Source organism: Oryza sativa, chromosome 4, assembly GCF_034140825.1.
Source record: "Oryza sativa Japonica Group chromosome 4, ASM3414082v1".
Classification (NCBI taxonomy): Eukaryota; Viridiplantae; Streptophyta; class Magnoliopsida; order Poales; family Poaceae; genus Oryza; species Oryza sativa.
In genome coordinates, this window is record NC_089038.1 from 18494432 (window position 1) to 18638025 (window position 143594).

Below are 143594 nucleotides of genomic sequence, written 5' to 3' on the forward strand. Positions count from 1 at the left end.
TCTGATAGATTTTCTCTTCAAATAGTCAAATTTTTAAATTTTTTTGTTACGGCCAAAATATAATAAATTTGAATATCAGATTTAACAGATATGTGTAATACTATCAGGAGTACATGTCATTTTATTTTAGAACTTTTCGTGGCATTTGCTAGTTAATATGCACGGAAATTAGGTTGTACGCATAGTACATGTTCCAAAAAAAGAACTGCTTCCAAGTAGGTGCAACAATAATGCTTGGTACATTACTAACTAGCTGAGCTGATATAAGGGAAAATCTGTAGTGCAAACCACATATGTAGTGGAAACTTGGAAACTACCGTTGGATCGAGAAATGGACGTCCGAGATTCGTCCACATCACCATGAGTTAAAAATTTAACTCGCTGATGCACTCATGAGTTAAAATTTTATTGGGAGTTAAATTTTAACTCATGGTGACGTGGACGAATCTCGAATGTCCATTTCTCGATCCATATCGTTTCCAAGTTTCCACTATATATGTGGTTTGCACTACATATTTTCCCCTGATATAATGTGGGGGGTATGTCCAACAGGCATCTCATATCACCATACCACAGTCGTTTTACAACATCACAAGAATGAAGGTCTATATATCATTTTCATGCCACAGCAACCCAGTTACAGAAGTGGCATGAAAGAGGCAACTATTCTAGCTTGCATAAGCAAATGAGACCTATATGCACCTGATCAGAGTGTTTGGAAAAAGAGGCACCAGGAAATGCCACTTGCTCAATACGCTGCACCAAGGTACACTTGTTTCTAGATCAACCACAGTGCGTCGCCCAAAGCTTAGTTATCATCTCAACCTTCTTTACAATATTTGTGTTTTGTTCTAAAAACTGTAATTCTTCGGATCCATCTTCCAACCCGCTCGACTTGCGAGGGTTGAGAGCTCTTCTTCCCTGGTTTCAAGAATATTTTCTGTCTTCCAAGTCCAATCTGCTTTTCATTTATTTAAATCTTCAATCGTTCTGCTTTCCACGGTGTAAAACTTCGTATCACCTGGAAAAAGGAATTTCAACTCATTTCGTACCGAGTGCGTTGGAAACTGGAAGCATGATTCTATACTCTAGAGCATTGCATTGTATAGAATAGAACCATGAAGCATACATTGTATCAAGGCTGCAAGGCAGCAAGGGTGGTGACTAAAATGAAACCGATACCGACATAGAACTGACCGATCAGGACCATCGTGTCGGTCGGTCTGAACATGCAAACACACGCTGGTCTGACCGGCAGCACCTGCCTGGTCTAACCGGGCCACACAGTCAGTAACAATCTGTTCATCATTTGAAAATCACATATCTCCGAAACCACTTCGCCAAATATCAAAACAAATAATCTCATATGGCAATTGTTCATAATGAAATAAAGATCAGAGCACACTTTGATTTTACAATAAGGATTTTGTTAAAAGGTATTATACTATTAGCTTACTTCCGGATTATGGATGTTCCTGTTTGTGAAAGGTGGCTAGCATGGTGTGCAACTAGGTAATTAACAAACCATATGACAGGTATTTAATCAGATTTTTCACACTTAAAAAAAGATGTGTGACCTGCTTGAGATATTTTTAATATGAGCCACTATATTGCACGCAGCTTATATGGTGCCGTCCATGTATATTACTTTTTATATTATCTCTGGCCATAATTAAATATTCAACATCTAGGTTATAATTTGGTCAAACTTTTAAAACTTTGAGCATTTTTTTATATATTAAATTTGTCGTGTACACCCACCACTATAGAAAAAGGCTTTAGTGTCGGGTCATAACCCATATCAGTGACGGAAATCGAACCGGCACTAAACTTTTGACACTGATGTGGGAGGGTCATCAAGTGTTGGTTCGTAGTTACAACCAGCACTGATGATACAGAACATATTTTTTATACTCTTACCATCCCTAGCTGTGTATATTGGAAGATACAACCACTATTTTTTATTTCTTCAACTCAAATATAATTCTTTTCATGGTGGAAATTATAACCCAAAACCTCTCCCTCACATACACCTCCCTCATATCAATCTTGTTAGAAAATGAATATTTTTCCTTTTGACCCATCCTAACCGAGAGTTTAATCATTGATTTGAGTATTTAAAAGAATTAAAATGAAAAGGTTGTCCACTATAAAATCGTAGCTCGTTGAGAACTACAATTTCCATATAAACTTTGTTGCAATTCGAGTTTGTATAAAAAAGTTAAGTTCATATATCCGAAATAAGCACTAATAAGATTAAGGTCATCGGTGCTAGATCATAAGAATATCCGTCACCGATATGAGTGGCATTGTTGCCGGTATTCTAAACATCTGGCATCGATGTCTTTTCCTGACAAAAGTGTAGTCATCCTACTCCAACTAGCAAGACCTAGCACTGATGCGTTACTCATCAGTGCCTATTAGTGGTAAAAGACCTGACACTGATATGTTGCGAAATAATTAGTGCCAGATGGTTATAAGACTCGGCACCGATATCTCCTCATCAATGTCGGGTGAAGGATATGTATTGTGCAAGCTTGTTTTTTGGGATGGGATCGAAACCATCATCAATGTCAGGTTTTCACGAACCGGCATTGATGATGGGGGCACTGATGTGTTGTTTTGTGGTATTGACCTTTGTCCCATCATATCATGATATCACTCTTATGTAGCCAGGATAAATTCAACCTTTTTATCTTTGTTCCATGACTTTGAGCTAATATAATAGCGTGGCACTTCACATGTAGTGGTGGATCCAAGCTGTCTTATGGCTCAGACTAAAAGTCCTTTGTTTTACAATGGAAATAATATAACATTCAGCCTATTCATGATGCACACAGATATATTTGTTTACACTAGGATTTGAAACGATAAGCCCATAGAGCTAGACTTTTTCACCATGCTAATTAGATGAAGCTTTAATATGCATTGGGTTGTTCCAGGAATTATTAGACCACACGGTCGAGGTGCCTCTGTTCACATGTATGCTAGCCAATAAATAGTAGAGGCTAGACACTACCCCTCTATCCTAAAGTCCGCAATGGAAGCTAATCATTCTTACTACAAGTTAAGGAGAACGAAGAGCAAAAAAAAAATGTAGAGGATCGTCAAACGAGAGTAGTTTGTAGGAAATGGAGACACCAGGAACTCGAGCTGTATAAGAATGGTTGTCAACCTGGCCATCCATCACATTGATTCCTCCTCTGATCAATGATGGAGCACTTCAGTTCACTGTATCCTTTGAGCAGAGGCACAGCCACAGTAGTATTGTGCTTCAGCTCTCATGGCATTTATAGTTTCCCCCAAGTGCTGCTACTGATCACGGGCTTTGGTCAATCGATGACCCGAGGGAAAATTTAGTTCCAGTCATTTAACTAGATGACGCAAAATATGATAGTGGGGTGAAACAGTTTTGACAGATTTGTTTATTTTGCTACACTTATTTTGATTCTTTTTCATGGTGAACGATAGTTATGTTGTTCATGTTGTGCCATCAAGAAAATGTTTCATTTATATATTATAAGAGTTCTGAACAGAGAGGTTTACTGGTTTAGTGCCCAAAATTGCTCATGTAACAATGAACAGTCATCATGCATGCACTCTAGGAATACTTGTAAGATTGACGAAGTCAACACAGGCGTCTCGCTGTCGACGGGTACGTCGCCTACCACTGAAACCACAACGCTGTTAAATCCTGGAAAATTTGTAAATATATGCTGCCAACATAAATAAAAGCATTTTACAAATTTGCCACAAAACTGAAAAATAATTATATAATTTATTTGTACTATAATTATACTGATCATGCCACAATTAAATTATATTCTATAAATTTGCCTTGTAGCAAGCTAGGCTGCAGAGAAGCAAAGGATGGTGACTAATTAACTAAGCTTTAATCGCAATGTTTCCATCTTGTATCCTATTTACAGTTCAACTGATTGGTAATAACTAGCACTGATATCCTCTATTTTCGGATTATTCCGCTGATTCTGAGTTTTGTCATACAAATTCTGATCGTTAACATCTTCTTCCTTCACCAGAACGTAGCATATTGGCACCTTTGTCGCAACTACATGTATTGTCTCTTTTAAAAAAACATTGTACTAACGCAAGTGCACACATACGCGGAAGGATACACACTCATCTTTATAAATGCATACCATGCCCCTATAAGCTTTTCCAAGAGAGTTGACGGATGTGAAGCGTAAATTTTAACCATCAACTACTACATATCAAATATAATATCAAAACTTATTTATATGGGTTTATTATACTAACAATTTTCACTAGTTTTGATAAATATATGCATACAGGTCATTTATGGAAGAAAATACATTCGTCATACGACAAAATGACCATCTGGCCAATCATGTTGTTGCTACAACTTCATAAAGCTCTGTCCATTAGTTCACAGGAATCTTCCCAGAATTTTCACAGGCTAGGTTATAAAAAGCAGGGTTCACCATTTTCTGCAGTTCAAGGCCCTCGCAACATGACTGACCAAATTGCTGTGTCAAGTGACAATCAAGAGCAAATCTGGATATATCATATATGGAGAATTTATTTATATGGAAAAGGAGGCACTAGAGGAACGTTTGCTATCAGTAGTTATCAGGTGCTAGAGCTACTGGTTGTCCTACTAATTATACTCTACAATCTACCTGGAAGAACAAACTGCTCGCCCCCGCGTCGCCCACGCGCGGGCGACACGGGGGGAAACCCTAGCGCCGCCTCCGCCACTCTCTCCTCCTCTCCCTCCCCTCGCCGCTGCCGGAACGCGCCGCCGGAGAACCGCGCGGCCAGCCGGGATGGCGGCGGCGAGGCCAACCCCCGACGGCGCCCCGTCTCCGCGCGTGGATGGCGGGCCGGCGCGTGGTGCAAGGCTGACGACGCGGCGTGGAGACGGTGGATCCGGCGCCGCTGCGGCCGGATCTGGCCTCCCCGCGGTTGGATCCGGCGGATCCACGCCGGATCTGGCCGGAGGCGGCGGCGGCTAGCGGCTGGTGGCTGGTGGCTGGCGGCGACGACGAGAGCCGGAGGCTGGTGGCTGGCGGCCGCTGGCGAAGGAGGCCGGTGCATGCAGAGGATGCAGTGGCGACGGCGAGGCCACGGTGGCGGAGGCGGTGGAGGATGGCGCGGGGAGACGCGGCTGGAGGCCGACGCATGCGGAGGCCGCGGACGGCGATGCGACTGGAGGCTGCGGAGGCCGGCGCACATGGAGGCGCGGCTGGAGGCCGGCGTGCGTGGAGGCCGTGGTGGCGGCCGCAGCGGAGGCTCGGCCGATGACGGCGGAGGGCGACGTGGCACAGCCGGCGACAGGGGACGGCTACAAGGCGCGACGGATCGGCGGTGGTGAAGCCCGTCGGCGGTGGTGACGGTGAGGCGATGGCTGCGGTGAGGAGGACGGAGGCGACGGCGATGCGACCAAGCACCCGTTGACACGGCGGTTTGATCGAGGCGGCGATGACGGTCATGCTGTGAGGGGGGGTGTTGAAGCCTGCGGCGAGCTTCCATCCAGGCGTCTGCCTTCTTGCGGTGGCGGCTTGCCGCCGAAAGATGGCCACGCTGGACGGGCGAGTGCGGGGAGAGGGGATCCATTCTTCTCTCTCACCTTCTCCCTCTCCAACCCAACCACGTGGATGGACGTGAAGCGCGGTGAAGGTTGAGACTCTTCTTTGATGGCCGGACGGTGGCGAGGCGTCGGCGCGGTGGCTACGTGTCAAAGGGAATTAGATGGTGGTTCTGCTAAACTGGCATGCACTTTTTGACGCGGGAGAGTAGAACAACAGGCGAAAGCCTAGCTTTCGGGCCGGCAACGGCGACGCCTACGGGCGCCGTTTTCCCCTTGGGGCATTGTCGTGTTTTCTATTTTTCCCAGTGGGTTCTTCAGGTGAAAACCTCGTCCTGGTTACCTAGGACGGACGGTGGCGGCGCTTTTGTCGTCGTTTTCCTTCTTGGAGGCATCGTTTAGAAGTCCTATTCCTTTGGGGTGTTGTGTGCTTGTTTTGTTTTAAACAGTAGGATCAGACGTAGACGCGTGGTGTGGTTGTATATTTTCTTTTTCCTGACTACAGTCTCCCAGGACTATAGGCTTGTATTTTATTCCTTCTTTATCAATAGAAACGTCGCACTATCTTGTGCGGGTTGTTTCAAAATACTCTACAATCTACTGATCTGCCTCATCGTTAGCTAGTACTCCCTCTGTCTCTAAATATTTGACGCCGTTGACCTTTTTAAACATGTTTGATTGTTCGTCTTATTCAAAAAATGTAAGTAATTATTAATTATTTTCCTATCATTTGATTCATTGTTAAATATACTTTTATATATAAATATAGTTTTACATATTTCATAAAAGTTTTTGAATAAGACGAATAGTCAAATATTTGCTAAAAAGTTAATGGTGTTAAATATTTAGAAACGGAGGGAGTATAACTCAGTCTTCTGCAGCTAGGAAAACTTCAACTTCTTTTACTTTGTTAGTTTGTTTTGAGACGGAGCCAAATTAAGCATACGTTTCGAATCTACAAGTCCTTGGAGCTGGACTTTTTCACTGTGCTAATTTTAGTGGAGTTCACCCCAAACGTCACCTGAAAATAATGAAGGCCCATTCTTTTCATATATACCAAAGTCCAATCCTAGCTTCTTATTACTCTGTCAAAAAAAAAAAAAAAGACAAACTTTAGCTACGTGTGTGTTCAGGTTTGTAGCTAAAATTGGACCTTTTTTTTTTAAGGACGGAGAGGGTATATAAGAAAATAAGACATGAGTCAACCAGACTGCTTGGAGAAGGAGGCACTGGGAAATTCTCTTGCTTACTAACTTTTACTAATGTGCTGAAGCGTCACATTCAGCTATACAGCACGGCGCTCGAGCTTATAGCTATAACAATCTTCAAGGAGGGATTTCGAGTTCTTCAGTATACAACACAACACTGGATTCTAAATTCTAATGCTTTACATGTGTCCAATATGAAGGAATAGAAATATTATTTACCTGACCATATATAAGAAATATTTTTCAGTGCATCTCTCAAATCCAATCAGCTTTTTGCACGATCTGAATCTGTAATTGTTCTCTTTTGTCTGTGAGATTCAAAATTGAGCCAAACTATGTAATGTTGAACTGTACCATTAATTAGTAACAAAACTCTAGCGATAGGGTCTAATACCCATTATATTGTAATTATGATTGTAACGCTGATGCACAGTTATCTAAGTTGTGAAACATTGTTGCAATACCTTATATGGCTATGTTACAGGAGAATATTTTGCTGTAGTGGATACAAGCCAATAGATAGCTAGGTTGCAATTTGATACAGTGATATAGGTTCACCTTTCCAATCCAGTGCATAATAAGTTCAGCATTGAACCATTTATCACATGCAATTTATTACAAACTGGAAACAATGGTGCATGTATATATGCTGGGCATTTCACAATCTAGGATATAAAAAAACAGGGTTCACCATTTTCTGCAGTTCAGGCCCTCGATCGCAACATGAGTGATCAAGTTGGAATTCAGGGCAAACGAGGATGGATATCGAACTGGTTGGAAAGGGAGGCACTAGGAACTTTAGCTGGTCAGGTCAGTAGTTACAAGGTGCCACGGCTACTATAGTCATCTTAGCAATTCTCCCTTATCATGTGCACTCCTCTTCCTTAGATGATAGATCTGTCTGATATGTAGCTAGGAAATTTTCAACTTCTTGTAATTTGTTTTGAGACTTAAGCTAATTGAATAACGCAGCATTTTACATGTAGATGTAGAGCCAAAGTATGTAGCTCAAATCTACGACATGGAGCTAGACTTTTTCACTGTGCTAATTTTAGTGGAGTTCAATATGGGTTGGTTTGGCCCAGGAATTGGACACTATTTATTACTCTTAGATTTGGCATTTTAACTAGTTGTCATCAATGTGTCAATGACACGTAGACTCTCATATGTCAATGACATGCGGACCCTCAAGTGTTGGGCCCGAATAACAAATAATTAATTACCACATTTAAGAGTTGTAAGTATTTTTTTTCCACCTCATGTCCGTACGTATGCTAACAAATAAATAGTATTCCTTTCGTCCCAGAATATAAAAAGTTTTAGAGTTAGATACGGTTATTAAGAAAGTAGGTAGAAGTAAATGATGGAGGATTGTGATTAGATGAGTAGTGGAGGTAGGTGGGAAAAGTGAATGGTGGAGGGTTGTGATTGGTTGGGAAAAGAATGTTGCTAGAGAAGTAGTTATATTTTGGAACAAATCCTGAGGGCTAAAAGTTGTTATATTTTGTGACGGATGGAGTAGAAGGCTAGATGCTCTCTGTAGTAAAACTCACAGTAGAAGCTCATCATGTCTCACTACAAGCCAGGGAGCAAGCTAGTGGAGAAAATTATGGTAGAGAGGAATGTCAAAATGAGAGTAGATTGTAGGAAAGAGAGACACCGGGAACCCAATCTGTACATATCATGAAGGAGATGCTACATGATGCGGCAACTGTCATTTTTTAGGGTAATATACCGCGACAATGTGAGCAGACCATCCATCAGGCTGCACGGCGTTGCAAGCATGGCATTTTTATGGGAATAGCACTGCACTCATCGTGCATAAGCGTAGCGTCAACGTAATCGTTAGCGTGCTCTGAACATCATGCAGAGACATGGACAACCTTGCTGGCTTTTAGCTCATGGCATTTTCAGTTTCATCGATGTACTGGACGACGCAGAATGTGAAAGGCTAGGCAGATAGGTGAAACACACACGGATTACTTTACAGTCTTGTTGATACAAAACCGAGAAAATTATGTAGTATGTACCTCCATTTTAATATATAACATCGTTGACTTTTTTAAAACGTTTGATAATTTATCTTATTTAAAATTTTTATGCATATATAAAAAAATATTAAGTCATGTTTATAGATCATTTGGTAATAAATTGAATGGCAATACAATAAATAAGAATTATATTTTTTTAATAAAATGAATGGTTAAACGTATCTTTAAAAGGTCAGCGATGTCATATAATAAAAAAGTGGATATAGTAGTTGTCTATTATAATGTTTTATATTATAAATTGTTTGACTTTTTTCCATAGTAAAACATCTTTAAGTTTAACCAAATTTATTAAAAAATATAGTAGTTTTTTCAACACAAAACAAACATATTATAAAAATATATTCAATGTTAGATTTAATGATAATATTTTCTTATTTTAGATGTTGTTAATTTTTTTATAAACTCGGTTAAACTTAACAAAGTTTGACTAGAAAAAAAAATCAAATGACTTATAATATGAAATGGAGAGAGTATTTCAGTCATGAGGATAGTACTAATTATGTGCATTTTAATAGTTTCTTGCAGGCAGGCTGATCTAATTATATGTGTTCAAATAAATTCAGCAGCCATATATTTCACACTTATGCATGTTGGCCAAGCTTTTTGCGAGTCCAATATATAAGCTCCTCAAGAGGGAGAAATGTTCCCTACAGAAACAACAAGAATATTAGAGAAAGAATACATCGAATCAAACTACCAAATTATAGTATCTTATAGGAAAGGGAGGTGCTGGGAATACTAGCTGTATAGAATCTCTAGTTCAACCACTCTGACACAACAAGGATGACATAATCTACACCTTGGTACAACCGTTTCACTTCAGTTACCTGGACATGGAACATGTATAGTTGCATGTATGATTCTATTGCACTGAACAAGCTGATCTTCTGTTCAACACCTTTGGCTTGCCTTTCTTCCGACAGCACCGGGAAATCACCGTTCAACAGTTGATCTTCTCAGATCCTGTGCGTTCATCCTCCGGGCATGGAAAGAACCGAGTGCCTTGTACGAGGAAAATGGCTGCAGGGGATGAGTTTGAGTTACTAATTAGAAAGGAAATTGAATTTTGAAGGCCAAATGTGTGGCAGAGGTTATTACTATTTACAAATATAAATACTGTTCTAAACAACCTGAGAAATCGGTAGGATGTGTTAACATTTCTAATTATAGTCTGATATTTGAATAAAAATATACGGCATTGATTTTGCATTGAAAGACGCATTCCTCTAAAACATGGAATAGAACAATGCATTTGTTCTTTTTCTATTTGCAGAGGGGTATAAATGATTGAACAGTTATAAAAATCATCGATAATCAGTCTAGTAGCAGGAAAATTTGATTGAACGTTAGCTAGCTTCTATTTGCCCCCATACCTAAAAATAATAACTGAATTGGTGCGACAATAATGCTTGGTACATTAATAATTCATTGATTAAATATCATGAGGACTATTAAAACAAAGTTTCTGGATCACCATGACATATTTGCTTGATCCATCAACACAGCTCTCTTACAAAGGTCTTTTTTACTGCAACGAAGTTACAGCTTATAAGCTCAACATGAAACAGGCAATTGTGCTAGCTTGCAGAAAATGGATCCAAGGCATGTGGCTTGAAACTAAAAATCCATGGAGCTAGACTTTTTCGCCTTGCTAATTTTAATGGATCCGAACTCAATATGGGTTGGACTTGCTGTTGTTCGCAAGTACGCTAGCCAATAAATAGTAGATGTTGGAAACTCCTTTTTCGTAAAACCCACAATATAAGCTCGTCATGTCTCACTATAAGTTGGGAGGAGAAAATTATGATAGAAAATTGTCAAATGAGAGGAGTTTGTCGGAAAGGGAGACACCAAGAACTCGAGTTGTACAGGTTTTAACTGAAACTAGGAAGATAGCCCGCGCACATGCGCGGGCTTTTAATATAATGTTGTTTGAATTTTTGTTAAAGAATATTTGCACGCGGGTGATTTTTTTTTTCTTGAAATATTCTTTGATTCTATTCTAAACCTGTTTTTGTCAATAATCTATTTGGGATTGTTTTGACAGTGATTATGATTTTCTTCTAATTACCCTTGTAACATATAAATTGTAAATTAGACTTGAAACCGTACAGTCTTGAATTTATGAGAATATATTGTATCGCAACAATGGAGTTTCTAAAATTTAAATAGCATGTCTTTTCTTGTATAGTACTCCCTCTGTTTTTTAATTTATAACACCATGGACTTTTAAGATATCTTTGACTATTCGTGTTATTCAACACAAATTAATGTTATGAGAGAGTATATTTATGAAGAGTGCCATTTATAGATTGATTTATTCAACCGGTTGGTATGGTTTGTTTCCACATATGTGGATTAACTTACCTTTGAATATTTGTAAAGTAGTATATTTGATTTCATAATATATACTGAGATTTTTAGAAATTTCTAAGGTTGTTTGGATAGCATGTAAATGATATGGATATTTGAACTATTGAGATAAGTGTAAGTGCTTATTATTTTACATGTAAGAACATATAGTTGGATCCATGCTACTACAAATATAACATTTTAGATAAATACCACTACTATTCACAATATCGGCTATGTGCCACTGGAATTTGGAGAAATTGGACCAGTGCCACTCCATTACATTTCCGTAAAAAAATCTCTGTTATCCCCAACTGCACGTGGGACCTAACTGCCAGTTCCATCTTCACCTCCCTCCCCTCTATTCTCTCTCCCCTTCCTCTCTCCCCACCACCATCGTTGACAACCACCGTTGCAGCCGCCATCATCGACCACCTCAGCGGTGGGAGGCCTCGAGAGCCACTACCGTTGCTACTGTCGTCTTCAACCCCATCCATGGTGGGAGGGCTCGGGACCCGCTGCCACCATCCTCGATGCCAACCGTGGCAGGAGGCTCAGGAGTCGCAATCCTCAACCCAATCTGTGCGGGAGGGCTCGAAAGCTATTGCCGCCGCCAACATCGTCGTTGTCCTCATAGCAGTAGCGGGGATGGAGGAAGAGATGGGGGAAGAAAGAAGAGGGAGGATGGGGGAAGATGGACCTCATATGTGGGTCCCTCGTCTAGGGGTCTGACGGAAAACGTGATGGAATGGCACGGTCCTTGTTTCTTCAAATTTTAATGGCACATAGCCAATATCGTAAACAGTAGTGGCATTTGTCTCAAATGGCATATTTGTAGTAGTATGATCCATTTAACCCTAATAAATATATGGGTTTAAACTATTGATTTAATTGTAAAGCTAGACTACAACCATTCAAATTAAGTATAGCCAAGGAAAAATAGGGCCAAGTGCCCTAGCTAGATTACTAAATATTTTCTATCATCAATCAGACCATCAACTGATCAACCTGCTTAGGGCCTCTAAATATAGGCTTAGGCTTATTACTTTCGATTTTTAAGTTAGATTTTTAGCTTATACGCTAGTGGATTTAGAGTTATAAGTTTAACGGTGGAGTCATACATATGTCTTACATCAGCCAAAATTTTCTTTTCCAACCTAGTTTTTGATTTAACAGTATAAAGAGTGGCTTATGGCTTTAAAAGAGCAAAAAAAAAATTGCTTGCTTGTTTAAGAGTGGCTTATTTTTCTCTTCTAATTCGAAGATCTTTAATGGATTTTTGGTGTGCATATGTATGCATATAGATCATCCACAACTGTGTGGCTATCTAGCTAGCATAAAAATCTATGCATGATTGCTTGGACAGAGTTGAGCACCTACGGGAGGCAGGCATGCAGCAGTATGTACGAACTCATACATACAGGGATGAATACGTGCGGGAGGCAGGGTTTAAGGGATCTTTTTTTTTTTAAGATTGATCCGATGGTTGATAATAATGGGCCCATCGATTTAAATGAAAATCAATGGTTAGATTTTTTAATTGCCACGTAGCAGCTTGAGAGCATTTTGAGGAGTGACATGTGGCGTCTTGAGAGCGTTTCTAGAAAGTTTAATGGACTTTTAGTATATAATAATAGATAGATAGATAGATGTTACATGGTGCCACAACTATGATGTTTGAGGGAACCATGCCCAGCCATAGTCATAGACCTGATCATCCAATATGTTGATTCCCGTCTGAATGATTTAGAGCATCGCACGCCATGACCTCTGGTACGGCTGCAATCAAGATTAGAGTGCTCTTCACATCAAGAACCATGGACAAATTAAACTTGTTGGCTTTTACTTCATCCATTTACAGTTTCTTCTTGCAGCATGTGTTTGTTGGCCATTGTAAGTTAAATTATTTTGACTTGGATGATGCAGAATGTGAAAGGTGAAAAACACGCTCGTTGCTTGACAGTTTTGTTGATACAGAACATGTAAAATCATATTGTGATTTTTTGTTGATTATGGAGAATGCTTTATTTATAGTTTATAAGGAATCTATATATAGAGAGGGGTTTAACGATGCGGCATGAAAGAGGCAACTATGTGATCGTGTAATTAATTGTACTAAGTTATTAACCAGCCTTATACCTATTCTCATACGATCTTATTGAGTAAATGAGTAACTAGAACTGAGATATAATTACAATATCTTTTTTTTCACTGCCTACAAATACAGCTCAACTAACAGTCCAACAAGAGGCATTTTAGGACATAGCTAAAGCCTGACAATGGAAGTCCATGTAGAACTGGTACCAATGATCATCCTCATTGGTTCCGCTAAATTGAGGGGTCTGGAACCAGCACTAATAAAGACTTTTTACTAGTGATAGAGCTAATTAATTCTTTACCATACTAAATATTTAAATGGAGCCCGACAAGGGTTAGGCCAGCTGGGCATGTATGCTTGCTAGCTAGGGCATCCACAGTGTGCTCCCAAGCCAAGTAATAGGAAATATTTTAATCCTTATATCACGTAGTACTAAATATTATGGAATCAATAAATAGCTGCTACCAAGCTAGAGCACTGCAACCTAGTAGTAAGTAAAAAAATATTGATTCTTTTGGCATGTATTGATCCTCACCCCCTCTCCCTTCATGCATAAAAGCAGCAATAGAACTGTAGACAGCTTAAGAGTCTTAGGAAAGGGAGACACTAGGAATTTAAGCTATACAGAATGGCGATGTCTCGTGTTACATGTTGTAGCAAAAGTGAAATTTTACGGAAATATGTCCCTACAGGATTAGAGACACCAGTTATCCATTAGGCTGATTCCTCCCTCTAGATGATGAGTATTCCACCCACTTTCGGTTCTAGTGGCACAGCTTTGCTCCAGGACTGCATACATGGTACAATCTCTCTCTATGACCGGAGGGAAATTTGAGTTTTTACTAGATGAGGCAAAATGAGAAAGGGTGAAACACACAATCTTGCTTGACAGTTTTATTGATATTGCTACAGTGCTTTTATATACTATAGTTATTTTGTTGATGACGTACCATCATAAAAATGATTCTTTTTTTTTGGGGGGTGGGGGGGTTGATTCATTTATAGTTTAAAGAGAGAGGGGTTAATACTCAAACCTTCTCTTGCAAGCAAGGGCGGAGCTAGAGCGAAATGGAGGGTGATGCCACTTACTTAATTTACTTTACTTTAGATCGAGTTTAAGCTGATACGGGTGCCTAAATTTATATTGAGAGAGGTGCATACATGGTGAAAATAGATGAGTGATAGCTAAAAAATTTTCTTAACCGGGTTCCTGGGCACCCCCTAATATACACCAGCTCCGCCCCTACTTGCAACATTGAACAGTCCTCATGCCTGTGTGTAACTATCTATATCTACAGAACCTGCCAGCATGTAGGCTGAACTTCCCCAGGATAATTCTTAAATTTTCTTGGCGCATACATAAGAACGTGGACGGGGCATGGTGTAATTGATGGGGGAAAATAACTTCAGGGTGTGCACTTGAATTGATAATTTAGAAGTAAACTGGATTCTGAAGAAATGTGCACTAAAACAGCCTACCATTATTTTGAAAACAGCCTACCATTATTTTGGGACGGAGAATACGGTGGAATGTATATGTTTTTAACTATGGTCGCATATTTGAATACATAACCAGCATGTTCATAAAAGAAAAAATAACTACCATGTGGTTTTGTAATTAAAAGATGCTTGTCTCTAAAACATGAAGTAGAACAATGCCATGGTTTCTTTTTTTTTTTCTTACGGAGTGGTACAAATAATTGAATAGCTAGAAAATCATCAATAATCAATATAGTGGATGAAAATATCGCCCAGTGTAGTAGCTATAGCTTACAATTTACTCCATATAGAAACTTAATTGCTGGCAAGGGTGAAACAATAAATACAATGCTTGATCCATTACTAGCTCACTGAGTTGATATTGTGAGGGAAATAACAACAAGCATCTCGATCATCACGGCTTATATATGTAGTCGATCGATCGCTTGAAGATAATTAAGGTCCATCATTTTCATTTATAATTAACACCCCAACTCAGTTTATACAAGGAGACATGAAAGAGGCAGCTATACTATAGCTTACATAAGCAATTGAGGCATGTGAGTTTATCAAAGTGCTTGGAGAAGGAGGCACCAGGAAATTTCTCTTGCTTACTGCTCCCTCCTTTCCTAAATGTTTGACGCTGTTGACTTTTTTAAATATATTTGACCATTCGTCTTATTCAAAAACTTTTATGAAATATGTAAAACTATATGTATACATAAAAGTGTATTTAACAATAAATCAAATGATATGAAAAGAATTAATAATTACTTAAATTTTTAAATAAGACGAACGGTCAAACATTTTTAAAACAGTCAACGGTGTCAAATATTTTAGGATGGAGGGAGTAAGTTGTACCACGGCACAGTGGGCCACCGACAGGCTACGGGGGCAGCGCTTGAGTTTATGGTTAGAGGACTGCTAGGAGACGGTGTACGGTCCCAGGTAGGTAGGAGAGTGAGACGTGCGGTCAGTTGCGCATGTGCGACTCCCTTTTCGGCACGAACAGAAGTGCAGCAGCCCCACGTCCTACCTACCTGGGCTGTACTACGTGCATAAGCACAACTACTAGCAGCTCACACTAGAGCCTATCAGCCTACCAACTTTTATTCGATTGAATCTAATCTGAACACATATGAGTTTGCGTGGACTGAATTGACTAGTTTGGTTTGACCAGGGAATATAGTGTTTGGATTACTTGTGTTTGAGCCTGTTCTCATATTATTTTAGTTTGCACCGATAGGTGCCATCACTTAGCAATATTTGCATGTATCATCACTCGCTGATACTTGTAGGTATCACCACCAGTACCTGATAGAAATAATCACTCATTGATACCTACAGTACCATCACCAGTACTTGGTAAGTGCATCATTCATAATACCTACCAAGTATTATCACTGGTACCTACAGGTATCATCAGCGATACCTGGTAAGTACCATCAATCATTGACACCTAGCAAGTATTATCATCGATATCTACAAGTATCATCGTTGGTACCTGACAACGATACCTATCGAGTATCATTGTTGGTACCTGATATATAGGTATCATCACTTAATGATACCTATCGAGTATCATTGTTGATACCTGACAGGTATTATCACTTAATGATTCCTCTCGAGTATCATTATTGGTACTTGACAAGTATCATCACTCAGTGATACATATCAAGTATCATCATTGATACATAAAAAATATTATCAATGATACATGAGGTATCACATGGTACCATCTCGTGTACTAAATTTATGGATGTCTATTATTATACCAGTACTTATGAGAGGCCGACAAGAGATTTGTGAGTAACTTAAAGACTCGTACACACACATCATATACTGTGTAGATGGATAGCACATCTTAACTAAAAAAATTAATTAACCATGCACGTATATATGGCCTGGTCAGTGGGCACGAGTTGCATGACCCAACTTGCTTACACATAGCACTAAAGGCTCGTAACTCTCGATGCATGTAGACATGTAGTGCATGGCTAGAGCATGTGATGAGCCGGAGCAGCCCATGCAAAGAGACTACGCACGATTGGAGAGAGTGGATAGTCGAGCATGGAGGGTTATGCGACGTGAATTGAAAAGAATGATGTACGCCTGTTCCGCTCCAATCTGTTGGAACGGTATTCCGTTCCGTAGTTTTTCTCTTATGGTTATAACGATCTCTGATGTATTTTTTTTAGTTGTGCAGAATGCTTTACACAAGCCAAATATGATGGAATAAAAAATTTATTTATTACCTAATTATATGAAAAAAAAAAAGAAGAATCAATGCCTCTCTCAAAACCAATCAGATTTTGGTCGATCCAAATCTGCATTTGTTTTCTTTTGTATGTGAAATATAAAATTGAACCAAACTATATATGTATATGTTGAATTGTATCATTAGTTATAGTAACAAAACATTAGCGGTTGGGTCTAATACGAATTGCAATTGTTATGGTAACGACGCCGATGCGAAGCGAGAGCTAGCTATCTAATATGTACAACAATTTTACAATATATATTTTTTGGTTACGTTACACATCATTGCTCTTTTTTATGTGACATGTAACTAATAATATATACTAACCAGTTGTATGCCTAATCTCACGCAAGAAATGAGAAGTATAATTGCTATATTATTTTCTGTTGCTAATTGTCGCCTAAATTATAGTTCAACTGACATAACTGATGTCCTCTGCATTTTGGATCAGACCCCTAGTTTCAAGTCTGTCATACAAATGATGGTCTTGGAGATGAGTTATTCTTCCCTCACAATGTAATGGAGCAAACTACATAAGAACATCCACAAGATCATGTCAAAAGGACAAATCTGATTCTGAATTCAGAATCAAATTAAGAAGTACTCCCTCCGTACATGTAAAGGAAGTCGTTTAGGACAATGCTTAAGTCAAACCTTGGGAATGTAAATCATGAATAACTTTCGAATTGCTGAGTTTGAAAATGTAAAAATTATATGAATAGATTTGTCTTGAAAAATACTTTCATAGAAGTATACATATATCATTTTTTAATAAATATTTTTATAGAAATAAGAAGTCAAAGTTATGTTTTGGAGACCGTGTCGCTGTCCAAAACGACTTCCTTTACGAGTATGGAGGGAGTATGTTCTATTGCTACAAATTTACAACATGTCTTTAACTTTGGAAAACATGATAAAATTATTTGTGTTTGATTTAACTATTTGCTGATTTGTTCAAATGAAACATACCAAGGGTGAAATGTTAAAAGACTCGTGCCTGCAAAAAAAAAAAGGAAAGAAATGCGTAGCTGTCTCTATATACACTACTGCAGGATTGATTTTCCTGGACGGGGCCCCTTTTGTTTACATGCGGTTCGTAAGTGGAACCGCACAGGAAAATGGGGGGACTGATGCCAGGCCATCGCCTACACAGGAAAATCAATTTTTATGTGTGGGTCACTTAACAGGCCCGCACGCAAAAATAAACCTATTAAATGACCCGCACACGAAAATACATCGAGCTCGATATCCTTCGCGCCCCTCCGCCCACAACCTCCCTTCCACCTCACTCTCTCCCTCTCTCCCACTCCACTCCTCTCCTCCAACTCCTCTCCTCTCCTCTCTCGGCCGACCAACGGCGACAGCAGGTGGCGGCGGGTGATACAGTGGCGGCGCTCGGCCCCTCCCTCCCTCTCCCTCGGCTGCGGGCGAGAAGAAGGGCAGCGACAGCGGCGGCCCCTCCCCTCCCTCCCCTTGAAAATCCGGCGGAGGGGAGGCGGGGAACCGGCAGATCCGGCAGAGCGGTGAGAGGCGGCGTGTGGCGGCGGGAGGGAGGCGACCCACACCCCTCGGCGGCAGGAGGCGGCCGCACCCATCAACCGCGGGAGGCGGTGGGACAGAGGTGGATTTGGAGGTGCAGCGGCGTCAGTGGCTGGCATGGAGGTGCGGCGGCTTCAGCCGCGACAAGCCGGCGTCGGGTGAGTTGATTCCCCTCCCCTCCCTCTCCCTCGGCTCCCCTCCCCTTCCCTTGCAGATCCAGCGGAGGGGTGGGGCGTCTTCGGCCGGCGACTACGGATCCGGCGCCGGCGACGGGAGCGGGCGGCGATTCGTAGCCGGCGACCGCGGGGGCGACGGCGGCGGGCCTTGGCTAGGGCAGCGGCGGCGACGACGGATTAGGGTTAGGGTTTTGTTTCTATTTTTTTACTTTTTATTTTCTCATGTGGGCGGCTTAAGCGCCCGCACGCAAAAATCCAATTTTCGTGTGTGGGTGAGGCACCCGCACGCGAAAATCGTGATTTTCCCAGACCCCTTGGCACGTGCGGGCCGCCCACCCGCACGCAAAAATCATATTAGCCGCATGCAAAAATCGGTTGTGTAGTAGTGATATATGGGCATATCTCTTCTCAAATGTTTTCCCCTTCTGTTGGTCCTTTGGCAAATCACAAGATTCAAAAGAAATTTTGTCGAAAAGCAAATAGAGTTCTGAAGGGCCAATGTGCAGAAGTCCATCATGGAAGCCGTCCATTCCATTTGTACAACCGGTCATTAAATTGGAGGATATGTAGAGATATTATATCATAATTGATTTTACTATTGTGGAACATTCAAATTAAAGAAATTTAGACAGGGTGGTTTTTCGAAAGCCATGTGCTTGCACATCAATAGATACTCGACAATATAACTATATATATAAGTCGTTGTTTTAAGAAATGTTGATAAATTGGTGTAACATTAATGCGTGGTTCATCTCTCTATATATACCTAAGTGGATATCCCAGCGACAAAAGATAAAGCATCTCAATAACCATATGCATGTTGTAGTAGCAAATTGTTCTATAAATGAAACTTTTCGCATATCACTACAAACTAACTACAAATTTACAATGGTGATACGAAGAGTTCAATATGATTCATGATAGGTTGCCTATAAGCAAACAGTTCTGTATGGGACCTATTAGGAAGAGTAGGCACCGGGAAATTCCAACTGAATCGGCTAAGGAAACATGGTCGAGTTCGTTTCTCTGCTGCAATGAAACAAACAAAATCATTCTCATCCCAGCGCCTCCACCCTCGCGCTAAAAAGAACCATAGAGAAAATGGTCACTGCACTCCGCAAAAAAAAAAAATCCCTAAGATTCTTAGGCTAAGAAAAGCAGAAAAAATGGAGGAAAATGGTTCCTGCATGAACCGTGTAAAAAAATCGCTAAGAAAATCAGAAAGTTCCGAAAATTGATTGGATAGAAAAAAAATTAAATTCGCTATAAGGGGAAAAAAAGGGAGAAAAAACAAGAAATTTACTAAGGAAATCGGAAAAGAGAAAACCTGGTTGGATAAAAATAGTTCCTACTTATACTAATCCACATATTATAGTTCTAGCCTATTTTTGATGGTACGGGTCCATTGTGAAGGGTACATTACTATAAAAAAAATGGTTGGATAAAAAGGTTCTGTTTTGTGTCATATCCACATCCCAGACATAAACTATTTCTAATGGTATAAATCCATTGCAATGCACAGGCATATAACTCCTACTCTAGTAGGATGGGAAGGGAGAAGATTTGTCTTGTTTTACGCACATATGATTTACAAACTAATAAATAACTGATCAGTGTGTGTTTTAAAAAAAACTATATGAAAGTTTCTTAAAAATCATATTAATATATTTTTTCTAAGTTTTAAATAATTAATACTTATTTAATCATGTGCTAATTACTCATCTTGTTTTACATATGTTCTCCTTTCCCTCTCTCAACTCTCCCTTAGGCTCATGTTCGCTACTTGTTGCTGCTCATATGCATATGTTTTTGAGCATGTAAAGCACTACTACCTTCGTCCTAGAATATATATAGTAGATACTTCCTCTGTTTATGATTAGTATTTTTATTATTATTAGATAATAAAACATAAATAGAATTTTATGTGTGACTATTTTTTTTAAAAAAAATTATAAATTGTTCAAATAAGACGAACAGTCAAACGTTAGACATGGAATTCCACGGCTGCACTTATTTTGGGACGGAGGTAGTAGAAAGTTTTAGCGTCGGACATGGTTATTAAGAAAGTAGATAGATTAAATAGTGAGAGATTATGATTAGTTGAGAAGTAGAGACAGATGAGAAAAATGAATGGTGGAGGGTTGCGATTGGTTGTGAAGAGAATGTTTGTGAAGAAATTATTATATTTTATGACAAATCCTGTGTGCTAAAAGTTGTTATATTTTGGGAGTTGGGACGGAGGGAGTAGTAGTTGCTCCCTCCATCTCGTAATAAGTTCATTTTTACCTCCTCCCATTTGTTCCAAAATAAATTCATTGCATCGGAATTTGTGAAAGTAGAGTGTGATTGTATTGGGAGTAGTTAAAAGTGAGAATTTGATAAATTAGCTAGGGGTATTCTGGTTATTTTAGTTTTGTATAGTATGTATGGCATGTATGAAAAATGAACATATTTCAGGATGGAGGAAGTAGATAATAAGATAACAAGTGTATAAGTTCATTTTGATGATCTAACTTTGTTAGAATTGTTTATCTGTTCATTGGTTAAAGGTACAAATGAGTTTGCAGTAGCTCCAAATAATTGTTATCTATCGTTGTAACTCCCTTTTACAAAAAGCAGGGGAAAATTTTGGAAAGTATTTATGAAACTTTGTTATGACAGATCCATTCTTAGAGCTTGTTTGAGAAGCTTTTGGCAGCTACAACTTCTTCCAAAATCAGAAGCTCCCCAAACAGTAGGGTGAAGCTATAGTTCAAGAGAGGTTGCTCAGAAACCTGGTCAAGAAAAGTTTTTAGCTATAATTCATATATTTTCACTATATATGCAACCCTTCAGTGTAAACTTACTCCCTCCATCCGAAAAAATCGAATCTATGACTGAATGTGACATATTCTAGTACAATGAATCTGGACAGAGGTATGTCCATATTCGTAGTACTAGAATATGTCGCATCTTGTACTAGCTTGATTTTTTATGGGACGGAGTGAGTAGGCACCCGTATTAGTTTAAACTCCATCCAAAGCAGAGTAAAGTAAGCGAGTGGCTCTCTCCTCCATTTTGTTCTAGTTCTGCCCATGCAAACAGTCTAGCTTTTCAACCATATTATAAGAAGCTGTAGTTGCGGAATAAAGAAAATGAACTAAAAGACAGAAGCTGTGAACCTAGCTTTTTTAGATTCTTATGAATTGGCTATCAACCGGCTGCTTATAAAAATCTTAAGCTCTTCCAAACATGCACTTATACCATAAAGCCTTAATTTCATCGGTTCAGCATTCATGAACAGTATGTGCACTACGTGGAGGTACAGTGAGTTTGTTTTTTTTCGTTTTCCGCGCGTACGCTTCCTAACTACTAAACGGTATTATGTTTTTTGAAAAAAAAATCTATATAAAATTTGCTTTAAAAATCATATTAATCCATTTTAAAAAGTTTAAAATAGTTAATACTCAATTAATCATGCACTAATGATTCACCTCGTTTTCCATATCTTCTCAATCTTCTCTTCCCTCTCCTCAAACTTGGCCTAAGGGTGTATTCAATAGGAGGGGAAAGAAGAAGATTGAGAAGATGCGCAAAACAAAGTTAGCCATTAGCGCATAATTAATTAATATTAATTATTTAAAACTTAAAAATAAATTAATATGATTTTTAAGTAATTTTATGTAGATTTTAAAAAAAATGCACCATTGAAGTTTGAGAAGTGTGCGCATAGAAAACGAACTGACTTTTCTATCTCTTATGCTTCAAACGAGCACACCCTAATTTATTTTTCTCTAATACAAGATCATCGCCTTCATTTCACAGAGTGACTCATGTTATTAAGTGAAAATTCTCAACGTGCACAAACAATTTCCTCAATCTCTTCAATTTCACGAATTTTACCTTAATCTTTAAATGCTCCTCTGTTAGTTGAGTATTAGTTTTCTTTAAAGGTGATTGTATTGCGGTATTGCCCTCTCTCACGCTTGTGGTAGCTCAGTGATAGAAAAAACAATTGATAACTTGAGAATATCTTCAGTTGTTAAAAAGAAAAACAACAGCGATAGAATTATTTAACCAAATATTTTAAAATGAAATTTGAAATTTTTAAATAAATTTGTAATTAACTTCAATGAAATTTGTATTTCACCAAAATTTAAACCCAAATAAGAAATAACTTTGGTCACACAGGTGCTATTTGATCACGTCATGTGAAAAGGTGAGTCCCCTATCGCCTCGGTAGCACAAAAATACTAACTTAATGTGTGAGGTGTCTCCTGATAAATAATCGTATTTTTAAATTGTATTCCCCAAAAGTGACTTCGTGTGAGTCCTACAACTAAAATCATGGAAGTCACTTAGTGAAGATACTGGAGGATGATTGAGAAGATTAATTTCACATTTTCCTTAATCTTATCGTGGATGGAATTAATCAAACAAAGACCTTATGAGGGAGTGCCTCCATCTTTGACGCCGTTAACATTTTTAAATATGTTTGACCGTTCGTCTTATTCAAAAACTTTTGTGAAATATGTAAAACTATATGTATATATAAAAGTATATTTAACAATGAATCAAATGATAGGAAAAGATTTAATATTTACTTAATTTTTTACAAATAAAACAAAATATGTTTAAAAAAGTCAACGGCATAAAACATTTAGGACGATTGTAGCTAAAATAAACTTTACCAAATTTTGGCAATGCCAAAATTTTAGCAAGATGATATAATTATCAAAATTTTGGCATGATTTTTTACGTATTTACCAAATTTAGCAATAAACTAAATGTAGATATTTTTTTGGCAACTTTACCAAAAAATGATATGGTTGAAAATGGTACCAAAGGGACAGAGGGAGCCTATTTTAATGTATGACACCGTTGACTTTTTTGTCTAAAGTTTAACCATTCGTCTTATTCAAGATTTATATAATTATCATTTATTTTATTGGGCCGGGCCGGGCCGACGCGCCGCATCATGTCACGTGTGACGCCCTCGTCTCCGTCCTACTCGTACCTTCTAGATCATCATCCCACACACGCCGCACAACACAAGCAGAAGCAACCCACCCACCCTCGCCGACAGCGTGGGCCCACGCCACACGACGCGTCCCTCCCTCGAAACCCAGGAGATCCCTCGACGCGTACGTACGCCGGCCCCTCATATATCCCTACGAATCTGGACACGAGTCCGTCCACATTAGTAATACGCGTCACACACACGAGGAAATTATTCATTACGCGTATATATACGCGCGTACCACACGAAGGCGTAGTAACCAACAACACACGTGTGTTCCAGAGGCTTCAACCGCAGCGAATCCCCCCACCTGAAGAAAAACGAGACGAGATTCTCTCGCTCTCTTCCGGCGAGATTTTCGTCTTTCCCCCCTCTCCTCTCCGCTCCTCGTCTCGTCTCTCCGCTTCCCCTCCTCTCTCGATTCCCCACCATGGCCGGAGCCGCCGCGACGCCGCCGGCGATGATGCGCGCCGTGCAGTACGACGCCAGCGGCGGGGGAGCCGCCGGGCTCAAGGTGAGCAACGCCCTCCGCCACACTGCTCTCTCTCTCTCTGCGCTTCCTTTTCTTTTTCTGCTCTGCTGCTAGTGGTAGTACCGTAGTAGTAGTAATTAATTTCGTTGAGGCGGAGTGTTCGAGGCGGTACACTCTGGTCGGGCGATGAGTTCATGCCCTACAACTTATATCCAATGCTAAAATTTGAATCTCAAAGCTTAATTTCGGAGTTGATTTTCAGGTTTTTATTTATTTATCGTGGTTTCTTTTTCAACGTTAGTATTTAAGTTATTATGAAAGTTTTGCTAATACGCCGTTTGACGTATTATCAGCGATTGGCCAAACGATGATAGCCTCAGCAGTATGGCCAGATGATTGATATTATTTGTTTTGCTACTCTTTTCTTAATTCGTTTGTGCTCTGTGTAACACGGTCACACCCCATTGATTAAAAGTCCATATCGGTTCATCTGGTTATGTGCTTATGTGCTCAGATAGAGATTTGTTTTTTTTATGATTGTTATGCTCATGGGTTTAACCGTTTAAGAGCCTACAGGATTACAGAGAGTCGGCCTATGATATCCTGCTTGACGATTAGTACTAGATGTCTGATGATTCTCCTGTTCTAAATTCCATGTCACTTTCAAATCGAACCAAGTTTTTCTTTGTCCCAAGACCTGCACCAAATTATATAGTAATAATCTAGTCTATTAAACTAGAGTGCAGGAGTCAACTTGGCAGCAACACCCTCCATCACAAAATAAGTTAACTTTTTTTACATGAATATAGATGAAACTAAGTAAATTTATTTTGGAACTAATGGTGCAGACCATTGTTGTGTGTGTCATTGACTGAGTGACCCAACTCTTTCCAAAAACAAGCCTAATTTAAGGCTGAACTGTAGAGATCAGACCCTGCATGAGCGCACTCACCCAACACTTTGCTTCTTATTCTGTGTTTCTACATTTCTTTAAAGAGATTTGTGAACAAATTATGTGATGATACTCCTCCTTGTGCAGCATGTTGAAGTCCCGGTCCCTTCGGCAAAGAAGAACGAGGTGCTGTTGAAGCTGGAGGCAGCGACCATCAATCCAGTTGACTGGAAGATTCAGAAAGGGATGCTGCGTCCTCTGCTGCCTCGTAGACTGCCTTTTATCCCAGGTAAATTACATATTCTTGCTGCGGAATCATAAACACTTATCTTTCTATATCTTCTTCATATGTACCTTTTGCCGCCGCAAGGCTGGCTAATCGTACGCAACAGGGAGATATGGTGGAATTTTTCCATCTTTTCTTCTGAGGAGTACAATCAAATTTAAGTCGGCTGGGTTGGGAATTAGAAATCTGTGAGGGGATGGAGAGACCACATATCTTTTCATATACAGAATTCAGGATGGAGACACGGGCGCAGGACCAACTATTACCACAAACTGAAACATCTAGCATTACCACTGAACTGACATTTCACTAAATTTGTCTTGTATATTTATTGTTGGCGATACTGATGCTCTATGTAGATTCTAGAACACACCAAGTATTTTCTGTTATCAAAGATTCACAGAAATAAACTTAGTTTTAGTATTAATTCTCAGATGACAGAGTAAATTATGATTTTTCTTGCATGTTTTGTTCATATGTGTGATACAACTGAATTAAGCTTTTTTTTTAGAAAATGGATTAAAATCCGGCCTCTATATCCACAATGGATGTACACAGCCCACAACTGAATTAAGCATATCTGACAGAGTAAAACATTTTAGACATGATGAGAGAGTAAAACATTTTAGGCATGTCTTTCTTCCGGCACCTATGCCAGTAAAACATATGCTAATAGCTGCATCTCTGTGATCTATTTTGCAGTGACCGATGTTGCAGGAGTGGTTGCTGGTGTTGGTCCCGGAGTGAATGATTTCGCAGTAGGTGATCAAGTTGTCGCTATGTTGAACAGTATGGTAAGTTCTTTCCACTCCTGTGTCATGTTTTTTGGTTTGCCATTTCAACTTAACAATATCATGCCCTGCAAAAAAAAAAAAACACTTAACTATATCATGAAAATAAACACATCATTGTCAGTCCAATCCTATCTTGGAGTACATCTCAATTTTAAGGTTAACCAATATCTGAATATCCCTCCTGTTGCAACAGAACGGAGGTGGATTGGCAGAGTACGCCGTGGCGGCAGCGAACCTGACCGTCAAGAGGACACCCAACGTCTCAGCGGCCGAGGGCGCCGGGCTGCCCATCGCGGCGGGCACGGCGCTGCAGGCGCTGAGGTCCATCGGCGCCAAGTTCGACGGCACCGGCGAGCCGCTGAACGTGCTGGTCACCGCCGCCTCGGGCGGCGTGGGCCTCTACGCCGTGCAGCTGGCCAAGCTGGCGAACCTCCACGTGACGGCCACCTGCGGCGCCCGCAACGCGGAGCTCGTGAGGGGCCTGGGCGCCGACGAGGTGCTGGACTACCGGACGCCCGAGGGCGCCGCCATGCGCAGCCCCTCGGGGAGGAGGTACGACGGCGTCGTGCACTGCACCGTCGGCGTCGGGTGGCCGGCGTTCGAGCCGCTGATGGCGCCCCGCGGGAAGGTGATCGACATCACGCCCAACTTCTCAGCCATGCTCACCTCGGCGCTGCACGCGGTGACGCTGCGGCGGAAGCGGCTGGTGCCGCTGCTGCTGTCGCCGAACAAGGCCGACCTGGAGTTCTTGGTCGGGCTGGTGGGGGAAGGGAAGCTCAGGACGGTGGTGGACTCGAGGTTCCCGCTGGGCGACGCGGCGAAGGCGTGGCAGAAGAGCATCGACGGCCACGCCACCGGCAAGATAGTCGTTGAGATGGAAGGGTGATAGTATCATGTTGGCATGTTCGGTTGTTCTTGTTTGTTCGTGGGTGGAAACTTACATTGGTTGGAACATAACAATACAGAATAGGGAATACTAGTCAGTTTGGCATCTGTTTAGTTTGATGATATGACTTGGTGATGATATATACTCGAGATTTGTTTCTCTCTTCTGCGTTTTGAAGAATTTAGGAGCTGTAAATCTGAGGGCATTATATATCGAGATTACTTCTGCTTCTGTTGATCCTTTTGCATGTTACTTTTCACTGTTACCAACTAGCAGCTGCTCTTATGCACAGGCCCTAGCGAACACTAACCACCATTGCACTGACAAATCACAAACAAAAAAGAACTCCCATGCAAATTTTGGAATCTATAACTCATCACCTCTCATTCGTAATAGAATCGATCCTGCTAGAAAAGAGGGACAAAAAGAGGGGGAAAAACAAACATCAGGTACTCCAAAAAGGGCCAAGCTTACCAGGACTACATCTGAAATTCTGAATAGACGTATATGCTACAATTAGTAAACCAATATCACCACTGCTCTCCCTTGCCACAAAACAAGGGAAGCTTCAATTTATGACCCGATTTTTGCTGATAATCTCTCACATAAACCCAACTCAACACATACCCTCTTCCCGAATGTTGATAATTCCAACCCACGAAAATATCAAACTTTTTCACCGACGCATAGCAACCGAGGCATAGCAACTAACTCGCTCACTTTGCAACGGCACTAGTGCCCGATGGCGCCCGAGCAGCACGACCAGCAGAGTGGTCAACCCGCTGGTAGCCAACATCACCACCACGTGATGAACCACCTCTACCAGCGCCTCTGCCTCCATAGTCGGATCGATAATTGAACTCACCCCTTCCATAGCCCCTCCCTCCGGTGTAATTCCCGCGGCCTCTCATGCCTTCACCTCGGAAGTTACCACCTCTACCAGGAGCAAACCTTCCTCTGCCACCACCTGAAACCAGAAATAGGACATGTTGACTTAACAGAAAAGGAAGACAAAAAAACAAAATAGGGAGGCAGATAGACAAGTATATTTTTGCCATAGCACGTGATAAAATTTGATACGATGAAATGCAACATACAAATGGTTCCACAGAAAAACTTCGATGTTCAGCAATTTGGTTTTGCTCTTGAATCAGAAATTTACGAGCATACAACCAGGAGAAGCAATGTGTATCGACTCTGATAGGCAGAAGACATTATTTGTAATAATAAATGCGAGCACAAACAAACAGAACACATCTCTGATCAAACGAATGCAATTTGAATGAAAGGTGAGCAACGTCAAATATTCAATTGTCACAAGTGCCAATTCAACAGCAGATAGAAACGTATCCGGAATTTCTTCCATAAAATCCAAATGGAATCATGTGCTACTTATATTCAAGATATACATTGTAATGCTTTCTGAACTTACCACGTGAACCAGCAGTTCTCTTTTCCTCCACATAACATTGCCGGTCACTAATCGTCACAGGAGAACCCTGCAGAGTAAAGAGTTTGTCAGATAAAAAAACAGTTGACTGCACTTATCATGATCTCCTTTTGGTATTCGCATCAGCACTTGTAGTCTTGTTAAAGCTGATTCATCATTAGATAAGAAAATGTATCAAGGTAGTGTTTTTTCTAACATCAGTAATAGTACATATGACTTATGCTTGTGAAGAAGTTAAGTTCCAACACTAAAAAAAACACTTCCGAGCAAAGAATGACAGAAAGCAGTTGCAATTGCATTCTTAACTAGCGCGAGTGTAGTTTTGCTCCTTGGTGGAGATTTGTGTATTCTCTCCCTTGTACATAAATCTCCATTTACATTGTCAGTTAACACATGGTCAAATTATCAGCATCACTAAAATGTATTGTCAAATCAAAGAATCAGAACTATATATATATTTCTCTCGCACATTGATAGTCTTAACTTTCTAAATGGAACAGTCAAGAAAATACAACATTCCTTTCCAACAGTGCTGGCATGCCTGTGTTAAGGTATTGAGAATACGATAATCATTCCTCCCAGCTCCACATTTGCTGGTTAAATTATGGCAACTGTTACACACAAAGGATCATAAAAGCTTTAAACACTAAACCAAATCCATGAATGCCTCCGTGCTTTAAAAATATATGGGGCCGGAGGGTAGGGGGAATAAAAGCTATCCACGTTCCAGAACCACTGGGATCATAAACTCAAGGCAGCACAAGTCTAAGGCCTACGAGCAAATAACAACGGACAGCTATCATTCCAATGGCATTGATTCCACCAACTGAGCAGACAGCAGCGGGCTAAAGGTTGCTTAGCAGCATCAGGCTACCACCAAAAAAAGGAAAGGAAAAAGGTTGATGGCTAGGACAACAAGCACTGTACACTTTATGAGAAAATATCAGATATATAGGGAGGGTTGACTCTAGTGATTCAGGAAAACAAGGGTTAATTTAGCTTAGCATGGAAAGTATTTCTTTTATATATTCCGTTATACCTCTAAAACCAGGAAAATTTGACGAGGCATAGTCAAATTGTAATTTGGAAAAAGAAAAACTAACCATAGTGTTGTGTGGTAAGTTAGAATGTAAATTATAAATACTAGTAGTTCAAAACCTAATTAACTAGAAATAACAATATCATTGCATATACTTCTCTTAGTTCTGCCTGCTAAAAGATGAGCAAATAACAGTCATACAAGAAAAAGATTAAAAGAATGATATATCATGTTTATATATGCCCTCACAAACATCTAACCCCTCCCAAAAAAAAAAACTTAGAACCCCTGCCAAACAAACTTACTGCAACTCTTTAGTCACATATGTAATGCAATTAACACCAAAATACACATTCTGCAACAAGTCACTCATAACTAAATGAAATAAATGATGATGAGCATTCTTCAATATCACAGAACAATGAGATTAGTAAGATGGAATTACCGCAATTGCACTTTGAACTGAACTGGGATCTTCAAACTCTACAAACCCATAGCAGAACCCTTGAATCTGTGTTTTCAAATGGAAATACAAAGACAAATAGTTGGCATTAGGACTCACTTAGAGCTCTATCATTATGTAAGACTATAAAAAAAAAGTACCTTGTGACTTCTAACTTGGATTCCGTCCGGCTTGATAGCGCCAAATTTCTTGAATGCTTCTTCTAATTGTTCAGGCGTGGCACTTAAAGGCAGATTCCGTACATATATCGCATGTGCATCAACTTTGAAAATGATTGTAAAACATTTCAGTCAGACACCAATGGTACAAAAAAGATTTTAACTGCGAGTTTGAATCTAGAAAATACCTTCAGCCTCTTGAATGTTGCTGCTTTCAGGATTAGGACTGAAAGTTGGAGCATCAGCAACCGGAGCAACAGGTGCAGGAGCAACTTGCTTCTCTTGTTTTGGTGGTGCCGGCCTGGAAGGAATTGCAGATATTTGTGGTGGAATTTCTTTCATGACTTTGACCTAGATCACACAAAAAATGCAAGTGACAATCTTACAAGGTAGTACTCAAATGTAAAAATGTTAACATGCAACGTAACTACATGTTACCCAATTAGATCATAGCCACCAACTAGCTTCAAAAATTCTTCCACCTAAGTTGCTACTTGTATTGAAACTAGATAATCATGACATCAAGAATTAACATTTCAATTTCATAGAACAATTCCCATTACCCAATTACCAAAATGATATTCCCATGCATATGTATTGCGAAGTGCATTATTAACATTTGCAGCTAAATTGCATTTCTATTGTGCATTGCATTATTAACATTTGCAGCTGAATTGCATATTTATTGTGCAGTGCATTATTAACATTTGCAGCTGAATTTATGTGCCAGTGCCATTTAAAATTCAGAACTGGAAGCTTCATTTGAAGCTTTACACATCAGAAATTAAAAGGCATCATGCACCTAGAAAAATCCTAGCAATTACTTATGCATGTTTGCTCGAGGTTGGAACACATGCAGAACTCCATGAAGGAATGAAAAATGCATATCTCCTCCCAATTCCCATGATCACATTCAGAAGCATTAAAAAATGCAAAGTTCTAATATCAACCAGGACAGGTGACTTTCAGCTCGGTGGATGAAAGACAAACAGCGTTCAAAAACTTACAATTGAAGCATACGACTTCTTGGGGGCCTCCTCTTGTGGTACAGGGGCAGGGGCAGGGGCAGGCGGAGTCGGCATAGCCACAGCTACGTTATTTGGCACTTCATCTATAACTTCAGGAATCGGCGTTTCCTCCACAACAGGCCCCTCTGTGTTGTTCGGTGGGTTATAAACCTCCTCGCCGTTGAGATCAGCCTCCTGAGCATTGGGTGCAGGATCAGCCACATGCTGCTCCGGCTGCGAGAAGGCCTCTACAAAAGGGCAAACACAATCAGTTTGACCATAAGCTCGCAGCAAAGAAACAGCCCTGAAAATGCTCCTCCACACCACACCACACACCCTGTTCCCGCGGCACGCTAGTGCCATTCGCCGAAGGAGCAGGCACCGAATCCGGCTGCTGCGACGGCGGAAACGACAGCTCCAGCTCCGGCTCCGGCTCCACCTCCTGATCCCCCTCCCCCCCGACGTAGCGCAGGATGTCGTTGAGCACGAAGTATCCCTTCTCCTGCGGCGCGAGGAAGAAGGACTGCGAGAACTCCCTGCGCACGTCGTCGCTCCCGGTGAGGTGGCCCGTGACGAGCACCGTGACGCCCCCGCCCAGCGACTCCTGCGCGTCCACCGCCTTGATCTCCGCCCGCACGATGTCCATGGACACGATCTTCGCGTTAATCGCCTACAACAACAACAACAACAAACAGTTCAAATCCCCCTCCCCCGAAAACCATCACTCGGCCACGGGGAGGCCCAGATCTGAGGCCGGAATGGAAGAGAGAGAGACCTCCATGGTGGTGACGGTGTCCATCTCGGCGGCGGCGGGGGAGGCGGGGCGGCCGATGCGGCTCCCGTCCTGGTAGAAGCGGTGGACGAGATCCGGCGACTGGTGCAGGATGTTGTAGTACTGGTGCACGAACGCGTTCCCCACCTGCGCGCGCGCGAAACGAATCTGAGTCAAGCGCCCGGATCAAGCGGCGGATCAGGAGGAGTAGAGGCGCGCGCTTACCACTTGCGCCGACGGCGGCGATCCGGGGGCGGCGGCGGAGGGCGGCGGCGGCGGGGGCGAGGCCATGGTGGCGTGGCGGGAGGTGGGAGGAGGAGGGGTTAGGGTTTTGGGGGGAGGTGGAGAGGGGTTTGTCTCCTCTCTCGCTCGCGGAGTCGCGGTGTGGTGGTGGGCTTGGCGTTTCCCGCAAAATTGGGCGAGAGGGGAAAGGGAGGCGGCGGCGGCGGCGGGGGTTATACGAGTGGAGTAGTACGCTACTACGGCACGTGCGAGCGGCGGGGGAAGGGGGGATTCCGGTGGTGGGAGACTGGGGGTGGGGGGGGGGGTCAGAATTCAGATCTCCCGCGGCGGCACGGGTGTCACGTGCGTAGCGTGTGTGTGGTTTCAGTGGTTGGGATGGAGGGATGGATCTCGGCATCGCCATCTCGCGCGGTTCGAATGATTGATGGATTGTGGTGGGATTTTTGGCCGAGAACGGCAGGAAAGGGGCTGTGTGCTGCTACTGTACGAGGGGTAAGTCACTAGGGTTGGCTTCAGTGAGTGAGTCTCTATGGGAGGGACTTATATTTTTGAGACCCCCTGAGTGGTAAGAATCGGTTAGAGCAGGTGTACTAAAGGTTGTCAGAATCTCGATCCGTATTATGTATTATATACTCCCTCCATCCTAAAAAAGACCTAAGTTTCCGTGTCCAACGTTTGACCGTCCGTCTTATTTGAAAAAATTATGAAAAAAAATAAAAAGACAAGTCACGCATAAAGTGTTAATCATGTTTTATCATCTAACAACAATGAAAATACTAATTATAAAAAAATTTCATATAAGACGGACATTCAAACGTTGCACACGGAAACCTAGAGTTTGTCTTTTTTTTTGGGATGGAGGGAGTAGTATTTTACAATATTACGATTTTACCAAACCAAAATGATACCGATCCCACGTAGTATCCTAATTTTCATAGTATCTTGATTCTACTATTTATTACTATATTGTCGACATTTGATATCGCGACTACGGTATTTAGATGGTATGGGGATCGTCGGTACCAGGGTATATGCGAGATTGAGGTAAAGAGATGGAGACAGGGATTTTTATACAGGTTTGTGCCCCTTATCTTACAGGTAATAGCCCTACATCCTGTTGGCCGAAGCCGGTGTTGCTCTTTATTCATCTGGATCACATAAATACAATGTCTAGGATAATCTATCTGTCCGTCGACGACCTGACGGCTAAATAATCAACTTGTAGTCGACGACATGGTAGTCTTCCTCCTCGAATGCGTACTCGGCGAGATCAAAGATGGTGCTAGATCCCTCTTGCCGGCCCCTGTAGGTGCTGGATGGGGTATGGCTAGGCTAATTTCTGATGTCGATATACGACGATGTATTGGCTTGTGGCTTTGTAGATTGTGGTGGGTTTGTCCTTTTCTCCTCCTAGGGGGGCTTGTATTTATATCCATAGATTCCCCCTTGTCCAAGTAAGACTAGGGAGATAAATATGGATACGATCCAAGTAGTCCTTGTCGTTTCCATATAGAACTCTTCTCGTCCTTCCTTACCCGGAACTCCTTCTATATACGAGGTATGATTCCGTATAAGACATGGTATGTGGTGGACCTTACCGAGTTTAGTCGATTACTATTGGGTATATAGAATCCATAACCTTGACATATATGATCCTACGAAATCTTAAGTAGTACTTCGATTCTACGATCCATACAATCCTACAAAATATTATTTAAAATAAGATGATTTAAAAATAATGTAAATAAATATGCTCAAGTTTATATAAAAATCAGTTAAATATATAAAACCAATGTGGTTTTCTCTTGATAAGTGTCTCTATTTGTATGACATATATTATTACTATATTTTTTATAGAATGGCTATATGTAATTAATATAAATATTAAATTAAACTTTTAAAAAAAATCTCATAGTATCTGATCCTACGATAAAATACTACTTTGAGCAAAACTATACTACCTAGGATCCTGATAATGACAACCTTGGGTATAATAGAATATTGTAAGTCGGCGATACAAGCATCTGTATCAGACAAACAGATCGTAGAGAGAGAAAACCGGAGAGAGAAGGCAGCCGGTGCTAATGCAAGCGCCGAGCTCTAGTACATTAAACGATGCAAGTCATGGAGATCTATACAAACCAGCTCTCAGTCCTAGCTTTTGCCCAATAACTTGACCATGGCCTATCAAAAAACGTACAAGATTGGGTCGAGGGAAACAAGTCTGATCAAAAGAATAAAAATCAGTTCCTTAGAGAAGCATGGGCATGTAGCTTAGCAACTAGTTATAGTCCGTAACATCTGTTGGTACCATCTATTGCTGATGTGTACAAATTTGTATCTTTTCCCAGAACGCAATTGGTTTTTAAAGATACTTCAGGATCTAGGTCTTTTACTAGTTAGTCCCGGTAAAGCTCCCAAACGGCGTATTTTTTCGAAACGAGGTCCTCAGTAACGAGACATAAAGACTCCAATGGCGATACTATTAAACTTCCTCTTAGAGTCGTTAGATTGGCTATGCATTGTACTATGGTTGATTCCACGGAGAGGAATCAAGTTTCCACGGATGGAAGTGAAAATCACCACTAGAGGAACTGTAGCGGCGGCTAGGGCTGGCGTCGGGGAGGGAGAAGAAGTGAGGAGAGAGACTAGGGTTTCTAACTCCCCCTGAGTAAAAATATTCCCCGACACCCGGAGGTTCCGGACAGGGAGGCCCGGAACTTCCGGCCTGACAAACAGTGGGCAGACAGGCCCAAATTCAAAGAGGAGGGAAAGGGATAAAAAAGAGGAATGGAAATCTATGGACATGAAGGGACTTATGATGCATATGACCAACCAACAATCAACAATACATAACAATGGTCAATATACATCACAAGAGGGAGATAAAAACCAAATTTTCGCAAGAAAAACACACACAAGAATTTTTGCAAAAATTTCACAAAAGGGATTTTGGATAAAAGGGGAATGTTTGAGCTTTATTCCTGGTATCAAGACCATCTTCTACACAAGAAGTGATCTCAAGACACAAAAGCTCAATTTTTTTTAATTTACATTTTAGTGACATATGTTTGACTATAAATTAGCCAACCACCCATCACCTAATATTGCGAGAATCTAAGATATTGAACTCACTCCTAAGCTCGCAAAATCTTTTCTCATCTAAAGGCTTGGTGAAAATGTCGGCTAATTGGCTCTCGGTTCTCACATGTGTAAGGCATATATCTCCTTTGGTCTCATGATCTCTCAAAAAGTGGTGGCGAATATCTATGTGTTTGGTTCGAGAGTGTTGAACGGGATTATTGGCTATTTTGATGGCACTCTCATTGTCACATAGGAGTGGGATCTTGGTGAAGTTGTAGCCAAAGACTTTTAGAGTTTGTTTCATCCAAAGGAGTTGGGCACAACAAGAACCGGCGGCGACATATTCGGCTTCGGCGGTGGATAATGCAATGGAATTTTGCTTCTTGAAGGACCAAGAAACAAGGGACCGCCCAAGAAATTGGCAAGTCCCGGTTGTGCTTTTTCTATCAACCTTACACCCGGCGTAATCCGAATCGGAATAGCCCAAAAGCTTAAAGTCACAACCCTTAGGATACCACAAGCCAAGATTAGGAGTATGAACTAAATATCTTAGAATTCTCTTGACGGCAATCAAATGGCACTCTTTAGGCTCCGCTTGAAAGCGAGCACACATGCAAACACTAAGCATGATATCGGGACGAGATGCACATAAGTAAAGAGAGATCCTATCATGGAGCGATATACCTTTTGGTCCACACATTTACCATTATCGTCGAGGTCTAGGTGGCCATTAGTAGGCATAGGAGTCTTGATGGGTTTGGCATCTTCCATCCCAAACTTCTTGAGAATGTCCTTCACGTACTTGGTTTGAGAGATGAAAGTGCCCTCTTGTGCTTGCTTCACTTGTAGCCCGAGGAAGAAGGTCAACTCGCCCATCATAGACATCTCGAATCTTTTGAGGAGGATGATAGGGGGCAGAGAACTCGTGCTTGATTCCCACTTCATCAAGGAATTCCTCCACTTGAGTGTTCTTGAATTCTCCTCCATTGTCGCTTCGCACCCTCTTGATGGTAAGATCATAGAGGTTTTGGGCTTGCTTGGCAAAGCGCTTGAAGACATCTTGAGCCTCACTCTTGTCATGGAGAACATACACCCAAGTGAAGCGTGAAAAATCATCAACAATGACAAAACCATACTTGTTATCTCCAATACTTATGTAAGCCACGGGCCTGAATAAATCCATATGTAGAAGCTCAAAAGGGCATGTTGTAGTCATGATGTTCTTGATAGAATGTGGATTCCCAACTTGTTTCCCGGCTTGGCAAGCACTGCACACACGATCTTTCTCAAATGTGACATTAGTGAGCCCGAGGATGTGTTCCCCCTTTAGAAGAGTTGCCAAATTCCGCATTCCAACATGGGCTAGTCTACGATGCCATAGCCAACCCATGGAGGATTTAGCAATCAAACAAGCTTCCGGATTCACTCTATCCACATCGAAATCGACAAGATAGAGATCACCCTTTAACTTGCCTTTGAATGCTACGGAGGAGTCATCCCTTCTAAAGACGGTCACATCCTCATCGGTAAACAAGCAATTGTAACCCAACTTACATAATTGAGAAATGGATAATAAATTGTAGCTTAATGAATTGACAAGAAGAACATTAGAGAGAGATTGATTATTGGAGATGGCAATTTTACCTAGACCAATTACCTTCCCTTTACCATCATCTCCAAACACAATATTCTCACGAGTTCCATTCTCCTTATCAAGACTTGTAAACATACTCCTCTCTCCAGTCATATGATTGGTGCAACCATTGTCCACAACCCAACATGAACCACCGGAGGAGTATGCCTACAAAAGAAATCAAGCTTGGGATTTAGGAACCCAAACTTGTCTAAGTTTGGGTCCCTTGATGTTAGTTACCAAAGCCTTTGGCAACCACACACAAGTGCGGTACTCATCATTGTAATTCCCATTAAAATAAGCAACCACTTTGCCCTCTGAATTTTTGGAAATTACATATGAATCATAGTAAAGACCATCTGGCCGGAACCTCCTGGCATTATGCCCGGAACTTCCGGTCATGTCTTGTGCACGGCCATTGGCCCGGAACCTCCTGGCAAACCGGCCGGAACTTCCTGGTGGGAATTTTTGAGAGACAGAGACTCCCACCAGGAGGTTTTGGCCGGTTTGTCTGGATGTTCCGGGTCCCTGGCTGCTCACAAGATTAGTCACCTCACTTGCTTGTGGTGCTTTTCCTTCTCTCACAAACATCAAGCATTCTTTCACATTTACCATCACACGCTTAGACACAGGACTTCCACCCGAAAACCCAAGCCCGTGTCCATCCTTGTTAGGATGAGCGGTGATGGTCTTGTAAAGGGCATCTTTTGAATGGTATGTCTTCATGCATCCATATTTCACTAATGTGCCCAACCTTTCATTCTCTTTCTTAAGAGCTTGCATAGCATCAATATTAGTAGCATAAGAGTTCAAATAAATATTGTAACACCTAACACAACCATTGCTAGTAGAAGGGTTAGAAGAATTAGAAACCACATTTGGTTGAGAGGTACTATTCCAAAGAGTGTCAAATTGAACTTCAAGATCTTTATGACTTTTGTCTAAACAAGCAAATTTCTCTTGAAGAGTCTCATTGACATCTCTAAGGCTAGCTAAAGAACCATTAGCCAAATTAAGATCATTAGCTAGTTGTTCATTTTTAGCACATTCTTTAGCTAAGCTCTCCTCTAAGTCAAGGTTTCTTTTCTTCTCAAGAATAAGCAATTCTTCTTGCCTTTCGAGTGATTGTTCTTTACTATCCAAAGCTCTCATTAACTTAGCCAAATGTTGCATAGTGGGTTTGCTAAGGCTCTTAAGCACATCATCTAATTCATTATCACTTTCCTCATCACTAGAATCAACATCAAGAGAAGTGTGAGAGGGCTTTTGAGTCATCACCTTGCGGCCTTGGGCCATGAAGCAAGAGTAGTGGTAGGAGTCGTCGTCGTCATCACTCAAGTTGTTGAAGAGACGCTCCTTGCTTGAAGAGGATGACTTGAAGGCGATAGTAGCAACACCACCTTCTCCTTCAACCTTGTCTTTTGACTTGGGCTTGGGCTTGACTTCGGGATATTCTTCATCTCCGGAGTACCACACTTCCGCCATGTGTGCCTCCGCCACATGAGCACGCTTCGGCTTCTTCTTGCCTCCCTTAGCCTTAGCTTCATTTGACCTGGGACAATCGGCAATGAAATGGCCATATTCGCCACAATTGAAGCACGCTCTCTTTGATTGCCTCTTTCCCTTGTCATCATCCTTCCTCCCTTTGCCATAGCCACTCTTGCGAAGAAAGTGTTTGAATCTCTTGACAATAAAAGCCATTTCTTCATCTTCACTTTCTTCACAACTTGACTCTTCTTCTTGGTTTGCCTTCAAAGCAACTTCTTGATTTTTGATCATGGGCGCATTCTTCACCATTTGCCTCACTTCACGAGCTTCCTCTTCTTGCATCTCATGAGACACAATTCTTCCAAGAATGTCATTTGGGGTGAGTCTCTTGAAGTCTTTCCTTTCCCGTATCATTGATACAAGAGTGGGATTTCTTGGACCAAATGCACGGAGAAGTCTCTTGACTACAAAGTGATTTGTCATGTCCTCACTCCCAAGTCCTTTAATCTTGTTGACAAGAATCATCATCCTATCATACATCTCTTGTGGTGTCTCCTTGTCATCCATCACAAATCTTCCAAGCCTTCCTTCCAATAATTCAATCTTGGCCTCACGAACGGCGGGTGATCCCTCATGAGCCAATTGCAAAGTATCCCATATCTCCTTGGCTTCCTCAAGTCCATCAACCTTGTTGAACTCCTCCGGACTCAAGGCAGAGAGAATTGCATTGGAAGCTTGAGCATTGCGGTGGATGAGTTGTTCTTGCTCCGACGTGAGCTCCATGTCATCATGGGGGTATATCAATACATGTACAAACAACTTTCCAAATACTTAGATGCAAAGAGATTAGATGCAACTTCATCTTGTGCTTCCAAGTGGCATAATATGTCCCATCAAATTGAGGAGCACGCCCGGAAGGCACGGAGACAAGGTTGTGAGAGGGAATAGTAAGTTTGTTGTAATCAAAAGGTATAGTAGCTCCCTTGGGTGGTGGAATTCCCTTGCTGCTTGCTTCATCTTCATTCCCATTTTCCCCGTTCTTTCCTCCTAAGTCCGACATCGTGGATCACTCAAAGCGGTGAAGCTTAAATCAAGAGCAACCTGCTATGATACCAATTGAACATGCAGAGATGTAGTCTAGAGGGGGGGTGAACAGGCTTTCCTGAAATTTTCTCAACAATCGCAGCGGTTAAATTAACAGGGCCCGGAACCTCCTGGTGAAGAACACCGGAACTTCCTGGCAGTGATAAGAAGCCTGGAACTTCTGGAGTTCTTGAGCCAGGAACTTCTGGGCAACATAGAAAATCGAAATAAGGGAAGTAAAACAGGTCCTAGCTAGAGACGATCACGCACAGAGTTGCACAAGATGTAAATCACAAGATACCAGCAGATTCAAACACAGATCATGCACAAGAGAGATAAAGGCGATTTTTTCCCGAAGTTCGGATCACACGGATCCTACTCTCCGTTGAGGTGCTCAAAGAGCCGGGTCTCGATTAACCCCTTGCCTCACTTATGCAAAGATCCCAGAAGAAGTCCACAGCCTTCAACTCAACACTTCTAGGTCGTTTTTTAGAATTGAGTGACCACCAAGATCCAACTCACAAGTCCTTCTAGAAAAGACCACAAGTGCAAGTTGCTCTACCTAGGACAACCTCTGAAAACTCAGCACAAGAATCTTTACTCACTTACCTCGTTTCCTTGCGGAGGTGAGGAAAACCTTCACAAACTTTCCCGGACATCCACAAGATCTTTGGAAGCTCACGGGCGACACCTAACCGTCTAGGAGAAGATCTCCAAGAGTAATAAGCCCAAGTGACAGCCCACAAGGTATCCAAAGTGCTCAAGCAAACCTAATCTTCAAGCCATCTCCAAAACACTCCTACACTCTCATCTAATCTCTCAATCTCACAAGATAGGCTCTAGATTTGAATGGAGGAAGCAAAGAAAGCTTGGGAGTGGATAGAAAACCCTAGAACAGAAAGAGCTAAAGTGGAAATGGCCAAAGGGTGACCTGGGGACGAAATCCATATATATAACGGCTAGGTGACGTCATCTAGCCGTTACTCACAAGTTTGAACTGGAAACCTGCCAGGAGGTTCTGGGCAAAAGTGCCAGGAACTTCCGGGCAACACTTAGAGAAATTCTCCCAACACTTTGGTGCCCGGAAGTTCCGGCCAGAACCTCCGGGTAACCCTCTCTATCCCGGGGAGAAAAATAAACTTTGGTGTCCGGAGGTTCTGGCCAGAACCTCCGGGTAGGCCTCTCTGTCCCGGGGAAAAATAAACTTTGGTGCCCGGAGGTTCCAGCCAGAACCTCCGGGTAGGCCTCTCTGTCCCGGGGAAAAACATTTCCAAAAAAAGAATCCAAAAAAAACTTTAGACTCATGGATATGACTAAGAGCACTTTGTATACCCTAGAACCACACTTGAAACCCCTCTTAATAGTACGGTTTTTCCTAAACTCAATTTTGAAAGTGTAAAACCTAGTCTAATCACCTTCGATCCTTTTCATACTTAGGATCATTCAAATTGGGGGGTCTCCTTGCATTCTTAGCCATCACAACATGCTTTGGGACTAAACTCCTGTGTATAAACTTGATAAACACGTTAGTCCCCTTTAACCACCTTGTCATTAATCACCAAAACCCACTAGGGGGTTTAAGTGCATCTTCAGGAGTGTGTATTTACCTAGATGGAGGGTGGTTTGTATAAGGGGATATGACACGGTGATTGACTGATTGTTTAGGTATCTATATGTGCACTAGAGGTTGTACCGCTCGTGCAAAATAAGTTCCATAGCTAGGCTTGAGAGAAACGCAAAAAACACGAGGACAAATTGGTATAGGTGAGGGATGAGGGACAAGCAGGTGCAGGGGCAGCGTAACATCGGGTTGATGCTTCCCATCATCTTCTTGTTTCATTTGTTCACTCAAGCACCCACAAATCATCATCATCGTTAGCCGCCTTTATCGTTTTCCCCTCCTCTAGCTGCTTCAATCCACGGCCACCGCTCACCACTATCATATCTGGCAGCCATGAGATCGAAGCCGGCAAATTCACCCACCACGTGTCTATAAGTTTTAGAGTGTCGTTATCGTCATCATTGTTGTCATCTTCCTCTCCATCTCTATTCCTCTACGTCGTCGGCATGCTCTTCCTTGCTTCCAAGCTTTTTTCCCCAACCTCTAATGTGTTGGATCCTGTGGCCACAAGCTCCAACTATGGTTAGCAAGTGGTAGGGTAGGAAAAGCACAAACAGTGAGTGGAGTGGTGTACAGGTGAGTAGTGACCGTTACATCATACGGGACAAGACCGGCTCTTTTTTCCCTTTACCCTTTTCCTTTTCCGATTGATTAAGTCGAATGAAGTAATAATGGTGTAAGTTACATTTGCACAGTGGTAACTGTGTACTTCTTTTGTGGACTGATCGATCGAGCACCATAGCCCCCGCCATGCACAACGGCAGCCATGGCTACATCCTTCTCGCCCATGGTGGCTACATCGACAACCGTCACAATCGGGCTACCGCTACATCCAAGATGAGTTCCGGTCTCCCCATCGAGGTTTGCGCCATCCGAGAGCTCTTGGCTACTTCTCTGTCCAACCTCAAATCGAAGAGATAGAGATTGAAGGGAGGAAGAAGTGGTTGATAAGTGGGCCCCACCATTTTTTACTTGTACCATGTCACTTACATGTGGCATTCAGCTCTATTTTCAGCTACTTTGATGACTGAGCTACCACGCCATCACACTTGGACCAAATCAACCTGCCACATCAACTGAAACCGCTTCCAAATCATCGAAGGAGTCAATTTACACCGGTTTTTGAAGTTAGGGTGGTGTTATACCCGGTTTTTGCAGTTGATGAATGCAATTTAATCAAGGTAAAAGAGGAGGGACACCAAATAGACTTGTTCATTAGGCTAACCTTCGACGTGCGTCCAAACTATTTTCCAATCTCTCGTGAGTCGTGGCAGGGCACGATCCAAAACCGAGGAACGTGCACACCAGCTTGCCAGAAATATTCATACTAGGGTGACAGGGTCGCAGGCTCGTTTGCTGATTTTGTGAGAGAATTCGTGTAGTCCATATGTTTTCAAATAACTTATAATTTTGATTTTACCATATAAATTTAATCAAGCTCGCACTTTAATAACATGGCATCTTTTAGCATTTGTAAATCCTCTACGTAAAATATGAGTATTCAAAATTTAAACTGAATAATACCCGCTGCTAGTAATTTAAAAACGGAGAGAATAATTTTCCTATCGCGACTTATGAGTGGGTAATTGTGGTATGTGTGATAACTGAGTGTATTTGTCTTTCATACAATCGATTTTTTTTCAAAACAATATAGATTATACATATAAAAAGTGTATGCGTATATTTGGACTTTTAAGAAATTGCAATTTTTACCAGGCTTTAAAAGATGGTTCTAAAAAAAACCACTAAGGCTATATTGTGATGTTGTTCACTTTCAAACATGATATTTGACCATTCATTTTACTAAAAGTTTATATAAATATTATTTACATTTTTGTGACTTATTTTATCATTAAATAAACTATAACGTTAACTTATATTTATTTGTATTAAATTTTTGAATAAGAGAAATAATAAAAACATTATGCGAAATATCAATGACGTCTTATATAAAAAACATGAGAAAAATTCCATATGTACTCCTGAAGTTCGTCCAATCCCTTTTATACCCTTGATATTTACTCATTCCCTTCCATATCCCTAATTTTCAGTTGGATATTTTATACCCCTTCCGTTTGTTGACCGTTAAATTCTTATTATAAAGTCTATTTCGCTCTTTGGTGTCAAGATAATATAAATTTATGAAGTATACCGATGGATTGTATAAATTTATTGTATGCGACTATTATATTTAGTTTATTTTGTGAGATATTATTTAACAAAAATAAATTTTATCTCACATAACAAAAATAAAATATCATAAATAATATCTTGCATAACAAAATTCATAAATAATATTTATGATAATTTATTTTTAGATATGACATAAAAATAAAATTTATTTATTAGTTATTAAAAAGTACTTATTTAGCACATAAATAGATTTATGTTATAAAAAATGCCGTACTACTATAACAATATATATATATATATAGTTTTTAATGGTAAAAAAATTATTTTTTGTTTTGCCTTCACGGAGGTGAAAATAAAATATTATTTTTACTAAATAATATCTCACAAAATAAACTTATATATAATAGTCGTATACAATAAATTTTATTTTCTTAATACCAAAGGGCAAATATGATATGAATTTAACGGTCAATTAATGAAAGGGGTATAGAAATGATCTAAACTGAAATTAAGGGTATGGAAGGAAATAAGCAAATCTCAGGGGCATAAAAGAAATTGGATAAACTACTTTCAAGGTACATATGGAATTTTCTAAAAAAAAACATAGATAGTACTTTGAATATATAGATTTTCTCTCGATTTCTGTTAGCACGCTTTTTAAAATACTAAACGAAGTGTTCTGTGCGAAAACTTTAGTTGATTTAAAATATTAAATAAATTAATTTATCAAGTTTATAATAACTAAAACTTAATTAATTATGCGTTAAGATTTTCCATTTTACGTGCATCAACTTAATTAATTTTAGCTTCAAATACCAGCAGAGCAGACCATAGACTACCAATAACTTGGGCATGTAAACTTATTTTATTTATTTATTTATTTATGTGTTTTTTAGAAATATTTTATGTTCCCTTTGGTCGCTGCCAATGTGCCAGCCCCATGCCCTGCCCGTGTGGCCGTGTGTTCCGAAATTCCAATAGTAACGGAACCCGATCTCTCTCTCTCCCCCTCACAAAAATCCGAGCCCAACCCCCCTAACTCCCCACACCCCCCACCACCTTCCCTCCCCACTACTCCACGATCCCCACCGCCATCTCCACCGCCACCGCCACCACCACCACCGCCTCCTTCCTCAAGCCGCGCCGCCGCCGTCGTCGCCGTCTCCTCCGCGCTCCCCCGCCCGCGATCGCTCCTCCACCGGCAGGTTCGTCACACACGCTCGCGTTTCCCCCCCCGGGTTGCCGTAAGTACGTACGTGAACCCTCCCTGTCCCTGTCCCTGTCCCGCCATTCCGCCTGATCGCCACCTCGTGGAACGGGATGAACCCTAGAGCGGCCGTGGTGGGGAGTGGGGAGGGATGGGTCTTTATTCTGTCAGTCATAATACCGATTTCTCTTCGTTTCGTTTCGGGAGGTTTTCTTTTTCTTGCCGTTTCAACCCTAGATTAATCCTGAGACTTTAGCGTTTACCATTACCAGAGACAGATTTTATTTTGTGACTTTTTTTAATTTTTGTTGATGATGATAGGGAGAGAATCATGTGCTACACTTTCTACGAAATCGATTTAGTGATCCGTGCTTGTGTAGTTCTTGTCTCTGCATTCCTGCTTTGCTGCTCGCCAATTAGCCACAGATTCTTTTGTTCTTTGTACTACTACTAGTACTAGTTCTTGATGAGGGAGCAATAATTCGGAGCGTGAATACCCCATCGCTAGCGCAATCGCCTCGTCGGTATCGACCTTTTTTTTTTTTTTTGCCCTGCTTGGACAGACCGTGCAAAAGCCTGCGCCTTTCTTTCTCCAAAAATGCTTTTTTCCCGTGTTGGCCGTCTTCTTTTTATCGTCTAGTATCTATATTCGTAGAGTTTGGCCGTGTCCTTTTCGTGTGCCTCACATAATGTGTGTGTAATTTGAGGTGCCAATGAAACGGAAGTCGCCCATGAAAATGAAACTCACTGTTTTGAAGGAAGTGGATGAGAGACGACCGATCATTTTCCGCGATCCGTTGGAACCGACTTCTCATCAAATGGTTTGGAACCTCGATTGGAGACTTTATTTGTTGGTCGTACAACTAAAAGTTGCTGTAGTTGCTGTATGTTTTTACCTCTTTTTTTTTTGTTTTCATTATTTGGCTGGTTCATCACTCTGTTTTGCCTGTGCACTCCCCCCTTTTTTTCCCTTTTGTTCCAACCTTAATTGGAAGATTCCAATCGAATGATCAAACTCGTTTGGATCGACAATCTGCTCTATAGGTTGTTTATTCTATCTTTTTTTGTTCTTATCAAACTAGAAGTTCTCTGTTCTGTGAACAGAATCTTGTGAGCTCTAAGCCTCTAAATTCATGCCCACGATTATTTTTACTGAGAGAAACGATTGAACTAGTTTAGTGGGTCCCTATTAGGTTATCTTTTTGTTCTTGTAATGGTTATGGATGAGCCTTACTGCTACAGTTTGACATGCAGACTTGATTCTATCACCTATAGCATCTGCAATAGGAATGTTGAACACATGTGATTATTCACATCATATTCTCCTCTGTAGGGACGGGCATATGAAAATCCATTAATAGGAATAACCCGACATTGTTGTGTTTCTTCGAGACGCGGAATCTAAACAGTTTGAAGTGGTTTACTGAATGGAAATTCTGTTGTTGTGTAGGACAGATATTGGATTCTTCTGTTTTGGAAAGCAAATAGACTGTCAGAGATGGTGATGTCTATAGACAATGTGAGGGGCTTTGCACTGGCCACATCATCAAGTGCATTTATTGGTTCAAGCTTTGTGATTAAGAAGATTGGGTTGAAGAAAGCTGGGGATGCTGGGGTAAGAGCAGGTTGTGCCTCCTCTTGTTTCTGGTTAAATAATTCATTTTCTACATTGCATAGAAGGTTTTTTCTTAAAAGAATGCTCAAATCCCTTGTCCTGCAGTTATGTTTCAAGTAGAATGTACATAGGTTCTTTCATTATAATCCATTATTGATCCTTATGATTTGCAGGTTCTGGAGGATACTCATATTTATATGAACCTTTATGGTGGATAGGGATGACAGCTAGTAAGTATGGATTACATTGTGCTCTTTTCTGTTGATAATGCGTGGCAAAGAAGGCATTCTCAGTCTAATCCAGTTTCCTTTTGTTATATGATACTCCATATTTATGGAAATAATTTATTGGAACTACTGAGGTAGCTTCTACGTAAGTTCACACTACAGATTTTATCTCTCTGTTACAGTGATTCTTGGTGAGGTGGCCAACTTCGCAGCATATGCATTTGCTCCTGCAATACTTGTCACTCCTCTAGGAGCGCTGAGCATCATATTCAGGTTTTACACATATCTTTGCGTCTAGGAAATAATTTTGATTAATCAGTAGTATGTTGTTTCCTTAACACTCTTTTATTCATTCAGTGCAGTGCTAGCACACTTTATTTTGAAGGAGAGGTTGCATATGTTTGGTATTGTTGGTTGCATATTATGCGTTGTTGGTTCAGTTGGTATAGTTCTACATGCTCCAAAGGAGAAAAAGATCGATTCAGTTAACGAAATATGGCATCTTGCAACTCAACCAGGTAGCTCTTATCTCAAAGGTCTTCAACAGTTGTTCTAGTTGTCATTTCAGTAGATATAGCTGTATTGTTTACCTTTGGAGAAAGTTTTAATTTTGTATTTGTGTTTTAATATAATAATCCGTTTTATTCTCAATTTTGCCATCAGTGCTGACCTGCTGATCTGAAATGTAACTTGGCAAACAAGAGAAGCAGTATTATTTTGCAATTTTTGAAGAGTTCTATCTAAGAGTCTATTTGCATCCTTAAGCATGTTGGCTTCTCAATTTTTTTTTGGTTGATACACATAAGAAAATGATGCTCAAAGAATCAGTTTCTTGAGAATTTTCACTTGCATGACTGTCATTCATTATGCTGAGATTTTTCCATCATTCTACCAGAATTAGTACTTGTGGTTATATTCTATAGGTTAGGGATACTACTTGCCTTCCCAAAATTCATTTTGATGCATAAGTGTAACATTGTGCTTGCAGGTTTCATAGTCTATTCTTGCATGGCAGTAGTTGTTGCACTTATTTTGATTTTCTGGGTCGTTCATCGGACGGAACAAAGGAAAATGCTCGCATATATTGCAATCTGTTCTCTGATGGGATCTCTTACGGTAGGCTCGCTATGCATCATAACTGAACTGTTTGAATCAAGTTGATCCATTATGTTCTGATAAAGTAATATACTTGAGGCAGGTTATCAGTGTAAAAGCAGTGGCTATTGCCTTGAAGCTTTCATTTAATGGAGTGAACCAATTTATCTACGTCCCAACCTGGTTCTTTATTGTTGTGGTGGTTATATGCTGTTTAGTGCAGTTGAATTACTTGAACAAGGTAACCGGTCACATCTTAAGGAAACATTCAGCAGTTTTTTACTTGATGGGATCACCGCTTTTCTCATAGATATTATTGTTGTTACTATCTATTTATTTTGGTTGTGGCTCAACATGGGTTTCATCTCTAGCCTACTCCAATGTAATTGGGTCTTCCATTCAGAAAAATAAATGCTTGAGAGTTGAGGCTGTTACATAGCTTACATGAATGATTTATTTCAACAACATACATCTTGTCTTGTCGTAAAATATTATTTACTTCACACTGAATCTTTTGCATTGACATACTTCACTGTAGAGTCTTAGCACCTAGATTTCTTTAATTTTACATTTTCTAATAATTTAAATCTTTTTTCTGGCATTGTGAGTCCTGCATATTGACATCAATATTGTCTTTTTCCCTTTATCTTTTTTATTTGAACATTTTTTTTTTGTTATTGTAGGCCCTTGATTCATTCAACACAGCTGTTGTCTCTCCAGTCTATTATGTGATGTTCACCATTCTTACTATTATTGCCAACATGATCATGTACAAGGTGATTTCCACATCGTTCATACCTTTCGTTAGTTCATGTGATATTTCTATATTAAACCACTTTCCTATTTGATGAAACCTAGACTTGAAAATTCAATATGTGTTTCTTGAGACTTTATTCTGGGGAAGCTATATATGGCATCATCTTAAAATTTGCTGTGTAAAACTAAAATTTTAGCATCCGTTGTAAGCTGGTGTATTCATGTCTAGTATGGCATTGTTGGGCAAGAAATTTTTTTCATGCCAGTATGCATGACAATTCAGTATTCATAAAAGGGGCCTCTGCGTCGAGATTCTTGTCGCTACTGAACTTGTACTAATTTTTTTAACTTGACTCGAAAAACTAATATTTGAATTATGCATGATATTCCATTGTTCATCTTCCGCCATTCGATACTAAACATTTCCGATAGGTGCTAACCCATTGTTAATGTGACTTTTTTGGAGATTGACAAACATATTTGATGGTCCCTAAATTTTCATTCCAGGACTGGGCCTCTCAGAATGCAACGCAGATAGCAACCGAGCTTTGTGGGTTTGTGACAATTGTTGCAGGAACTTTTCTTCTGCACAAGACCAGAGATATGGGAAACGAACAATCTGAATCATCTTCACTGAGAGGAGAATGTGAACTCCAGAATCATTAGCTAGTCACATATGTTGAGCATCTAACATATACAAGTACATTTTAGGATCACAACTCACCATGTGCCGTGGAGCCACTTAAATGATACTGATTTAGCTCGTTGGAAATTTAGGATATATATATAGATGCAGAATCATATGCTTTTCACTGGGTTATTTTGATACATTAATCAGGGACACTTTGTCAGTTCAAGGAGCACTAAAAGTTCTATTCCTTTGTAAATACAGTTCATGAGTGTAAGTGCGCGCTGTGAAATGCCAAAGCAATGGCTCATCATCAACTCCTATGTGTTGTTGCACGTATAGCGTGCGAATTTTCAAAATTAAGGAAGCAATTATTCTGTTACAGATATTTCGCTTTTGAGGCTACTCCCTCCGTCCCTAAAAAACGAATCTAGTACTGGATGTGATACATTTTAGAACAATGAATCTGGACAGTGATGACAGTGGTTTTTTATGGGACGGAGGGAGTTTATACAAAGCAATTATTTTGTTTCTACTGTTTTCTAATGTGTGGGGCGTAAAAAGTCCGGCACCGTCACCACCACATGTTCATATTTCCTTAACTGCTGTGTAAGATCGTTTTCTGATGTGCAAGTTTGTTTGTTTAATTGTATAAACCAGCCACCCTAAAAAGATCTGCATTACCAATGGAATACTTCATTCAGTAGGTTTGTTGCCAAGAATTTGACATTGCCAATATTTTTCTGACTAACCAATAAAGCAGCAAAATCCTAAACAACCATATTAGGCATAATGCTTTTACTTTCAATTAGATGGTGGGCCTTTGCTTATTTCAGCACAACTTTCATATAGAAAGTTTTTTGCAAAACGTATATAAAAGTTGACTGCAATAAGTATTAACCACTAGTTATACTAGCTAAAAAGAACAATTCTTTCATTTCCCCCTTTTTTTTCTTGAGGATATGCAAATAACATGTGCAATGGAGGTGCCATAATGTGCTTAAAATTAGGTCATAAGAAAAATCATTGACCTGGTTTAACATTATGGGGACATCTTGAGGAGGAATGAGCCACCTAGTCTTGCAAACCAAGCATAATCAGTTATGTTTTTTTATATGCAGCAGGTTACACTGTAATGTTATGTTGGATTTAAGACAACTTAGGATATATAACCCCACTCTTAAGACATACTAACTCCGTCCACCCTTATATTAGGAGCCGATTCCAAATTAGGTGTCTTTTTTTTTAAGAGTCAGACACTCCCTCACTGTCACTGCTCTACTTCCATCCCCGTTGATTGGTTAGCGGCCTAGCTTTCTAGCGCATGAAAGAAGCATATGTGCAAGCATGCATCGTCATAGCCGACATCCACTAATCTCCATGCTAGCTAGTATGTTAGGAACTTCTTTCCTATCTTAACCTCCCCCTCTCCAAACATTTTTTTCTAAATTAACTATCTGATTTATAATCCAATTACACCGTTATACTCGTAATTAAATCTTTAACAAAGATCTCACATGATTATATTTTAATAAGAAAAAATAAATGTTCTTTTTATCACTTATAGAAAGATCTTTCATCACGTGTCAAATGTTTTAGTTCAGTGTATAAAATATTTCAAACAAGTGTACCATTCAAAAAATACTGACTGTAAAACCAATGACCACTATGTGAAATATTGCGTCCCAGCAAGTAAAATATAAAAGAAAAAAAATACAAACTTAATATTATCGAAACATTTAGTTATGTATGAACATTAGACTGCAACTGATGAAGCATTGTAAAATATTTGTTCAAACATTTCAAAGAGCACAATGTGCAACATTTACAAATTACCAAGTGAAATATCTTAAAAACACTAGTTGAAATATTTAAATAAAACCATAGCAACAATTAAAATAAATCCATTAAAAAAACTATTTTTATCAAAATATAACCATATGTGATATTATTGTAAATATTTAATTGCAATAATTTTATTAGTGCAATCAGATTGTAGATTACAAAAGTAATTTGAAAGAAAATATCATTTGAAAATTATATTACGAAAGATGTATGTATGTATGGCATGGGTGAGGTGTCACTTGTGCGTGCATGCATGAATGGAGTGAGGGGACAACAACATGCTAGCTACTCATCTACTCTCTGGTAGATGGGAGGAGATAAGTGATAGAATATGGAAAGTTGAAGCGCCTGATTTTTTTCTCTTATGTCGAGCTTTCGATTTTTTTCGCAGGGCAGACGCCCATGAAAGAAAATATTAACCCATATATTAGCAAAGATCTCCGATCTTTTTATTTTTTTTTTCCTTTTGAGTCTCTCATCCAATTCGTGTGGTTTATGCAGTTTTTCCTTTGCTTTGTACATGTACCCCTACCAAAATCATACTCCCTCCGATTCCATAATAATTGACGTTTTGGATAAGTTTACGGTCAAACTTTTATAACTTTGACCACCAATAGCTTTAAAAATATTTAGTTTAAAGAAACTAGAACAACATTTATAGATTTGTCTTTCAAAGCACTATAATAAAAGTAAACATGTATTTATTTATTGTATATATTATAATAGAAAAATAAGGTCAAAGATATATTCTGTAGTCTGTGCCATTGTCTAAAACGTCAATTGAAATAAAACCGGAGGGAGTATGCTTTTTCTCTATTCCGTTTCATATCATTCATTAGTTTTAAATGGGCTCTGGCTGATTATAAGCCGCAATGCTTATTACTGATAGAAAAACAATTTTATGGGTAAATCTTTTATACATGCGTTCTTGGCTATTATTATGGAAAAACATTAAAATCAACACCAAAATTAAATTGTAAAATTTATTTTTTTGTTACGATTAATAAGTTTAAGAGTAAATGATGCGTTGGAGTAGTTCCCAAAGGAAAATTTTCCAAACAAACTATGGGATGGATCAACTTCCGTAGCCCTCTCGTCTCTGCCGTCCAATTAAAGAGGATTTAACTCAGATTGGTTTAATTCCCTCACAACGATTCATCTCACAATGTTGCAAATATATAGCCACTCACCCTTCCAAAGTAGAAAAATAAAACTCCCTCCATTTTATAATGGACTACGCCGTTAACTTTTAACTATTTATCTTGTTCAAAACATTTATATAAATATCATTTATTTTATATGACTTGTTTTATCAAATAAAATATAATCTTAACTTATACTTTACATATTTATATTAATTTTTTATAAGATAAATGGTCAAATGTTGTGCGAGAAGATCGTAAATTTCAAAAAGAGTACTCCCTCCATTACAAAATATAAGCATTTTTAAGTATTTTTAGAATAGTGCCAAGTCAAATATTTTTAAGTTTGACTATTAATAGCAAAAAAATAAAAAAAGATGGATCATGTAAAAAATGATGTTAATTTATTATTAAACGAATTATCATAATATGCAACTCATTTTATTTAAGACCTTTTACTTTTACTTTACAGATATTATTGCTCAAGGTATCATTTCGAAGAACATGTCAAAGTCTAAAATTGCTTATATTTTAGGACGTAGTGAGTAATATCCCTCCGTTCTAAAAAAAATCAATGCTAGCTATGAACCTGGACACACATAATTAGGTTTTTTATGGGACAGAGTAGTACTCTTTCCGTCCCATTTTAAATATAGCCATGGTTTTTCGCGCCGAGCTTTGATTGTCCGTCTTATTTAAAAAAATATTGAAAAAATTTAAAAACATAAGTCACGAGTAAAATACTATTCATGTTTTTATCATTTCATAACAACAAAAATACCAATTACAAAAAAAAAATTGAAATAAGACAAACGATCAAAGTAGGTCACGAAAACTCACGGTTGCACTTAAAATGGGATGGAGGGAGTATAATTTTACACCAAGGCTGTGTTTAATTCCCTTCAAACTTTCAAAAAATCCGTCACATCAAATGTACATGCATGGAGCATTAAATGTGGAAAAAAAAACTAATTATACAGTTTGCATGTAAATTACGAGAGGGATCTTTTGAGCCTAATTGCGCCATGATCTGACAATGTGGTGTTACAATAAACATTTGCTAATGATGAATTAATTAGGCTTAATAGATTCGTCTTGCAGTTTATAAGCGGAATTTATAATTTAGTTTAGTTTGTTATTAGCCTATATTAATGTGTGTTCGTATATGTAAATTATTATTTTTTGACAAGTAACTAAACACGGCCCAATTCGTATAACTGCAAAGCTGAATGGCTAACATGCAAGTATAGTGTACCTTGGAAGGAAGCGAACTCCATTGCATTTCCAACCCATTCTCAGTGCCCGTCAAAAAGAAAAAGAAATAAATTCCCCCATTTTCAGTGTACGCGCCACTTCGCGCAGCCGCGTCGTTTTGAAAGCGTACGGACGCCATGTCACCCCCCTCCCCGTCTCCTCTTCCCCGTCGCCACAAAAAACCGCCTCGCCGCGCCGCGCTCTCGCCATGGTGGAGCCGACCGTGCGCGACGTCCTCGCCTTCCACCGCGTCGACCGCGCCGCCTACGACCAGCTTCTCTCGCTGGGCGTGCCCCCTCCCCCGGCCCGCAACGCCGTCGCGCTGCTCATGTGGCTCGGCCGCCGCGGCGGCGGCGCCGGCGTCGACGCCGTCGACCGCGCGCGCCGCCTCGTCCGCACCCGCCACGACGCCGCGCGGCTCGCCTCCGAGGCCCGCGCCGTGCTCCACGGCGGCGCCGCCGCGCTGGACCTCGCCCGCCGCTGGGCCGGCGCCGGGGAGACGCTCATCTCGTCCATCCTGGGCGGCGGCGGCATCGACGTCCGCCGCTTCTTCGCGCTCGTCCCGGACGACGCGCCGCGCCGCGGCGTCGCCGAGGTGCTCGACGGCGTCGGGGCGCTCGTGTTCGACGACAGGCTGTACGCGCTGCTGCGCCGCCACGAGGAGGGCGGCGGCGCGGTCCTCCCGGCGGAGCTGGCGGCGCCTTACCGCCGGCCGCTTGCGCCGGCGCTGGCGCCGGTCGGCGACGGCGGCTGCCGGTCGCTGTTCATCACGTTCTCCAAGGGGTCGCCATTAACGCGCGAAGAGATCGAAGAGTACTTCACTGAGTACGTAGCTCAATCTCCATTTCTCAATGCACTTGGTAATTAATTACGTGCATGCGATAAACTTTGACCGATTAGTTGTAACTCATGCATTTATTATTGGGAAAACCAACTAATCACCTTGAGAGAATAATAAAAGATAAAAAAAGGTATTTTTGCCCTTGCTTTTCATCACCTCTTTCTATCTGGAAACTTTCTCGCGTTAACATTTTAATTCTGTTTTTGAATCTTAATTTCTTATGTGTACCGTATAACATATAGAAACTCTGAATCTCCAAACCTTTTGCCTTGAGATCATTATAATATATTTTTCGAAAGTTGAGTTTCGTTGTTTTATAATTTAATAACGAAAATTTCAATTTTTCATTTCAATTTACAAATAGTTTTATCTTGAATCATGTAAATCCAGGTTATAGAAAGTGCAACAAAAAAAAAGGTATTTTTCATTCTGCAGTGCGCGATATATATGGTATTTCACAACTTATGAGGGATTAAGGTGGCATTCGCAGAATTCTCTTATATATGGTCAATGTTTTTTTTATTTGTTTTTGTTTTGAAAGAGTGTGGCCAATGTTTTAAAATATTTGATCATCTTTTGTCTATTTGAGAACCGGGTTTCAATCTCCATCAGATACAGATTGAGTGTTGTTTTTTGGGGACTTCAAACTTGAGAGGTGTTATTCAGGGGCGGAGCTAGAACGAAATGAAGGATGGTGCCACTTGCTTAATTTACTTTACTTTAGATCGAGTTTAAGCTAATGCGGGTGTCTAAGTTTGTATTGAGGGAGTGCATACATGGTGAAAATAGATGAGGTATAACTAAAATATTTTCTTGACCGGGTTCCTAGGCACCCCCCTAGTATACTCAAGCTCCGCCCCTGGTGTTATTTCCATAATCATGGTTTTCAAACTCTTCCCATTTACCTGTGCGTAGGTGTTGTCAGTGTGGTGGAATTTTTTTCTTTCCTGGCTATTATCTTCCAAGGCAATAGTCTTGTGATTTTTTCCTACTCCATCCAATGAATCATCGCGTTGTCTGGTACTAATCGTTCGAAAAAAAAAACTTTTCCCATTTATGCTGGTTTTCAGAAAAACTTTGTCCAATCCGTAAGCAGAATGTCACCAAGTACCTTCAGAATTTGCAGGCATCCATAAGTACTAACTAACCTGCAAACATCATCTGCAGGAGGTGGGGCGACTGCTTGGAGAAGGTGATGATGGAGAGGACGCCGGCCGGCGAGCCGCCGACGTACGGGAGGATCGTGTTCCGCCACGCGGCGACGGCGGCCGCGGTGCTCGGCGGGGAACACCTGGTGAAGCTGGTCATCAACGGCCGGCAGCTGCGGGCGCGCAAGTACTTCCCCAGGAAAGCTTCAGCCTTCAGCCATGGCTTGAATTGATCAAGCTTAAGCTAGCATATATATATCTACTTAGGCACTTACATTTATACATATCTATATATATACTACTACCACGTTTATGGCCACCACGGTGAGATGAGTCATTCCACAGTTTTTGCTTAGGGCATATATATAATATAAGTATACAGATGCAGGGCCACTAACTCATGGGCCATTATCTTTTGTGATCTATCCACCATGGTCATGTCATTGCTAAGAAAAATGTAGATGCAAGATGTTTTTCAGACAAGAGCATAAATCGTCTTGGATGCCTTGACAGAAGGCAGGTGAATTAAGCAAATGGACATGCAAATTTTATTAGATGAGTTTCATTGATAAAATGATTTTGTCCAACCCATATGAAGAAATGGTTTAGCTGATGGATTTTGAGATGGTTTGGCTAAACAACTGCAAAACGATGGTACTAGTAAATATAAGGTCATGTTGTATATATGTTCTTAATCTTAATCTGGCAGGATCAGGATCAGATATGCCAGAGTGCACACTATCTCATACTGCGAAAAAGATAACTAATTATCATAGAAAAAGGGTTCAAAATGTTGGTCTCCAATGCTCATATTTAGCCAGACGGCTTCACTCACAATATCTCCCAAGTATGAAGCTCAACTTCATGCAACATCCATTTAAGCTATATTAATTCTCAGGAATGTGTAATGACAGAATTGATCAATACAGTATCTCAGCTGTACAACTGAAACAATATAACAAATGCTATTTTCAGATACTATCTTTTATCAGTTTGACATTCAGAAAAAGATCAGAACAACTCTTTAGCTTGAGTTGAGCACTTGAGCTACCGTCACGTACAGATTAACAGAAAATGTGCTCTGTCAAGAATCAGGTATGATTTCCAGCCACAGTTACACTCCTCTCTGTTCTTTACACATGTTGGCCTGCCAATGATCAATCTTCGTATTTGTACGTCCGCGGGTAGCACGTCCTCTTCTGCAGCCATGAAACAATGGTCCTAACATCGTCCTCGGCCTTGTCTGTCAATTCAACGTGCATAGGCAGTTCTACACTCCCGTCAGAAGATGTATCAGAAAATACGTCACTGGCCCTTGTTGAGGAAGATGCATGAGTAACGTTGGGGCGCCTTCGTCTTAATTTCGTCCGGATGAAGGTATTCCAGATGCTCTCAACCATCTTTAAGCAGTTGGCATCATCGCCAAATGACATCAGCTTATCCAGAACCTGTGTCATGGCCAGCTCAAAACCAGTAGCCTTCAAGAAGATGCTGCGGGCTTCATCCACTAGGTTGTCGTCGCGCAACAAGGATATAGCAGCATCTGCTACTCCCTCTCTGACAAATCTGCTCCAGTTCTCCTGGGCCTCGCAGAGACTGGCGATCGCCATCGCCACCGTCCTCTTGACTTCTCTGTCTCCTACCAAGAGCAGCAGCTCCATCAGCGCAGCGAAGCCTCCAAGTTCACCGATCTTGATCTTGTTGTAGTAGTTGTCAGCCAGTAACCCAAGGATTTGAGCACTCTTGACTCTTGTGTCCACAGGCCCTAGCAATGCCCTTGCAATCAGCACAGGTATGGCATATTGATCATCTCCTAATATCACCTTATTGGGGTTGTAGGAAGCTGTCTTCGCGATGATCTTGAGGATAATGTCGTCCAATCCGGGATCAGGGTCCAGGCATGTCTCTGGCAAGAGGCATGCAAGTTTTGCAATCATCCCTGGGCTTTGGCCAAGCAGATGCAGGAGCGAGGACTGCGCATTGCTGATGAGTTCATGTAGGCGTAATATGGCATCAAATGTTTTGTCAGACAAGCTAGGGGAGAGTGCCAAGAGGTTGATTTCCCTGAACAGGGCTTCCTCCTCAGAAGAAATCTTTGGTGGTTCTGCAATTGTTGTCACATCTGTAATGCCGTTTCTTGTACGCCATAGTGCTGTGCACAGCATAATGAGGATATTGGGGATGAATATGCTGTTGTCGAGAATCTCATCAGTTACTGGACAGAGGCGTCTATTTTCACTCCACCATTTCTCCAATGCTAAAACCTCAACAGTCTGTAGACACAACAGATGCAATCAGTGAGATGAAAAAACAAGAATTAGAATCAGGGAGTTAATATTCACTATGGAAGCTCTCTTTTATTCTTGACAAAAGGGATAAATCCTCGGAACAGAATAAGAATAAGAAGTACAGTAATTAGAAAACTATATAAGGGGAGATTTAACAAGACAAATGAAGATACATAAAGATAAACAAAAATGCCTTGTACTAGACGATCAAAAGTTTAAAGATAAACAAATTTTAACATATGTAATTTTCTACTGCAACTAGCTTCACTCCAGGCATATTGCTGAATCATTCAGACAAAAGCTCCATTTTGAGAAAGGGGTTAACTTATAATGACAGCTCAGTCCCTGAATCGGCTTTCGTAAAAGGCCATTGCTCAAACCTACATGATGAAAGAGAACAACTTGACAACATGCTGAAAATCAGCCCTTCAGGGTATTCTTCACATCAGGATAATGTTTCTTTCCTTGTTTGAAGCAAACATAACTCCCAAAGAAAAACAACTCTTACAAATTGCTATAATTTTTATTCTCCTTGGTGATATCATATCCTATGGCCCAAAGAAGCAAGCATAATGTCTTCTAAAACAAACTTTAGGTGGAATCAAGTACTTCAGAACATGTAAGCATAACAACTAGGGGATCTGAATTCACCCTGGCAGAAACAACCTAACAAGATTCCAACAGGAACTTGAATGAAACAGTCTAAGAGGAAATCTGTTATGATTAACAAAAACACTTCTTGAATCCAAATGAACAATACCATTACGGATTTTTCTTGGACTGTAATTCTAGATAAAGTTTTCTGAAACAATCTCTAGGTGGAAACAAATTATTCAGAACAAGTAATAGGACATCCGAATTCACACCCTGGCAGGACAGAAACAGCATAACAAGGTTCAAGCAATCCAAGAGGATTTCTGTTATGGAAAGAACAAAAAATGGCACTTCTTGAATCGAAAGCAATAATACCATTACGGATTTTCCTTGGACTGTAATTCTAGATAAAAACTCAGTTCCTCACAGACAGAAATTGAACAAAGCTAAGAGATCGCACTAAGAAAATATTTCTACATTGTCACCAATCCGAAGCGATCTTGCAACATTTGTACCAATCCAGCACTAAGAAACTAGTAGTAGAAACTATCAGAGAACATCAATTACAATGTCCAAGCAGGGTATGCAAATGAATTGAATACCAAGAACAGCACAAGAACAAGCCACAAGAACTGAAGAAATTGAGGAAGCAGCGAAAGATTCGGCACACCTTTCCAGAGGAGATGACGACTGGATTCACCATGACCTTGTTGGAGATAGGGCAGAGGAAGAACTCCGGCACGGCGGCCGGGCCAACCCAGCGCTTCCTGAAACCGGCGCCGCGGTGGAGCTCGTCGGAGCGCGCCGCCTGCAGCGCCCGGAACGCGGACTCGAAGAGCTCGAGCGGGGGCACCGGCTCGCCGCCCTCGCCGGCGCAGAGCTCCGCGAACCACGCGAGCTCCGCGACGGCCTCGCCTCGCCGCAGCCACCGCTCCAGCCCGGCGAGGTCGAGCACCCTCCGGTCGACGAGGAGCTCCCTCTTGACCCTCCCCAGCCGCGCGCTCGCCGTCGCCTCCATCGTCGCGTCCAGGAACTGGGCCCTCGCCCCCGCCCTCCTCTCCGCCTCCACGGTGGCGAAGTGGTCGACCACCGCCGCCGCGTCGACGACGTCGTGCGGCGCCCCGAGGTCGGGGAACGAGAAGCTCCCGCGCTCCCCGGCCTTCCCCTTCCCCTTCCCCATGACCGCGTAGAATCTTGCCCAGGCGGCGTCCCTCATCGCGGCGAGGGTCTCGTCGACGTTGCTGCCGCTGCCGCTGCTGCTCCCGGCGACGTCTGATGACCCGGCGCCACCGCCGGAGAGGGCGAGCCAGGGGGCGTCGGGCGGCGCCGTCGGTGGTCTCGGACGCGCCCGCACCGAGGTGGTGGTGGTGGTGGTGGCGCCAGAACGGGGGCTCGACGGCGGCGACGGCAGCGGCAGCGGCTGCGGCATTGACGGCGACATCGGGCTCCTCCCGCGCGTCCGCACCGACGAGGGGGAGGAGGGTGAGCTCGGCCGCCGCTGCCGATCCATGGGCGTTCTTGCGATCTTGGCCTCTTCTTGGCGTTCTTGCGTTCTTGGCGAGAGAGGAGAGAGGAGAGAGAGATGGGGGGATTTGGGGTTGGTTGAGTGTTTTGGCGGGGAAGGAGGAGGCGATTTGGGTGAAGCGCGGTGAGGGGAGGTAATATAGACTAAAGAAGGGTGTTGCGATGGGATAATTTTGGGCCTAATTTGGATGGGCGGAGATTGAGATCTATTTAGAATTGTGCCTAAACATATTAGCCAGTTGAGGCCCAGATTGATGGGCCGAAATCTTGGTTCATTTATGTGTAGGAAAAAGTACATCTGAGGTCTCTCATTTTGTCACCGAATTACAAAATCATCCCGCAACAGATAAATCAGATATATGATATCTCTCGACTTATAAAACCGGGTCATTCTGGGTCATTAGGCGGTATTTACCCTGGTTTTTGTCTAACGTGGCAGCCGAGTCAGCGTAGAACCCACGTGGGGCCCATATGTCAGCACATCAATCCTCTTCCACCTCTATCCTCTCTCTCTTCCCATCTCAATCAAAGCATCTAGGGTGGCCAGTGTCAGGCTGGGAGAACTGGAGAAGGGTGGTGGCCGACGGAAGAGGCGCTCGACGGCTAACAGTGGCCTTCGCTGGCGGTGGCGACGCTTGTTGGTGAAGACGGGTAGGGGGAAGATGAACGGGGATGGTGGCGCTGCGGGAGAGCTGAGACAGGGGAGCACGGGTGGAGAGCAATGGGGGAGCATGGGGGAGGGACTCACCAGTGAACTCCGCCTCTCCTTGTCGCATTCGTGAAGGGATCCGACCGGGCCGTCGCGGGCCTCCTCCTCTCCCGCCTTGCCCAGCCCGACCTCCCCTGCACATGGGAGGTGGGAGGCAAAAGAGGTGGGAGGACGGCATGCTCGGTGAGGTCGAAGCGGGGCACGAGGGCGCTGGAGGACGACGTGGCCAATGAGGTCGAGGCGGCGCGCGAGGAGGTGGGAGGACGACGCGACCGGTGAGGTCGAGCCGAGGCGCGACGAGGTCGAGGTGGGGCGTGGGGAGATCAAGGCGGGGTATGGGGATGTGTGGAGGCAGCCGGCGAGGTCCGCCATGGATCGCACCAAGAGCAGCCGGTGCGTCCTGCTTGGCAGGGCGAGGTCCTTGACGGAGACCGGCTTCACCCTCGAGCTTGCCGCTGCCACCTTCCCGCCGAGATAAGTGCCGCTGTAGATGCTGCCCGACTGCCGCTTTTCCACTGCCCACCAGCCGTTGTAGACTTTCATCGACGAGCGGGTGATCTTGAACTCGCTGGCCAGCCAGCACCGCTACCGCCTATCTCCTCTCCGCCGCTCTTCTCCTTGCCCGCCGCCAGCCACCGCCCACGCCCGCTCGTGCACTGTAAAGAGACAAGAGAAGAGAGAGGAGAAGGGATGGAGAAGCTTGTTTCTGCTTGAGCCGTACGAGATGAAATTCTCATATACAGTTCTCGGAGGGGGGTTTGGGTTAGTTACCTATCTCAATAAAGTATATGATTGGTTTGAGGAACGTCTTGAGATTTAGGCAATTGCAGACAATATAACTAGTAAATATGTTCCTCCTCATGTCAACATATTTTAATGTTTAGGGGGAATTACACTTACTTGTTTTCTAGTACAAGTTGCTACAGGTTTTGCTATGACTTTTTACTATCGCCCAACCATTACAAAGGCTTTTTCCTCGGTTCAATACATAATGACCGAGGCCAACTTTGGTTGGTTAAGGTTCCCTAACATGTGGGACCGAGTGGGTGCCACGCTGACTCAGTTGCCACGTCAGATAAAATTGGGGTCAATACTTCTTAAGGATCTAGAGTGACCCGGTTTTGTAAGCTAAGGGATATTATATATCAGGTTTTCCGGTTGATGGAGGATTTTGTAATTTGGTGACAAGATAAGGGACCTCATATATACCTTTTCAATAATATTTTTTTTGGGAGACTAAAGAACGGTATACTGTTGTAATGGAATAGCTGACGCCAACATGATGTCAGCATGGTATCGTAAGTATCAGATATGATATCCCGTAGGAATTAGATTTGGTATATAAATAACATGACGACATCATCGTGACGTCAGCTATTCCGTTGGAATTGTATATTGTTCTGTAGTATTTTTTTGTTTTGTAATTTTTAGTTCGATTTTTCTGTTTGCAAGTATGGAGTAAGCGCAAGTAGAGGCCAGTGCAAACCGGGCAGTGTATCCTATGCACAGTGCACACGCTCACACTCCGTACCAGAGCATTGGTTGCTTATGAGTCAATAAAACTTACTTCCTCCGTCCCAAAAAAAGATAAACCCTAGGTTTCCGTGTCGAACGTTTGATAGCCCGTCTTATATAAATTTTATTTTTATAATTAATATTTTCATTGTTGTTAGATGATAAAACATGATTAATACTTTATGCGTGATTTGTCTTTTTAATTTTTTTCATAATTTTTTTAAATAAGACGGACGGTGAACCCAGAGTTTATTTTTTTTTGGACGGAGGGAGTAAGGTGCCACGTGCTACGACCGTAGAAACTACAGTTCATTGCCTATCTTCAAGGTATCCAACAGCAGATCAAACCATCACCTTGTTTGCTTTATTTCGTCCCTTCCAATGGACGAGACAACCTACAGAGACCCAGTAGCGTCAGCTCCGATCGAGATCGAGTCAGAAAAAGGAGGAGAGAAAAAGGAAAAAAAGAAAGAAAGAAAAAAAAAGGGCAAATGAAAACGCTCGTCGTCACGCTGCCGCCGCATCGCGTGCACGTAGCCGCCTCGGCTTGGATCCCCCCCTCAACCAAACCATGCAGACATGCAGTGCAGACGCGCATCGCGTGCTGGCGCCACTCGTTTCTCTCGACGCAGCCTTAGCTTAGGGCCAGTTCAATTTGATATCATTTTCAACCTTACCAAATTTCGGTAAAGTTGTCAAAAAAAAGTAGATACATTTAGTTTGCTGCCAAATTTTGGTAACTATATAAAAAATCCTGCCAAAATTTTAGCAACTATACCAAAATTTTGACAATGCTAAAATTTAGTAAGGTTTTTTTTGGTATTAAAGTGAACAGGCCCTTAACTACAGCCTCCACACACGCTCCCTTCCCCGCCTGCCCGTCCATCCGTCCCCAGCCTCCTCCGGCCGCTCGCCGGAGAAGGAGGAGGACGAGGAGACGACGACGGCTTCCTTCGATCTCCTCGTCTCCTTTCTCTGTTCCGCGGTACGCGTTCTCGCATCGCACTCTGTTCTTGCTTCTTCTTCTACTTCTTCTCTCTGTACGTTCTGCGCATTCTGTCAATTTGAACACAAAAGGGGTGGTAGTATAACTCGGAATCCTGGTGTTAATTACAATTTGTTTGCAACGAATCGTGAGTGTCAATTAGGCACAAATTTCGTAACACCCCCCATCATGATTTATCATGATTTGACATGTTTGTATGTGGAACTTTAAAATATGATAAAAATGTAGATAGTGATTGAATTAATACTTGTTAGTGGGTGTGATGATGTGATTTTTATCTTTAATATTGAGCTTTAGGAACTAATGATTTCAAAGTGGGTTCCTAGCCGTCTTCTCCATAAAGCGTGGTTGCTGATGGCTGTTTGTGCATTCATGTAGCCGATTAACATGCATGTTTTGCTGCAAAGTGGTGAACATGGGATTAAAATTTTAGGGATACCAAAGCTAATAGAATAAATATATGCCACTAGAATAAAGCTAGCAGGCATTTAGACATAGCCTATCAATAGAATAAATATATACTTAAATATTGGGAGTAGCTATATTTATGGCACTATATTTTTCACTAAAAAATAGTCAGCATGTATTTACATTGTAAGTCTCTAAATTACATATGTAAATTTAGTGTGTTTATAATTTAAGTTTTAAAGCAAATTTAAGTATATATTTGTAAAGACAATAAACAATAATTATCTTTCAGTTATTTATCCTTGTTCTTCTAGAAATATCTGGTAGTGGTAGAGTAAGGAAGGAAATGTATCAAATGGTAGAAACAAGTTCTTTTTACAATATATAAACATGATTATCGATGTAATCCTGAGGGTTTAAGTCCAAGCTATAGATGCGCACTCCATACACACACTAGCGAGTGTCACTCTTAACCCATGTTCAAGGAGAGTAAGAGATGAAAGTTAACGACAAATTTCTTAAATATCATTACTCATTGAAAGTGCACATATGTCTGTGTATTTTACGCATATTAATATGAGTATATATATATATATTCGAAAATATTGTTTATAATATAGTGTTGTTCAAAGTGTTCTACATGAATGTATGAGATTCCACGAAGCATCTTGGCTTAAAATATATTTGAGTTCTTTAAAACAAATCACAAAACTTTGATTTTTTTTTTGCAATAAACGATATTGTGTGTATTAATTACAAATGCCTTAGAACATTTTTTTTCTTTTAATTTACTGTTTTGGAACATCTTTTTTCACACAGCTGCTGGTGTTGTGGAGTGCTCCAGAGATCGACAGCGATGCATTGAACATTAGTTTCTTTTTTTTAAAAAAAAATCTTTTGAACAACGGCCGCTAGCTGCTTTTGTCTCTTCCCATGGACGCCAAGTACTAGAGATCGATCGAACCATTCATTATGCGACACCGAAGATGCATGGGGGGAGGAACAAAATAAGGCTATAATTGGCTGGAATTTCGGTGAACACGAGAGATCACGGTCAGTGTCATCACCATCGCTCGTGCCGTGCCAAGAACAGTGTCTGTCGATCACCACCGGATCGATCGATCGATCGATCATCAGACAGAGGAAATCGAAAATATTTGCTGGAGGTTGAAGGCGACTGAATCTTTCCAGGAGCAGAGGAGAGAGAGTCCCTTTCACTGATCCGATAGATCTTTACTTTTCGCTGTTCATCGCGGTAGCCATGGCCCCACCAGGCCACCACCGCAGGAAGTCGCCGCTCAATGGATCGGTGCACCAAATTAAGCACCTTTTGTTATTTTTTGAACATTTTAGCCCTTCTTAAAATTATTTTGTGAATATATCTATACAAAGTAAACCGTTGGATCGGCGTCAAGGTCTCGAGGCATGGAGCTACTATCCAAGCCCTTGCTCGTGTGACGGTCAATGTTAATGTTAGAATTTGTGTTCATTATATATAAGATGTTACAGTTTAGAATTGGAAGTTGAAACATGTGTAGGATAGGGATAGAGTTGGACTATATTTTAGGCTTCCTCTTAAATAGAGAGACACACATGTTATAATCGTATGATGATCTAATATAGATGAGAGGGAATGACTGCTGGTGGCGTCCAACGGAGGGTCGCATGAGAGAGAACGACCTAGCATAGAAATTTTTGGACTTTACCGATACTAATTTCGTAAAAGTAATAATAAATGATATCAATACTGATTGTTTCTGAATGTAAATTTAGTTTTTCTAAATTTTGTGTGTTTTATTGAAGCTGCCACTAAATAGTTAAATTCATAAATATAAAAATTCTTTATCCAATCGATATTGCTTTCATAAAAAATATATTTCCTCCGTTTCATATTATTATAACTCATTGACTTTTTTCTAGTCAAACTTTATTAAGTTTGATCAAACTTACAGAAAAATTTAGCATCATCTGAAATATGAAATTAGTTTCGTTATATCTAATATTGAATATATTTTGATAATATATTTATTTTCTACTATATTTTCTTGTAAATTAAGTTAAACTTAAAAAAGTTTGATTAAAAAAGTCAAATGAGTTATAATATGAAACGAAGAGAGTAATAAAATGATGCCATTTTCGACCCTTTTTCACCTAGGCTTATAGTTTCAGAATAAGCTTTCTCGGTTGGTCTATTGATAAAATCAGGAAATGAATATGAAATCCAGCCGATCACTCGTTTTCGCCATTTAGCCGCTTGCCTCGCCTCCTGGTCTGGATTTTTCACATTTTGATCCTTTTAGAAAACTTATTTCGCAAATAGACCCCTAAAAAAACTTATCCCAGAAATGGTCCTTTTTGGGGCGCCAGAGTGGCTGGCGCCGTCATCCAACGGGACGGCGCCAGCCTCTCTGGCGCCGTCCTCCTGCCACCGTGGCGTACGTGAACCGACGTGGCAGGAGGAGGGCGCCAGCATGGCTGGCGCCGCCCCAGGGAGGAGGGCGCCAGCATGGCTGGCGCCGCCGCCTCCATTCCTGTTTCTCTGTATGGAGTTGCAACGGTGTCATTTTTATTTTATTTTTTCGGATGTTTTTTCACACTCAGGATCACGATACAACCAACCACAAAAAAAATTTAAACTCGAACTACCACTTAGCTAAGTCTGAAAATATCTAGCATACCACTTAGTCTACTTTGCACATTCACTAAAATTAGACCATAACTCCTTTAGTAAAACCCTTTGATCAGCATGTTAAACATAATGCACTCTACCACTATATAAATTACTTAATCTAATTCAAAATATAACCACATGAAATGACATATATAAGTTAAACAGTACATAGAGATGCAATTTTTTTATTTTTATTTCATTTTTTTGATATTTTTTTCACACTTAGGAGAACATAGGAACCAACCGTATAAAAAATAAACTCAAACGGACAAAATATGTGACATGTAGAATTTTCCAAAACTCTACCGAAACGGAAAAAATATGCCATCTATTAAAATAGGCGTAACTTTCTCATACGGACTCGGAATCAGGCAAATAATATATGAACGGACATCTACAGAAAAAGTTACATCCGATTCTCCCCGCTTTGCCGGGTTCGGTGATATTAAAACCTCCAAATTCCGCTTGCAAGATTGTGTTTTCGAGGAGGGAAGTTTTTCGGTGGAGCTTTGGAAAATTCCACATGCCACATATTTCGTCCGTTTGAGTTTATTTTTTACGTGGTTGGTTCCTGTGAGTTCCTAAGTGTGAAAAAAATATCAAAAAAATAAAATAAAAATAAAAAAAGTTGCACATCTCTCTCCTCTGCACTAGTTCGGAGAGAGGAGAGGAGAGAAAAAATTCTACATGTCACATATTACGTCCATTTGAGTTCATTTTTTCTGTGGTTGGTTCTTGTGTGTCCCTAAGCGTGAAAAAAATATCAAACAAATAAAACAAAAATAAAAAATTTCGGGGGGGGGGGGGGCGCCAGCCACTCTGGCGTACTCCCCCTAGCCACCTCAGCATAGCCCCGCCACGTCGGCGGTGGGACGGCGCCAAAGAGGCTGGCGCCGTCCTGTTTAACAACGGCGCCAGCCACTCTGGCGCCCCAAAAAGGACCATTTTTGGGATAAGTTTTTCTAGGGATCTACTTGCGAAATAAGTTTTTCAAAAGGACTAAAATGTGAAAAATCCAGCCTCCTGGTCCGCCGCCGCGCCCTTCATTCGTCTAGCCGAGGTGGAGGAGGAGGAGAGAGAGGACGTACGGACGGCGGCGGCGCCTTCTCCTTCCACTCCGGCGCCTCGCCGCCGGCGACGCTGACGACCTGCGGTACGTACGGCTCCACATGTCGCTCCCCGTCACGTGTTTCTTTCCTCAATTAGTCAAATTTTTGTGGCGCCGGAGAGATCGGCTTCTGCGGGAGGAGTTTGCTGTTTTTGACGTACGCCTTGGAATTTCTTTTCTTTTATCTCGATGAATTTGAATTTGCTCCGTCGCTAATAATTCGGAACAGCGAAATCTGTTACGCTCGGATTTGCCTCTTCGTTGCGAAAGAATTACAAAATTTCTCCGCTTGACTTGATTTGAATTTTAGAAATTCCCGTTCTTTGGTTCAGTTTTGCGGTTCTGAACTTCTGAACCAAATGCATATTTTTCCTCATAATTTGTTGCAACGGTGGGTCTTTGCATGTCGTCGAGAATGGGTCTCTTTGGCACGTGAGCGTCAGGCATGAAAAAATAAGCTTAAAAGAGCTGGAAATTTGGACATGTGCTGTTTCAAAATGATTTGATCAAGTCATCCAATATATACCACTAACTGGAACTAAAATCGTGGATTAGTGTACACAAATTTAAACAGTCTGAAGATGACCTGTTTGACTCTGTTAACAAGTACTAGAGGGAAGAGGAGGAAGTCTGGTTGATTTCGGCACCTAAAAGTATATATAATTTGTTTCATCCTTTGACTCGTGGTGCAAAGAATCTAGCAACACACATTCTTGTCCTAATCGAGTATAATAGTATTATGTCAGGCATGCTGAACTTGGCTGCCAAGCTTGACTGTTGTTTCCTTTGGTTTTTCTTCACTACTGCACTTCACCACTTTGGCTGCAAGTTATTTCAGCCATATCGAAGCAGGATCTGTTTGGCTGTTGAAGTGGTGATAACAGTCTTAGAATCCAGTTCTTTACTATTCGTTAGCCTTTCTTAAATATTCTTACCAGTTATAAATATGTGATATTTTGGAATGCGCGTTGGCAATACATTTAAACTTTAACCATCAATATCCCTTTGAATATTTTGGTTCAACTTTTGAAAACATACTTTATTTGTTTTCAAAAATAGTTTGACCATATTGTAACTTTTCCGTACTTTTTTTTATTTTACAATACTACTATTTTCGACCTAAAATATAATAACTTTTGCACAAACTAGCGCTGTGGTGACAATTTTGCTATCCAGATCGTTACATTTTTTTTTCTTTGGGGGTGGAGGTAGTATATACTACTGTCATAATAACTTTGCCAGATAAGACAACGTATCGTGTTCTTTCCTCAGCTTGTTTCGCCTTTTAGTCACGTTGAACTTGGCTGTCAAGTTAGTGTGCATCGTTTCCTCGCAGTTTCCTCCAATTAATCGCAAAGCCCTTATAAGGACTTGTCAGATTATTGACTGATTTGCTGTTGCTCACAACCTTCAGTAAGTAGTTCACCTCATCTGTAATTGTAAACACACTCATCTTTCTGTTTGAAGTTGAGAAGCAGAGCAAGAAGCTAAGCTTGGGGGGGCGTGGCCATGGCGGCGCCACCAAGCATGGAGGAGCCTCTTCTTGGAGGCGGCAATGGCGAGGAGAAGAAAGGAGGGAGCTCGAGGCTAGCGGTGGTGGCCGAGGTGAGGAAGCAGCTGTACCTCGCCGGGCCGCTCATCGCCGGGTGGCTGCTGCAGAACGTGGTGCAGATGATCTCCGTCATGTTCGTCGGCCACCTCGGCGAGCTCGAGCTCTCCAGCGCCTCCATCGCCACCTCCTTCGCCGGCGTCACCGGCTTCAGCCTCCTGGTACACACACCAGCCCTTCCTCAAATATACGGTTCTTCAGAAAGTAACTCGAGATATCTAAACTTTACACTAAGTTTTTTGGAGTATCTGAAGATATCAAATTTTATATTTCAAAATTTGGTACTTCTTAATACCTTCTATAAAATTACCTAACATCGAAACCTAATATTCATTCCTGACATGATATTGAATTCGCTCCCCATCTTGGTACGTGTTCGATCTGTTCATCATCCATGGTATGATGGCATGATATCTTGAGAAAGTACCTTGAAGCACTTAAATTTTACACTAAAATTTTTATTTCCTCAATATACTTAATACATGGAGTTATCAAATTTTATATTCGAAATCTTCTCGATACCTTGAGCTCAAAGATGATAAAATTACCCATCCCCAAAACCTCATCTTCATTCCCAACAACATAATATTGAATTTCGTTGACATCTTGGTACGTGTTCGATCCGGTTCATCGTCAATTGGTATAGGCTGGCATGGCGAGCAGCCTGGACACGCTGTGCGGGCAGGCGTTCGGGGCGAAGCAGCACCGGCTCGTGGGCGTGTACAAGCAGCGCGCCATGGTGGTGCTCGGCCTCGCCAGCGTGTGCGTCGCCGCGGTCTGGGCCTACACCGGCGAGCTCCTCCTGCTGTTCGGGCAGGACCCGGAGATCGCGGCGGCGGCGGGGAGCTACATCCGGTGGATGATCCCGGCGCTGCTGGCGTACGGGCCCCTGCAGTGCCACGTCCGGTTCCTGCAGACGCAGAACGCCGTGATGCCGGTGATGCTCAGCTCCGGCGCCGCCGCGGCGTGCCACCTGCCGGTGTGCTGGCTGCTGGTGTACGGCGCCGGGCTCGGCAGCAAGGGCGCCGCGCTCGCCAACGCCGTCGCCTACCTCGCCAACGCCGCCGCCCTGGCCGCCTACGTCAGGCTGTCGCCAGCGTGCCGGAGCACGTGGACGGGGTTCTCGTCGGAGGCGTTCCACGACTTGGTCGGCTTCATGAGGCTCGCTGTTCCTTCTGCTCTCATGGTCTGGTAAGTTTCTTTTACTTAAAAAAATAAATTTTATAGTACTTTTTTTTTATTACACGATAGATGTACACGCGCACACAACACTCAACACGCAACACACACACACAAAAGGAGAGATTCGGAGGTAGAGATGTTCTTCAAACTATTTTTAAGAAGGAATTGTAAGCAGGTTGGGGGCTAAACATGGGACCTCAGAATTGAAACCACACATCCCTTACCAATTACCACTGTATTATCAAGTGCATCTCTAAGCACATAACACCATACTCACGAAATTTTATAGTACTTGAGAAAATACCTATGGATATCAAAATTTTGGACTGAAAAATTTAGTAACAGGAGATATCAGGTTTTATAGGAGTATTAGAAAATATGATACATTTTGGTACCTTGTTAAGAACGGTAAAATTACTCTAAGAAAACTATTGTGCTAGTCACTCTGAGTTCAGGTAAATTTCGTTGTCTCATGTCGAATTTAGCTGAAATTTGCATGTTTTGTAGCTTGGAGTGGTGGTCGTTTGAGCTCCTTGTGCTGCTCTCCGGACTACTCCCAAATCCGAAGCTGGAAGCATCAGTATTGTCCATTTGGTGAGTGATGTTTTCATGATTTGGTCACACATTCTGCATCCAGTTTGCCTCCTCTGATCGTGTACCACTGAATTTCCTGCAGCCTGAACTCGGGTTCCTTGGCATTCATGATCCCTTTCGGCCTTGGTTCAGCCATAAGGTCAGATATATTGATCAAATCAAACACCTTATCATAAACATTGCTTTCAATTTATTGTTTTTCTTTTCATCAAAACAACTGTTCATGAACTTTTACAATGACAAATTAACGACATCACAATGCCCTGTTCTTCGTGATCTCTCTCAGCACCCGGGTCTCGAATGAGCTCGGCGCCGGTCGACCCGAGGCGGCCCGTCTGGCCAGCCGTGTGGTGATGGCGCTGGGTCTCGTCGTCGGCGTCGCGATCGGGCTCGCCATGATCCTGGTGCGCCATCTATGGGGTTACGCGTACAGCAACGAGGAGGAGGTGGTCCAGTACGTCGCGAAGATGATGCCCATTCTTGCCGTCTCGTTCCTCTTCGATGACCTGCAGTGTGTTCTGTCAGGTCAGATGATCGATGCTCGATCTCAACCAAAAAAATTGAAAACAAAATGCATGTGATTGAGAGACTATTGTCTGAGTTTTTTCACGCGTTAATCGGTTCTTTTCATATCCATCTATTTATGATTGATTTGTATATATGGTTGTTAACAAACATATTATCCCCAAGAAAATGACTGACAGTGAGGGATTCTTCAGGTGTTGCAAGAGGCTGTGGGTGGCAAAAGATTGGTGCCATTGTTAACCTTGGAGCGTACTACCTCGTCGGAATTCCAGCGGCGCTGTGTTTCGCCTTCGTCTACCATCTTGGTGGCATGGTAATTCTACTGCTCACATAAGAGAAAGCATTACCTCAATTCTGTCAACATTTTGGTTGGCTATTTCTTAGATATGGGACCTGGAATATAAGTTTTCATATAATCTTTGGCCGTGTATATTCACTTATGGATACAGAGGCTTGATTACTATCCATTATCTAAAAGAAATCGGTCTCTGTTTTGAGCAGAAGAAATTGACCTCTGAACAATATATATGCTTCCAAACTTGCAGGGACTGTGGTTAGGGATAATGTGTGCACTCATCGTTCAGATGCTGTTGCTTCTAGCCATAACAGTGTGCACTAATTGGGAGAAAGAAGTAAGCAAAATCATTCAGAACTTCTTGCATGCGTCACATGTATACTGTTATTTTTTCTGTCAGCTTGTCATTACGGTTTCTTGATGATGTGGCCTGTTTTTGTCTTGTGTCTTTCCATAGGCTCTGAAGGCCAAGGAGAGAGTTTTCAGTTCGTCCTTGCCCGCAGACATGACATGATAATACAATGTACACGATCCAAGAACCAAGATGAAGATCGATGGACGATTTTGTTTGGCAATAGTGGCCAAGAAATTCTACGAGACAATGGGAAATTACAGCTTGAGAAATTAAGACCGTCATCTCTATGTTTTGATGACACAATTAATAGTCGCCAAAACAAGGAACTATCTGCAAGGAAGAGTTCAGACAGCGAGAAATCTGCTTTTGGTGGATTTTTTGTCAGACGAAGAAATAAAATGTTATGGACTAGAGACGCTGCATTGGATACAATAATGAATTGAAATGTTCAGTTAACTATATGTAATGGATGTTAGGATTTCGACAATGACACTATTTTGGCTCTACTATTGATTAGATGATTAATTATATTGTAAGTATTATGTGACATGCGCCATTGAGTCATGATTCATGATACCTTTTCTCCTAAACGAAATACATCTTCTTTTGCTTGTAAATATGCAAATATAAAGTTTTTTTTTTCTATGAGCATGCTTCATGATTTTCTTAACAATGAAAGTTTAACTTTTAGGCTTTGCATCGCAACTAGGTACGGACAGTTGGTGATGCCAAGGCTGAACATTAAACTTCCAGTGTTAAAAATAAATATTTTTCTATCAATCTGGCCTACGGGAGTTTTTAATTAGTGAAAAAAAATGCCCATATTCCTAGGGTAAAAATAGTTGAAGCTGTTTATTGAAACATGTGTTGTCCATGGAGATGCATGAGTTGATGACTAGTGCTATAGCTTCCAATTGAGAAGGTGTGACATATATTATTGATGCATATTAGCTGTTCAATCAAGTAATGCTAATTCAAGATTGTTCATTGAAGAAAACAAATTAAAAAAACTAAATTCTTACTTCAAAATAAATATATAAGGAACTGGCCTGGTAAGTTGGATATCTTGGAGCTAGAATTGAAGTTAAACTGCTGTTGTTTGGGCAAGACATGTTGTTCACACTTCAGACTAAAATGGAGGGTTAAACCATTTTACCTCAGCAAGTAAATAATCTAATTGTGCTATCATTTTAAAATTGTAATCAATCAGAAGCATACAATATGTTGTTTCATGTACCAGAAGCATGCATCTAATGAGCATGTCCCTCCCATCTTCCCATATGTTGAATAGCATGATACTAGGTTATGGACGTGATACAACTTCTTCTCTTACCAGCATGTGTGTGTATATATATAGTGATACAACTTATACAACTTCTTCTCTTACCGGCATGTGTGTCTATATATATATGTGTGTGCAACTAGATGTTTTCTTGCATAAGCACTTGCTAGTAAAGCTTAACCAAAAGAAGTAGTGTAACACCTATCTTCGCACATATTCATTGATATATTAGAGAAAACCAAACAAACTATGTGATGTTCTGATTAGTGTATACGCTAGAATGTGAATTTGCTAGTGAAGCCTTCTAGATCAAGGTTCATCAACCATCAATCTAACTAATTTCTTTACATAGCTTTGTAGATATGGAACATATTTTTTGAGATATTAGACAAAACCAAACAAACTATGTGATGTTCTGATTAGCTTATACGGTAGAATGTGAATTTGCTAGCGAAGCCTTCATAATCAAGGTTCATCAAACATCATAATAAATAATTTATTTACATAGCTTTGTAGATATGAATGAAGTTAGTAGGTAGCTTTATGGGTATTAAAGCACATTAAATTCAAACTGTTGAGGAGCTAGTTAGAGAAGTACAGTAGCATGCTACAAGTCACGTATAAGCACATGTGGAAGAGAGAGAAGATAGGAGAGAGAAGGAAAGCGGGCTAGTGATTTGTAGCCAGCTGCAGCACGGACTTCAAAACATTGTGTGTATGAGAGGTGGGACCATATATTAATGATGTAGTATATGTTTATAAGCAACTATTATTGTATGAATGAGTTATTAGATTGACTATAGATGATTTGGAACCAGTGGTTGGCTATACCATTAAACTTGCTCTTAGTATGGATGAAGTTAGTTGGCTTAATCTCTTCTATATTTTTATACTCAAAGTGGGGAATATATAGTAGGCCTCCTCATCACCTGTTATCGTTTCCCATCCTTTCCGGTTATCATGTAGCTGATCTATTTAATTGAAATTGGCCTGCACCAATTGTGCGTGAGTTGAGCTACTTTTAGTCTTATCAGTTGCCCATAGTTCCTAATAAGATAAAACAACTTATATTTTAAAGCATAAAAAATAATTTATAAGTAAAACTTTTATATATGTTCTTAGCGACTTAAAATCCATTGCTGAAAAATGAACTACATTAAAAATATCTTAAAATCAACTTTGAAAATTTAAATTTTGGCTTTGGTTTCTTAGGGCAACCAATGGGGCCTTGTTCTTGCTGCTCGTTTATGTTTGCATGGTATCAGAGCGGCATTGATCCCACATGTTCCTTTCCCATTTTTTTCTCCTCCGCTACATTCATGGCTTCTCCACAACCCACCATAGGCAGTGTTCCCCCCTCCTCCTTCCCTAACCTAGGACACCGTCGCCAATCTCGTCACGGCGCTCGCCGCTGCCCATGCCGTGACGTCCACTGGCAAGAACGGAGACCTCCTCCTCGCCACCCTCACCAAGGCATAGGTGGCCCAAGATGCCATCATGGTGTCATCGGTGCAAGCACTAGGCGTCTCTTCGGCCCTGACGATCCCGCTGTCCGTGCAAGATCGAATTGGTGCTCTCCCGCCACCTACGCCTAACACGCGTGGTCGTTGGTGCAGCACCTGAGCTTTCAGCATCCCAAACTTCAAGGCACACGTGTCTGCCGTCCTTGACATGAAGAGTTCGAACTACACCAAGTAAAGAACCATCTTCGTCGCGTTCGAGCCTCCTCCTCCGCTCGACACTGCTGGGATCTGGGCGCAAAAGGACTCCGCTGTCCACATCGCCATGTACTGCTCCATCGCCACCGACGTCCTTGATGTCATCATGGAGACCATGGTAGTTGGCCCACGACAGGGCATCTTCCACGACAACCGTGAAACCAGAATCATTTATCATGAAATGGAGTTCCGTAGCGTCCTTCAGGGCTACATGCCGGTGACGAACTATTGCTGGCGACTCAAGAATCTCGCTGATGGTGATGGTGCTGGCCACGTCTCGTCGTCGGCATCGCGATCGGCGGGGCTCGTCATGATCTTGGTGCGCCATTTGCGGGGTTTATGCGTACAACAACGAGGAGGAAGTGGTCCAGTATGCTGCGAAGATGATGCCCACTCTTGCTGTCTCGTTCCTCTTCGATGAACTGCAGTGTGTTCTGTCAGGTCTGATGATGCTCGATCTCAACAAAAAATAGTCAAGTTGTGAACAATATATATGTTTCCAAACTTGCAGGGACTGTGGCCAGAGATAATGTGTGCACTCATCGTGCAGATGCTGTGGCTTCTGGCCACCAACTGGGAGAAAGAAGTAAGCAAATCTTGCAGAACTTCTTGCATGATCACACAATGTGCTGTGTTTTTGTCAGCTTTGTCAGTAAACAGTTCTTGATGTTGTGGCCTGTTTTGCATTGTCTTGTGTCTTTCCATAGGCTCTGAAGGCCAACAAGAGAGTTTTCAGTTCGTCCTTACCTACAGACATGACTACATGATAACACTATGGACACGATCCAAGAATCAAGATGAAGATCAATGGACGATTTTGTTTCGCAATAATGGCCGAGAAATTCTTCGAGGAGAACATAACGAGATGATGGGAAATCACAGCTTACACTGCTGGAGAAATGGTTTTTAACCCCGGTTTGTAACCCCTGTAGTCATGGTTATGCAACCGCCCCTGTAGTCCTGGTTATGCAACCGGGACTACGAATCCCCCGGTTGAAATAACCGGGATTACCAACCGAGACTAAAGATGAAGCCCGGCCAGGTTCGGTTGGTAGTTTTTTTTTTCTTTTTTTTCATTGTTTTTAACTTTAAATATTGATTTCACTACATCCCCAAATCATCCCCAAACAAAAGGATCATCTCCAAATCCCCAAATTGATCATCTCCAAATACATCACAAATTCTAAAAAAAAATACATCACAAATTCTAAAAAAAAAACAACACAAAAACATCACATATTTACATCACACACAGATCAAATACATCACAAATTCTCAAAAACTAATTCATCACAAATTCTAAAAGAAATACATCACATATTATAAATCTCAGATCTATGCAATGAATCACAAATTCTAAGAAAAAAAAGAAAGAAGAAACGGCGATGCCACTGCCGTCTCCCGCCTCCTCTCCGGCAGAGGGGAGGACGCCGCCAAACGCCGTCGCCCGCCGCCTGTCGCCGCGCGCCTGCTGCCTGCCGCCGCCATCCTATCCGCCCGCTACTACCCTCCCTGCTTCCCGCCGCCACCTGCCGCGGCCCGCCACGGCCTTCCGTGGCACGTAGGCCAGGCCGCCGCCGCCCTCTGCTCCTCGCTACTCTGCACAAAAAGAAGGAGACGATAAGATAGAGAGAAGAGAGGAGGCCGGAAAGGCAAGTATAAGAGAGAGAGAGAGAGAGAGGAGGAAAAGGAAGTTAAAAATGAGGAGTTTGTGAGGATAAATGCGAGGGATTATATACGGCACATGGATTGGACTAACGATCACTGGCCCCCTGACAGCCCCTAGCTGTGAATGAACCGGGACTAAAACTCATCTTTAGTCCTGGTTACCGGTACTAAAAATCATACAGGGCTGATGGAGTTTTAAACCGGGAAAAAAACCATCTTTAGTCCCGGTTTCTATTTAAACCGAGACTAATGTGGTTTTTGGCTAACCCATCAAAAATGTTTTCTCCAGTAGTGTTAGAAAATTGAGATCGTCGTGTCCATTTTTGGTGACGCAATAGTCACCAATAAAATTGGACTATATCTGCGAGCAAGCGTTCAGATTTTGGACAACGAGAAATCCGTTTTTGGTGATTTTTGGTCAGATGCAGAAATAAAATTTTTATGGAGTACAGGCACTGCATTCGATAACGATAATGAACTAAAATCATGTTAATAAGTTAATTACATGTATTATGGATGTCAGGATTCGACAATGATACTATTTTCTCTACTTTTGATTAGATGACTAATGACTGCTTTTGTTTGGGAAAAGACATGATGTTCACACTTTTGACAAAAATGAAGGGTTAAACCATTTTAGTTCAGCAAGCAAATGATCTAACTTGTGCCGTCATTTTAAAGGAGTGTAATCATAAGCATACACACTACGTTGTTTCATGTACCAGAAGCATGCTTGTGTTAAATAGCATGATACCAGGATACATGGACGCGTGATACAACATCTTCTATCCACTCCCCATGTGTGTATATATACCTATATGTTTCCTTGCATAAGCAAGCTTTAAAAAAAGGTGTAAGCTTCAGATGGATTCCATTAGATATTAGAGAAAACCAAACAAACTGTGGTGATGTTCTCCTTAGCATGGTTGGTGAAATGTGTCCTGATCAACCTGCAAATATTATCAAGCTCACTTCGACGGTACTTAGCAAACAACACTGTCTTTTCGCATGGAATAGAATATTATTTTGTATAGTTTGCTATGTTTCATCCATTCAAATTAAATTTTTAATCTGTATTGGATAAAATGAAACTAATTTTAACATGTAACAATGAGAATTCATAATACATAATGTACTATTACTACATGGAACCATTTAATATTAATAATACATAATGGTCCTACAAATTAGCCATTTGAAATTTCATAAGTGTTTATGGTAACATTTGTTTCTTAATTTAATAACAATCTTCAACTTAAAATGATTATATATGCTGAAACAAATATTCAATTTACAGATATTTGAACTTGTATTTTTCTAACTGGAAATATATATAAAAATTGTGTCGTATATTTTGAAGTCATTCTAATCTCGTACACACTAAAAATTGCAGCTATTTATATACTAATGTGATTGGATTTATTTTATCGATGCATATTGGATTAGAGATGAGAATCATAATATCAAATGGAATACATATGCAATATATTTACTCGACAAGGAAAGGTCGATCGCAGGTAGTCACAAGGTAGGTTGGTTTAGAGAAAACCTATTTGGTCATGGTACAGTTCCTGGTGAGAGTGCATATTTTTTTTAACATATTTTTTCTGGCTTAGAAATATATGTTTTTTCATCATTATGAATTATTACACTAAAAAATCACTCCCAAATCCCAATCACTAAAGGTTTATTAGATTGTTATACTCTGTCCGTTCTAAAATATAACTTCTCCAAATTCATAGCTAAAGGTCCCAAAATATTTTAGGAAGGAAGGAGTAAATTTGTCATTCGAATTACTAATGGTTTAATTGTTGGATATTACTGTTCTTAATGGACCGTTACTCCGTTAGAGATTGGCGTTTGTATGGTATTATTGCTCGATCCTCTCGTTAGCCATTTGACTATGAAGACGTGTTCTCTTGATCAATCCTATAAGTACAGGACTTTCTACCCTATGCCCGTTTCTGGTTGTGTCTTAGCTGATAAAAGTGGAATCTGAACGAAACAAAAATACAAAACTACAAAACTAGTAAGGGAGTTGAGTACATGCTAGTTGCAATCATACCATTGGGATGCTCTAAAATTTTGACACCACTAATTGGTATTGCAATTAATTATCAATTCATTATGTAGAACAAGAAAGAGATCAGATCAGAATTGGTATTGCAAGGGTTGCCACTGGAATTTTTTTTTCAGTTATACATGGCTTTTACCATCATTGAGTTGAACAAACTTTATGCATATATCTAGAGATATGAAAAGAGTAATATTATCAATAATGGGTAATATGACGCTAATTGGATGCTAGTAACACAATATTTGTTTTTTTTATGTTTGAAGTTTTTTCTTTCAGTTGTTAATAGTATAGTGCTATTGTGAACAAATTAATATATAAAAGTACATAAATAGGCATAATACGGTAGACACAATTTCATTGAGATGAAGAAACTAGAGAACATATAAATGTTGTACTCAGTCTATAATCTAGCTAGAATGTATATTTTTTATTCATTGGTCTCTTCCACTTTAATTTTAATCTAAATGATTAATTAAACAGACTGACCATCCAACAAATTATATCGACAAGATGTCAACTCAATCATGACCATATACATCCATATAAATGTTTGAATTATCTATCAAAGCTTGCAAAGATGTGCTATTTGCTTGGGTGGTTGCTCATTGAGACTTAAACAAGTAGTAGCAACAGCCATGGTCACACAGTGCAATCTACTTTGATTTCCCCTAATATCTGAGGATAGACTTAGAAGTGAAAATGATAGGAAAATAGCTTAGCTCTAGGTTCCAAGCCATACATACTTCTCAAGATTAAACTTGTCTGTGTATATAGTTTGTTGCTATATATTGGCCAATACAACGCAGACAGTTGTTAGAAATGAAAAATGTATGGTTGTAACTTCAATACATGCAAGTGCAAATGCATATGATGTGCATTTCTACTTTCCAGGCATGCTCATGCCTTCACAAATATCTGTTGAACATTGCTTCTTTTGCCGTATCTGTTGCTCACTTGCAATTGATTTACTCTGAAATTAACTTGGAAGTAAATTAATATGAAGAGCAAACAACTTAGCTTATCTCTTAACAGGACTCCAGCGGCAAAACGACTTTCAAATATTTCAGCGATTCAGAACAGAACCTCAACCAGTGAATAACCAGACCAATCATCAGTGCAGTACTTAATAGCAATATCTCACGCGAAGGAAATATTACGCAGCAAAGGATATTGACTCACAAAGACAAGTCTACAATCTGTATAACACTATATTCTTCCAGTTCCACCGGGTGGTGGACAACACGATCAGAACTAGAAGTGATTCCAACGAGAACCAAGAACTTACATAGGAGATGGATAAATTGGATACCTGGTCAATGCCATCTCTTCGATTTCATCTCAATTAAACAATTGCCATCTGTTTTCTTTGGTGAGGCCACTGCAACATGGATGCCGGCCACACCGACTATATCCTCCATCACATTCTTCTTCCTAGCTAATTGTGCCGCCGCGCCCCTCCTTGCCAGCTCCTCGGCGGCGCAAGTAAGGAGTTTACATAGGCCGTCGCATTCTGCACCGATGCAGGTCAGGAAGATGGCCCAACTTCCCATGATGTCGGTCATGCAGGCCCACCGATCGAGCAGAAAACACCATCGCCTCATAGTGGCTCCAGAAATTTTTTTTTATAGTCCTATTCCACGCTTCAAAATTTCAAAACGCCGAAAACTCAATGTACGTATACAAAATTTACTCAAATACTCTACTAAAACTAGCATTTAAGTCTAGAAATTATAAAAACTAGGAAGAAAGCCCGCGCACATGCGCGGGCAATTTATTTGTTGTTCGTAAAAAGAATATTAAAAGGAATCATATGTCACTATATTCATTTTAAGAACGATAGATTACCTTATAATCGTAAAAGAATGAAATATTTATATTGCGAAATAATAATGTCCATTATTATACTAAATGATAATAATAGAACCATAGATTACCTTATAATCGTAAAAGAATGAAATATTTATACTATAAAATAATAATGTCTATTATATTCAAATAAAATTCACTTTCTCCCGGTTATACGTAAACTCACATATCGTTAACCTTCGCAAACATAGAAGTTAATATGGGTTTTGATTTTCTTTCTTTTACTATACATCTAATTCGAAGGAATAATACATATTGTCAAAATTATTTGTGCTAATTTTGTTAACACTATTTAGATGAGAATGGCATAATTATATAAGGATATAATATGTTTTCATGTGACATTTTTTATTGTACGCATGTATGTTGTTTTTTAGTGAATAGTAGTAAGTATATTCATAATGTGGGTGCACTTATGAGTGTCTACGATTTCATTTTTCATCGTTAATAAAAAAACTTTTAAAAAGTTTGGTGGAATCACATGAAGCGAAGACACGGTGGCGTGACTTTTTTAGCAACATCGCAAAATATTTCACTACATATATGCATAATTTGAGCAAAACTTTAGTTTTGCAAAGAAAGAAGCAGAAAACTACCAGAGGGAGCAGATCATACAGAGGCACTCCTCTGTTTTTTTTCTTTTTTGACATCTCAAAGATGATAAAATTACCCATCTCATACAGAGTTGGATTTCTACCCATTATCCAAAAAAAAATCACTCTCATTTGAGCTGAAGAAATTGACCTCTGAACAATATATATGTTTCCAAACTTGCAGGGACTGTGGTTAGGGATAATGTGTGCACTCATCGTTCAGATGCTATTGCTTCTGGCCATAACACTGTGCACCAACTGGGAGAAAGAAGTAAGCAAATTCATTTAGAACTTCTTGCATGCTCTCATGTATACTGTTCTTTTTTCTGTCAGCTTGTCAGTACGGTTTCTTGATGGTGTGGCATGTTTTTGTCTTGTGTCCTTCCATAGGCTCTAAAGGCCAAGGAAAGAGTTTTCAGTTTGTCCTTGCCCGCAGACATGACGACATGATAATACAATGTACACGATCCAAGAACCAACATGAAGATTGATGGACGATTTTGTTTGGCAATAGTGGCTAAGAAATTCTACGAGATAATGGGAAATCACAGCTTAAAAAATTAAGACCATCATCTACATGTTTTAATGACGCAATTAATAGTTGCCAAAACATGGAACTATCTGTAAGGAAGAGTTCAGACAGCGAGAAATCTGCTTTTGGTGGATTTTTGGTCAGACGAAGAAATAAAATGTTTTGGACTAGAGGCACTGCATTGGATACGATAATGAATTGAAATGTTCAGTTAACTACATGTAGTGGATGTTAGGATTTCGATAATGATACTATTTTGGCTCTACTATTGATTAGATGATTAATTATATTGTAAGTATGATGTGACATGCGCCATTGAGTCATGACTCATGATACCTTTTCTCCTAAACGAAATACATCTTCTTTTGGTTGCAAATATGCAAATATAATTTTTTTCCTATTTTCATGATTTTTCTTAACAATGAAAGTTTAACTTTTAGCCTTTGCATCGCAACTATGTACAGACTATGCCAAGGCTGAACGTTATACTTCGAGTGTTAAAAATAAATAATTTTCTATCAATCTAGCCTACGGAAGTTTTTAATTAGTGAAAAAAATGCCCCATATTCCTACGGTAAAAATAGGTGAAGCTTTTTATTGAAACATTTGTTGTCCATGGAGATGCATGAGTTGATGACTAGTGCTAGCTTCCAATTGAGAAGGTGTGACATATATTATTGATGCATACTAGTAAGCGTGATTCAGAAAACACATTATCAAAATTCATGTCACTTATTTTCTTTTTCATAGCACGCCGATACACAGACAAAATGTTTGCCTAAAGTATTTCACTTTCTCTTTGCCAGATCAGTAAAAGTCATACATTACCAAAACCAAGTAGAAATTTGCGGAAGCAAATAAATTATAAAATATTTGATAATCAATACATTTTCATCAAGGAAGTTTTCATTTACATTTCAGACCATCAGCAGAGCATGAATGCAAATATATATGCAATAATTTCTAATCTCGCTCAGTCTCTCTGCTTGAGAGCTTGTTATTCATTTTTTCCATTCTCATCCATTGAACAATTCATACTGATACAAAACAAACTTGACATTGCATCTGAAATCTGTGCAGTGAACTTGACATATAATTCGAAATCAATCAAAAGTCTTCAAAACCAATAAAATCCAACGAATAAGCCCATTACCTGATTCTAACACTGGGGCATTTTCTTCTGAATACAATCATCGTGGGCGATGCATGCACGTGTGATGGATTCACCAGCAGGGCTAGACACAGACAACACAATCAAGGTAGCAAGTATCAGAATAATAGGATATTTAAAGTATGGCCACATTCTGCATGGTAACCAAAAGCGGCGGCATACTCAAAAGATCATTTTCATACTTTCTGAGTTATCCAACTCACAAATTGAAAGTAATATCTACATGTGCATCAGGAGGCAAGTTTTACGGGTTACTCCCTCTTTTGAGTTATCCAACTCAGAAACCTGAAACCAAACTTTTTGCTCATCTCCATGGCTCCTAGTCTACCCATCTCCCCACCTTGTAGATCTTTAGGGATTACCACCTGTTAGCAAATTACGTCATTTGATATAATTAGTATCTAGCTACTACCTCCGTTTCAGGTTATAAGACTTTCTAGTATTGCCCACATTTATGTAGACACACATATATGTCTAGATTCATTAACATATATATGAATGTAGGCAATGCTAGAAAGTCTTATAATATGAAACGGATGAAGTAGCATATACGACCAAAATTCTAGAAAAGCTTCCTGATTTATAGATATTAATTTCAAAAATGAGTTATTATGGGTACAGTCAGAGTGTTTCCTTGGCCGAAATTATGGTAAGCATAAGCTAAATGAACAAAAATACGCCATGTTTCAATGCATGAGTTTAATAATTAAATTAATTAATTCCCAAATACAACTGTCAATAACAAATCAGCAAGCTGCATATCATATTTTCCAGCTCTTTGGCCTTCCTGACCATTGTGCACAGACCATTCAAAACCTAGAAATTGAATGCAAGTTCGATTACTCACCAATATATCCAAGCAAAAAACTTTGCGGATTTCAAAACCCTAAAACCAAACTGTTAGTACCTAAATGTGCAATGTGTGCAGGAGGAATGGATGGCGTAGTGAAAATTTGCATATATTGGTCTGCTGAATTGGTTAGGTCTTTGCATTTGTGAGCATAAAAAGGTGATGGGGTTTTTATCTTCAACTCCAATGAACTCAAAAAACCAGGCAAGATATTGCTTCAAGCATTCAGTGCCAAAAGCTCTTATAACCTTCAGTGAGGCCATTACTTTTGTCACAGCATGAATTTCTAGGATTTGGGAGAAAGTGAGATGAGGATGTCATTCTAAGAATACATACGAACTATGAGGCTGTGAATAGAATAAGGAAAATTAACTTGGACTATAAACTATGAGGCTGCAATATTTGTATTTGTGGCAGCATACAGGTGAGTAACGTTATGGTGCAAATAAATAATGTGATCCTTTAGATGTTTGTGTCTCAGCTAGTCAACACTGCAATATATTGAGTCTATACCCTTGTGAAATTGTGCTGCAAGAACTGGCCTGGTAAGCTGTATATCTTGGAGCTAGAATTGTGGTTAAACTGCTGTTGTTTGGGCAAGACATGTTGTTAACACTTTAGACTAAAATGGAGGGTTAAACCATTTTAGCTCAGCAAGTAAATAATTTAATTGTGCTATCATTTTAAAATTGTAATTAATCAGAAGCATACAATACGTTGTTGCATGTACCAGAAGGCATCTAATGAGTATGTCCCTCCCATCTTCCCATGTGTTGAATAGCATAATACCAGGTTATGGACGTGATACAACTTCTTCTCTTGACCAGCATGTGTGTATATATGCAACTAGATGTTTCCTTGCATACGCACTTGCTGGTGAAGCTTAACCAAAAGAAGTAGTGTAACACTTAGCTTCGCACATATTCCTTGAGATATTAGAGAAAACCAAACTAACTATGTGATGTTCTGATTAGTGTATACGTTAGAATGTGAATTTGCTAGTGAAGCCTTCCAGATCAAGGTTCATCAAACATAATTCTAACTAATTTCTTTACATAGCTTTGTAGATATGGAACATATTCCTTGAGATATTAGAGAAAACCAAATCAAACTATGTGATGTTCTGATTAGTGTATACGGTAGAATGTGAATTTGCTAGCAAAGCCTTCCTGATCAAGGTTCATCAAACATCATAGTAAATAATTTATTTACATAGCTTCGTAGATATGGATGAAGTTAGTAGGTAGCTTCATCAATCAAACCACATTAAATTCAACTGTTGAGAAGCTAGTTAGTGTCAAAGATAGCATGTAATCTCTATTTTTTGGCATAATCTCTTCTATACCCCTAATCACCTGCTATTCTTTACCATCCTTCCTCATGTAGCTGGATCTATTTAATTGAAATTGGCCCCACCTGCTATTCTTTACCATCCTTCCTTATTAAGCTGGATCTATTTAACTGAAATTGGCCCGCATCAATTGTGCATGAGCTGAGCTACTTTCAGTCTCATCAGTTGCCCATATTTCCTAATAAGATAAAGCAACTTATATATTAGAGCATAAAAATTAATTTATAGGTAAAACTTTTATGTGTGTTCTTAGCGACTTAAAATCCAATGCTGGAAAAGGATCTACATTGAATATCTTAAAATCAACTTTGAAAATTCAAATTTTGGCTTTAGTTTATTAGGGCAACCAATGGGGCCTTCTTCTTGCTCCTCATTATGTTTTCATGGTATCAGAATGGCATTGATCCCTCCTGTTCCTTTCCCTTTTTTTTCTCCTGTGCTTCATCCATGGCTTCTCCACAGCCTACCATCGACTGTGTTCCCCCTCCTCCTTACCTTACCTAGGACACAGTGGCCAACCTCATCACGGTGCTCGCAGCTGCCCATGCCGCTGGCAAGAACGACAACCTCCTCTCCACCCTCGCCAGGGCATATATAGGTGGCCCAAGATGCCATCATGGCGTCATCGACACAAGCACTAGGCATCTCTTTGGCCCTGACGATCCCGCTACCCGCGCAAGAATCGGTGCTCCCACCACCTACACCCAACACGCTTGTTTGTGTGACACCCGCGCTCCCTACCCTGATGTCTGGCGCTCTCAGCATCCCAAATGTCAAGATGGACATGTCCATCGTCCTCGACATAAAATTTTTGAACTACACCAAGTAGAGAACCTTTTTCGTCATCTTCCTCAGCAAGTTTGGCTTGCTAAGCCACATGTTCAAGCCTCCTCCTCCACTCGACACTGCCAGGATCTGGGCGCAAAAGGACTTCGCTGTACTCATCGCCCTGTACTACTCCATCGGATGTCCTCAACGTCATCATAGAGCCCATGGTAGTTGGCCCACGACCCGTGGGTCGCCGCCAAAGGCATCTTCCACAACAACCATGAAACCAGGATCATCTATCTAGAAATGAAGTTGTGGAGCCTCATCCAGGGCTACATGTCGATGGCAGGCTACTGCTGGCGACTCAAGATCTCGCTAATTCCATGCGCAATGTTGGCGAACAGATCTCCAACCACACCCTTGTCCTCAACTTCATCCACGGCCTCAGCCCTCACTTCACCACCCAGGCATAACTTCTGCATCTGCAAGTCGCCTTTCCCACCTTCACAAGTGTCCGCTCGACGCTTCTTCTAGCGGAAATGCACTGTCCCACCAACTCTTCGCTGCCACCTCGACCAGCCAATCAAACTCCACCAACAAAGGGAAAAATGGCAAGGGAAAGGGCAAAGGGAGGAGTAGCGGTGGCAATGGCAACACTAGGAATAGCCGTGATAGTGGTAGCGATGGTAGAGGCGGTGATTACCCTAGGTCTGGCAGCCAGAAGTAACTGTTGGCTCCTCCACCCGGTCCATGAGTGATGATGATCCCATGAGCCTCTACTCCATGGGCCGTCTCCCGCAGACCCTCTGGTGGACCAGGCCTTCTTGGACCACAGCCTCATATGACGGTTCAACAGGCCTTTCATACACAAGAATCTTCCCTGGCCTCTGTGGCTGGATTGGAGGCGCCTGCCTAGCCCACCTAGGGTCAAGCCATGTTGCAGCCCTGAACATCTTGCAACATATGGACAATGCAATGGTGGAGCATCTCCAGCAATAGGCCTTATTTTTAAGCCCCTAAAAGTTAAATGAGGGCTGCCCCCATTTCCCAAGGACCCAAAAAATGCCTCCAACTCCAGCGGTAGCCCCTACTTCTTAATTAGTCCCTACTCATTTTTATCTTGTATATTAAAACACAATCCATGTTTACACTACGTTTCCACAATAATTCAAACATAAATATTTCTAACGCATATAATTTAACCATAATTAAATTCACAATTTCAAACACCACAATTCAAATTCAAAATCAAAATTTTCAAACATGTAAATATGGTGTGGGCATAGTGCCATATACAACAAAAACATGCAACCAAGATTCATAATTCACCAATAAAAATGAAAATTACTCATAAAAAATCTTTCAGATTTCCAAGTTCAGAGAACGTAAACTGAGCAAGCTATATTCTGATAATCAAAATCAATAAATGAACTGTACTTCATTTGATTACCGGTGATAATTTACAAGTACGGTGCTGAAGAACAAAACAAAACACTTTACAAAAATCTGAAACATGGTAGACGCAACAAATCGAGCAGACCCTCACCTGATTTGGAAAGTGGGGGACGTCACCGGAGAGGGCGCAGCGGAGGAGAGGTACCGGGGTGGTCAGGGGTGCCTGGGAGGAGATGGTGCCGGCACTAGATGGAGGAGCGTCGGGGAGGAGGGGCACCAGGGTGGACAAGGGTGTCGGGGAGGAAGGGATCCAGGAGGAGAGGGAGGGAGCCGTGGAGGAGATGGAGGGTGCCATGGAGGATTGATGTCGAGGAGAGGGGCGCCGAGCATAGTGATCGAAAACGCCACCAGAGAACAACACGCGCGGGAAAGAAAGAGGGGAAGCGCGCCTGGGAATTTTCTCCCGCGCTTTTCCCACTAGGTGATGGGGGCCGGGACTAGAGCCCCCAGGATTGGGGGCTTGGGGAGATGATTTGGGTGCCTTTCTATTTTGGGGCTTTAGTAGGAGCCCTGTTGGATCTTAGTTTTTGGCCTCAACTTTCAAAAATTGTTTAAGGGCTGTGTTTGGAGGCCCTATTGGAGATGATTTGATCATGCACACCGGTGCCACCTCGCACGGTATAATCTTTTCCTCCCGACCTCCCTCATCTCCGATGTCTGTCACCATCGGTAGCAGTTCCTTTGATCCCAGTTTCTTGCATTGGCAACACCACCCTCTCTACTTCTCACTGTTCACATATCAGACTACAAATGAAGGGTTTTCGAGTAAAAAAAAAGAACGGTTAAACAATTTTAGCTCAGCAGGCAAATGAATTAACTGTGTTGTCATTTTAAATGAGTGTAATCATAAGCATGCATACTACGTTTTTTCATGTACCAAAAGCATGCATGTGTTGAATAGCATGATGCCAGGATATGGATGCATGATACAACGTTTTCTCTTGACCTGCATAGGTGTGTGTGTCTATATATATATATATATATATATATATATATATATATATATATATATATATATATATATATATATATATATATATATATATATATATATATATATATGTATATATGTATGTATGTATGTATGTACCTATATGTTTCCTTGAATAAGCAGTTGCTAGTGAAGCTTAACAAAAAGTGTAACAGCTTTCGCATGTATTCCTTGAGATGTTAGAGAAAACCAAATAAATTGCGGTGATGCTCTCATTAGCATGTGTGTTAAAATGTCAATTTGTGAGTAAAGCCTTCCTGATCAAGTTGTAAATACTATGAAGCATCATTTTGATTGGATTCTGGAAACAGAAGAGGAGATCTGGGACATCCTTTATATAGGCTTGGGAGGAAGAGATTGGATCAGATTCGAGAGGAAACGACGACGGAAGAATCGGATTCGAGAGAAAACTACAACGGAAATTAGGGTTTATCCCGAGTTCATCGGATCTCGAATCCTACAACGGGGTTTATCCCGAGTTCATCGGAATAAGAACTGAGACGAAATTCATGGGATTAAGCACGAATTTGATGGATATTTCGTGGGGACAAGGTAGAGGAGGTTGATAGGATTCCGTTCCCGCAATCAATTTGAGAAAAGGAGCAGGCCGGATTTGATGGAGGTGGTGGCGGCTCTGCAGAGTGGGGCGTCAGGGAGAAGGGAGGAAGAGGGAGGCAAAGCTACGGGCTGAGGAAAGAAAAGAGAACAAGGAGTAACCGGATTCGGCTTTAAGTAGGAAGATAATTTTTATTAACTTTTTAATCTAAATAATTGCTGAGATGATATTTCATTTATTAAAAATAATTCTAAGGCTCAAGTAAATCAAACATAAATCCTGAAAATACTTAGGCATACAAAATATTTAATGATAATTTTATCTAGCTCATGTTTATGTTCAAATTTTTCATAGATTTTATTCACACACTTACTTAAATCATTAAATAATTTCTAAAAAAAATCCCCTTTTCACAACAATTTATAATTTAGCGATTTTTAGGGTGTGACAGATACTATTTTCTCTACTTTTGGTTAGATGATTAATTACAATGCAAGTACATACTATGTGATATGCACCACTGAGTCATGCTGACTTTTCACGTAAACAAAATACACATCTTCTTTTGATTGCAAATATGCAAATATGCAAATATTTTTGCTATTAGAATGCTGCATGATTTTTTTTTACAATGGGAGCAAGGACATAATCACATAACCATACATGTCGACGTCAGAATTTGAAAGCACGCGTACAGTGCACTATGCTCTTCTAAAAGGCATGGTGCGTAAGGTTAAATAAATATTGGTCATTGAACATGAAAAAGAAATTTAAAAACACTAAATTCTCACTTCCAAATAAATAAGCAACTGGTTGGCTGGATACCTTAGAGCTAGAAATAGAATTGAGGTAGACTACAGTTGTTTGGGCAAAGACATGATGTTCACACTTCAGACTAAAAATGAAGGGTTTTCGAGTAAAAAAAAAGAAGGGTTAAACAATTTTAGCTCAGCAAGTAAATAACTTAACTGTATTGTCATTTTAAAAGAGTATAATCATTATCATACATACTACTTTTTTCATGTACCAGAAGCATGCATGTGTTGAATAGCATGATACCAGGATATGGATGCGTGATACAACGTTTTCTCTTGACCTGCATGGGTATATATATATCCATGTACCTAGATGTTTCCTTGCATAAGCACTTGCTTAACAAAAAGTGTAACAGCTTCGCATGTATTCCTTGAGATGTTGGAGAAAAGCAAATAAATTGCGGTGATGCTCTCATTAACATGTGTGCTAAAATGTCAATTTGTGAGTAAAGTCTTCCTGATCAAGTTGTAAATATTATGAAGCATCATTTTGATCGTAGTCTGTACACATATTCCTAGATATAGGTTGAATTCATGAGGACTAAGCTAGCATCACGTCAAGACGGCCGAGTTTTGTACACACGTTCATAGATATAGGTGAAATTCATGAGAAGTTAGCTAGCATCACGTCAAAACGACCTAGTTTTGTTTAGCTAAACAGTATTTACCAAACACCACTGTCTTCTTTGTATGAAATAGAATATTATTTTGTATGGTTTGCTATGTTTCATCCATTTAAATTAAATTTTCATTATATATGGGACAAAATGAAGATAATTTTAACATGTGCAGTAATTAACAATGAGCATGTGTCCCTATTTGGTACTGAACCAAAATATGTCATTGCTAGGGCAGCATGCACTATTACTACATGGAGCCATTTAATATTAATAAGATACAGTGGTCCTACAAATTAACTGTTTTAAATTCCATAAGTGTTTCAGTAATATTTGTTTCTTAATTGAATAATAATCTTCAACGTAAAATGGTTATATATGCTGAAACAAATTAATCTCCAATTCAAATATTTATGAAATTGTATTTTTCTAACTGGAATATGTATAAAAAATTGTGTCAGTTATTTTGAAGTTATTCTAATCTAATACACACTAAAAATTGCAGCTATTGATCAACTAATGGAATTAGATTCATTTTATCATGCATATTGGATTGAGATGAGAATCATAATAGTCAAATGGAACAGTACATATGTAATATATTTGAGTCACAAGGTAGGTTGCATTGGTTTGCAGAAAACCTATTTGGTCGCGGCACAGTTCCTAGTGAGAGTGCATATTTTTTCGAATATATATTTTTTGGCTTACAAATATATAACTGTTCGTTATTATGAATCATTACAGGTTAAAAAATCACTCCCGATCATCACTAAAAGATTTATTAAACGGTTATACTCCAGCCATTAATTCCAAAATATGACTTATTCATATTCATAGCTAAAGGTAGCTATATTTTAGGTTGCAAGAAATGATTAGTCTATCTAGTCATTAACCTTATGTCTCCAACGATGGTTTAACTGTTCGAGATTACTGTACTTAATTAATTGACCGTTAGAGATTGGCATTTGTATGGTATTGCTCGATCCTCTCGTAAGACATTTGACTAGATGTGTTCTCATGATCAATCCTACAAGTACGGAAATTTGGTTTGAAATGATCGAGCGTATGCTTTCTACCCTATGCCCATCTCTGGTTCTGTCTCTTAGCTGATATATAAAGTGGAATCTAAACTAAACAAAAGTACAAAACTGGTAAGGGAGTCGATTACATGGTGATTGCAATCATACCATCGGGGTGCCCTAAAATTTTTACACTGGTAATTGGTGTTGGTATTGCAATCAATTATCAATTTCGTTACGTAGAACAGGAAATAGAGATTGGAATTGGTATTGCAGATAATTGTGCTTATCAAAAAGGTTGTCACTGGATTTTTTTTAGTTACTAGCTAAAGGCCATGCGTTGTAATGGATATTATAAGAGATAAAAAAACAAAAGTAAAGGGAAAAAATACAAGTTTAGTAGTGGATATTAAAAGAGATAAAAAAAACAAAAGTAAAGGGAAAAAAGTACAAGTTTATAGCATAGGGAGATGATTAGGCATATGATGCCGCATCATATCCAAAGCAAAAGCATGTACATGTGGGGACGTTATGGCGCCACATGTCAGCTTGTGACGTTGGAGGTAGGCTCGAACGCCACCACTAGCATTATTTAAGGTAATATAGATACACCTAGCTTTTATCATTCATTGAGTTCAACAAACTTTATGTATATTTAAAGAAACAAATATATCTAGAGACATAAACACTAGTACTACAGATTTGGACATCTATGATGGGTCATCTGAGATGGGCCGAAAAGTATCCCATTTAAAATATGGCTACTGGGGAGGGCCTGTCATAGATGCGACGTCATCTGTGATGGGATAGTTGTAACCCATTACAGATGATCTATGACGGGTCACAACCAAGGCTCGTCATAGGACATGCCATCTGTGACGGGTGTAGTGTTATGAACCATCGTAGATGAGATCACTCATCTCTGATGGGTCTTAATTGCCTTATGTACTGGTGGTAGTTACGATCAGTCATTTCCAAACAAAATCCCGGATAGAGATATGCCTTATATATAAGTTGTAGTTCTGGATGATATCTACAACTTTATAACTAAATGTTTTTATTAGAGATCGTTTACATCCCCAAATATGTATTACAGTGATGAGATCTATTTTGAAGAACAATATTTCAAAAATTTCAAATTACCTCGGATGGAAAATGCCCCATATCAAAGTCATAGAGCTCAACCAGATGTACACCATTATAATTGACGATATTTTCATTTAAATAGTTTGCATGCCCGAATATTGATTATAAGTTGAGATCTATCCTAAAAACGAAAATTTGAATTCTTCAAACGATTTCAGACGATGATATTCCCTATGTAAAAGTTTTAGAACACAATGAAATCTCAAATGTTTTAGTTGGTTACATTTCCATTTGAAGTCATTTAGAGTGTTAAATGTATGTTACATACTTCATATAGGAATAATTAAAAGAATAATATTGAAAAAGTAAATCACATGTGCTCTACAAGTGGGTTGGTAAGTGAGGTTTGTGTAGAGAGGGAGATCCTGAGTTCCAAACTTGACACATATATGCTTGTCTATATTGTTAGCAACACATTTTTTTTTCTAATTTTACAAAATTAGAACCGTGCCACTACTGTCATTTTTCCACCCATCTCCTTGATTTTCCATCTTCTTCCTTCTTACTCTCATCCTCTTCTCTCCCCTCCAGATCGCCGGCGAAGAGAGCAAACCAAGAAAACCAGATCACCGGCTAATACCGCCTCGATTTCACCGTGACCCAGCATCGCTCCCCATTGCGGAGCTTGGAGGAGGAGGGCGCCACATCGTCGGGCCGGCGCAACAATAGCAGGAGGGCCCTCATCGTGCGTGGCACTGCGGATGATGCGTGCAATGTGGCCTAGGGAGGAGATGTATGCAATACTTCTTTGCCTGGAGCATCCAGGGTCGATGTGATGGCGACGACCATGTTGCTGTGCGGTGGCAGTGTAGGTTGCGGCGTCCCCGGCGCGGGGCGCCGCCAATTTCTTCGATTTTCTTTTTTCTTCATTTTTTCTTTCTCTTTTCTTCGATTTCTTCTTTCCTTTTTCTGTGGCTTCGCACAGTCGGCGGCGTGATGCGGACGAAGCCGGGTGACGGTGGCGTGGCCCAACGAGGGCACGGCAAGGTCGGGCGGCAGCGGCGCGACCTTGCGGTGGCTGGCGAGGTGCGGATGGCGGTAGGGCATGGCCGCGCGAAGGTGACATGGCCCTGCGGTGGCCGGTGAGGGGCGGCGCAGCAAGCCGAGGACGGCTCGCCGCAGCAGCCCGAGGCCGACGCGGCGTGGCTTGGCGGTCGGGCGCCCCCGCAGTTGGCCGCGAGGCAACCATGCTGGCGCGATGCGGATGGCCGGCACCGGCGCCCCAGGCGTTCAACGACGCGATGGTAGGCGGCGCGGCAGCCAAGCTCATGTGTGGCGTAGGCGACCGACGTTGCCTCTCCTACTTTTCCCCTTTTCATTTTTTTGTTCTTTTTCTTCGACCAGATAAAAACCAGATGAAGACGGGAGAAAGAAGGAAGAGATGGAAAAAGAAGGAGATTGATGGAAAAGATGACGGCAGTGGCATGGTTCTAAATTTGCAAAATTCCAGTGGCACAGCTACGAATAGAAGAATTGTAATGACATTTTTCTGAATAGTCAAATTTGCAATGGCATAGATCCAATTAACCCTATTTGTATTTTGGTTGATTTTTTCTTTTAATTGTTCCTAGTGCTATTGTTAACAAATTAATATTTTTATTTTGGATGTTTTTTCTTTCAGTTGTTCCTAGTGCTATTGTGGACAAATTAATATGTGAAAGTAAGTGGCTTGGCTAGGTGTTTATTTTGGATATTTTTTCTTTCAGTTGTTCCTAGTGCTACTGTGAATAAATTAATATGTGAATGTGGCACGGCTAGGTGTTTATTTTGGATGTTTTATCTTTCAGTTGTTCGTAGTGCTATTGTGAACAAATTAATATGGCTAGGCATGCTACGTTAGTGTTGACGGAAAACACGGTTGCCTACGAGATTTGCTTCACTCCAGTGCAGGTTCAAAGCGTGTCTCAAATGTCAAGAGCGTGCCAGCTGGTTTGATCTTGCAACCAGCAAGAAAGACAAAACAAACGTAACGTAATTAGATGAACGATAACCGATCGGCCGATAGGGCTGATGACGTATCATTAGGACCTACCCAATATGGGTAAACCTAATCGGCTGTGTCTTTAGGATAGTCAGTTAAAGTAAAAACCCTAAATATGCCCTATCTGTTGTAATGCCGTCTCTAAAGTATTTATGAATCACTTTAAGACAATATTATAGAAATAGCTATCAGGGTTATGGATGCCACATACCCGATAGTAATCGACTAAGCTCGGCAGGGCCCACCACATACTGTCAGGGTTATGGATACCACATAATAGTAGTTGACTAAATCTCGGCAGGACCCACCACATACCATGTCTTATACGGAAACAACCTTCGGATATAGGAGGAGTTCCGCATAAGGAAGGATGAATAGAGTTCTACATGGAAACGACAAGGACTACTCGTATTGTATCCATATTGGTCTCTCTAGTTCTACTTGGACAAGGAGACACCTATAGGTATAAATACAAGACCCCCTAGGAGGAGAAGGGAGACGGAACAATAGATCAAGACACAATATCAACATACAAGCCAACACACGCCAAGACAAGCCGCTGGATATCGACATCAGAGATATGCCTGGGCCAACCCTATCCGGTACCTACAGATGCCGGCTGTAGGGATCTAGCGTTGTCTCTGATCTCGCCGGGCACAAACTCGAGGAGGAAGACTACCCTGTTGTCGACTACGGGATGGTTTCACGGCCGCCCTGTCGACAACAGTTAGATAGGCTACCCCAAATATTGTACTGGTGTGATTATGGTGAATAAGAGCAACTACCGGCTTCGGCCAACAGGAGTAAGGTTATTACCTGACAATTCAGGGGCCCGAACCTGTATAAAAATCCTCGTCTTCGTCTCTTTTACCTAAGTCTCGCATATATCCTAGTACCAACGATCCCTATACTATGCAAATACCGGAATCGCAACATCAAACATCGACAATAGCCGATGGATCAGTACTTACAGCAAAAGTAGATAATGTACTGGCTAATACTCTAATACAGACTTATATGAACAAATCAATCTATATAAATATATTAGATAGCAATCGATCACCATATATGAAGTTTAAGCAAGATCAATCTAACTTGATGTACTTATATAAAGCAATCTATCTATATAAGTGGCAAATATATACGTAAACAGATCATGAAACATGTACTATCGTTTATATTAGGAAAGATCAGCCGAAACCCCAATACTATCCTTAATTATGATTAATTCCAGGTTAGTTTTTAGATTCTAAGCACGACTAAGGTTGATGCATAAGTATGCAAAGAAGCATAAAGTCTAAACAATCAAGTAATTAACCACTTTTTAGGATGGTGGGTATCTTAGCTAATCTAATCTAGTAAAGTAATTTAGTCGATACCGGCATAAACTCTAAAGTGAGAATCAGCCGATATGACTAAATTGAAATACTAAGACTAGATTAACTAAGATATATGATAGCAATGGTCACGATAAAAGAACTAATACTTCTAAAGTGACATAATAGCCCCGATAGCGCAGGTCGTTACCTCTTGTCGAGAGATCGCAGCCGATGCCCCGACTGGAAGCAAAAACTTGTCGAAAAGTAAAGGAAAGGGTGGCGATGCGTCGAAAGTTGTATTGATTGGATTGTCTCCCTTATTACAATGGTTTGGGGTTTATATTTATATCCTGAGTACAAAACTTGTCCATTATGGGCACGATTCAAACTTTCCTAAAGATAAAATACTAACAAGTCCTCACAGCGGACTCTTACCAAATCTCTAACTCAAAACTGACATAAATATCCTAATTAATAGATACAATTACCTTAAACGAGCTCTGTCTCTAAACGGCAATGACAGATATCTAAATCAAGGCCCATACCGAGTCTACGTCAGGCTATATCGACTGCTTGCCATATCAGCTCAATCAGACTTCGACTCTGTTTCCCGCCGATGCGCAATCCGTATTTGGCAAGATTCAATATTCTTCGATTCCTCTTTGATATCCAACTCTAAATCCGAGTCTATCTTGCCAAATTTCACTGCCAACAGTTATACACAATTTCATTCAGATGAAGAAAATGGAGAACATATAAATGCCATACCTAATCTATAATAGCTTTTCCAGCTTTCCTGGTATCAGTGTACACCTATGATTCTTTGGCCTCTTTCGCTTTAACATAAATGATTACCCAAATAGACCAACCATCTACCAAAGTATGTTGACAAGATGGCAACTCAATCATAACCGTATAGATCCATAAAAATTTTTGATTATCTATCAAATAATGCAAAGGTGAACTATTGGCTTGGGTGGTTTCCCATTGAGACTTGAACAGGTGTTGAGGCGAATTTCGCATAAACACACGAAGGCCTAAGAGATTTGTTTAGCTCTAGTGCATGTTTTAAAATTGGGTTTAGAGCAATGCAATTAGTTTGATCCTGCAACTAATAACAAGATAGAAATAAAAGATAGATCATGGAGTCGATTAGCTATAGGGCCAATATAGTACCTCTGCCTAGTTGTAGACGATGAAATTTCGGATCAACGGCTATAACCGATGGAATATTAATAAACATAAGAAAAAATATATTAGCCAAAACTTGACATTATAATTTCCAATGATTTGTCTTTAGTAAAGTCAATCTTGATAAAGCCGATGCATTGAAATAACTGTCAATAACTTCAATAAACAATTTAATGAATCATCATAAGTCGCTATCAAATAAAAGACAATCGTTAGGAATATTTCCTTATCAATCATAATCTTGATAGGTTGGACATAACCGAGGCAATATAAGATTAAAAATAATAAAGATAATCGCTAATTGATTGTATTAGATTTGATAACTAACCGATGGAGTAGATTGATTATTGATAAAAGGATAATTTACCAATAAAACAACGAATAATATCTATCGATTTGAGCAAATCTGTCTTAATAAAATATGACCTGATAAATTGGACATAACCGAGATAGTATAAAGTCAATATTGAACCTGATAGATTTAAACAAGCCAATAGATACTGAAGAAGGTGATTGATATATTGATTCTAACTAAGACAGCAAATCCATTGAAGAAAGAACCGATATATCTGATAGGCGACGTGTGCACAGACCAAATTAGTATATTGGACTTAAGAAAGTATTAGCCGGACCGATACAATCATACAAGCAAAATAGATGAAACTTACTTTTTTGCCAAAGATCGAAACAGATGCAGCCCAAACACGAAAATAGGGTGGCGATGCACCGAAACTTGTATATTTACAAAACCCAAGGCAAACATATTTATACCCTCAGATTAGAAAAGAGTCCAACTCAAACACGACTCGATCGGCTAAAAGGAAACTGAGTGCAATTTACATACGACACAATTGGTTTAGAATTCTATCTGTAGAAGGAAATTAAAACATTCCTTAATACAGAAGTTGATATAAAATCTGCGAAACTATATCTGATACGCTTCCCAACCGAATCCACTACAATCATGGCGTCAATTTCGCCTTTGACTTGATCTTGACTAACGACAATTACCAATTCTACCGTCAACAAGTAGTAGGAGCAATTGGCATATTCGGCTAACTGCAAATGCCATGCATTGCGGCGATTATAACAACACAGTGCATCCTACATTGATTTCCCCTAATATCAAATGATAGAACTTACGAGCGAAGCAAGATAGGAAAATAGTGTAGCTCTAGGCTCCAAGCCATCCATCTACTTCTTGATAATATTAAACTTGTCTACATTAAAAGTTTGTTGCTATATAGTGCCCATCAACGCAAACGGTAGTTAGAAATGAGAAATGTATGATTGTAACTTCTATGCATATGCAAGTCCAAATGCGTATGATATGCATGCATTTGTCCTTTCCAAGAACAACTGCATACTCATGCCTTCACAGATATCTGCTGAACATTAGTTGCTTGTAATTTTACCTTATCTGTTGCTCACTTGCAATTGATTTTACTCTGTAACTTGGAAGTATATTACTTCCTCCGTTTCATAATATAAGTCATTTTAGCATTATCCACATTCATATAGATGTTAATGAATCTAGACATATGCTATATCTAGATTCATTAACATCGCTATGTCTAGATTCATTAACATCTATATGAATGTGGACAATACTAGAATGACTTACATTGTGAAACGGAGGAAGTAATATCTACTCCCTCCATTTAAGGTTATAAGATGTTTTAACTTTGATCAAAGTCAAACTATTTCAAGTTTGACTAAGTTTATAGACAAATATAGTAATATTTATAATACTAAATTAGTTTCATCAAATCAATAATTGAATATATTTTCATAATAAATTTGTTTTGGGTTGAAAATGTTACTACTTTTTTCTATAAACTTAGTCAAACTTAAAGCAGTTTGACTTTGACCAAAGTCAAAACGTCTTATAACCTGAAACGGAGGACGTAGCAAACAACTTAGCTTATCTCTTAACAGCACTGCAGCGGCAAAACAACTTTCAAAATTTTCAGCAATTCAGAACAGAACCTAAACCAGCAAATAACCAGACCAATCATCAGTGCAGTACTTCATGCCCACGTTAAATCTCCTGCGCACGTAAAACGGAGCGGTTTATTAGCACGTTATTAATTAAGTATTAACTAATTGTTTTTAAAAATTGGATTAATATGATTTTTTAAAGCAACTTTCGTATAGAATATTTTTTTCAAAGAACGCACTGTTTAACCGTCTGAAAAAGGAGAGAGGTGAATTGGGAAAGTTAGGGAAAGAACTCAGCCTTAATAGCAGCATCTCACATGAAGGAAATATTACGCACCAAAGTACATTGACTCACAAACACACCGCACACGCCTGCAATCCGTAACACTAGTCTTCCACTTCCACCGGGTGCTGGACAACACGATCTGAAGAAGTGATTCCAACGAGAAGCAAGAGCGTACCCAGATGGATAATTGGATACCCGGTCAATGCCATTTCTGCGATTTCATCTCAATTAAACAATTCCCACATTGTTTTCTTTGGTGAGGCCTATTCCCACTAGTGAGAACCCATCTCGGTTTGCAATCCCTTTAGTCCTGGGTTGCAAATCGGGATGTCTAATTCGGGACTGAAGATACCCATCTTTATAACTGGGACTAAAGATCTATTTTTAGTACCAGCCAGGACTAAAGGTATTTTTTAATTGTTTTTTGTTGCTTGCATATTGCCCAAATCCGCACATCAAATTGACATCACAGATAAAATGCGGAATGCCTGCCTCCTCCCGCACGCCACCAACAACCACCGCCCGCCGCCCACTGCTGACGCCACCGACGGAGAAGGGGGGGGAGGAGAGGAGAGGGGAGGGTGCTGCCGCCGCTTGCCACCCGCTGCCGCCTGCCGCTGCCCACTGCCGACGCCGCCGACGATGGAGAGGGGAAGGGGAGGAAAGCGAGGAGAGGGGAGGGGAGGGGGGAGGAGTGGAAGAGCCGTGAAGTGGATAAGTGGAGGAGGCGTGCGGCTGCGTGAGGAAATAAGGACGACGAGGAAATAGTTAAAAAATAAGTTGAGGAGATAAGGACGGGTGGGGAGGCGTGCGGCTCAGTGCGCTGTTCCGGATTTTTTCAACTTTTGACCCAGTTGGTATAAACAATAGGGACTAAATATTGACACCAACCGGGACTAAAGATAGTGGGGGTGTGACATTCGCCTAACGACTTTTTAAACTGAGACTTAAAATGTACCAACTGGGACTAAAGATTATAAAGTGTTATTAGGTTTTGAACTGGGGCTACAGATCTTATTTATTCCCGGTTCCTATTCAAACCGGGACAAATGTGATTTTTGCCATCCGGATAAAGATCTGTTCTCCAGTACTGTTCACACTCAAAAATTTCAAAATGCTGAAAACTCAATGTACATATGCAAAATTTGCTCAAATACTCCACTAAAACTAGCATTTTAGTTTAAAAATTACAAAAATACAACACAAATAGTCTAATGGGTCATGCCTATAGAGTGAGTCTGGCTCGAATTTAAGTAGGGAGGTCATTTTGGGTCAAAATTAAGGGTGATCCAGGACCTGTATCAGGGGCGGAGCTTGATTAGGGGGTGCCCAGGAACCCGGTCAAGAAAATTTTTTAGCTATACCTCATCTATTTTCACCATGTACGCACCCCCCTCAATACAAACTTAGGCATCCGCATCAGCTTAAAGTCGATTTAAAGTAGAGTAAATTAAGCAAGTGACACCATCCTCCATTTCGCTCTAGCTCCGCCCCCGTATCACTCCTGAACCCCCCATGCTATCTCTGTTCATCCCTACACGACGCCAGTGCACCACCAGCATCCCACCCCACACACGTCCTCACGCCGTTGGACTTCTTTAACCGATGTCGAGGGCTAGCGTGACATCGAGCCTGTGCTCCTCGCTTCCACCCACGGTCATGGATCGAGCTCAAGGGCAAGGAGGCAGAGCGAGGAGAGCGAGCTCGTCTTGGTGCTTCGACAACGACCATCCTGGCGACATGCTGGTTGGGGACGACCACTGGATGCCCTGCTCATGTCTCTTGATCTCTGTTTGTGCAGCACGAAGGGGCGTCGAAGGAGGCCTGACGGACAAGGCCGTCGGCGATGCAGAGGTTGGAGGAATTGTTCTCCGCTTCTTCTTGTGATTCAAACCATGGGGCTAAGGGGAATTTCATCCATTGAAGTGGTAAAAGAGGCAAAATCAAGCCAATGAATTAAAAAAGGGACGGGTTCGTTTGAAAGATCGTTCAGCTTTAGCATTTTTGCTGCGCGAAACAAAAAAAAATACCAGTATTAACTATTATAAACTTTTTTATAAGAAAAAAAACTATATAAAAAATGTTTTATAAAAACATATTATTTACCAGTTTGAAAACATAGTAACAATAAACAAGGAAAGGAAGAAGGGCAACTGTTTATTACTACTTCCGTCCCAAAATATAAGAATTTTTAAAATTGGACATAATTATTAAGAAAATAGGTAGAATTAAATGGAGGAGAGATTGTGTTTAGTTAAGAAGTGAAGGTAGACGAGAAAAGTGAATGATAGAGTTGTGATTAGTTTGGAAGAGGATGTTAGGAAGAAGTCGTTATATTTTTAGACAAGTTCTGAGTGATAGAAGTTATTATATTTTATGATGAATGAAGTATGAGATGTAGTAGAGACATTGCAGGTTTACGTTTCAGTGGAAGCTAGCCCCTGTTGGCAAAATACTTCGACTTGTTTGACAACTCGAGCGAAGAGGATTGGAAGTTTACATGAGGAGATTGATGGTGAGATTAAGATGTGAATTTGATTTTTAATCCCAATATCTTGTTTAGTAGATATGGTGAAAATTGATAGGGAGTTTAATTTGAGATTATGTCATTAATGAAAAATGGATGCTTGGGATTTATTTAGGCAGAGTAAAGGATGAATTCCCTCTTAATTACCACCTCTATTCAGGTATTGAAAAGGAGGGAGTCTACAGAGTGGCGGATCTAGGAACTTTTATGAGTCTGGACAAGCCTAACGATAGAGAAGGACAATTAACTCCATACAACCACGTGCATGATTTAGGATAGATCAAGTTCTAATTTATTTTTTTTTGAAGAGAATCGACTTCTAATTTATGAAGAAGAGAAGCGATGCGCAAAATTATATCGATGAAATGTAACTCGTTAATTGTTAATGTTGAATAACTAGACAGTTATATATATAGTTAGTCATTTTGCTACTTTATGTGCTGATTAACTGATCTGACATTCATTAGAACTAGTTAATTAAACACGTAATTTGCTACGGGTAGTATTTTACTCAATTGTATGCGACAGGCTAACCGAGACTGGCTCTGCCGCTGGAGAAAATTGATGGTGAGATTAAGAAGAGAATTTAATTTTTAATTCTAATATCTTGTCTACTAGAGGTGGTGAAAATTGAATGGGAGTTTAATTTGAGATTAGATTATTAATGAAAAAATATTATTGAGATTTATTTGGACAAAATAAAGGATGAATTATCTCCTAATTACCACCCCTTCTCAATTCTCCATCCTCATTCCCCGCGGCAGCGGCAGGCTCAATGCCTTCTCGCATCGATTCTTGATCCCAAGGAGATGGTCAAGGGGAGAAGCGGCGCTTCTCGATTCGACGGCGACGACCTTGGAGGAGGGAGGAACGGCGGCGCTTCTTGATCCAACGGCGACAAGGCATGGGGGGAGCAGGCGCAGGAGGGTTACCTCTTGTCGATCTTGGCCTGACGCTGACGGCGGCCATGGGTAGAGCCGTAGAGGTGGCCTCCTGCCCGCCGGACGCTGTGCTCCTTCTCCCCCGCATCGAACAGTGAACTGTGAGGTGTCCTTGTTGCCTGGAATACTTTGGCTATTTCTTATTCCCTTGGTTCCAACCAAGAATTTGATTCACTTTTTTTTTTTTGTGCTGCTCTCGGTTCGATTTGCAGGCACAAATGTGAGCATCAGACTGGATGGCCAACATTTAGGGTGACTCCACTCCAGAGCGCTGCTTGATCCATCTTCTGCTTTCATTGTTACTATTTCTTTGCTTCCAAACCACATATGCATTCAGGGTGACTGACCGAATCCAATGCCATTGATTTCTTTTGTCCTCTGTCCACCAATCTTCGAAATTTTGTCTGGCTAGCAGGGAAAGCGAGCAGGCAGGTTCAGTGGTCAGTGCAGAGAGAGCAACCCTGCAGCTATTGATTCAGTGCAGAGAGAACCCAGCACCAGTTCGCGAAAAAAAGAACCCAGCACCAAAGCTGCAATGATTCAGCAGCTGCAGCTGTTGATTCAATGCAGAGAGAATCCATCACCACATCTGATCGCAGAAGATGCAGATGCGGTTCTGCAGACGATCAGCCGCCAGCAAAACAAACGCCAGCGAAGGACCAGCCACATCAAGTTCAACGATCTCCAAATTGACATGCAACACAACAAAAGCTGATTAGACCATGGGAGAGGTGCAAACTGGTGTGCAACAACAAAACCTTATTCGACCATTGAACAGGTGCTCGTGTGCGGAGCGTGCGCTGAATTCTCCTGAAGTGAAGGCTACCAGCGCCGTATTGGCACATCAGGGATATCAACTTCTACAACAAAAACTGCTCATTAGTTCCCAGATGCAGGGGTATTCCAAAATGGCCTCTTAATTTGATCCATCTTATGTCCAGTGGTGCCTCAGCTACCATTCTTTGGGAATGGATCTTGTTAGGCACCAAAAACTCCAATGGGGAGGCACCACTTTTTGTAAGCAAAATGTTAATATATTGTCCAACTAGTAATAACTATAATGATAACCCCATGATACCATGCTATGGACAACTTCATTTCAAAAGGTAAGAGTATGGAATAAAGCTGAGTGGTGAGTTAAGTATATGGACTGAATGGGACAGCTATTAGTGGCCCCTTTTCTTTTTTATTTTAATTTTCTTTTTTGTCCTTTTGGCACAACAATGGAACATCCTGGGTACCTTTTAGTAATTTCCCAGAAGGTTAGCTGAGCACTTGTGCGTGGATGCAGCGTATGGCCCCAAAAGTGAGTTGAGCCCCTTCTTCTACATAAGGAAAGAACTAACTGAAATTTGGGGCTGTACTCTTCTAAATTTCAGTTAGCGCTCTTCGTTTAATTTTTGGGAGACGAAATTTGTACTCTATCTGGAACTAGCGCATCTGCACTCTCTTTCCTGTGATCCTATCTAATCTCTATTCATATTGATCTAACATTTTTTTGAACAAACATGTGATTGCTTTGCTCATAAAAGACATCAAGAAGAGCAAGATCAAGAAGAGGAGCTAGCTAGGTAGTCTGATCATTGGGTAGAAAGATTTGTGAAACAAATTAAGGACCCAGGTACGTGATCCAATTATTTCCCTTCTTTACTCCAGCTTGGTATGTTTGGAGTATCAGATATACTACAATTGTCAGCAGAAACTGTTATTTTCCAATTGTAGACAAAGTCTGCATGTTGCAATTTCTTGTGTTCTTGGTCGATTTTATACTGTACTAGTAAGCTTAGAACAAAATTTCAAACTGTGCTTGCTGTCTTACATGTTTCTTTCACTACGACTAGTCGAACTTCCAGAGAAATTATGTGCCTATTTGAGATATAGTTGTATGAAATACAATTATACATTTAGATGTCCAGGCAGACTGCATGTTGTAGCCTTTTGTGTTGCTCTTCAGTTTTGTACTAGACAAGTAATGTTAGAACAAGATTTCAAAATTGTGTGTTTTGTCTTGCATGTTGCTTTAACCAAAACTAGTCGAATTTCCTGAGAAATCATGTGCCTTCAACCACTAGATACAGTAGACCCGGCATAATTTGCTAGACTTTAAAAGCAAATTGTTTTTTGAATGGTAGATAGATAGGTGTTAGGTTTGCCTTCAACCACTAGATACAGTAAATCTAGCTTTTCCATGATGCATCTCTGGAACTCTTAACAGTTTAGCACTTATGATCATGCAGCAGTGCTCAATCTGGCTATGGACAAGGTCGTCGGAATATTGAGGGGAGTAGCTGGTGTTGCTGCTGACGCCAATGCATTCCGTGAATTCTTCCACTGGGTCACACCACACGTCTTAGCTGCCGTACGTTCTCAACAGCAGCAGCAGCTGCTGCAACTGGATTCAGGAGGGCCAGTATCAGCATCAACTGGAAACAACAGAACAGCTCCACTGCATCAGATTCAGGATGATCTTCAGAAACTCGAGCACAACCTTTGGGTGATCCAAACAACTATTACATCCACGATGCATGATCTCATCGACCGCCTTGAGTGGCATAGCCACAGGGAAACAGAAGCCAGGCACCTTCGCCAGATCAAGGATGCAGTGTACGATGCCGAGGACCTCCTTGATGAGTACAATTACTATGCTCTTAAGGTGAAAGTGGAGGCGAGCAAGAACTTGGGGCAAGATCACTCACATGGACCCGTTTTAGAGTTCTTGGACAGTGTCAACTTCAATGGCAACTTCAGCAAAGTGATGGAAATCCAAGACAGACTGAAGCATGTTTTCGACCAATCCATGGGTTTAGGCTTGCACAAAACACCCAAGAAGTTTGATCGATTAGTCAGGCCAGAGACATGCCGTGTCCTTGATGAGTCACAGATATTTGGTCGTGAGCAAGAACTGAAGGAGTTGATGCAAATGCTAGGAGTAGATGGACACAAGAGAGGCAGGCCTGCAGCACACACTAACACTACTGAAGCAAGAAGGATGGAGTTGCCTGTGTTGCCAATAGTTGGCATGGGAGGTGTCGGCAAGACAACTATGGCCCAACAAATCTGTGAGGATCCAGAGGTGCGCAAACATTTTCATCACCGCATAATCTGGATATGTGTCTCAGATGAATTTGAGGTAAACAGGTTAACAAAAGATGCTCTGAAGTCTCTTGGAGTCAAGTCAGAAGATACCGATACAAGGGATAATCTTATGGTTAATTTACGTGATAGTGTCAAGTCAAAGAAGTTTTTGCTCGTCCTTGATGACATGTGGGATGATGTCTTAAAGGATGAGAAAGGATGGAGAACATTTCATAGAACTTTAAGCAATGGTCTTGATGGCAGTATGATTTTGGTCACCACTAGATCTTCCAAGGTTGCTAACTTAGTCAGCGACGGTAATCACTATGAGCTGAAAGGATTGCAAGATGGGGTTTTCTGGAATTTCTTCAAACTATGTGCATTTGGATCTGTCCAGAGTTGGAGCAACAGGCCAGAGTTGCAGCGCATTCGTCCAGAATTGGAGCGCATTGGTAGAGCTATACTTCCCAAGTTGAAGGGTTCACCTTTGGCTGCCAAAACTCTTGGACGATTGTTGAAATGCAACCGAAGCATAGAGCACTGGGAAGACATATTGAAAAGAGCTGTGGCGATTAGAACAAGAGGAGACTGACATTTTGCCGGCCCTTCGACTAAGCTATGCGTACCTGCCGCAGTACATGAAAGAATGCTTCTCAATCTGTGCTATATATCCAAAGGATCACATATTTCAAAAGGAATTTTTAGCAGACATTTGGGTAGCACAAGGGTATGTGGAGCCTCAAGATGCATCCTCTTGCTTTGATGACCTTGTAAACCGATCCTTCTTTCAGCAAGCAGCCCACCAATATGATAATCAGTATGTAATTCATGATTTGCTACATGATACAGCACAACTAGTCTCTAAGGATGAGCGCTTCATCATACAACATGTAAGTGACCTAGCTAAAATCCCTCCAAAGGTACGTCATCTATCAATATTCACTAATGGAAATATCAGATGTTCAGATTTACTGTATATTTGCGCACAAAATAAAAAATTGCGTTCCCTAGTATGCAATGATTCTTACATAAATTGGGAACCTTTTGCTCCCATGATTGACGGTTGGTTCAATGAACTTTTGAATATCCGTGTATTGAGTTTTGATCTTTCGACTGTCAGAAAGCTACCTGAGAGCATAGGCAACTCAATACATTTGCGCTACCTTGGTTTATTAGGAAATTCTACTTTTGAGACCCTTCCTTCATCTGTTAGCTGCCTGTATCATGTCCAGACTATAAATGCCAAGGGTTGTGTTTTCAAAAGATATCCTCAAGGTTTTAGTGATCTTATTTCCTTAAAGAAAATTGAATCAAAGGGCTTCATATATAATAAGGATAAAGATAAGCAATGCCTAAGGTGGCCCATAATGCGAACACCTGACAGGGGCGAAGCCAGAACAAGGCTGAGCCCCCCCTATGCTCCAAACCTGGCTCTGCCACTGACACCTGAAGAACAGTTACAGATGACAGAGGAGCAGATTGAATTGTTACCTCATTGGAACCTTCAGCATTTGACAATAGAGTATTACCTGGGTCAATCTTGCCCCAGTTGGCTCCGGCCAGACTGCCTGAAAATGCTGACTTCACTTAAACTTTCTTATTGCAAGAACATTCAGAGCATATCATTCTTTGACCCACTCTTTCCTGATTCGGAAGATTCAAAGAACATTTGTCACCTTGAGGTGTTGGATATCCAACATTGTCCTAACATCAATTGGCAAGGTTTGGTGGCTTTACCTTCTTCTCTTAGAAAGATTATCCTTGGAAACTTTGGCCATTCGACGGATCACTTTGTGAGTTGCTTTTGTGGCCTCGCTCTCCTGAAATGTCTGCAAATACAGTGTGAATTCTTAATGTCTATTCCCCTGCAAGTTTGTAAAAATAATCTTCAAGCCTTGGAGGATTTGCATATTTATCAGTGTAGCTCCCTCACATCCATCTATGTCTCAGAGGCAAGCAGCAGGCACCCTGTTGGAGTATTTTCATCCCTTTCAAGTGTCACCATTTCTCTTTGCAATGCACTGTTGAGTCTTGATGAGTTCCTGATGCCTGCTTATATGCCCGTCGTGAAGACCATTCTTGTGGAAAGTTGTCGACAATTAGCATTACTGCCGATTGATGAGCTTCATCGCTTTTCTTGCTTGGAGGTGCTACGTATTGAATCATGTCCCAATTTGAATACACGGAGGATAATGACATTACCATCCTCTCTTCGGAAGCTCAGTTTACTCGGTTGTCCAAGCATAGAGTTCATCGACAACAGCCATCTGGCGAGTTCTGTGACACTCAAGGGACTCAACCTGAAACTTGTTAGCTGTCCAGACCTCATCTCTATTGTTGGTGCTATATCTATCTCTGAAATACAGTCGGGTTATATACATGATTGCCCCAAGCTGATGGAGATGACACAGCCTTTCACAAGAGGTCGCTACTGGTACGTGCTAAGGAATCACACTTGATAGCTCTTTTTTTTTTCTGTTAAAACTGGTTATCTTCATCTATCATAGAGTAATCTCATTAACTTTTTGATAATTTTTTTTGTATGAAATATTTTTAAGCTCACAGCAAATTGTCATGCTAGAAGTGCTCTGCTTCCATATCATAAATTGTGTTGTACTTATTTATAACATCTAGAGTTCTAGACTCGACCAAATCTCATAATTGGTATTACAGTTAGTCGTATTTTCATCAACTGTGGCAAACAGACCGGTTTCCGCTGGCTGTCAAGTCCACAATAAGCCGATACTAGCTTTTTGGAGACTTCACTTTTACAATACTATGTCGTAGAATACTAATTTGTTTAGATTTAGTTATGCTCTAGGAAAAGAAAGCTGAAATGAAGTACGAGTTGTACTATTTATATTCATTGGATTTGATAGTTCATTGTTGTTAATGGTTTCAGATGATTTCAAGATAATGTCGAGTGTTCAAGATGATTTCAGATGCAAACAGCACAGAACATGCCAGCATAAGTTATGTTGGGGATCAGGGAGAATCATCTCGGCAAACTCTACATCATTCACTTATATCATAATGTTTGAAGTTTAGTAATAAACTTTGTTATTATATATAGGAGAGAGCCAAAAGAAAGTGCAGACTAATCAGACCATGGGTATTGGCTAGGAGATGAGAATCTCAAGAGCTGAATTTGTGGGTGTACAATTGTGTATTTTACTGGATGATACCCCATGCATTGGTGTGGAGATTTACGTGAAAGACTATTATATATAGAGGGACAAACTTTATAAAAATATAACGGTATCATGATGAATAACTTTGAATCACTCTATTAAATTTTGTAGGATGCAGTTTTATTTCAGCCCACGGTGGCTTTTGTTGTGTGTTGGTCTTAGTAGAATTGTATCAGGGAACTATAGCCTACGTACATAACCGAAGTATCTTAAAACTGCTGAGATGAAATCTGTATGCAATGGCTCATGTATTCTTGATAATGATATGGCGTGCTTTATCTAAAGGCTCCTTTATAGTGTTAATTGCAGTTAGTGGATCAGACAATTATATAGGAAGAAAGGATTACGGTGTTAGAAAAAAGAACTCTTTATCTCTGTTACTGAGCAATTGATGTGGAGCACTTAGAAGTTGGCAGTGTAGATTTTGATGTATTGCCTGTCAGAGCTCGTCAGTATGCAAATATTAGATTGAACTGAAATTTGCCAAAAGGGTTTATATTAAGCTGTAAGGTGAGAGACATCAGTAAAGATGGCCATCATTCATGGGCTGTGGATGATAACGAGGAGCATCTGGCTCCTTTTCTGCCGATGCGTTTGCTCTACTTGTTGTCAGTGCTCTATTGTCTTGAAATGGCGTCCGTTGAAACACTACCACATGACAACATCATTTAGAAATAGAGTAAATTTCAAAATAACTCAGGTTGTAAGGCATATGCATATGTAAAGAGACAATTGCTTATGGGACTAGAGAGAGTACATGACAACAATAAGCAAAACATACACCCTCCGTTCTAACATTTATCTAGATTCATCTGCATAAGTTATTTTTTATTAGACGAAGGGAGTGCATGACAACAACATTTACTCATTTAGAGGTTGTGTGGCCGAAAGATTTATCTATTTGTCACTATAAGAAACGGTCATTCTCCAAATGCTACTATTAAAATTATCATTACATTTTTTTACACTGGAGTGAGGAGAATGTTTTTTTTTTTTGCTACTTTCGCATATATGGGTGTGCCAACGGGGGAATAAGTACACTTTGACTCCCTCAAATATACAATCAATTTAATTTCTATCCCTCAATCACAATAGCAAATATCTTAAACCCTTACGGCCTTAACTATTAAAACTGGTGCAAAATAACTTTCTCGGTGGTTATAAAGTTGGTTTTCATTGGCATGACTCGTTGATCTAGTCCAATCGCTGAGTCGGCATGTATGGACCCACATGTCATCATCTCTCTCCTTCCCTTCTTCCTCCTCCCCCTCTCTCTCCCTTCTCTCCATGTTCCCATCCCTACTCCAACAGCGGCACTGCCGTGCTGTGGTGTCAACGACGAGGCCACCCCGTCATCGGTTTCACTTTCCCTGGTGCCGCTGCGCAAGGTCGCCCTAGTGACCGGCATCACAAGGTAGGACGGGAGCTACCTAATGGAGCTTCTGTTCCGGAAGGGCTACGAGGTGCGCGCGACGGCTCTACCACATCTAACATGACCCACACACACAATCATCGATGCCACGCTAGTAGATGCACCTCCACTACGCCGACATCTCTAACTCCTCGTCGCTCCGTTGCGTGCTTGATCACATCCTCCTCGACGAGGTCTACAACCTCACCGCGCAGTGCCATGTCGCGTTGTCCTTCGAGGTGCCCGACTACACCGCCGACGTCACAGCCACGAGCGCGCTCTGCCTCCTCGAGGCCGTCCACCTCGCCCACAAGCCCATTCGCTACTACCAGGCGGTCCCCTCCGAGATGTTCGGCTCCACGCCACCACTACAAAGTGAGTCCTCCCCCTTCCACCCATGGTCCCCTACACCGTCGCCAATTCGCCGCCCTCTAGTACGCCATCAACTACCACGAGGCTTACAGCATGTTTGCCTGGCAGCAGCGTACTCTTCAACCATGAGTCCTCACGCCATGGCGAGAACTTCAGACTAACATTACCGGCGCCGTCGGCCGCATCAAGGTTGGACTCACCAAGGTCTTCCTCAGCAATCTCTCTGTCACCAGGGACTTGGGCTTCTTCGGGGACTAAGTCAAAGCAATGTGGCATATGTTGTAGCAGGACCAGCACAGCGACTACGTCGTAGCCACCAAGGAGTCCCACACCGTCAAGGAATTCCTCTTGGCCATCTTCCCCAGTAGCAGCTCCGTCAGGTGGCTCCTGTCATGCCTCGTGATGCTGGTCACCAAGGCGACCTTCCACGATGGCACCAGGGAATGCAGCATCAATGGCTGGGGTGGCCTCATTGTTGTCAGCACCACCGTTGTCCACTGTTAGAGTGGGGTGGGGACAGGGAGATATAAGGGAGAGAGGGGAGTAGAAAGAATGGAAAAAGAGAGAAAGGATGACATGTGGGCCCACACATGCTGACAACGAATGGATTAGGTCAACAAGCCACATCAACATAAACCTCACTCAAAACCACCGAGGAAGTCATTTGCACCGGTTTTAATGGTCGAGGGTTTAAGATATCTGGTATTGCGATTGAGGGATAGGAATTATAGAATCCAGATCCTCTGACGTAGCGCTTGGACACCGCATCGAACGAAAGCGCGGAGTGTGGCAGCCAAACTGGCTCGCGCTCGGCCCAAATCAGCAAAATAGCAAAATCGGCATCGGTCATTCGCTCCCAATTCCTCAAGGCCGTCAGCCGGTGACCGCTCCTCGTCGTCTCCTCCGGCCCAAGCGCTGGTGGAGCGGATCCTGCAGGAAGCACCTCCCCTCGTTGTCAGCCACCTCCCCGTCAATCGCCTCCTCGCGCCTCTTGAGAGCCCTGCTTCATCCGGGGGATCTGCCTCGTCTGGGTCTACCTCGACGACGATGGCTTCCACGGCGGAGCACTTCACCACCACCCACATCAGAGCAGTGAGACCAGTGACAGGGGTCGCGCTGCCACGATACCACATCCGTTGCTGCCATGACCGCAGCACTGCCGCCACAACGATGACCACCATCACCACGGGCTTTTGGAGGAAGGCAACAGTTGCTTGAGAAGCCTAGTTGCGATTGTAAATTGATGTGAATGCGGCAATTGGATGTCTTCTTTACTGATTCCAGACTGATTAATTTGTCCAATTGAGAATGTTCTATTATGCAATTTGAGATCAGTACATACAAACTTGGCATATATGCATAGAGACTTGCATACTACTTGCTTTTGCTTGCAAAATGGCAAAAGATAGCTGTTTGTACTCCACCCGCACCTGAGCCAGACTGGACGGGACAACGAGCGACCGCCGGCCGATGGCCACGAGGAATTAGGAGAGATCCAAGATTTTGCTGGCAAATTAAGGAAACGAGCTCTTTCTTCTAACGGACCGTGCTATTTCGCTGATTTGGGCCGAGCACAAGCCAGTTTTGCTGGCTCACTCCGTGCGTTCGTCCAATGCGGAATGGACGACGTAGACGTCCATCTGACGTCACGAGTGATCTGGATCCAAATTATACTGGATGTATATTTGAGGGACTCAAAATGGACTTATTCTGCCAACATGTACTGTCAACACAAAAGGTCCATTTTGCCTCTTGTAGGTAGGGATGAAAACGGTACGGAAACGGACGGAAACCATCTTTATCGTTTTCGTTTTCATATTTTTTTCGGAATCGAAAAGCCCGGATACGAAAATGGAATCGAATATTATCGAAACCGAAAACGGAGCGAAAACGAAGTGGCACAAATACGGTAACGAAAATTTATCGGAATACAGAAACCCCTCAAACTGATAAATCCAATTCTCAAGTCTCAACGGTCAACAATTCATCGTAAAACACAATCATATAAATCCAATTGTTAAGTCTAAACAATATATCACAAAACACAATCTATGAAATAAATTATCTATGTTTAAGAGAGTAATGTTGTTGATAAATCCCAACGCAGAAAAAAAATATTCTTATGTAACTTCATATTTACATAACAAATATTTTTTTAAAAAAAATAAAAGCCAAACACCATCGTATTCAGTACTTAAAAAAAGAATTCAAAGTATTTCAGTCACAAAATTTCCGGAAATTCCGAGAAAATTTCTAGAAAGTTTCTAACTGATTCCGGAAACTACCCTTATCATTTTCGATTCCGTTTCCGAGAAAATATTTCCGAATTTGTTCTATTTCCGAAAAATTCCGACCGATAAATTCCATTTTCGAAAATAGGTCCAAAATACGGAAAGTTTCCGTACCGTTTTCGCCACTACTCGTGGCATGTTAGAGAACAAGCTCCATCTCCACTTTTCCCCTCTAGTACTGATGTTGTTGCTGACCTGATGGCTATTTTTTTTCTTCTATTTTATCTCTCCCATGGGAGCGGCGGAGCTTCTCGATCCGACGGCGACAGTCATGGGGAGCAGCAGGCTTCACGGCCATGGCTACCTCGGTTGGGGTGGCTGGCTGGCTCCCTGCCTCGATCCCTGGCCGCCGGGCACTGCTCCTCCTCCTCGGCTCCCCACCACGAACAGGACTGAGGTGTGGTTGCTAGCTAATGCTGCTTGAACTACTTTGGTTTTTTGTTTTTGTTGTCCCCCTTGTTCCAACCGAAGAAATTTGCGTTTTATTGGTGTTCGGTTGCTCCAGTGTACAAATCCAACCAAATATCATTCTTTGCCTCTCTCGATTTGTTTCCAGGCACACTGGAGATGGACTACGAACATCAGACTGTATAGATGACGTGAGAGAGTCAATAATCTAGACAGACTGAGTATTCAAATTCGTAGTACTAGAATATATCATATCTCTTTTAAATCCTTTATATGGTCATGTTATTTTCTCCAATAAGAGTTATATGAAGATTAAGATTTTTGTGGCACGTATTTCAAACTGTTAAACGGTGCGTAAAAACTTTCTATATGAAAATTACTCTAAAATATGATATTAATCTATTTTTCAAATTTTTAGTAATTAAAACTCAATCAATTGTACGCTAATACCACGTTGTTTTGCGTAAAAAACTTAACTTTCATAGGAAAAAGACACCATCTATATATGGAACAGAGGGAGTATCACATTCCGTATTAAATTTTTTTTTTATGCGATGGAGGGAGTTACTGATTAACCATGTGTCGCATTCTGCCACTGACGTTAGTGATGTGTCGGCGGCGGCGCAGTCACCGCGCTCATGAACTCCTCGTCGGCGACCAGCCTCGCGAGCGCCTCCGGTGCCAGGCAAATCTCCACCGCCATGCCGCCGCCGCCGCCTCGCCTCTCGTACACCGTAATCTTCCCGTCCATCTTATTCCCGGCGCCGCTCCGGACGCCCACCGGCCTCCCCCACCCGAAGTCGTTGCCGAACACGTCGAACCGCGGCGAGCCCGAGATCACCACCACGCCGGCGTTCTGCAGGCTCGCCACCGTCACGAACCTCGGCGTCTCCGGCCACGCCGGCAGCGTGCGCCTCACGCTCGCCTCGTCGCCCGCGGACGCCACGGCGCGGTTCAGCAGCCACGCCGCCCAGCCGAGCCCTCTCTCGAGGAGCTCGCCGGCGGTGGCCCTCGCGACGGCGCCCACCACCGTGTTGCCCATGTATTCTTGTGGCACCTCCTTGACCCGCGCTCGCAGTCCCACGGAGAGGCCGTGCCTCGTCTCCAGCTCCGGCGCGAGGCGGCGGGCTCGGCACACGGCTCGCCAGATGTGCGCGACCACCGACTGGAGCGACGATATGGCGGCGCCGCCGCCGCCGCCGGCCATCTCGGCGTTCGCCTTCTCCTTCAGCGTCCTCACGCTCTCCGCCGAGAAATGGAGGAAGCACTCCTCCACCGGCGTGTACGCAGGCCGCCGGACCATGTCCTCCAGCTTGGCGAAGGGTAGAGGGATCGGCGCCGGGATGCCGTCCACGAACCATCTGTCGAACACTGGCGGCGGCGTGGAGAGCTCGAGGTCGGCGTTATCAGCGCCGCTGCGGCGGCGGTTGATCTCCGACCAGGTGCGGAACAGGTGCCAGAAGGTGAACCCGTCGGCGACGCCGTGGTTGAGCGACATGGCGATGAACATGCCGTCGGCGAGCTCGGTGGCCTGCGCGGCCAGGACAGGGCGGCGGGGCTCCACGGCGGCGTCCGTGCCAAGCATGCCGTTGAGCGGGAAGAAGGACCACACCACCCTTGGGACGAAGAGCGAGTCGGCGATGTCGGCCACGGTGACGCCGGGCGCCACGGCGTGGACGAACTCCGCCCCCTCGCCATTGCAGCGGAGCGAGAGGGAGATGGTCGGACGAGCACCACCAGGCGACGGCGGCGTCTCGGCGACGGCGAGGCGGCCGGCCAGCGGGTAGAAGCGGGCCAGCGCGCGGGCGAACGACGAGACAAGGTGTTCGACGACGTGCTCACCTCCGCCGGGAGGCTTGGGCAGGACGACGCCCTTCTGGACGTAGTCGCCGGTGATCATCCGGAGATCCAACGGCGTGAGGTGGTGCACCGTCTCGTGCTCCGGCAGCTCGCCGGCGTGCTCCGCCGCCGGCCGGACCATGCGCCGCGACACGATGTGGACGCCGCCTTCCATTCTCGACTAGCTCTCGAGCTCAGTCGACTAATGGTGCGTACGTGTTCGATGAACAAGATCGAGTTTTAGGCATTGAATATTTATATTTTTTTTTATAAAGCATATGGCATATCACTCCGCGAATATACAGCTTTAAATTTAGCTTTAACAAACATAACCATGTATACGGATACTTAGTTAGAGTTTTGTTACAGCTGGTAGAAATCCAATTTAATTATACGTATCTGTGAACTGATATATCTCATATTTTTTATAATATATTTTTTATATCTAGATAAAATGCAAGAAAACGAGAGGATGCTTGATGGGGAAAAATCCATATACGATGTACAGCTGTATACGATTTGTGTGGTTTTTGAAAAACAAACGAGTACATTCATGAATGAATGAATTGATAAAGGGCATCCGAGGAAGCTTACCTGACTTTACACAAGAAGATCCACAAAAGAGCTAACTGATAAAAATAAGAGAACAGTGATGGGTCTAAATAGTAGTGGTGTCAAAATTCCTGTATCAAAAACACACGCAATTACAAATTTACCATTGGTTTGAATTCCACGTTATTGCAAGACTGCTATTAAAAAATTACAAAAATACCATAGAATTATCATTCGAGTAGCATTCTTACATAATTGAAAAAAATCACACTGGTGGAGAAACCATCTTTCGTCGGTCGGCCGATTTCCACAATAGTCCCGGATGCAATAAAAACCGGGGCTAAAGATGATCTTTAGTCCCGGTTCAAAAGGGTAACGGGCATATTTGATCTTTAGTCCCGGTTTGTGTTACCAACCGGGACTAAAGATCATCTTTAGTCCCGGTTCGAATGCTGTCAGGACCTGTCAGGCCCCCCCGGGATCTTTAGTCCCGGTTGGTAGCACCAACCGGGACTAAAGATCTTAACTTTAGTTCCGGTTGGTAATACCAACCGGGACTAATGATCCCGGTGATCTTTAGCCCCGGTTGGTGCTACCAACCGGGACTAAAGTCCCACCCCTATATATATGTCTTCTTCCTCCTCCAGCTGCCCGAGCAAGCTTCAAAATTTCTTCAAAAAAGAGGGGAGGTCATGCCAAAATTTCTATTGAATTTATTTTGGTGATTACATACAAATCGGAGGTGCCTAAAAGGTTTGCAACTTCATCCTCCAATGTTTTTTTTGTCATACTACATTTGCACCTATGTTTTGCACACTTTTTTTGTCTCCAAAATTTAGTTGTAAGTTGATGAGAGAGAAAATGTGTGTGGGGAAGAAAGAATATATAGAAATTTAGTTCATTTGCTAAACAAGGTTTTATAAAATAGTTGAGAAGGAAAACTCTAGTGAAAGTTAATATTAAATAATAGAAAACAAACTAAAATAAAAATTAAAAGAAGTAAAACACATTAAAATTAGTTTAAAACTTTACAAATAGTTTTTAAGAATTATTTGGTGTAATATTTTATGATTTTTGTATGAATAAAGATATCTTATAATTATTGTATGACTGTCATTATTGTAAGAATAATTATTTGTGTGCAGTTTTTTTTACTCATGTAGATGGATCGGCAATGGATGTACGCTGACCGGCGGTCCAAAGAGTTTATTGACGGCGTGCACTATTTTTTGAGAGTGGCCGAAGCTAACAGGCAAAGGGGTTTTATTTGTTGTCCATGCAATAAGTGTAAGAATCAGAAGGAGTATTCTGCATCCAGGACTATTCATTTCCACTTGTTTGAGTCGGGGTTCATGCCAAGCTATAATTGTTGGACATCCCACGGAGAGCAAGGTGTTGAAATGGAAGAAGATGAAGTGGAAGACGACAATATTCCGGACTTTGCTCAGTATGTTGGATTTGAAGGAAATCAAACGGGCGAGGAGGAAATAGCTGCTGATGGTAACGACGTTGCGGATGATCTTGGTCAGATGTTGCAGGACGCCAGGGAAGACTGCGAAAGTGAAAAGGAGGCCCATAAATTGGACAAGATGTTGGAGGACCACAGAACTTCGTTGTACCCAGGTTGCGAGCAGGGGCACAAAAAGTTGGATACCACTCTGGAGTTGTTGCAATGGAAGGCAAAAAATGGGGTTAGTGACAAGGCATTTGGCGATTTATTGAAACTTGTCAAGAACATTCTTCCGGGGGGAAACAAATTGCCCGAGACAACGTACGAGGCTAAGAAGATAGTCTGCCCGTTAGGACTGGAAGTTCATAAGATTCACGCATGTCCGAACGATTGTATCCTATATCGCGGTGAGGAGTATGAGAACCTAGAAGCATGCCCTGTTTGCAAAGCACTACGATACAAGATTAGACGGGACGATCCAGGAGAAGTTGACGGGCAGCTAACAAAGAAGAGAATTCCTGCTAAGGTGATGTGGTATTTCCCTATAATACCACGGCTAAGGCGTTTGTTCAGGAACAAGGGGAATGCTAGAATGTTGCGATGGCACGCTGAAGAGCGTCAACAGGACGGGATGCTGAGACACCCCGCCGATGGTTCGCAGTGGCGAAACATCGACAGAAAATTTAAAGAATTTGGAAAGGACGCACGAAACATACGGTTTGGTTTGAGTACGGATGGCATGAATCCTTTTGGAGAGATGAGCAGCGGCCATAGCACTTGGCCCGTTACGATGTGTATCTACAACCTCCCCCCTGGCTATGCATGAAGAGGAAGTACATAATGATGCCGATTATTATTCAAGGCCCCAAGCAACCTGGTAACGACATCGACGTGTACCTAAGACCACTGGTCGAAGATCTTAAACAGTTGTGGAAGAAGGAAGGTGTCCCCGTGTGGGACGAGGACAAACAGGAGGAGTTTAACCTACGAGCGCTACTGTTCGTAACCATCAACGATTGGCCTGCACTTAGCAACCTATCCGGACAGTCCAACAAGGGGTACAAGGCTTGCACTCACTGTATGGATGAAACAGAAAGTACGTATCTTAAGCACTGTAGGAAGGTTGTATACATGGGTCATCGTCGATTCCTTGCAGCAAACCACCCGGTACGGAAGAAAGGCAAGCACTTCGAACATAAGGCCGACCACCGTACGAAGCCTAAACATCGCAGCGGGAAAACAGTGTTTGCTATGGTTAAAGATCTTAAAGTAGTGTTCGGAAAGGGGCCTGGAAGCCAGCATATAGAGAGCGAAGATGGTCACGCGGCGATGTGGAAAAAGAACTCTATATTTTGGGAGTTACCATATTGGGAATTCTTGGACGTACGCCACGCAATCGACGTGATGCACCTCACTAAGAACCTTTGCGTAAACCTTCTTGGCTTCCTAGGTGTATACGGAAAGTCGAAAGATACACTGGAAACACGTAATGATCTGAAGCATATGGAACAACGCGGCGACCTTCACCCGGAACCAAAGGAGAAAGGAAGCCATTACTTGAGTCCAGCCAGCTACACTCTTAGCAAGGCAGAGAAGGAAAGTATGTTTGAATGCTTGGAGAGCATAAAGGTACCGTCTGGATACTCCACGAATATCAAGCGAATAATAAGCACGAAGGAGAAGAAGTTCACAAACCTAAAGTCTCATGACTGTCACGTGTTGATGACACAACTGCTACCAGTTGTAATAAGGGGTATCCTTCCAGACAATGTCCGGGCAACAATAACAAAGCTATGTGCATTCATGAACGCAATTTCGCAGAAGGTCATCGATCCGGATAGATTAGAAGCCCTTCAGAATGAAGTGGTGCAATGTCTCGTCAGTTTTGAGTTGATATTTCCACCTTCATTTTTCAATATAATGACGCATCTGCTTTGTCACCTTGTGAAAGAGATCCGTATTCTCGGGCCTATGTACCTACACAACATGTTTCCTTTCGAGAGGTACATGGGCGTTCTGAAGAAGTATGTTTGTAACCGTGCTCGTCCAGAGGCAAGCATCGCCAAGGGTTATGGAACAGAGGAGGTCATCGAATTTTGCGTAGAATTTATCGAAGACCTTCGCCCAATCGGGGTACCTGAATCACGCCATGAAGGGAGACTACGGGGAAAGGGAACTCTCGGAAGGAAAGCAATAATGACGGTAGACAACAATTTATTCCGTAAAGCCCATTTCACTGTTCTGCAACACTCTTCATTGGTAGCTCCTTACATCGAGGAGCACTTGGCTCTAGTTCGCGCCAGGAACATCGGTAAGTCCGATGCATGGATTACACGGCATCACATTGATACTTTCCCCGCGTGGCTACGACAACATCTCATGGGTAACGAGTCGATCAACCAACAACTTGCCTTCCTGGCGAGGGGACCGTCTGGGTCGATCGCGACATTCCAGGGATATGAGATCAATGGGTACACATTCTACACGAGAGCCCAAGACATGAAGAGCACGAACCAAAACAGCGCTGTTCGTGTCGATGCCATGGGACACGATGGAACAACTGCCACGTATTACGGTGCCATCGAGGACATATGGGAACTTGACTATGGTCCTCTCAAGGTTCCTCTGTTCCGGTGCCAATGGGTTAGGTTGACTGGTGGAGGCGTAATGATTGATGACAGTGGGATGACAACTGTTGACCTTAACAAGGTTGGATACTCGGACGAACCTTTTGTCCTTGCCAATGATGTAACGCAAGTCTTTTTCGTGAAGGACATGTCTAGCAAAGGAAAGAAGGGCAGAGGGCCTGATGAGCCTAAGCGTCAAGTGGTTCTCCCAGGCAAAAGAAAAATCGTCGGAGTTGAGGACAAGACTGACGAGGATTACGATCAGTTGGATGGGCAACCCCCTTTTACGGTGACGATTGACCCTAGCATCCTCCTATCAAATGAAGACACCCCTTACTCACGCAGCGATCACAAGGAGGGAACAATAGTGAGGAGAAAGTACGTGCGGTCAACCGTCACCGCCGATGTAATGCCGTAATTATTGTGTACACGATGTAAACTATTTTGGATGTATTGATTATCCATATAAATCAATTGATGTATGGCATATGTTAATTACGCACGATTACTAGAGGTTTCAACAAGTTTAAATCATGTATATGTTAGTTATATGTGATACTTACAATTTTTAAAAGTTTTAAATCACACAGGTGGCAATTTCATATGTATGTTAATTAGAGTTTTTAACATTTAATTTACTAGCATTCATATGCTAATTATAATTGACTAGAGGATTTTTAAAAGTTTTAAATCACGCAAGTGGCAATTTCATATGTTAATTAGAGTTTTTAACATTTAATTTACTATCATTCATATGCTAATTATAATTGACTGGAGAATTTTTAAAAGTATTAAATTTAATATATTTTTAAAACTATCATTCATATATTAGAGTTTTTCACAATTTAATTTACTATCTTTCATATGCTACTTATATATGACTATTCGAATTTTTAAAAGGTTTAAATCATGCATGTGGCATTTACATATGTTAATTAGAGTTTTTAGCATTTAATTTAATATAATTCCTACGCTAAGTACATATGATGATTACAATTTTTATTAATTTTAAATCATGCAGTATGTACATTAATATCTTAATTAGAGTTTTTACCAATATAATAATATCATTCATATATATGCTAAGAATATATATATATTGGAATTTTTATTAATTATAAGTCATATATTTGCTTATTACGATTTATCCACTTAATTTATTACAGACAAAAATAATTTTTCGAAGTAATTGTCATCAATCTTTGTACTTTAAATAATGTTAATGCATTAACTTCTATTTTATAAACACATATGTAAGCGAAAATCATATGACTTATAATTAATAGCGGGAATCTTTAGTCCCGGTTCTTAACCCTAACCGGGTTTAAAAAGAATTTCGAAATAGCGGGAAAAGATATTTACTCCCGGTTGTTGAGAACAACCGGGACTAAAGATCTTTTCTTTACTCCCGGTTGTTCTCAACAACCGGGACTAAAGATATCTTTAGTCCCGGTTGTTGAGAACAACCGGGAGTAAAGATCCAGGGGTATATATATTCCCGGTGCGCCCTCGTCTTCTTCACCAACACTTAAACGTTTTCGGCCGATCGATCTCTCTCGGCCTCTCTCCTTCGCCGCCACTGCCTAGGGCAAATCCCCGCGCCGACGCCGCCGTATCTCGCCGTCGTCTCGAGCTCGTCGTCCTCGCCGCCGCCTCCGCCTCCTCCGCTGCCGCCGCATCTCTAGGGTGAGAGCCGCCGCATCTCCCTTCATGCATCTCGATCTCTCCGATCTCGATCTCTCTCCGTCGCCTTCGACGCCGCCGCCTTCGACACCGCGCAACGCCGCCGCCGCATGCCAACGCCACGCCGCCGCCGCCGTCGCCACGCCGCCGCCGCCTTCGCCGCCGCGCGCGCAATGCCGCCGCCGCCACGCCACGCCGCCGCCGCCACGCCACGCCACGCCACCGCCGCCACGCCACGCCGCCGCCGCCACGGCCCCACAACGCCACGCCGCCGCCGCCGTCGCCACGCCGCCGCACCAACCGCCGCCCCGATGCCGCCACACCGCCGTTAACGAACGAGAACGAGAACGATCGAACGAACGAGAGCGAGAACGAACACGTCAACGTACGTTGCCGCGACAACGTGAACGAGAACGAGAACGATCGATCGACCGTGAACGAGCTAGGGAACGTGAACGAGCGAACGACCGAGGACGAACGTTAACGTGAAATGCAATATATATATATATACATGTATATATATATATATACATGTATATATATATACATGTATATATATATATATATACATGTATATATATATATATATACATGTATATATATATATATATACATGTATATATATATATATATATATATATATATATATATATATATATATATATATATGTTACTTCGCATTTATCCTAATACATTTTTTTTATCTTGCAGAAAAGACATGTTGTCGGAGTCGTCCGTCAAGCCTGAGTGGAAGAGCTAGCCCTAGAAGGAATTGGAGCAGGCAAGTGACGTAATAATATAAATGATTGTTATATTTGTAATGCAATTAATTAAGATTATTAGACCTGTAATTAGACTTATCATATAAGATTGTGTAGTGTTCTAATATTATTTGAGTTTTAATATAAGATTATTTTATTGCAAATTAGACTTAGTATGACATTATTGACTACGGAATTGGTGCGACTCCTAGGAATTGACTATTGTAGTCTTAATTAGACTTAGCATATACGCACGAAACACTTAGCATACATTACTATTTTAGTCTTAGCATGTAATATTATTTGAGTTTTAATATAATATTACTTTATTTGTAATTAGACTTGGTATGTAATTATTGACTACGGAATTGGTGCGACAAGTAGCAATTGACTATTGTAGTCTTAATTAGACTTAGCATATACGCACGAAACACTTAGCATATACATGACTATTTTAGTATTAGCATGTAATATTATTTGAGTTTTAATATAAGATTATTTTATTTGTAATTAGACTTAGTATATAATTATTTACTAGCTAGGGTTGTATAATATACGTCACCTAGACTTAGCTTATATCACGATTTGTAATTAGACTTAGCACGTAAGGTTGTGTAGGGTTCTAATGTACGACATTTACACTTAGCATACATGACTTAGATTGTTAAAACATAAATGTCTCGTGACTTAGCAGATGTTTCTTGTATCAACAGATGGCTGACCGCGATGAGGAACAGATATTGTACGATACAATCGCGGAGGGAAGCAGCCAGTACTGGAATGAAGAAGAGGGGAACGAGGATCCAAACCAGTACTTGAACGAGGAAGGGAACATGGAGAGGGATGCGGAGGGGAACCAGCAGGGGCACGTGGAAAGGGATGTGGAGGGGAACCAGGAGGAGGAGGCTAGTGGTAGTCAACCCTCCGTTGGACAGAAGAGGGCACGCGGGCAACGAGGTGCAGCGAAGAAGCTTGAGGGTCGGCACATCATAACGGAAGTGGAAGAAGATGGACGTCCTAGTGCCCCGGCCGAAGCCGCCAAGAACTATGTACGTCACAGCGGTTGGGTTGTGCGGGATAACGTGCCTGTCAGTACGGTGTACTGGCGAAGAACAAGGGCACGCGGAGATCATGAGAGCTTTGTCCCAGATTCGGAGAAAGAGATGCTGTGGACCACAATGCTCGAGACATTCACCCTTCCTGCGGGTACAGAGGACAAAGTGAAAAGGTGGACTCTGAAGAAAATGGCAGAACAGTTTCAGAGCTTCAAGGGAGATCTGTACCAGAAGTATATACTAAAGGGGCAGACACTGAACTTCGACACATTCCCAAAGCTAAGGGATCACTGGGACGAGTTCGTTGCATATAAGACAGGTGAACAAGGGAAGGCGATGATGGAAAGAAATAAAGAAAATGCCGCCAAGAAGAAGTACCATCACCACTTGGGGTCAGGAGGCTATAGCGTCGCGATGCCGAAGTGGGAGCAGATGGAGGCTAGCTTGATTGAGAGGGGTATCGAACCGGCAACAGCCAATTGGCCGGAACGATCGAAGTTCTGGTACTATGCTCACGGTGGAACGCTCAACCCAGCTGATGGCTCACTGGTCTTCGGCTATCAGATACAAGAGGCTGCGCGACGACTAACAGATGCAGTGGAAGCCTCCTCTCAGGGCACGTTCCGACCAGACAGAGATAGGGACGAGCTGACACTCGCCCTACAGACTCCAGAGCATCCAGGACGAACTCGAGGGAAAGGGGTGATTCCTTGGAAGATTGGTTTCAAGGAGGACATCCACACGTACAGGAGTCGGATGAGGAGCAAGAGAGATAACGAGGCGAAGATTGCAGACCTAGAGTTCCGGGTATCGAGCTACGAACTCAACATGCAAGAGGAGGTGGCAAGGAAGGTTGATGAACACATGGCCGCACATCGGTCCCATGATCCCCAGCCGACCATTCCTCCTGCAATGGTGAGCCCGTCAGGAAACCGTAGCAGCTGCGCCTCAACGGGGCAGGTAGGATCACAGAGCATGGACGCCATGCAAACACAGGACGAATCGACCTGTCCCATTGATGACATCACTCAGCGGACACCATGTGAGCTGCATATTCCTTTGAAAAACTTATCAATAAAGGTAAGATTTAGCCATTCCGCTAGTTGCTGCTTATATATGTTGATTACTAATAAATAATCTCTCACAACATGAAGGTGGCGTCGGGCATGGCCATCCCAACGGACCCTTCAGGTACTTACCACTGCAGGCCGATTCCAGCAGGATACTCCAAGGTCGAAGTTGAGTTGGTCGAAGGCGCGTACGAGGACCTCGAGCTGGATTACCCTGGAGGAGACGGTGAGACGCATCTACGAGACACATGCCATGCCATTATTCTATGGCGCAGGCGGTACATCATCCTCCCTGGGCGACAAGCGGCGTCTCGTGCACCATCTCCTCCGGCTCCGCCATCTCCTCCTCAGGATCCTGCACCGTCTCCTCCTCATGCTCCGCCAGCACCGTCTCCACCTCAGGCTCCAGCATCGACTCCTCAGGATCCTGCACCGACTCCTCCTCGTGCTCCTACACCTACTCCCCCGCAAGCTCCTCTTCCGGCACCTTCAAAGTCAAGGGCCCCCCCAGCTCCACCGCTTGCCCACATAAGGGCAACAAAGAAGGCGAAAGTTGACACCGCCAAGAACAAGGACCCGGGGTACGATTGCACGCAAGAGGAGCTTGACGCTTACGTTGCATCAGAAGTCAAGAGACAATTCAAGCCTCGAAGTCCAGAAAAGAAGATTCCTATAGACCCCAGTGTCAGGAACTTCTTCAGGGGTATGTCTGCATCTGTCAAGGAGGCCATCAAGCTATCGGACTATGAGCGAACGCTGAAGAAAGCATCTTCTGGAAAGTCCAAACCAGTCCCTCAGCTTGGAGAGCAACCAAACCAGGAGATCGAGCCGTTGGTGACCGGTAAAGAAATGACGATAGAACAATTTATTACTGACACCGGTCTAACTACGGATCAATTGCTAGGAGTCGCACCAATCGAAAAGGCGGAAGTGAAATACATGTACGAACTCGGTAAACCGCTTGTCAAGCCTGAGCTGCTGCAGTCCCTACCCACACAAATGTACAAGTTCCATCAGCTGTACATGGAGATGAGCGCCACCGGTAGAGAGATGATCGGAGCGAGGATCAGGGACACGGACTTCTTGCAAGGAGATGACATTCTCTGGATCAATTTCAGGGGAATCTACGAACTATACCAGCTGGACGCCCTCGACGTCTCTATTATGAGTTGCTGGATTTTGTAAGTATATCGTTCAGTTAGATTTCTTACTATACGTCTCCTTTAATTAATTAGGTCCTTGTATATAAGTAGACCATAGAAAATAATATACTCCCTTTTATCGTTGTAGAATGGAGATTCAAAGGGCCCGACGGCGGAGGGTTTTCGATACTGGATTCATCGACCCTCGGAAAGTAAACGTCGCAATGCTCGACCAATATCCACAAGAAACAGAGGACAATCTCGTCCATCTCCTGAAGGCGCAGCATTACAAGACGTTCATACTGTTGCCATACAACACAGAGTTAGTTTAATTTTACTGTCTTCCTACATACCAAATTTCATTCCCGTACGAACTTGCTAAGTGTTTCATATGTAATGCATCCCACGCACATTGCAGATTCCACTGGGTGCTTTTACTCATCGACCTGGAGGCCTGCACCGTCAACGTATATGACTCAATGGATAAAAAAGAGTCTACGTTTGACAAGGTTTTCGAACTTATAGACAGGTACCGTCATAAGTTCCTTTGTTAATTAAGAAAATCTTGTTATGTTAATTACTACTACGAATCATAGCTTTAAACTCCATGTAGGGCTTGGTATCGGTTCCGTCATTTGGTCCGCGGCAAATGGAGAGAAAGACTTAGGCGGAAGTTCAAATTTCCTGTGAGTACACATGCTCTACATTTATATTTCTCCGATTCAAATACATACAAGTGTATATTAATTAGATCTCTCGTTGTTTGTCATTTATTTGTAGTGCGCAAAGCAAAAGCAGGGAACTAACTTGTGCGGCTATTACGTGTGCGAGTATTGCCACTGCCTTGCAGACCAAATCATCACCACAAGAGAGCTCGATGTACGTACAAATAAATTCAAAATTTCATTACGTAGCGATTTTTTGTTTAATTACTAATCAATTTCATACATTCATATAGTTTATTCGCATGAGGGATAACCTGACCACACACAAGGAATTTATCGCGGCGGTTCAAGAACAACTCATGGGATTCATCAACGAAGAAATCCTTGATCCCAAGGGTGAATTCTACTACGACGGAAACACAATTCACCGGTCCTTAGCTTCTGAGCTAGCAGCGAGTACTACTACGTCGAAATCGTAGCTAGCTAGGACATATAATGGATTGTAATTAATATATGACTACATATGTTTCTATATGCATGTGCACACATTTTCTATAATGTAAATATATTTTGTTCATATATATATCTATATACATATGCATTTGCATAACATATATATGTATAAATACATATATATATATGTATGCATATATATGTATTGAAACATATATATGCATGTTTTATATATATATATATATATATATATATATATATATATATATATATATATAAACCATGCAGCAACAGGGGCATGCAAAAAAAAAAAGGTCAGCTATATCTTTAGTCCCGGTTGGTAACACCAACCGGGACTAAAGATCGATCTTTACTCCCGGTTATTTCACCCGGGACTAAAGATAGCGATCTTTAGTGCCGGATTGGTACTCCCGGTTTGGAAACCGGGACTAAAGGGGGGTTACGAACCGGGACTACAAAGGGTTTCTCCACCAGTGTCAGTAGCAAATTTGTAGATGCCCCAAAACTAAAAGTTGAATATTAAATCTACCTTTTTGCTTGTAAAACATACATCGTGCAAAACAACAAATTAAATTTATAATCCCAGGTCTCCTTTGAAACAAAGAAAAAAGGGAAGAATATCTGGTGGGATTTGTAAAGTAAGAAAAAAAATCCTATGAAATCCTTTGGCATAAAGGATTGATCCCTATATATTATTTCGCAATTTCTCTACTGCCTTCCGTGTCCCCTCCTGTATAGGGATAAATTAAATCCTTCCATTTCCACTATAGGGATTAATTAATTTGGATGGAAATCTTCCGTTTCTCTTCCTCCCACCGCGTGCAACACGCTCACAAGCGTAAGTATGCATATGCATCAGATCCAATGTTTTGTCCCTATTACACTTATTATAAAAAGGTATCTATATTTATATTTGTCTAATCCGTACATGGCATGTTACTGGTAGTTTATAATAAGCCAATCCATAAAAAGTTTTATTAAAAAGAATGAGGTTATGCCTTAGTTCCTGCCTGTTTTTTCTAATGTATCATTCAAACATTAGTTTGGAAACTTTTCTATGGTTTGGTTTCTGTAACACTCCGTAATTCAACACGCATAACATTTTATTGGTACATTTCGATTATGTTCCAGTGTTGAATCATGCATTCTAAAGATGTTTTTAGAATTTGCGGATGAGAGATGTGATAGACCTTTAATATTTGCTTAATAACTAACGGGAATGCCCTCGCGTGGGAAAAAAAATTGAGAGAATCTATTATATACCACCGAGTTTGTTCGAGTTCAACTATTTGCCATCGATATTGTCTCTTTCTATGATGTACTGGCGACTTTAGCAATTGTTCTACGATATGTCATTAGACTGGACCTCCTTTTAAAAATACTCAAAATACCCTTAGAGATATACAAGATAAACAATTGATTTATCTCGTTATAAGTTTCAAAAAATATGAAAATTTTTATGTGGCCTCCTTACACAACATGGAAGTTTGTACATAGGTTTTAAATTTTTTTCTGGTATATTTAGTTTTTTCTAAACAAATATTATTATGTGGTATATGAGAGAGAATTTGCTTATACATGAGATGATAGCATAAAAATATCTTCTGTAGTGTATGAAAGATGATTTATATTAAAAATAATAATAATAAAGTATTTTTATATACTGTATAACAGATAAGTTATAAAGTATCTTTTTTAGAAAAAATAGAATTGTAAAAAAGTTGAAACTCCTATACAAATTTAAATTTCCATGTTGTGTGCATAAGGAGGCCCCATAAAAGTTTTTTTACACTCCTAATGAGATAAATCAATTATTAACCTTATATGTTCATAAGGATATTTTTGAAAAGATGACTCAACCTAATGGTATATTGTAGAACAATTTATAAAGTCGCCAGTATATTAAACAAAGAGGCAATGTTGATGGCAAATCATTGAGAACTCGAACGAACTCAGTGGTACACAGAATAGATTCTCTCAAAAAAAATTGGTGGAGACCGGCTGCAAACCTTCTCTTTTTTTTTTCTTGGTTTTACATAAATATACACATTTAAAAAGGGATTTGTAAAACTATGTTGTTGTCGTAGAATGAAAGTGCAAAATCACGTGTTACCGTACGACTTTGCGTGATGAGGATGCGAGACTACTTAGGGTCACGCGGTGAGTGCGCGAGACCGTACAGTGCTAGACTAGTAGAATATGTGCGATGTAGCTTATCCGTGGCATTGTGCAGTGCTATATATATTCACACTTGAATTTTGTTGCATCTTATAGAATTTAAATTCCAAGTCGTATATTTATGAAGTGATATACTCACGCCATCGTAAAATATAAGGACCTAGTAATAATGAGAAATACCCTAGTACTACGAATCTGGACAAGTCCATTATCCAAATTCGTGGTACTAGAATATGTCTCATCCAGTACTAAATTCTAATATTATAGAACATAGCGAGTATCATATCTGTTAATTTTTTTAAATATGTTCATAACTATTTAAAAGACACGCAAGCAGCGATACTAATTGGTTCGACTGTGCAAACAAACAATAGCGAAGCATGGTGATGAAATTTGTGATAGTTTAAGCAACAATAGTTTAAAAGAAATCATTTCCCATGATCTCCTGATCTGATCCTCCATTGTCAGAGTCTGGCCACCTACCACCTCACATGGTAGGTTATACCATTTTCTCTGCCACCCATGATGATGAAATTTCTCAATTTTTCTGCTCACAAATTGAAACAAACGGATAGGAAGTGCATGATACTGACATCAATGGGTAGTAAGTAGATCTCATCCTAAAACTTTACACCATGTTACATCGAACATTTGAACACCTACATAAAGTATTAAATATAGACTTAAAAAATAACTAATTGCACAAATTGCAACTAATTTACGAGACGAATCTTTTAAGCCTAATTGCTCCATGATTTGACAATGTGGTACTACAGTAAATATTTACTAATGATGGATTAATTAGGCTTAATAAATTCGTCTCGCGGTTTACTGATAGATTATATAATTAGTTTTTTATTAGTGTCCGAACACCCCATGCGACATCCTATATAATATCCGATGTGACACGCCAAAACTTTACACTCCTGAATCTAAACACCCCTGCAGTTCACGGCGCGGTCACCGCGTCCATGAACTCCTCATCAGCGACGAGCTTCGCTAGCGCCACCGGAGTCAGGCAAACCTCCAGCGACATGCTCCCGGCGCCGGTCGGCCCCTCGTACACCGTCACCTTACCGTCGAACTTGTCCGTGCCGCCGCTCCGCACGGTCGCCGGCCTCCCCCACCCGAAGTCTTTGCCGAACACGTCGAACCGTGGCGAGCTCCCCGTGTTGATGGCGGTGCCTCCCATTGGCTTCGCGAAGTTGGCGAACTCCAGTGCCCGCGGGCCATTGGGCTTGTTTTGTGTAACCCTAGACCAAAATTTCCCCATCTCATCCACCTCCATCGATTCCCCCAACACCCAATCCAGCAATCCCCCTCCCCAATCCTCAATCCCCTTCGGCCGACAGCAGCTACTGCGGTACTTTCTGCTAGAGTCTTGAAGCGACACGCCGCGCGTGGAAGGGCAGGCGAAGGCGAGGAGAGGCATGGCTGCCATTTGCGGAATAATTAACTATTTGCCACTCTTATAAGGGGTGTTAAATTATTTGCTACTTGACACATAGTCCCATATGTCATAGACAACGAGTGACAAATAATTAATTGCAACATCTTAAAAGTGACATAAAGTTAAATGTCCCGCCGTCTGCCGGGCTCCTGGGCGCAGCCACAGAGCTGCGGCATCCACGCCGGACGGCGGCGCGGCGTGGCAGGCGGCGAGTTAGTGGCCAGCCGGCCAGGGGCGCAGCCGCGCAGGCGCCAAGCAGGGCGGCTGGCGCCGCAGCACCAAGCACCAAGCAAGGCAAGCATAAGCAGGAGCAGCCATCAGGCATCACTCCCAATCTCCCATCATCAGAAAATGGACAGAAAGAGAAAAGGGAAGGCACTGGCATCACAGAGAGGTACGCTGTGTTTAGTTTCCTTCAAACTTTTAACTTTTCTGTCACATCAAATGTTTAGACACATGCATGAAGTATTAATAATGGTACAGTTTGTATGTAAATTGCGAGACGAATCATTTAAGCTTAATTACACTATGATTTAACAATGTGGTGCTACAGTAAACATTTGCTAATGACGAATTAATTAGGCTTAATAGATTCGTCTCGTAGTTTACAGACAGAATCTTAATTTGTTTTGTTATTAGTCTATGTTTAATAGTTCAAATATATATCCATGTACATAAAAAAAAATTTACCAAAACAACTAAACACGGCCGTAGTACTTTTTTGCAAATTTACCAAAATTTATCAAATATACTTTTTTTTTACAATTTCAGAACATTGCAATTTCAAAGCGTATCAGTGAATCTTGAGGAATTGAGGTATTTTTTTATACCTACTTTTATATTTACATTTGTTTGCAAATGGATAATGAATTGTGAACTTGTGATTAGTGCTCATTACTATGACTTATTTGAGATAATGTTGCGTTGTACAATATTGTGTATTGAATTTTTTTCTTAATTCTTGTTCTGTGCTAGCTCTTGCGTGTGGTAGTTTATTGGCCACACCTAAATTTTTTTCCGCCCTCCGCCACACTGTACACGTGTGTGCCTCCATACTGTGAAAAACTTTGTGGTGCGAGCACTTCGACCCTATCTTCAATTACATCGATCAATAGGATCGTCATCTGCTGTTCTTGGGGATGAAATCCTTGAAATAGTGTCTCGCAGATACATACACCCTCTGTTAAAAAAGAATGGGATGAATCTAACAAACATATCTAGATTCATCTCAATTTTTATGGGACGGATGGAGTGTATGATAACAACGAGCGATACATACACCCTCCGTTATAAGAAGAATGGGATGAATCTGACAATCACTTATCCAGATTCATCTCCAGAAGTTATTTTTTATGGAATAGATGGACTACATGACAAGAACATTTAGATGCTGTGTGGCATGCGAGCATGAGGCATCAAGATGAGAATTTGTGATTCCGAAAAATTTTAACTATTTGCCACTATAAGAAACAACCATTCTCCATATGCTACTATTAATTGCCATTACGTTTTTGTTGCTACTTTGGTCTATGTGGTATGACAGATGAGTGTGCCAACATGGGAGTAAGTTCACTTTGACTTCCTTAAATATACGTACAATTTAATTCGTATTCCTTAATCGCAGTAGATATCTTAAACCCTCAACTACTAAAACTGGTGCAAAACAACTTTCTCGGTGGCTTTGAGGTTGATTTTCGCTAACGTGGCTCGCTGACCTAGTCCAACCACTAAGTCAGCATATGTGGGCCTACATGTCATCCTCTCTTTCTTGTTCCCTTCTTCTTCCTCACCTTCTCTCTCCCCGTCCCCATCCCACTCCCTAAGCAGCGCCATTGGCTTCGGCGACAACAGCGAGGCCGCCCTGCCATCGGTGCCGCCGCGAAATGTCAACCTGGTTTTAATAGTCGAGGGTTTAAGATATCTGGTATTACGATTGAGGGATACGAATTAGATTGGACTTATATTTGAGGAAGTCAAAGTGGACTTATTCCGCCATCGTGGACAACCAACCCAATAGGTCCATTTTGCCCCTTGTAGATCACACATGTTAGAGAACAAGCTCTCTCATGTTTTCCCCTCTCGTATCGTACTGATGTTGTTGCTGCTTTACTGAGAAGGCTGGGTCGGGGACCTGTTTTTTATCATCTTTTTCACATTTATTTCTTTTTCTTTTTCCTTTTTTTCCCTTATATTTTAATTTTGATATGCCAAACATATTAATACACATTCGTCGACCCACGTGTCATATTTGGGCCCATACAACTCGACCTTAGCATAGCATGGATTGTTCCATGAGTCGTACCGGTGATGCTTTAATGGTCTGCACCATTTGTGGGTCAATGTCGTGTTGAGCCAGGCCGGCTCTTCAGAGCATCTCCAATAGCCTCTCTATTAGTCTCTCCAAGCCAAATTTTAGCTATTCAAGACAAAAAAAAAAGAGCTCCAACAGATGGCCAAACTCGCTAGCTAGCTGGTTAGATTTGGCCAGCCAAAACTCCTCGCCAAATGGTGGGCCCCACATGCTATTCCTCTGCGCAGTCGTTGTCGTCGGGTCGTCATCGAGGTCATCGTCGCGAGCCGCCGCCACCGTCGCTAGCCTCTGCGCTCGCCGTCGCCATCCCTGCCCGAAGCTCTGCCGCTGCCCCCCGAAGCTGTCCGCCGCCGTCGCTTCATCGAGCAGAGCGGGCCGAGGTTGGCAAGGCCAGCGGCGGCCTCTAGATCCTGTGGGGAGAGGGAGCAAGGACGCCGCCGCGCCGCGCCACGCCACGCCGCCGCCTTCCGCCTCCCCGCGCCGCCTACCCGCGGTGCGCCGCCTGCCGCCTCCCCGTGCCGTGCCGCCACCTGCCGCCTCCCCGCGCCGCCTACCCGCGGTGCGCCGCCTTCCGCCTCCCCGCGCCGCGCCGCCACCTGCCACCTCCCCGCGCTGCATGCGCCGCCTGGTTGACGACGGGAAGGAAAGAAAAGGGAAAAGAAAGAAAGAGAAGGAAGAAGGGGGAGAAAGAGAGGAAGAAGAGGAGTAGAGGCTGACATGTGGGTCCGTTGTTATTTTAGAGAGGATTAATAGAGAGTCTGTTGGAGTGACCATCTAGTTTGATTAGCCAAATCAGATAGATAGTTAGCTATACAGGTGTTTGGAGAGTCCAATTTAAAGAGGCTATTGGAGATGCTTTTAGACAGCAAAAACGAAACCCCGTTTGGAGGATGGCAAAATATCAAATTGGCACGTTAAGGGTGGTAATGAGTATTTCACAATCTTATTTACCTAGCCCTAAAATACTTTTAGATAAAAATGTATAAAAATTGAACACAATCTATTTTAAATTCTGCTCTCAATTTTTTTGTTAAAATGTAGGGTCCATTCCAAGCAACCGTGCGCGGTCGAGTCGTGGAGGCCACCGCCGGCAGCGGCAGGCTCTTTTTTTCTGCCATGTTCTGAAAACATCCTGGGGTCCTCTTAATAATTTCCCAGAGGGTTATCCGAGCAATTGTACGTGGAAGCAACCTATGCCCCCAAAAATGAGTTCAGTCCCTTGTTCTACCTATGAAAAGAACTAACTGAAATTGGAGGTTGTACTCTTCCAAATTTCATCTAGTTCTCTTCGTTTGAATTTGGGAGATGAAATTGGTACTCTATCTGAAACTAGTGTATCTGTACTCTTTTTTCCTATCTAATCTCTAGTCATATTGTTCTAACATTTGAATAAGCAGGTGGTCGCTTTGCTTGTAGCAGACATTAAGAAGAGCAAGATCAAGAAGAGGAGCTAGCTAGGTGGTCTGATCATTGGGTAGAAAGAATTGTGAACAAATTAAGGACCCAGGTGTGTGATCCAATTATTTTCCCCATTTATGCCAGCTTGATATTTTTTGAGTATCAGATAATAGTACTACAATTATCAACAGAAACTGTTTTTCCAATTGTACCCAAAGTCTGCATATTTCAGTCTTCTGTGTTCTTCGTCAATTTTATAATGTAGTAGTAAGCTTAGAAAAATTTCAAACTGTGCCTGTTGTCTTACATGTTGCTTTCACCACAACTAATAGAACTTCCTGAGAAATTATGTGCCTATTTGAGATAGAATTGTATTTAATACAATTATACTTTTAGTTGTACAGGCAGACTGCATGTTGCAGCCTTTTGTGTTGTTCAACTTTATACTAGACAAGTAATGTTTGAACAAAATTTCAAAATTGTGCTTGTTGTCTTACATGTAGCTTTAACCAAAACTAGTCAAATTTCCTTCTAAATCATATGCCTATTTGAGATAGAATTGTATTTAATAAAACCATATCTTTAGTTCCTATAGGCTATACTCTCACAAAACAAAGTTCCTGTCCATTTTTAGTTATGGATCTATAATATAGACCCGCCCTAATTTCTAGACTTTATTTAAAAAAAATAGTAGATACATAGGTGATAGATTTGCCTTGAACCACTAGATACAGTAAATGTAGCTTTGGCATGGTGCATCTCTCCCGACATGGAACTCTTTTTTATTTTATAAAGGAAGCTTTTATTAATCTCAGACGATTACATCAAGTTGATAGAACCATACTAAGAAAATTCCCGGCCTCTGCATAACTAGGATGCACACAGCCAAAACATACAAACCCACAAAAGAGTTTGTAACAAGAGAAGGAAAGCAGTAAAAATCAGGGAGCACCAATCTTCAGGCTAGACCGCCACCCATGTCCCTGGTAAAACATTCCCTGACCACCTGCTCCAAAATCTTAGCGTTTAGTTTGATTTTGTTTGCGTTTATGATCATACAGCAGTGCTCAATTGGCTATGGACAAGGTCGTTGGAATATTGAGGGGAGCAGCTGGTCTTGCTGCTGACGCCAATGCGTTCCGGGAATTCTTCAACTGGGTCACACCACACGTCTTAGCTGCCGTATGTTCTCAACAGCAGCAGCAACAGCAAGTGGGTTCAGCAGGGACAGGATCAGCATCAGCATCAGCTGGAGAAAGAAGAACAGCTACACTGCATCAGATTCAGGATGATCTTCAGAAGCTTGAGCACAACCTTTGGGTGATCCAAACAACCATTAATTGCACCCACAATGCATGACCTCATCGACCGCCTTGAGTGGCATAGCCACAAAGAAACAGAAGCTGGGCACCTTCGCCAGATAAAGGATGTAGTGTACGATGCCGAGGACCTCCTTGATGAGTACAATTATTATGCTCTCAAGGTGAAGGTGAAGGCGAGCAAGAATTTAGGGCAAGATCACTTGCATGAACCCTTTTTGGAGTTCTTGGGCAATGTTAACTTCAGTGGCAAATTCAGGAAAGTGATGGAAATCCAAGAAAGACTGAAGCATGTTTTTGACCAATCTAACAGTTTAGGCTTGCACAAAACACCCAAGAAGTTTGACAAAATTGTCAGACCAGAGACATGTCATGTCCTCGACGAGCCAGATGAGATTTTTGGTCGTGAAAAAGAACTGGAGGACTTGAAACAAAAGCTAAGAGTACGTGGACACAAGAGAGGCAGGCCTGTGGCATGCAACACTACAGCTGAAGCAAGGAGGACAGAGTTGCTTGTGTTGCCAATAGTTGGCATGGGAGGTGTCGGGAAGACAACCATGGCCCAACAAATCTGTGTGGATGGAGTGGTGCGGAATCACTTCAACAACTGCATAATTTGGATATGTGTCTCGGATGAATTCGAGGTAAACAGGTTAACAAGAGATGTTCTGAAGTCTCTTGGAGTAAAGTTACAAGATTCTGATACAAGGGATACTCTTATGGTTAATTTACGTGATAGTGTCAAGTCAAAGAAGTTTTTACTCGTCCTTGATGACATGTGGGATGATGTCTTAAAAGATGAGAAAGGATGGAGAACATTTCATAGAACTTTAAGCAATGGTCTTGAGGGCAGTATGATTTTGGTCACCACTAGATCTTCCAAGGTTGCTAACCTAGTCAGCAACAGTAATCACTATGAACTGAAGGGATTGCAACATGGTGTTTTCTGGAATTTCTTCAAACTATGTGCATTCGGATCCGTCCAGAGTTGGAGCAACAGTTGTCGCAACAGGCCAGAGCTGGAGCGCATTGGTGAAGCTATACTTCCCAAGTTGAAGGGTTCACCTTTGGCCGCCAAAACTCTTGGACACTTATTGAAAAGCAACCTAAGCATAGAGCACTGGGAGGACATATTGAAAAGTGAGCTATGGCGATTAGAACAAGAGGAGACTGACATTTTGCCAGCCCTTCGACTAAGTTACGTTTACCTGCCACAGGACATAAAAAGATGCTTCTCAATCTGTGCCATGTATCCAAAGGATCACAAATTTGAAAAGGATTTTCTAGCAGATATTTCGGTAGCACAAGGTTATGTGGAGCTTGAAAATGCACCCTCTTGCTTTGATGACCTTTTAAATCGGTCATTCTTTCAGAAAGCAGCTGGTGAGCATGGTACGTATGTAATTCATGACTTGATGCATGATACTGCACAGCTAGTCTCTAAAGATGAGTGCTTCATCATACAACATGTAAGTGACCTAGCTAAAATCCCTTCAAAGGTTCGCCATCTGTCAATATTCACTACTGAAAATATCAGCTGTGCAGAATTAGTGAATATTTGCACACACAATAAAAAACTGCGGTCCCTAGTATGCAATGAATCTTACCGAAGTGGTAAACATTTTGCTCCTGTGATTGACTGTTTGTTCAAGGAACTCCTGAATATCCGTGTATTGATTTTTAATCTTTCAACAGTGAGAAAGTTTTTTTTTGCGGGGAACAGTGAGAAAGTTACCTGAGAGCATAAGCAACTCAAAACATTTGCGTTACCTTGGCTTATTCGGAAGTTCTACTTTTGAGACCCTTCCTTCATCTGTTAGCTGCCTCTATCATTTCCAGACAATAAATGCCAAGGGCTGTGTTTTCAAAAGATATCCTCAAGGTTTCAGTGATCTGATTTCCTTAAAGAAAATTGAATCATAAGGCTTCATGTATAATAAGGAGAACTGTGATAAACAATGCCTGAGATGGACCCTACCAGGAACAAGTTATGAAGACTTATAGATGATAGAGGAACATATTGAATTGTTACCTCATTGGAATCTTCAAAACTTGGCAATAGATAGCTACTAGGGTAAATCTTGCCCCAGCTGGCTCCGGCCAGACTGTCTGAAAATTCTAAGTTCACTTATACTTTCTTGCTGCAATAACATTCAGAGTCTATCATTCTTTGAACCACAGTTTCCTGATTCAGAAGAATCAAAGAACGTTTGTCACCTTGAGGTGCTGGAAATCTGACAGTGTCCTAACATCAATTGAAAAGGTTTGGTAGCTTTACCCTCTTCTCTTACAAAAGCTACCCTTAGAAATTTTGGCCATTCAACATATCACTTTGTGAGTTGCTTTCATGGCCTTGCCCTCCTGACAAGTCTGACAATACAATGCGAGTTCTTAACATCTATTCCCCTGCAAGTTTGGATAAGTAACCTTAGATCCTTGGAGGATTTGCGTTTTTGTGGGTGTAGCTCCCTCACATCCATAGGTGTGTCTGAGGCTGTGTTTAGATCCAAAGTTTGGATTCAAACTTCAGTCATTTTCCATCACATCAACCTGTTATACACACACAATTTTTCAGTCACATCATCTCCAATTTTAACCAAAATCTAAACTTTGGATCCAACTAAACACAGCCTGAGGCAAGCAGCAGGCGCACTGTCGGAGTATTTTCATCCCTTTCAAATGTCATCATTTCTTCATGTGATGCACTGTTGAGTCTTGATGAGTTTCTTATGCCCGCTTATATGCCTGTGGTGAAAGACCATTTAGGTAAAATATTGCAAAAAAATGGCATTACTGCCGGTTGATGACCTCCATAGCTTTTCCCACTTGGAGGAGCTATGTATTGAGGGCTGTCCCAAGTTGAATATGCAGAGGAGAATGACATTACCATCCTCTCTTCGGAAGCTCTGCTTAGTCGACTGTCCAAGCATAGAGTGCATAGACAACAGCCATCTGGGGAGTTCTATGACACTCAAGGGACTCATCCTTCGACTTAATAGCTGTCCAGACCTCATCTCTATTGTTGGTGCTATATCTGTCTCTGAAATAAAGTCAGGTTATATAAATGATTGCCCCAAGCTGATGGAGATAATACAGCCTTTCAAAAGATATCACGACTGGTACGTGCTACGGAACCACACTTGATAGCTCTTTTTTTTCTGTTAAAACTGGTTATCTCCATCTATCATAGAGTAATCTCATTAACTTTTTGATATTTTTTTGTACGACTTATTATTAAGCTCACAGCAAATTGCCGTGCTAGAAGTGCTCTCCTTCCTTATCATAAATTGTGTTGTACTCCCTCCGTTTCAAAATATTTGACGCCGTTGACTTTTTAGCACATATTTGACTGTTTGTCTTATTAAAAAAATTTATAAAATATGTAAAACTATATGTGTACATGAAAGTATATTTAACAATGAATCAAATGATATGAAAAGAATAAATAATTACTTAAATTTTTTGAATAAGACGAATGGTCAAACACGTACTTAAAAAGTCAACAGTGTCAAACATTTTGAAACGGAGGGAGTACTTGTAGACTCGACCAAATCTCATAATTGGTACTCCCTCCATCCTAAAATATAACAACTTTTAGCCATCAGGATTTGCTAAAATATAGCAACTTCTCCACCAACATTCTCTTCCCAACCAATTATAACTTTCCACCATTCATGTTTTCCGCCTATCTCCACTACTCATCCAATCACAATCCTCCACCAGTTACTTCTACCTACTTTTTTAATAACCGTGTCCAACCCTAAAACTTCTTAGAGGCTTCTCCGGTCCAGCGTTCTGTACCTCGAGGTACATGTAACGTGAGGTACCGATTACAATCCAACCGTTGATCTCTAGAGGGGTACGATGGGTAGTGAACGAAGAGAAACTCAGCGACGCGCATAGGCTGGCCACCGACACGAACAGGGCGAAGGGGACGGGTGGCAATCAACCAGGGCCAGCTGGGTCTGGGCTCCCGACGCCTCGGCGCCTGCCTCGCGACGTGGTGCATCGGCGTGGTGACACCTCCATGTTCCACCGCTCCGTGGATTGAGCGGCCAGGAGGTCAAACGACGCCAGCGGGGAGAAGCATAAGCTGCGAGGCTGACGCGAGAGATGATGGTGAAGGAAAGATGAAGATGCTTGCCTACTAGTGAAGGATCGATATGATGTACTGGTCATGCCATGGACAGCAGCATCCTGTTCGTCCTCCAGTCCACGATTCATGTTGCTTCAGATTGGTACCGAGCTCGTCTTTGCTTGTGTTCAGGCGGGCACTGAGCTCGTCGCTGTGGACATCTCTTCGTTGGTGCATTGAGGTCGTCGACGCCCTGAGCTATATCGGCTCCCTGCAGTCGGCGCGGCCGGATTTGGACCGGGAGCAGGAGGGGCAAGTTGGGATTGGGCAGGGTGGTGATTGCTGGTTGTAGCGAGGGAGGCGGAGGCCAGCGAGCTTGGCTGCGCCGCCGCCGTCGAGGAAGGAAGGGGATCGGGAGGAGTGAGATTGCCGGTGTCGGGGATTCAAACCGTCTCTGCGAAAACTGTCTATTATGCGAAAGTCCAATTCTGCCCTTCAACTTGTTCCACGTAGAGGTGGCCAAACGGGCCGGGCCAAAACGGGCGGCCCGAGGCACGGCGGAACCTGTAGCCGGCACGGCCCGGCACGGCCTACTACAGTAACGGGCCGTGCCGGCACGGCACGAGTAGCCGTGCCGTGCTTGGGCCGCCGGCCGAGCCCGCGGGCCGGCACGGCACGGCACGGCTACTGTAGTAAGTCCGCATCTCATCCTTCCGCAAGTCCGTATCTCATCCCTCCCAACTGACGGCCCAGCCCGCTAGCCGCCTCCGCAAGTCCGTTGAGCACCCCTCCTAGCTGATGGCCCAGCCCGCCAGCCACCTCCGCAAGTCCGCATCGCATCCCTCCGCGCCATTTCGGTTCCTGGGCCAACCGTGCCCCGTCCACGGCCCATTTTTCATTCACGGGCCCGTACTGACACGGCGGGCCACACGCATGCCGTGCCGGCACGGGCACGGCCCGGCCATCCACGGGCCGTGCTTGGGCCGGCGGCTCGGCACGTGGGTCGGGACGGCACGGCCCGTTTCATGAGCCGTGCCTAACGGGCCGTGCCGAAACGGGCCGTGCCGGACCCGTGCCCGTGCCGTGCCGGGCCGGGCCGCCCGTTTGGCCACCTCTAGTTCCACGCATGCGAATGAAGTGGGAGGTATCCCACACGGGACTCCCGTACCTCGCAGTACCAGTGATTGTCAACCGTTTGATCTCACTGGATGGATGGCTCCGATTATAGTATCGGGAGGTACCAAAAACTATGATGGACGGTAAAAAATCTCAGCTTCTTAAATTCTGGGACAGAGGGAGTATTATAGTTAGTCGTATTTTCATCAACTGTGGTAAACGGACTGTTTCTGCTTGCTGTCAATTCCACAATAAGCCGATACTAGCTTTTTCAAGACTTTACTTTTAAGATACTATGCTATAGAATAGTTAGTTGTTTAGATTTAGTTATGCTGTAGGAAAAGAAAGCTGAAACGAAGTACGAATTGTACTGTTTATATTCATTGGATTTGATAGTTAATTGCCATCGATGTGCAGGATGTTCTTATAATGTTGAGCGTTCAAGATGATTTCAGATGCAAACAGCATAGCACATGCCAACATAAGTTATGTTGGGGATCAGGGAGAATCATCTCGGCAATCTCTGCATCATGCACTTATAAGATAATGTTTGCAGTTCAGAATATATATCTGATAATATACTGTATTATTATATATTGGAGAGAGTCAAAAGAAAGTGCAGCCTAATCAGACCATGGGTATTGGCTAGGAGATGAGATTCTTGAGAACTGAATTTGTGGGTGTTACCTCGTGGGAAATGTGTATTTTACTGGATGATACCCCATGCGTTGATGTGGAGATTTCTCCTTTTCAGCTATTTGGACCATATATCCTCATGACCCTAGAATAGTTCTATATCGGACATATATAAAGCTTCGATCCCTAAAAGCTCTCGTGATAAAAGGTGGCATGCAGGCGGCCACATTAGGGCATTTACAATGCACCTACGTGACGCTCAGCCTGAGAGAAAGGAATGGCATATTCGGTGCCACGTCCTTCACATGTGTAGCCAAGTGAAGACCGAGTAGCCAAACTTGGTCACCCGTTTTTGGGCTGAAAAGCATGTGAAAAGCGCAAGCGCAGCTGGGAAGAGGAGAGAGAGCGCATTGGGAAAAGCACACACAGAAGCACAAGCACAGCCGCCCCACACCGTCGTCGCCACCGCTGCGCAGCCGCCTGCCGCCGAACGACGCCGTAGCTGCTCGGGCCACGGCACGGAGGCTGGAGGAGGAAGGGGGAGGTGCCGCTCCAAGTCGTCCTCTCCGCCCCGCCGCGGTGGAAGGCCACAGCGCCGCCGCCGCCGCACCCCGACGAGCCGATGCCACCGGATCTGGGCAGCTCGGCCACGCCGTCGTCGCGACTCGCCGCCGCTGCGCTGCGCCCCGACTTGCCACCGTGGCGCCGCGCCCAGACTCGTCGCTGTCGTGTCCTCTGCCGCCGTGGAGCGCCAAGCCCGTCTCCGGTGGAGGGAGCCGCCGGTAGGAGGAGGGAGAGGTGAGGTGGCACCGCCGGTGGGGTGAGGATGGGAGAGGTGGCACCGGCGGGGTCACCGGAGTTGAGTAGAGAGGGGATCGTTTGGGAGGGGATGAGTGGGGAAAAGTAAAGAGTAGATAGAAGGAAGATGAAAAGCATCTGATGGTGGGACCCACTATAAGAGAGAAGGTAGTTATTTGCATTGTGGGATGGGTGGCTTTGTAGGAGTTTCATCCAATGTGGCTTCCCAGGTTCGGTGTTGGTGCGAGACGCACTGTAAACTTCTAGAGTTCTAGTATAGAGAGGACTAGACTAGAGGGCTTTATTGTCTTAAATGAAGTCCTGTTGAAACACTACCACATGATAATAACATTTAGAAATAGAGTATCTTTTAAAAAAAAACTCAGGTTTTAGGGAATGCATAATGTAAAACCACATGATAACAACATTTAGAAATAGAGTATTTTAAAAATAAAAAAAACTCAGGTTTTAGGGAAGGCGGAATGTAAAACCTCATTTTTTGAGGCAAAATGTTTCAACGTAGATGTTTCATATTGTGAATATAGACCTATCCATCAGATTCATACTAATAGGTGATATTCTAGTATAGGTTGCTATATTTTTGAATAAAAGCACATTAAACTTAACATCTATGTTTCTCCCTCCCATTAATTCATGTTCTACATATCCAACATATATCTGCCTTGCTTAATAGGACTTTCTCCCACCACATAGTATCTTAAGAGCAAGTTTTATATTACATCTAATCTTGTCCATGTCATTTCCGTACCAAACCCAACACCCATATTAACTTTATTTTATTGTTTTCTTGACAAAAACCGGTTCTACCGTTTCCGTTTTCACTTTTTTTTAAATCAAAATCAAAATAGTCAACGCCAAATACAAAAACAGAGTTAAATATTATCGAATACGAAAACGAAACAAATACGGATCAGAACAAATATTTGTCGGAATAAAAAACAACTAGAACTGAGCTTCTCAGATCAACAGAGAGGAATATTTATCGGCTCATTATTTTTTCTAAAATAATAAATCGGCATTTATAGCAACAAACATCAAAAGAGAGGAAATCACATCAACGCCACACCATTATCAATATTGGTACCACACTGTATGATGATTACACGAAACACATAATAGCAGCAAACCACTGCAAAGCACTGATTCTCTCACAGAACGCCAACTCCTGGCCAAAGCATTCGCTCTTGAGAGAAGCAACTGGATAAAAAAATTACAAAACAAACACATGACACCTTTGACCAAAGAAGCATATGCACACTCCACAGGAGAACCATCGCACTCGCGCTGCTTACTTTCCTAGGAGTCGATAATCCCGGACATCATCTTTTTGATCTGGTGAAGATAACAAAGCAGTGGCAATTTTAGTACACCCAAAACCCATGGAGTTTGCAAAATGAAGCAGCTGGAGTCTAATACTATTCAGGAATATCTCTAGTGACAGTGTAATCCAGTGAAATGTTTGTGAAAACTAAAACCATCTTCCAGTGATCAAAGAACATAGATAAATGTACACATTGCAATCAGATTCTCCAGTACCTCTTTTGAATTCATTCCGATGATGTCTCTCAGATCACTTATCTGCGAAAGCAAAAGAATCAGCTCTGAGTTGCATTGTCATATAATAACTTCTAGTTGCTTGGGTCTAACGGCTACTCCCTTGTTGATCTAGAGTGCTCACCTCTTTAAATAGCTCTGCCGCTCTGGTGACTCCTCACGAAGCTCAAGTATGTAGTTTGCCCTTTTTTCTCCGATTCCCTACACATGTATCAGTGGGTTAATGGTAAGAAAGAAGCAATCTGGGCTGCCACGATATGATTCAGAGCAAACCTTTAAGCTTTTTAATTGCTCCCTGCAATGGACACACAAACAAACATGCATTAGAAATGCAGAAGTGGTGTGAAGTCGGTTGTAAAGATAATGCCAAACTCACTTATTAGCACTGTTGAGAAAAGTCAAGCACTCTTGAGCTAGAGATTTCTGTGGGACATAAAAAACAAGAGAGAATTCATCAGGCAAGATGATTATAAGAAGGTACAATTAAACACATTAAGCGAATAAAATGAGTCAGTGAATTAAAAAAAAACAGGTTAACCTTAATCCCAGTGCTGTGGGCCATAAGTTTATCCTTGGGATCTTCCGCTTGCTCAAATTACAAATGCACTTCAGGAGTTTTTGGCTCTGGTGCAATC

General features: G+C 41.7%; 10 protein-coding genes, 3 long non-coding RNA genes and 4 pseudogenes across 19 annotated transcripts in view; 10 read left to right on the top strand and 7 right to left on the bottom strand.

Annotated features, from left to right (window-relative positions):
* Positions 1–23988: 23988 nt before the first annotated feature.
* On the top strand, positions 23989–27296 carry LOC4335599 (chloroplast envelope quinone oxidoreductase homolog). Its single transcript, XM_015780780.3, has 4 exons — positions 23989–24245; positions 25243–25384; positions 26084–26175; positions 26369–27296. Exons 1-4 carry the CDS (start codon positions 24162–24164, stop codon positions 27059–27061), a joined length of 1011 nt encoding a protein of 336 aa, XP_015636266.1. The 5' UTR covers positions 23989–24161; the 3' UTR covers positions 27062–27296.
* Positions 27297–27511: 215 nt separating this feature from the next.
* LOC4335600 (nuclear transport factor 2) lies at positions 27512–32370 on the bottom strand. Of its 2 annotated transcripts, none has more exons than XR_010740582.1 (9): positions 32176–32370; positions 31954–32097; positions 31515–31848; positions 31179–31426; positions 30360–30522; positions 30154–30275; positions 29996–30061; positions 28494–28657; positions 27512–28028 (listed from the first exon to the last, which is right to left on the bottom strand). XR_010740582.1 is itself a non-coding variant. In XM_015780778.3 (9 exons), exons 1-9 carry the CDS (start codon positions 32239–32241, stop codon positions 27778–27780), a joined length of 1461 nt encoding a protein of 486 aa, XP_015636264.1. In that variant the 5' UTR covers positions 32242–32370; the 3' UTR covers positions 27512–27777. The 2 variants fall into 2 exon arrangements, 1 of the variants encoding a protein (XP_015636264.1); XM_015780778.3 differs by having other exon boundaries at positions 28494–28560.
* Positions 32371–35290: 2920 nt separating this feature from the next.
* On the bottom strand, positions 35291–36133 carry LOC136356207 (secreted RxLR effector protein 161-like; annotated as a pseudogene).
* A 296-nt stretch (positions 36134–36429) lies between these two features.
* On the bottom strand, positions 36430–39181 carry LOC107280634 (uncharacterized). Its single transcript, XM_066309800.1, has 4 exons — positions 37151–39181; positions 36935–37078; positions 36556–36826; positions 36430–36446 (listed from the first exon to the last, which is right to left on the bottom strand). Exons 1-4 carry the CDS (start codon positions 39179–39181, stop codon positions 36430–36432), a joined length of 2463 nt encoding a protein of 820 aa, XP_066165897.1.
* Positions 39182–44237: 5056 nt separating this feature from the next.
* LOC4335601 (probable magnesium transporter NIPA2) lies at positions 44238–49145 on the top strand. Of its 5 annotated transcripts, none has more exons than XM_026024532.2 (9): positions 44238–44440; positions 45893–46057; positions 46231–46287; positions 46467–46557; positions 46642–46802; positions 47273–47400; positions 47483–47620; positions 48063–48155; positions 48643–49145. In XM_026024532.2, the coding sequence occupies exons 3-9, from the start codon at positions 46278–46280 to the stop codon at positions 48799–48801; spliced, it is 780 nt and encodes a 259-aa protein (XP_025880317.1). In that variant the 5' UTR covers positions 44238–44440; positions 45893–46057; positions 46231–46277; the 3' UTR covers positions 48802–49145. The 5 variants fall into 5 exon arrangements, with proteins under 5 accessions (XP_025880317.1, XP_015634284.1, XP_015634287.1 ...); XM_015778798.3 differs by having other exon boundaries at positions 44251–44440; positions 45898–46067; XM_015778801.3 differs by having other exon boundaries at positions 44258–44440; positions 45893–46067.
* Positions 49146–53166: 4021 nt separating this feature from the next.
* LOC136356363 (uncharacterized) lies at positions 53167–55416 on the top strand. The gene is made up of 2 exons (XM_066310136.1): positions 53167–53829; positions 55013–55416. The coding sequence occupies exons 1-2, from the start codon at positions 53213–53215 to the stop codon at positions 55224–55226; spliced, it is 831 nt and encodes a 276-aa protein (XP_066166233.1). The 5' UTR covers positions 53167–53212; the 3' UTR covers positions 55227–55416.
* Positions 55417–56021: 605 nt separating this feature from the next.
* LOC107275875 (U-box domain-containing protein 9) lies at positions 56022–59316 on the bottom strand. Its single transcript, XM_015779497.3, has 2 exons — positions 58546–59316; positions 56022–57266 (listed from the first exon to the last, which is right to left on the bottom strand). The coding sequence occupies exons 1-2, from the start codon at positions 59314–59316 to the stop codon at positions 56151–56153; spliced, it is 1887 nt and encodes a 628-aa protein (XP_015634983.2). The 3' UTR covers positions 56022–56150.
* A 3150-nt stretch (positions 59317–62466) lies between these two features.
* Positions 62467–64378, top strand: LOC136356403 (uncharacterized). The gene is made up of 2 exons (XR_010741188.1): positions 62467–62608; positions 63857–64378. It is a non-coding gene; the product is annotated as an uncharacterized lncRNA (long non-coding RNA).
* Positions 64379–66844: 2466 nt separating this feature from the next.
* Positions 66845–71993, top strand: LOC4335602 (protein DETOXIFICATION 16). Of its 2 annotated transcripts, XM_066310017.1 has the most exons (9): positions 66845–66861; positions 68295–68586; positions 69072–69616; positions 70115–70201; positions 70284–70340; positions 70488–70726; positions 70921–71039; positions 71272–71358; positions 71479–71993. In XM_066310017.1, exons 2-9 carry the CDS (start codon positions 68326–68328, stop codon positions 71533–71535), a joined length of 1452 nt encoding a protein of 483 aa, XP_066166114.1. In that variant the 5' UTR covers positions 66845–66861; positions 68295–68325; the 3' UTR covers positions 71536–71993. The 2 variants fall into 2 exon arrangements, with proteins under 2 accessions (XP_066166114.1, XP_015633541.1); XM_015778055.3 differs by lacking the exon at positions 66845–66861 and having other exon boundaries at positions 68210–68586.
* Positions 71994–101846: 29853 nt separating this feature from the next.
* LOC136356401 (uncharacterized) lies at positions 101847–103181 on the top strand. Its single transcript, XR_010741186.1, has 2 exons — positions 101847–102138; positions 102250–103181. It is a non-coding gene; the product is annotated as an uncharacterized lncRNA (long non-coding RNA).
* A 330-nt stretch (positions 103182–103511) lies between these two features.
* LOC9271144 (disease resistance protein RGA2) lies at positions 103512–108543 on the top strand. The gene is given in 4 exon segments (XM_026025157.2): positions 103512–103658; positions 104275–105670; positions 105672–107546; positions 108015–108543. Coding segments are annotated over 3 exon segments (3255 nt in total). The 5' UTR covers positions 103512–103658; positions 104275–104291; the 3' UTR covers positions 108016–108543.
* Positions 108544–109833: 1290 nt separating this feature from the next.
* On the top strand, positions 109834–110590 carry LOC107278288 (GDP-mannose 4,6 dehydratase 1-like; annotated as a pseudogene).
* A 2531-nt stretch (positions 110591–113121) lies between these two features.
* LOC107276194 (uncharacterized acetyltransferase At3g50280-like) lies at positions 113122–114850 on the bottom strand. The gene has a single exon (XM_066310011.1). The coding sequence runs from the start codon at positions 114797–114799 to the stop codon at positions 113387–113389; it is 1413 nt and encodes a 470-aa protein (XP_066166108.1). The 5' UTR covers positions 114800–114850; the 3' UTR covers positions 113122–113386.
* A 1504-nt stretch (positions 114851–116354) lies between these two features.
* LOC112938699 (uncharacterized) lies at positions 116355–119726 on the top strand (annotated as a pseudogene).
* Positions 119727–129230: 9504 nt separating this feature from the next.
* Positions 129231–129722, bottom strand: LOC136356208 (BAHD acyltransferase DCR-like). Its single transcript, XM_066309801.1, has one exon. It carries the CDS (start codon positions 129720–129722, stop codon positions 129231–129233), a length of 492 nt encoding a protein of 163 aa, XP_066165898.1.
* A 4795-nt stretch (positions 129723–134517) lies between these two features.
* LOC4335604 (putative disease resistance protein RGA3) lies at positions 134518–137903 on the top strand (annotated as a pseudogene).
* A 4520-nt stretch (positions 137904–142423) lies between these two features.
* The window catches only part of LOC136356398 (uncharacterized), a 1238-nt gene continuing 67 nt past the window's right edge, over positions 142424–143594 (bottom strand). Inside the window, exons 1-6 of the long non-coding RNA XR_010741167.1 lie at positions 143498–143594; positions 143336–143382; positions 143233–143254; positions 143084–143160; positions 142942–142983; positions 142424–142737 (exon numbers count right to left, since the gene is read on the bottom strand). The exon at positions 143498–143594 is cut by the window's right edge and continues 67 nt beyond it. This is a non-coding gene — a long non-coding RNA (uncharacterized lncRNA). The remainder of the gene's footprint in view (positions 142738–142941; positions 142984–143083; positions 143161–143232; positions 143255–143335; positions 143383–143497) is intronic.

Excerpts from the sequence above, each read along its gene's own strand:
- LOC4335601 (XM_015778798.3), top strand. The coding sequence starts at position 45,941 with ATGGTGATGTCTATAGACAATGTGAGGGGCTTTGCACTGGCCACATCA. Across the intron at positions 47,401-47,482 it reads CTCTGATGGGATCTCTTACG|GTTATCAGTGTAAAAGCAGT; the intron begins GTAGGCTCGCTA and ends TACTTGAGGCAG. Across the intron at positions 48,156-48,642 it reads CCAACATGATCATGTACAAG|GACTGGGCCTCTCAGAATGC; the intron begins GTGATTTCCACA and ends TTTTCATTCCAG.
- LOC107275875 (XM_015779497.3), bottom strand. The coding sequence starts at position 59,316 with ATGTCGCCGTCAATGCCGCAGCCGCTGCCGCTGCCGTCGCCGCCGTCG. Across the intron at positions 57,267-58,545 it reads TCGTCATCTCCTCTGGAAAG|ACTGTTGAGGTTTTAGCATT; the intron begins GTGTGCCGAATC and ends TTGTGTCTACAG.
- LOC107276194 (XM_066310011.1), bottom strand. The coding sequence starts at position 114,799 with ATGGAAGGCGGCGTCCACATCGTGTCGCGGCGCATGGTCCGGCCGGCG.
- LOC107280634 (XM_066309800.1), bottom strand. The coding sequence starts at position 39,181 with ATGGAGCTCACGTCGGAGCAAGAACAACTCATCCACCGCAATGCTCAA. Across the intron at positions 37,079-37,150 it reads TGTGGTTGCCAAAGGCTTTG|GCATACTCCTCCGGTGGTTC; the intron begins GTAACTAACATC and ends TTTCTTTTGTAG. Across the intron at positions 36,827-36,934 it reads GAGATGATGGTAAAGGGAAG|TTGGGTTACAATTGCTTGTT; the intron begins GTAATTGGTCTA and ends CAATTATGTAAG.
- LOC4335602 (XM_066310017.1), top strand. The coding sequence starts at position 68,326 with ATGGCGGCGCCACCAAGCATGGAGGAGCCTCTTCTTGGAGGCGGCAAT. Across the intron at positions 70,341-70,487 it reads GGCCTTGGTTCAGCCATAAG|CACCCGGGTCTCGAATGAGC; the intron begins GTCAGATATATT and ends GATCTCTCTCAG. Across the intron at positions 71,359-71,478 it reads GCACTAATTGGGAGAAAGAA|GCTCTGAAGGCCAAGGAGAG; the intron begins GTAAGCAAAATC and ends GTCTTTCCATAG.
- LOC136356208 (XM_066309801.1), bottom strand. The coding sequence starts at position 129,722 with ATGGCAGCCATGCCTCTCCTCGCCTTCGCCTGCCCTTCCACGCGCGGC.
- LOC4335600 (XM_015780778.3), bottom strand. The coding sequence starts at position 32,241 with ATGGCCTCGCCCCCGCCGCCGCCGCCCTCCGCCGCCGCCCCCGGATCG. Across the intron at positions 30,523-31,178 it reads AGAAGTCGTATGCTTCAATT|GTCAAAGTCATGAAAGAAAT; the intron begins GTAAGTTTTTGA and ends TGTGTGATCTAG. Across the intron at positions 28,029-28,493 it reads GAGAACTGCTGGTTCACGTG|GTGGTGGCAGAGGAAGGTTT; the intron begins GTAAGTTCAGAA and ends TTCTGGTTTCAG.
- LOC136356363 (XM_066310136.1), top strand. The coding sequence starts at position 53,213 with ATGGTGGAGCCGACCGTGCGCGACGTCCTCGCCTTCCACCGCGTCGAC. Across the intron at positions 53,830-55,012 it reads ATCGAAGAGTACTTCACTGA|GAGGTGGGGCGACTGCTTGG; the intron begins GTACGTAGCTCA and ends CATCATCTGCAG.
- LOC4335599 (XM_015780780.3), top strand. The coding sequence starts at position 24,162 with ATGGCCGGAGCCGCCGCGACGCCGCCGGCGATGATGCGCGCCGTGCAG. Across the intron at positions 25,385-26,083 it reads TAGACTGCCTTTTATCCCAG|TGACCGATGTTGCAGGAGTG; the intron begins GTAAATTACATA and ends TCTATTTTGCAG. Across the intron at positions 26,176-26,368 it reads TCGCTATGTTGAACAGTATG|AACGGAGGTGGATTGGCAGA; the intron begins GTAAGTTCTTTC and ends CTGTTGCAACAG.